This window comes from Cervus elaphus, chromosome 4, assembly GCF_910594005.1.
Source record: "Cervus elaphus chromosome 4, mCerEla1.1, whole genome shotgun sequence".
Classification (NCBI taxonomy): domain Eukaryota; kingdom Metazoa; phylum Chordata; class Mammalia; order Artiodactyla; family Cervidae; genus Cervus; species Cervus elaphus.
Genome location: NC_057818.1, coordinates 44,137,504 through 44,278,205, shown reverse-complemented (window position 1 = coordinate 44,278,205; position 140,702 = coordinate 44,137,504). Strand labels below are relative to the sequence as shown.

The window sequence follows — 140,702 nt, the reverse complement described above, 5'->3', positions numbered from 1 at the left end:
GAGGCAGGGCAGCTATATAATTGCAGGGCCTGGTAGGGAATGAAAACGCTGGGCCCCTTGTTCAAAGAGCATGGAAAAACCTTTCCCACTCTTCCACAATCTCTCTAGCCACCTGTCATAGGGTTTTAAAATTTGCTACTTAATGCTACTGTCCCTCGGGCATGAGGAAACTTGTGGGGTGAATGTAGATCCTTATGGGCACCAAGCATCCCACCCTGAAATTCAGAGCTTAATCTGGCCTCCTGCCTATGCTCAGACCCCCAGGAGTGGAGGGTGACAGCAGTCGCCAGGTAGGGCACAGATTAGGTGGTTGGGATGTGGGAGGTGGTGGAAGGAGGTGACTCTGAGCCCCAAAACATTTCCATTATCCCTTTGAACTTCACTTTACAAAGCACAAGTTTAAAGATAAAAATTATTAAGAATCTCAGGAGTAGGGGACTTCCCTGGTGGTCCAGTGGTTAAGAATCCTCCTTCCAAGGCAGGGACACTGGTTCCATCCCTGGTTAGGGAATTAAGATCCCACATGCCTTGGGGCCACTAGAGAAGCCTCCTGGCTGCAACTAATGAACCCATTCACTCTAGAGTCTGTGCACCCCTGCTCCACAACTACAGAAGCCCCCCAACACTACAATGAAAAGCCTGTGCACCTTGACAGAAAAAAAAAAAAAAAAAGAATCTCTAAAGTGGGAGGTTCAAACAATTTGGTATAAGAAAGATGTTTTCACTGCTGTCTCAGCAGTGGCCAGAGGGTCTCTGTCCACACGGGAGGCTTGCCTCCACCCCTCCCCTGCTGAGGATGCTTGCTACCCCTAAGCCCTGGACCCTGGACCCTGGCTGGATGCAGCAGGGGAGTTGGATGGGGGTGCCTGGCTTGTTGGTTCTGGTGGTCTGCTGGGCACAGGGCCATAAACCATGGGGATGGTCCCACAGTGGGTATATTTCCTAAAAGGTCTCAGACCTGGGCTCTGCCCTGGTTCTGCCATCAGCTGCATATGAGTCCTTAGGAGAGACATCATAATTCATTTTGGCCTCAGTGTATTTATCCATGAAATGGGCATAATGCCTTCTTTGTTCCAGGGTTCTGAGAGCTATGGTGAGGGTTGTGAAGGACCTAGGGTTCAAGCAGCTGCTTGGCTGAAGCTGGACTGCTGGGTCGCTGGGTTTAGTAGCCACATGCATTTAGTTTCCATTGGCCCATGGGGAAGGGAGAGAAAAGAACTTATAATAATAATAATCTGTAACTTTCTGGCTCTAAGGACAGGGAAGTTGCTGGGTATCCCATTTATCAGAATGGGGAACTGTAGGTTAGAGGGGGCAAAATCCAGAGTCCGGGTTGGGACAGTCTAGAGACTGGCGCAGCATTGGTTTCTAGAGGTTTGCTCGGCACACTTCCTTCTGCATCCTCTTCTGATGACACAGCCTGTCCTTGATGGGCTCTGGAGTGGGGTGAGGCTGACTCCTGGCCCTGGCTTGAGGGGGTGGGACCTGACCTAGACCTGGCCAATGAGAGTACCTCATTCCCTAGGCCACTCTGATTGGCTCAGTGATGGGCATGTGACCCAAGTCAGCCAACCAGGGTCTTCCTTGAGACTTCATTGGCTGAAGCTTTCTCTGTCATCAGAAGCTGGGATGTGGAAGTGATTTTGAAAACACTCGTGGTTCTGTTGGCTGCTAACGGGAGTTAGCATGCCTGAGAATGAAACTGATAACACAAGGAAGCAGAGCCAAAAGAGGGAGAGTAGACACCTGATGAGTTGGCTAGAACCTCCAGATCCTGCTATACCTGAGGCAAGGCGCCCCTTTGGACTTCTCACTTGTGCAAGTCAGTCAGTTCCTTTTTTCACAGAACAATACGTGAGCACTTAGTAAATGTACAGGACTGTACTGGGCACTGTGGAAAGAATGTGAGTGCCAACAGACGTGGCTGAGCTCCTCAGAAGCTCACAGGTTGATCTAGAGAGTGTTTCTCCCAGCTACGCTTCTAACCAGAGTTTGTCAATTGAATCTTTGAGACAGTTGTGAACAGCAGAGCAGATAGTGTCCATGAAGAGCAGGCTTACGAAAATGCGAGAAGCTAAGGGAATGATATAAGGTGTAGTTTAAAAACAGCTCTGTGTGAAGGCAGAGAAACACAGTGCTGGTGTGCAACTTTCCAGGGCCTAGAGAATCTGTGAGTGGCTGGCTTGTCCTCTGCGCCAGCTCTTCTGAATGAGGATTATCCTATAAAGATAATAGAAGCATACTAACAAACATTTGGAATGCAGAAAAATATCCCTTTCAAGCCCACAGTCCTAACACAGCTGTGGTTAAAAGTATTATTTGGAGAATATAATGGTAGAGACTTTGGTGTGGTTGATAAGCCAGTGCGATGTATTCATTTTTCCATTCTTGGCTCACTCTGGGCCCCAGGCCTGGCCTCAGAGGTGAGGGCAGGGTAGTAGAGTGACTCTGAAGTCAGACCCACTGGGTTTGAGTCCTGCCCTCTCTGTCTCCAATGCTGGAGATTTGGGTTAGATCCCTGGGTCGGGAAGATCCCCTGGAGGAGGGCATGGCAACCCACCCCAGTATTCTTGTTTGGAAAATCCCACGGACAGAGGAGCCTGGAGGGTGGGCAGCAGTCTGTGATGTCTCAAAAAGTCGGACACGACTGAGTTACTAACACTTTCACTTTTTATTTGCTTAAGAACTGTGTGATCTGGGCAAGTTGCTTAGCCTCTGAGCCTTGGTTTCTTCATCTAGAAAATGGGGATAATAATGGTACCTATTTCATCAATATAGTAGGAGACTGAAATGAGATGGAACTGAGAAATACTGGTCCTCTCCTTGCCCCCCTGGCTTAGTCATACAACTCTGGTCCTAGCTCTGCACCATATCCTGAGTCCTCCAGCAAGAGCCACTGATGGGGTATCGGGGGGACGTCACCTCCATAAGGAAAGGCTGCCTATCTCATGTAGGGATGCGGTGGACAGGTGTGCGCTCTCTCATTCTCTCTGCATGCTTTAGGATGGGTCTGGGGTCAAAGCAAACATCAGGGATGAATCTCCTGTTTGCTCCTGGGTCCCTGCTGCCCTACAGGCTCCTTTGAAGGCAAGTCCCCTGATGTACTGATATGGACAGCATCTCCCATGTGTGGCTTTTCAGGAGACCCAGGTATGACGGCTAGCAGTCCCACCCTTGTTACCAGAGAAACTGAACTCCTCATGGTGCCTGGCTGACTGCATCCTGCTCTGCACCTGGTCACCATGTGTCAGCCTTCACTGTCTGCAGGGAACTCAACTGATGCTGGGAGAAACTATTTACACACAGCTACCATGGGGACACTATGATTTAGGAAGCTCAGGGGCTTCACAAAGCCTGCTGCATGCCCAATTCAGGCATGGACCACCCCCAAGCACACAGAGCCACTCATTCAATACCTTCCTAGGCTGGGGTCTGTGCAGGACGCCAGGCTCTCTGAGATGTAAACAGGAGATGCTGTAGTCCTGGAACCCAGGCTACAAGAGGGGCTGGAGCATTGTCTCTGCCCAGAGAGGGGACTTGCTAGCCAGAGATCACACAGCAAGTCGAGGGGCAGAGGCAGGCCTTGAATCCAGGCCTCCTGACTCTGAGCCAAGTGCTTATCTTTGGGGAGGAGTTGACAAAGACGAGGGTGTGTCAGCCTGAATTGGGAGGGGGTTCTCAGGTTCCTTCCACTCTCCTGAGACTTCCTTGGATGGCCCTCTTCCCCGTGATCTGTCTTATCATCCTGGAAATGACAGCATGAGTGCCAGGGAAAAAGGTGGGTACCTGTTGAGCCCAGAGGTAGTGGTGGTTCCCCCAGAGATATGTCCACCCGGAATCTTGGCATGTGACCTGATTTGGAATAATGACCTTTGTGGATGTTGTTTAAGATCTCAAGATGAGATCATAAACCCAACGATGAATGATCTTATGAGGACAGAAAAAGAGAAGACACAGAGCCAGAGGGAGAAGGCTGCGGAAAACCAAGGGATGCCAAGGCCTTCCAGCTACGAGAGAGGCAGGGGACACTCCCCTTTCAGAGACTATGGAAGGAACCAGCCCTGCAGACAGCTCAATGTTGAACTTCTAGATTCCAAACCATGAAAGAATAAATTTCTGTTGTTCTAAGCTACCTAGTGTGTGGTAATATGTTATAGCAGACCTAGCAAGTCAATGCATCTGGGGAGTCCAGCTGAGGGCAGGGTCTCAGCCAGCCCAGGTCCTCCTGTGTGGGCTTGGTCAACGGCAGGAGCTTTATTCTGATAGAGGTGGGGATGAGCTTGCTCACATCCTGCCTGCCTTCCACTCAAGCGTGAGTTCTAGAGGATGTCCAAGAAATGCAAATCCAGACAGTAGATAAAGGCAGTAAAGCCAGATCTTCAGGAACCGCTGCAGTAGGAGAAAGGGACTCCAGTGTAAAAACTGAGCTTGCGTCCTCCATGTAGAGGCCACGGGGTGTTTTAGAGGGAGGATGAAGGGGTAGGGAGGGCTTCCCAGGTGGCGCTAGTGGTAAAGAACCCGCCTACCAATGCAAGCGATGTAAGAGACATGGGTTAGATCCCTGGGTCAGGAAGATTCCCTGGAGGAGGGCATGGCAACCCACTCCAGTATTCCTGTCCAGACAATCCCTTGGACCGAGGAGGCTGGTGGGCTACAGTCTATAGTGTTGCAAAGAGTCGGACACAACAGAAGCAACTTAGCATGCAGGCACGCACGCATGAGGCAGTAGGAAAGGGGAACTAGCAGGGGCGGGGGAAGAATCAGGGAAGTGAAAAACTGCAAAAAAAACAGGCGGGAGCTGGCCAGTGTGATTAGGCCCCTGGGTTTGCTCACTGGAGCTTATGGAAGTGTGCTCTTATCCTCCCCCAGAGACCAGGAGACACGGGCACCATCCTCACCATCGGCTGGAACAGGCAGTAAATTTATTTGTCAGTCTTGAGCTTTCTTTCTCAGGCAGGAACTTGAGGAGGGGCTGGGCTGTTCCGGGGATACAGCCTTGAGCTGGTTTTTTCTCATCCTCTCCCATTGGAGTGGGAAGTACATGAGATTGTTAATGCTAAGAAGTCACATTCCTTACAGGCCAAGGTGGACAAGAGGGCTCAGAGGAGGCTGAGTTTGGTCAAAGAGAGAATCTTTGTCAAGGAGGTAGCAGTAGATGTGAGTCCCATTCTCCCAGCATGGAGGGAAAACAAACAAGTCAACAGGCCTCTGGAGAGAGTGGGGTGGGTTAGAAGGAAGGACATCTGAGCAGACAGGGAGCAGAGCTGTCAGGGAAGGAACGAAAGTCCAGACTGGACCTGAAGATGGTGAAGGCAGAACCGGCAGGGAAGGTGGCTGGGGAGCAGCATATGTGATGCATGAGACTTGGAAGTAGAGGAGCCAGTGAATCAGGAATGTGGAATTAGGAGAGGTGAGTGGAGACCTTGAAAGATGGGGCCTGGGCCGACCACAGGGGACAGGTGGAGTAGTACCAACATGCAGGGTCCCAAGCCTGGAGGTGGGATCAGAGAGCATCATTAAACCCTCTCCAGGTGATGCTAAGATGCAGCCCTGCTTGAGACCCGACTGCTTTATCCTAAGGGGAATGTGCCCCATTGAACAGCTGTGAGCATCCAGGAGGGTTGAGATCAGATCTCTTTTATTTAGAGGATCCCTGGGCAGAAACTGGGAGAGTCTCATTGAAGGTTCTAGCAATGACCCAGAGAAAGAAGAGGAAGCCTGGTCACTGCTTCCCAAGAGGAACCTGCCCACTCCAGGGCAGTGGGCGTGGGAGCGGGGAGGGATTCCAGTGGTACTTGGAGGCAGCATTTGATGACTTGGGATGTGCCTGTGAAGATGAGGTTGAGGCAGGAGGTAGATGCCCCTCCCCACACCTCTGCCCAGAGTAAAGCGATTGGAGGTGCATTCCCTGTGGACTGAAACTCTAAAATATCAATAGCAGGACAATTGAGAGAGAAGACTGGGCCCTGCCCAGATAGAAGATCACTATGGCTCATTCTCAAAGTCAGGAGACCTTCCAGACTACACATGCGCAGAAAGGCTCCTTGGAGGTCAAAAGAAGAGTGTTGCTAAGAGACGCTCTACCCATAGCCCTCTTCAGTAGAATTCATCTTGGCTAAGAGATGCGTATGCACACATGGGAGGATCCTGAGATATACCAGATATGAACCTTGAACCAGGCAGATCAAAATTATTGGCCAAAGGCGATCTGGAAGGAATGCCCCATAAAAGGAATTCAAACTTCCACAATCGTGCAGTTCAGGCACTCTCCCTCTGAGTCTGCCCATGTATGTATCCACATGTATTGTATTCTTTTTTTCCTTCTACAGAATACTTTACTTGTTTCACTACTTTCCATCTTTGTGGGCATTCTTTTTCTGCAAAGCTGAAGGGCCAAAGCCTTGTCACTGACCCCTGGTGCTCAGTGGTGCTCTCACCACTGAGACCTGACCTCAGTCTCTGGCCAGGAACTGAAGCCCAGCTTCAAGCTGCTGCAGGCTGAGGTCACTCAGGATCAAAGTGACACCAGATTTTTTTGTGGACAGCTAGCTGCATGGCTACTGAGATAGGGAATCATGATGGGCAGAGAGGCCCTCAAATAGTGACTGCGTGAGGGTGTTTGTCTTGTCCACATAAGTGGTGTTGGGAGATACAGAAATAGAGCCAAAGGTAGTCTGACCTGGGATGAAGCTGCAATAGTTGCCAGCACGTGGACAGCAGTTAGAGATGGAGGACCTGCAATAGCATCCTGGGGGGTTTCATTTTTTGAGGAATGGCTTGAGTCTCAGCAGTTGGAGAAGGGCCAAAGAGAGGCAGAAGGAAATCAGGAGAAGGTGGGCAGCTGGGAGACAAAGCAAGAGAGAGTTTCAGGAAGGAGGGAGTCATCCCCAGCTCCCTAAAATGCCAAGAAGCCGGGTAAGATGAGGCTTAAAGATGCCCAGTGGATCTGGAGGGACAAAGAGCCGGGGCTGGACCGGGTTGGGCTGGCTCTCCTCCTGTCCCCTTCTCCTGGTCCCGAGGCTGAGGCTTGCCCTCTACTTGGAGCTCCAGGCAGCCCAGGTGTCAGGGGAGAAGGCAGTTTGGGGGGCTCACAGGGAGAGATTTCCAGCAGGTTGTAAATGCTCAGCTGGTTTTAAAACAGGAACTTCAGAGGTTAGGTTTCTTCTCCTTTCTTGCCTTAGGAAGAGGGAATATAATTTCCCCCCTCATCTTCATGTCCTCTTCTAGGGCAGCCTGATTAATTATAGCAAACTTTCATTCAAGTATCACATACAGACTGAAAAATGAACACTGCCTAAATGTGCAGCTCTGTGCAATTTCACAAAATGAATGTGCCCATGGAGCCACCCAGATGAGTCCAACCTACCTCTATAGCCTTAGAAGTCTCTTCAAGCCACAGGTTACCACGATTTTGACTTCCAACAGTTTAGATGCGTTTTTCCAGTGTTCTTTTTAACTTTTTTTCTTTTTCGCTGATTTCATTTTTATATATTCTTATGAACAGGTAACACATTCCTCCCTAAGTTCTCTGAAACAAGAAAAATTCTACCAAGTAAATTTGGAGATCTAACTGGCTTAATTCAATGAAATATGCACTGGGCAGCATCCTATCCAGCAGATAAAAAGGAGCTCCGAGGAGCTGCACAAAATGGAAGACTTTTATAGGCAGAAGGAGGCAGGCAAGGAAGCTATTCTAGCAAAGGGCAAGTTATTTCTAGGCAAGGTCACCTTCCTCCTGTCGGGGAGGGGACCCCAATCTCAGGAGTGCTGAGCAAGTACTTCCAGATTGACTGGACAAAGGTCACCTTCCTGGGAGAGGCTGAAATTGCAATTAGGTTAGGCATTGTCTTAGTTTGTTGATGTTGGGGCTTAGCACAAGTGACTCCATTTTGGCCTTAAAAAAAAAAAAGGTGCAAAACCCAAAGTGATACAAAAGAGTATGTCTACTGAAAATTCTGGCTTCTATCCCTGTTCTTTTCCATTCCCCCTATCTTACAGACCACGAGTTGGCAAACTTTTTCTGAAAAGGGCCAAAGAATCAATATTTTAGGCTTGCAGTCCCCGCGTGCTCTGTTGCAATGACTCAGTTCTGCCGTTGTCATGGAAAAGCAGCCAAAGAATCACACAGCACGTGCTCTTCTGTCAGGTTGATCTTGCTCACCATCATGTTTCTGAGATTTATCCTTCCCGTGGCATAGATTCCATTGCATGAGTGTACCACTCTATTTATCCAAGCCACTAATGATGAGTGTTTGGGTAGTCCTAGTTCGGGGCTTTTCTGGACTGGGCAGCTATGAGCAGTCTTGCCTAGGTCTGCCAATTGACAGATGCTCATGTTTCTGCTGGACGAACACCCAGAAATGGAGTTGCTGGGTCAGAGGTGGGCACTCCATTTTAAGGTTTCAGATGAACAGCTTCCTAAGTCATCCAAGCTGAATGTGAAGATGGAGACAGAATTTGCAATGAGTGGTGGAGGGACAAAGAGGATGAGAGAGCAGGGCCCATGGGCAGCCTTCAGGAGACAGGAGCAGAGTGGATGGGTGGGGAGTCAGTGGAGAACTGGTATGAAATTGGTTGGGAGACAGAAGATCTTGCCTGGGAACCACCCTTGCCTTCCCTCTTGTGGGACCCCACTGTCCCTGCCAACAGTGCTGGGGAAGTTTCCTTGATCCTGGCTGCCAGGAAAATCAACAAAGAGATTTTCAAAAATCCCAAATGTTCTACCTCCATTCCTGGAAATTCTGATTCAGTTGTGTAGTAGAGTGCAGACCCTAGCAGCTTCTAAAGATTGTCTGGGAGATTCCAGGGAAGCCAGAAAAGAGGACCACCGGGCCTCATGTAGTAGTGGTCCGTAAGATCACAGATGGTCCCCAAGAATCTACCTGCCCACTGAAGACCACCCACCCACTGGCAAACTTTGTATTGGGCAGAGCTCCCAGATAGAAACAACAAAACTGGATTTAAGCAAGTGTATGCTGAAAGGATGTCCTTGGGAGAGTGTGAGGCTGTTCTCAGAACCTCCTGGGGCCTGGGCTGGGGAGGAACACATGGCGGGCTGCCTTGGGCACTGCTCCCCTCCCAGCCTGCCCAGCTGCCTGCTCTGGCCCTGAAAGGCGGCTCTCCTGCAGCCTCTGTGAACCTTTTCTGCCTGAGCTGCACCCTGGACAGGACAGTGGCCAGGCTGTGCTTGGGGCCTGCACACCCAGCAGCCCTCGAAAGGGTGTGGGGGCACAGGGCAGCCCCAGTGACTGCCCAGGGGCCCTGGCAGGGTTGGGGAGGGGTGGAGAATGCTCTGCCTGTTCCAGAAGGGGCTAAACTGGGCAGGATGGACACTCCCTGGTGGATGATGATGGTCACTGTGGAACTTTCTCGCCCTCTCTCCAGTGGCCTGGATTCAGCAGCAGCACCAAAGCCCTGGACACACAGGACCCAAGTGAACTCGCCTGGGCCCCTGGGTCCAACAGAACAGAGACGTAACAGCGGTGTCCTTGGCCCCTTCCCTAAACTATCCTGCTCTTCTCACCAACAGCATGACCTTTACCAGCCAGTTTGCGTGGTATCCCCTCTTGCTTGGTCACTGCTGGCATTTGCTGGCTGAGGGTGACAGTCCCTCCGTGAGCTGGCTTTGAGATCAGTCAGGGTAGAACATGTTTCCCCCTGGGACCACCCAGGAGGATGAAATATGTCAGGTCCCCAGGGAGTTCCCAGAAAGCCCTCTGGAAGCCCACTGCCCCTCCAACCTCTGAGGTCTCTGGGGAAAAGGGGGGGCTGGCAGGGGGACCTGTGGAGCAGCTCCAAACCCCCACCCTCCACGGACTGGACCACTTCCCTCACTTCCCTCCCTCTCACTGTGGGCTCAGGTGCTAGGAGCCATCTCTGAATCCATGGAAACCACACAGGAGACAGAAATCAGAAGGGAGGAGGGGGCTGAACACTGTCTTGCAAATCCTGGGGAGGAAGAAGGGAAACAGTCCTTTCCTCATTAGTTAAAGCCTGAAACACCACATTTTTCTCCCTGGCAGTCACCCCATCAAGGATGGACTGGCTCCCATTTCTCACCAGGGCATAGAAGGGGCAACAGGGGGGTTGCTGCTCTGGGAAGAGCCAGTAGGTCAGGGGTGGGGAGATGGGTCAGGGGAAGGGAGGAGGGCCTGGGGAGCAGGTGTTGGGGGGACTGTGGATTAGGCCATGGTGGGTGTGTAGAGGTGGGGGTCAGGGCTCAGGGCTCTAGGGCTGGCAAGTTGGGAAACGGGGTTCAGGAGTGGGGAGAGGCAGAGCTGCAGAGATAGGGATGGGAGATGGGACATCAGGGGGTGGAGACATGAGGTTGGTCATATAGGGTCTGGGCTCCCGTAAGCCAGGGTCGTCCCCCTGTTCAATAGCCCCAACTTTCCAGCTGTCCTCTGGCACTGCTCTGGAGTGCTATCTGTGATCCTCATCAATAATATTAATAACCAGGCCTCTTCCTTCAAAACACAAACCAACCACTGACCTCCCCTCCCAGACAGAGTCTGACTGTGCGACTGGGGCCCCAGGAACTGGGAGGTGGGGTTGGACCAGGGTAGGAGCTGCAAGGGTGTTTGGGGCAGCTCCAACAGAACCCGTGGCCCGACCTAAAAACAAGCTCCCCAATTTTCAAAGGAACTCCACAGAGTACAACTAAGATAGAGATTTTCTTTTTTAAAGTGATGTTATTTATTTATTCAATTTTTAAAAATGTGGACCCCTTTTTTGAAAGGTTTTATTGAATTTGTGACAATATTGCTTCTGTTTTATGTTTTGGTTTTCTGGCTGCGAAGTATGTGGGATCCCAGCTCCCCAACCAGGGATCAAACCTGGACCCCCTGTATTGGAAGGCAAAGTCTTAACCACTGGACCTCCAGGGAAGTCCCTACTACTTTTAATGACACAAATGGCTGAATATATTCTCCTTAAAAAAAAATTTGGCCATTGGATAGAGGCACAGTCCCTCCAAGTCACCTCACAGCCCCTTCAGCCATCCCTGAAGACAGCACCAGTTTATCTTATTGCAGACTTCTTAAACACTTTTACAACATAAATACATGTCTGCAGTGAATTCGTAGAACTGTCTATTGTTTTACAGGCTTGTAAACATAATGATATAACACAGGATGCACTGTTCTTCAACTTTTCACCCAACAAAATGCAGTTGAGATTTCGCCAAGTCGATACCTGTAGATCTAGGACATTTCTCTTAACGCATCTCAAACGTGAGAGCAGGAGAGGGTTCACGTGTGGATGAATGTGCCAGACGGATTCTAGTTCGCTATCACAAATAATCCTTCAGCGAGCTTGCTGGCTTATGGCTTCTCTCCGTTTTATGAGGCAGAATTTCTTTAGGGTAGATAATGAGAATTGTGACTATAGGTCAGAAGGCTTTGTTTTATTTATTTTTAAAATTTTATTTGTTTATTTTTGACTGTGTTGCATCTTTGTTGCTGCATGGGCTTTTCCCTAGTTGCAGAGAGCGGGGGCTACTCTTGGGTGCAGTTCATGGGCTCCTCGTCGCGGTGGCTTCTCTAGTTGTGGAGCATGGGCTGTAGGCCATGAGGGCTTCAATGGTTGTGGTTCCTGGGCTCTAGAGCACAGGCTCAGTAGGTGTGCTCCATGGCACGTGGGGTCTTCCTGGATTAACGATCTAACCTGTGTCTCCTGAATTGGCAGGGAGATTCTTTACCACTGAGCCACCAGGGAAGCCCAGAAGGCTTTGTTTTAAATTGGGGGCGGGCGGGGAGGGGCAGATTATAACTATTTGCAAGGGGCTTCCCTGGTAGCTCAGCTGGTAAAGAATCTGCCTGCAGTGTGGGAGACCTGGGTTAGATCCCTGGGTTGGGAAGATCCCCTGGAGGAGGTCATGGCAACCCACTCCAGTATTTTTACCTGGAGAATCCCCATGGATAGAGGAGTCTGGCATGCTATAGTCCACAGGGTCTTAAAGAATCAACACGACTGACTGACTAAACACAGCTCACAGCACCGAAGTAGATGTGCCCATTTATTTTCCCACAGCCTTAGAACACTTGATGGGTTACAGGTTCTTTAGGCAACAAGAACAGGGGATCCATGGGCACCAAGGGTCCCTTGGCCAGTCCAGTGTGCTTTTCTGACTGGGCCATGGGCGGGCAGGAGGGGGGGGGCCTCATGGGAAAGTGAGGCATGAAAGGGCCCTCACCAAGGGGAAGAGAGGAAATAAATGTGTGGATGATGGAGGTGATGAGCTCAGGACCAATGCCCAATGCCCATGCCTCATCCCTGGAGAGGCAGTGAACAGGCCCGGCATAGGAGTGCATGTGACCTGAGGGCACAAGAGAGGCTGAGCCGCCTTGGGTCGCCATCCACACAATAAGCCCCAAGTTGGCCACAAACCACCAGTAGTTGGAGTGCTGATTAAAAGTCCATGTGCCTGGGCCACACCTCAGCCCACCAAATCCAGATCTCTGAGGGGTGGGCTGCATGTCTGCCCCTCCCTTCACCACCCCAACAACCACACTGAGAGAGCTTAGAGCCTGTCCTGTTCTGGACGGGCCTTCCCCAAGGGACTTGGACCCCTTTAGAAGGGGGTTGTCTTAGTCTTCAGACAGCTAGTGCCCTTGGTGGTAGAAGGGACAGACTCTGCTGTCGGTACCAGACCCAAAACTAAAACTGGTTCTCCCTACAGCCAGTTCCGCAGACGGGCTCAAAGGGCATCCGAAAAGATTCTGGGAGCTCTTCTCAGTCTAGTTTGGGCCTCCCTCATGGCTCAGATGGTAAAGAATTCACCTGCAATGCAGGAGACCTGGGTTCAAACCCTGGGTTGGGAAGATTCCCTGGAGAAGGAAATGGACTACCCACTCCAGTATTCTTGTCTGGAGAATTCCATGGACAGGGGAACCTTGTGGGCTACAGTCCATGGAGTCACAGAGTCAGACAGGACTGAGCAATTAACACTTTCACTTTCTCCTCCAAGCAGAGGTGGCGTCCTGGGTAGATGCTAGGTCGTTTCTCCTCTCAGGCCCCCTTAAAGAAGGCCTGGCTGCCCACCCCTGACCAGCCCTGCTGCCCTGGTCACCGCCCAGTCTCCCTGGGAGGAAGCTGGCAGAGGCACCAGGCTGGGCGGGCAGCTGGCCCTCCCAGTGGATTCATGGTCTGGGAGGGGCCGCATGCGCAGAAGCTCCTGCCTCCAGCGTTTCCACTGTGAGATGATTTTCAGTAAATTCTCCCTGAAGTCCTAAATATTGATCTCCAAACTCTGGAAATAAAATTGTAATTTTCCCAAAGATAGTTTGAACAGAACATCTAGGCAGGATGAGAAAGCGAGTGAGACCCCTGCCGGCTCCTGAAGCTGCCGGTGAACTTGACATCGGCTATGCACCGTCTGAGACTGCAAATACAGTGGAAGCAACATCTTGGGTATCTGTTAGTCTCTTTTATTAAAATGTTATTTATTTATTTGGCTGTGCCAGGTCTTAGTTGAGGCACTTGAGATCTTAGTTGCAGCATGTGGGATCTAGTTCCTGGACCAGGGATTGAACCCAGGGCCCCTTGCATTGAGAGTGCAGAATCTTAGCCACTAGACCACCAGGGAAGTCCCTCCATTAATCTTTTCGACTGATACTCTGGATAGAATGACCAGCACTTGGAAGTGGGGCAGGTGTTCAGCTTGGACCATCCGAGCCTTGGACGCAGGCAGGCGTCTCTGCAGCAGGAGGCTGGTTTTCATCCACGTGAGAAGGTGCTTTGCTTTGGAAAGAGCAGAGCTCGCCTCATGTCCTCTGGTTGGCCTCCCTAGAGGTTTGGGTCTGTCTGAGCAAGGGTAGCCTGGGGCTTCCCAGGTGGTGCTAGTGGTAAAGAACCCACCTGCCAATACAGGAGACATAAGAGACATGGGTTTGATGCCTGGGTTAGGAAGATCCCCTGGAGGAGGGCACAGCAACACACTTCAGTACTCTTGCCTGGAGAATCCCATGGACAGAGGAGCCTGGTGGGCTGCAGATTATAGTCCACAGGGTTCCAAAGAGTCAGACGTGACTGAAGCCACTTTGCATGCACACGCGAGCAAGGCTAACCTAGGGGTGAACTCCCCACTGACTGTCACCTCTCAGCTCCCACTCCAGGCTATCCAGCTACAACCCCAGGCTATATGCGCCCCACACTGGCCTTGCTTTGGGGTGTGACAGTGCAGGCCAAGTTTGCAGGCCGGGCTCACTGGTTTTTGGCTCACAAGAAGTTCCATCAACTCAATCATTTGGATTTAATTGGTTCCAGGACCATCTCTATGACAGAAGCCCTCCAACTCCCTTCAAAGTCTCTTTTAGGCATTCCTGGGGGGTCCTCAGAGAGAGTCTTACAGAAACTCAGAGACCTCCCACTTCCTGTGCTTTAAGTCGATTCCTCAGGAAGCCCCACCGGGGTCCCCATGTCTGCACCACCACTGCCCAGGCTGCCTCGTGCGGCCACAGGGCCATGTGGGGGTGCAGCCATGTGGCGCTGGGCGACCACCTCTGCGTGCCGAGGTCCCTGCAGCCAGACGATGCTCCAGGTAGAGCTGAGGCGATGGTCACACTCTCTCCCCAGGGCCCCACAGTGGGTACTGCTGGGACCCTGCACTTCCCAGAGCTCTATGTGGAAACAGCCCCTCCAGCAGCTGTCCCCAGCCTCCCCCTGGGGTGTGAGTCCCAGGCTCCCCTCCCTCTGCCCTGTGTGATAACCCAGCATAACAAGTGCGAAGGCTCCAAACAGCCAGTCAGATTCTGGATTCAGGGGCCGGCTCAGCAGGTTTCTGTTGGACTCACTCATGGGTCTATAGTCAGTTCTCAGGCCCAGAAGCTGATAATCCAAGCCAGCCTCGCCTGTGAGTCTGCTGGTCAGCAGGCTGTCCAACGGGCATCTTACATTCTGGCAGGCTGACCAGGGCATTGTCACCCAGTGGCGGGGCTCCCAAGAGCGGCAAGAGGATTCGGCTCCAGTGGATGAGCCCCATCTGAGGCCCCGGCTTTTGTGGATGTCTTATTATCTAAAGTAAGTCACGTGGCCACTCCAGATTCAAGGGCTGGTGAAACAGACTCTACTTCTGGATGGGAGGGGCTAAGCATCACTAAGCAAGGATGAGGACACAGCAAGGAGAATTTGAGACTGATTTTGCAATCTATTGTGTGTTTCTAACCCCTCTCACAAACCTCCTTGCAGACTCTCTTCCCTACATGCAAATCCAGGCCTACAGGCAGAGACCTGCTTGCTTTATAGGCAGGACCAAAAACCCAGGTCCGGCCAGGGATGCCCTCTCTACAGCCTTCCTTGCTCATCTATTTCCCTGCATCTCTTAAGCATCTCTGTGTTTGGCTGGACTGCCAGCTCACATACAGGGAGCAAGACTGGCTCCCCATGGCCAGGCAGCCCCAGGACCCAGCCAGTCCTCTGGAAGGGGGTAAGCACATACCACCTCGGCTTGCAGATATGGACTCAGCCATTTGTGTCCAAGTTCCTCTGTAGGTGGGCAGGGCTGACAGTGATCTCATAGGGCATCTCGCCCACCTTCACGCCTTAAGGATCAGGGTCCCGGTGCTTTCCTGTTGCCCCTACTTCTCACATGATCACTGAAATAAGGACGACAGCCATCCTGAGTTGAGGACTGTGCTGAGTGTCTCATAGAATCACCGAACTAATCTCTTCAACAGTCCGCTGAGCTGAGACCCATCACCCACAATTTACCAAGGAGGCTCAGAGAGGTTGGGTAACTTGCCCAGTGCCACACAGTGAATCAAGTTTTAAAAAGCCAGGAATGGAACCGAGACTTCTGCATCCACATTCCCAATCTCTATGTACATGCTCTTGGATAATAAGCACCATAAAAAGTTTCATAAGTGACCCCTGCCATATTTGTTTAGTCTAAACTGTCCCCCAGGCTTCCCTGATAGCTCAGCTGGTAAAGAATCTGCCTGCAATGCAGGAGACCCTGGTTCGGTTCCTGGGTTGGGAAGAACCCCCGGAGAAGGGCATGGCAATCCAATCCAGTGTTCTTGCCTGGAGAATTCCCATGGGCAGAGGAGCCTGATGGGCTACAGTCCATGGGGTCGCAAAGAGTTGGACATGACTGAACGACTAAGCACAATAGAGCAAACAGTCCTCTAAGGGCCCCAGAGTTCATGGCCTCCTCTGCCTCTTGGAACTGCCTTGTTAAGCAAAAGCACCTTTTTGTCTCAAAATGGGGAAGTCAGGGGACCCACATGTACTTCTTTTCTTTCTTCACTGCACGATTTCTAACGGGCTTTTGTTGATTGGGGATATTTGCTTGACAATGTTACAGAGGCAGGACCGGGTAAGGCCTTTAGAGTTGAAGAAATGAAAAAAATGATGTATCCTCTCATGTAAACTGGAAAAAAAAAACAAACCATGAAACAAGAAACTCACTGTTGTGTTGAAATGAAAATTGCTGCCTTCTAGACTTTTAAACTGCAACATTCAGGACTAGTCTGTCCAAGTTGAACTTTTCAAGATGCTATTTAGGGGCAGTTGCCGGCCCATTGGGACCTGCAGAATTATGTGTCGCAGGGACTTGTGTACATCTCCCAGCATCTTAACCATCACCTGTTTGGAGAATGGGACTCAGTGAGATGCCAGGCACTCAACCCTTCCCTCCTCATTGCAGAAATCCAGAGGGACAAGATAGCCAGAGTGTGGGCATGAGTCTTGGGCTCAGCCAGTGGCCGCATTGCCTTCCAAGAGCTTTGGTTGTGCAAAGTGAAGCCAGGATCCTGTGACAGTCCAGGGTGATGTCCAAGAATAGGGGTAGTGGCAACAATTTGGGGCATAAATGTGTGGTGTGGCCTGGCTGTGCACTTAGCTACCAGCCTACCTGGTCTCCTTCTGTTTTCTGAACCTGCCTCTCCTCCATATTGTCTCCTGACATCCCCCTGACACATCCTCCTCTATTTGAGGTTGGCCAGACTCAGGGACTCTTGGCTACAAGGAATCCTGATGAGCATGGGGCTTAAAAAGGGAAGAGACTGCGAAGACGTAGGCAGCCAGCCAGCCTGGGAGACTTGGCAGTCACATGAGGGGAGTGGGAAGGGGCTGCCAGAAGGGAGAGGTGGGAGGGATGGGGGGAGACAAGGCACTGAGGAGGAAGGAAAGACAGGTGTGAGGTCAGGAGAGTGAGCAGTCACAGGTCACTCCAGTCTTGCAGGTGGCACGGACAGGCTAGGTGGCTGCTGGGGACATGGTCTGTAGGTGATTTCATGAAGGGCTGAAATCAACTCCCTTAAAATGACACCCTGACAGTAACCCATGAGACAGGCAGCTGTGAATGTCAGCAGGAACGTCAGAGATGTTCAGTACCTTGCAGCTGGGTAGAGGGAGAACCCATCCCCCTAGGAGATTTCTCTCCAGGACACAAGCCACAGAAACCAATTTCCCTGCGCTGGGACACAACACTCCTACTTCTGAATTTTGTTCATTTTATCAAGATTTTGAAATGTGGTAAATAAAGTTACACCAATGAACAGCCTCGCGCAACATGGCAAATGCAATAAAGGTGAAAGCAATAAAAGGTGGAGAGACCAGCCACTAGGCACCGATACGACTCCTAAGAAATAAAAGTAATTATCACCTGCACAACCTGGCCAGCCCATTCCTCATGCGCGAAAGAAAACCATTTCAGAACTTTATTTCCTATATTGAATGTTGATAATTGGATGTATTTATAAGTCTCTCTGGAAGAAAACAGCTTCTGATTTCAAGATGAGAAAACAGTCTTCCAAACAGTGAAAAACAATATATTCCCCATTTTCACACACACACACACACACACACACACACACACACACACACACGAGCTTGTTTCCTCTGCTGTTTTTAAGGTGCTGCTGGAATGATTTGCCTTTCCAAAGGCATCGTTCCATTTCTCATCTTGAATTGCCTCGTAGACCCTGGCAGAGCAGTCAGAGGGGACCACTTCATCTGAGCTGGTGACGGGGCTTCCTAGGGAAGGCCCCGGGGCTGCTGCCCACCTGTTTTCTGCAGGAAGATGGATGCCCAGGTGGGCCAGGCAGGGCCAGTGAGGGCAAGAGGAGTGTGAGGTGGCATGGGGGCTCCTCTGGGGGGCTGAGGGATGGCGGTGACAATTGTGGCGTGGCCTGGAGGAGGCAGCCAGCTAGGCTGGCCCCAGGAGTCGGAGAGCGACAGCTGCAGCTGCTGCTGATGTTGCAAAGGCTGAGGGCTGAGAGCTGCCAGAACCGTGATGGAGAGGCGGCCTCCTGGGCATTTCATTTCCATCACGCGCCTTCTTTCCCCACTCGGGAAGAGGTTGGGTTAGACTATACCACCCCCTCCTCCTCTCTTCTTTCTGTTCTGTCGGTTTCCTGAGCCCCGTCTTCCATTGTCAGAAAAAGCAAAGAGTCACAGAAACCTCACGTGCCACCCTGTGTGGGGTGTCACCCTCTGAGGCTGGTGCCCCCATACAGTTGGCACAGAGCCTCTTGCCAGCTCCTCCCGCCCCAGACATGGACTCGGACCCCGCTGCTCTTCTGCTCAGAAGCCCTCAGTAACCCCCTAACTCATCACACATCCCTGCTTTAGGCCCCCCAGATGGTGGGCTCCTTGGGGATGATGCTGGGGGCCCCCTCTTCCTCCTCTGCTCCCAGACCTCCAGGATCTGCATGTGGCACAGCTTGATAGTGGGGGCAGAGCCAGCATCCAATGCGGTGACACAGAGCCTTCCGGCAGACCAGCGTCCTCAGTATGTTGTAGAAGATGGAAGGTGCCCCGGTCCTCCAGGTCTTCCAGGGACGCTCCTGTGAGGCCCCGAGTCAGAGTCTGGCTGGCGGCCGCCTCCGGGCCAACCATCTCTGGGCAGCCAGCTGTCAGTCATGTCCATGGAGCTGCAGGGGCATGCTGCCTGGGTCAGGCAGGGTGGGCAGAGCGGGGAGACCTGGCAGGACATGTTCTCACAGAGACAAAGGGAGCCCTGGGAGCTCCGAGGAGAAGGTTTCCTGGGACAAAGTTTCTTTGTGGGCTCTGGCTGGGGCAGGGCACTTCTCGAGAGCCACAATGCCCCGGCCACCGGGCCAGCAGAGTGCAAACACCTCTCAGCCACTTGTAGGTCACGACAAGGGGCGACTATTTCAGCCAAGGGTTTGTGACCTCAGAGGGGACGCTGCGTGAGGCCTGAGAGTGCTGGCTGGAGCTCTCCCATGCTGATTTATACACTCTCGCTCCAACCCTCTAAAATCAATCTTTCCCCAATTGCCTCCTGGCTCCCAGCAGCGTTCAGGGTCGGCCCTGCATGAGTAACTATGCAATCTTCTCCCATTCCCAGGGCTGCTTCTCTTGGAGCCCCTGCCAGAGCCTTGATAAGGAGGGGGTGAGAGTGGGGACAGCCCTGCCAGAGCCTCTGATGGGAAGGGGTGAGCAGTGGCGAGCAGCCCTCTGTGCCAGGCTCACTGGCAGGGTAAGCCCACCATCCAGACAGACCTGGGTGGGCAGGAATTAGGGGCAGCCCTCCCCCTCCAGCACTGCCCGCAAACAAGGGCACCCCACTCAGTCGGTAGGTGACCTCCCCCTATTATTTTGTGACTGTTTAGGATAATTATTCTTTTTCATATTAATAAACACTCAGAGCTGGCAGCTGGCTTAATTCTGACATATTTTCTGTCAAAAGAAAAGGTGGAGGGGTGGTGATTAGCTCCAGGGCAGGTTTTCCTTCCACAAAAGAGCATGAGAAGCTCATTCTGCTCACTCTTTGTTGTTTTTAAAAAGTGTCTCTTACTAGAGAATCAAGTTTCTCCAGCTGAAGGTGGAAAACTGCTTAAAGGAAACGAGGGTGGGGGAGTCCAAGTTCTCAGAAAACTGGGCTGGGCAGTGGGGTGTGGGGCTTATACCCCTGCTCAGCTCCTTTGAAACTGCCAAGAGGGCAGATAGGTCCTCTCTGGGGTCCCTGGAGGAAGTGGGAAGTGGGAGGAAGGATGGGGGTCCCCTCCTTCCACCAAGTCTCCTTGGCTTTATCTGGGTGAGGGAGGTGGGAAGGGCTGTCTGGAGGAGCTGCCGGCCTCCTTACAGCTTTGGCCATTTTAGCTGTGCCACAGGCTGAAGATGCCTGGATGTTTGTTCGTGAAGTCCAACAGCAGCCCCATGAGGCAAGAACCATTAGCTCCCACCTGACAGATGCAGAAACGAGGGATGGCGCTCGGACATGAAGCAGGCACGCTTCAAGTCACCCACCCTGCTTATGCTTCAACTTGCCCTTTCCGCCTGTTTAAGGGGCTGCTCTCTTCCCAGATTTGTGGGGGCAAACAGCAGCTGCTTCTCTGTCCCTGGTGGTTCCCTAGCTCAGCCACGGTGACCCACATTCCTGATCCTGACAAAGAAACAAGAGGCACCCCAAATGCCAAACAGAAGCTACTTCCAGCTGTGAGATAGCTAGGAGCTGTGGGCATGTGCTGGGCCCCTCCTCCTGTCCACCCACATCTGCACGGCCTCGTGTGACCCAGGACTCAAGGGGTACCCCCTCCCAATAGCCCTGGGCCCCTTCCTTTACAGAGAGGGTGTGAGTCACTCCCAAGTCACTACTGCATGAACTCAGCCCCTGTGTGAACTTAGGTGAGTTATTTTGTTATAGCCACGCTTTCCGGGAAACAAACTCACTCAGAAGGACAATACAGATAGTGGAGTGCAGTTTATTACAACGGCGGGCCCAAGGCAGAGTCTCCTCTTAGCCAAGGACCCCGACCAGCATTTGTGAAACTCTTTTATAACCCATGTGTACGTGTCCAAACCCACCACCCCAATCCCTTGATGCTTACAAAGGAAGGGTAAATACAATCACAATAACCCCATCATTCACGTGTTATGTGTTAAAACAGTTAATAATCAATAAGCCCACGGTTACATTCCAACCAGTTAATAACTGATAAGCCTGTGCTTACATTCTGATAGATACTGTCTGGAGGCAGGGGTGATTAGTATCTGTTTTCTCTTAGGTGATGAGTAACCTGGATATGATCTTCAAGGTTCCCCTGTCCGGAGGGGGTCTTATCCTTCCATTGTCGTTCCCACAGGCACTAAGCAGAGAGTTCAGAGTCCACTGGAGAAGTGGCCGAGCACGATCAGCACGGACAGGCCTGAGATGGAGTCCAGGACCTATGAATTCCTTCTTCAATTTATCTCTCTGGGCCTCAGTTTCCTCATCTGTAAAATGGCATTAAGGACAAAGCCCACCTCACAGGGCTCTTGTGAGGATTCAGTGAACTGACATTCACAAAGCACTGGGGCACAGTAAGTGCTCCATACCTGCTAGTGTTACTATTATTCTAAGGTACCAACAGCATAGGGAGCTGCCTTGCGTCAACTACAAACTGGCACTTACCAACAGCATTGCCAACAACTGAATGACAAAGGCATTTGCCATCTACCTCTACGGAGATTGAACCCCCTGCTGCCATAGCTGTTGACCTTCAACAACCCCTGAGGGAGTTCGGGGTGGAGTGAGACACTCCTTGCTCCAGGGAATCTGGTGGGACAAGTCTTTAGATTAGCTGGATGTTTCTAGAAACAGATGTTATGATCTCAATCCTTTAGAGAAGCACTGAGTCCCTTTATGGTGACATCAGATCCTCATGAATAACAAAAACCCTTTTGTAAAATGAGTGCTTCAAGTTATTGAACACCCCCTTCACCAAAACCTTATATATTGACCTTCCCCCACTGCTGCTTTGGAGCAGTCTCTCAGAGCAATCTGAGATGCTGCCTCCCGGGCTGCAGTCCTCATTTTGTCCCAAATAAAACTTAACTTGTAACTCTCAAGCTGTACATCTTTTTTAGTCAACACTTGGAATATTTACTTACCATCCCCCTTCCTGCCCCACTTCTCAACTCTCTGGAGGACCCTGCACCCAACAAAAGTGCACAGCTGGGCAAGGGTGGGGGGTGACCCTCTGATCGATTCTCTATCCTGAACTGTGCCCTCCCTGTGGCCACTTCTCCCTAGCCCTCCTCACTGGTCGCCCTGCTTTCAGGTTCTTCTCCACCCTGCAGGTGAGTGAGCTCAGAAAGGTCCCAACAGACCTAACTCCCTGGCCCTGTTTTCAAGGCAGTGCAAGATCTGACCCTTGCTCACCTCTGAGGCTGCACCTCCCCTCTCTCCTGGACACTGAACTTTTAGGTTACTTCAATTGCCCTGGCCTTTGCTCAAGCCATTTCCCTTCTTAAGCCAACCACTGTCACCTCTGCCCGTTTACTAGACTGGGTCAGAGGCTCCTCTCTCAAGGTGTCTTTCCCCCTGGGCAGGCTGGGACGTCGGGTGAAGAGCAGAATCAAGGTATTCACTGCCTCGGGTATGTTCGCTTCTATTCTGGAAAGGCCTCTGTCCGCACCCCAGCCGCACCTCTCCCCTGCAGCAAGAGGCGGGCGACCAGACAGATTCTCCACCTCCTCCAGGGCTCCGCCCCTTCGGGTCGGGGGAAGCGCTTCGCCGGAGGGCACTGGACAGGGGCTCCCGGCCCCGCCCATCCAGCCCCGCCCAGGCCCCGCCCATCCAGCCCCGCCCCCCGGAGTGGGACCTGGTCGGGCTCAGCTGACGCCCCACTTCACGTGACGCTGGAGCTGGGGAAGCATGGCGGCGGCCACCGGGTGAGTGCTGCCGCTGTCCCTGGCCCTTGGCCGGCGGCGCGGAGCTGGGGCCTTGGGCCTGCCGATTGGACAGCGGGTGAGAGCCCCGCGCTGACAGGCCGCGTCCTCGCCGGGCGTGCAGTGAGGCCCTGGACAGCGCGCTTCTTCACGCGGGTCGGTCCTCCGAGCGCTGGGCATCCGGCTGCGAGTCCCCTCCCTGGCCGCTGCCCATTGCCCTCAGGGCTGCCGTGGCGCTCAGGCCCCACCCGCGTGTGTGGCGTCCCCACTGTGCGGCCGAGTTGGGTCTCGCATCCACACGCGCGTTCCGTCATGGAACTCCGATGGGAAGGCGGCGTTGCCGGGGTGCTGGGGTCCTGGGGATCCGGGGAAGAGGCAGCATTTGAGATGGCCTTGGAATCCTCTCCCCTAGCTAGGCAATTTCACTCTTTCTTCAGGGCCCAGATGGAACCTCCTCAGAGAAGCCTTCCCTAAGCACCTTTCCCTAAGCACCTTTCCCACTCTTAGCACCACTTGGTTAATAATATAGTACCTTTAAAAAAAAAAAAAAAAAAACCCAACGAACCTGTTCTTGTCCTCTCTCCATTTAGAGTGTGAAGTCAGGGCCTTTGTCTCCTTCACCCCTGGGCCTCATTTGCCTTGCATACATGCCTCATAAATCCTGCCCAATAGAAGAATGGTGAGTGGTCCTAGTGGAAGGAAGTGTGGACAGATGGGCTCACTGAAGCATTGGGGAGTGTCCAAGATGAAGGAACATTCCAAACAAAGGTTGAGAGTGTTCTGGGGACAGGGGACGATGGAGTGTGTCCCTGTGCTGGAGGGCACGGTGTCCCAGTTGGCTTTTCTAGACTTTGTCCTAAGGGACTGGGACATTCCAAGGGTTTTAATCTGCTCAGTTTAGATAACTATCTTCTGAGCTATGGGTGAGTTCTGCCTTTTAGATAACTATTTCCTGAGCTATTGTGAGTTTAGGGCAAGACCTGGCCTGGGGATGCTGGGGCTGGAATGGGGTGTGGTAGATAGAGCAAAGGCACTGCTCTAGATGCCAGGCCAGAACTGAGATCAGAATGGGGAAACTGGTGGACTAAATGGGCGTCTCTCTTTGGAAGGTACGGAGAATGGCAGCAGAAAATGGCCCCCGAGGTTGGGAGAGCTTAGGACAAACAAACACGTTAATACAAATCAAACACGTAATAGGACCCTGCTGTATTCCAGAAAGAGTACTGGGTCTACCCTTAGGTGTTCACGGGCCACCGGGGTAGATGTCATCCATCTGTGTGCCTCTTGATGGGTGCCTTGGACGTGCACGGGTTCTGAGCTCAGGGGAGAGTGTGGGTGGCCTTCACTCCCTGGATGGTATTTGTGCTAGTCCTTGAGTACCCCTCAGGCAGATAACTAAGTCTCACCTGAATGTCATGGAATCCAGGGTCAGACCCTTGAACCCAGCCTGTGACCCTGTCTTAAAGAGCACAGTGAGCAGTAGGTGTGGGCCCGTGCCCAAATGTGGTTCTGTTACCACTGTATCTGGGCCACCATGTGGTCACAGGGAGTTCCAGTTGCTCCATTTCGGTTCAGGGCTCCATGCTGGTTTGAGGTCTGTGCTACCAAAGGTACAGTGAGCCGGGCTGGTGATTGGATGGGCATGAGCCTCGAGCTGGCTGAATCCTGGAGGGAAGGCCTTTATAGCAAAGCTGATTCTCTGGGCCATGTACAGTAAAAACAGAGGTCTTGGAGAGGCGTGTAATGCGAAGGGAGACCTGAGAGGTAGCTTCCAGAGCTTGATAGGCCCTCCTTGGCAAGAACCACCCCAGGCTGGTGTTGGTTGCCCTGCTGGACACTTGGAACCCAGCAACTTCCTTAGGTGGAAGAGGCTTTGAGTGTGTTTCCAGCAAAGCTGTGTCCTAGTATGTCTGGGGACCTTGAAGAATGGCTTTACTGCTGTAGTTATAGTTCTTCAAGGTCCCCAGACATACTCAGAGCAGATCGGAGCGTCAGGCATAATGAGGCACTGCATCACCAAGTCATAGCCACAGTCTCCCCAGGAGTTGAATTTGGTTGCTTATAGAGCCCTCCCTGAGCACGGAGCTTCCCTGGCGGCTCAGTGGTAAAGAATTCACCTGCCAATGCAGGAGATGTGGATTTGCTCCCTGCATTGGGAAGATCCCCTGGAGAAGGAAATAGCAACCCACTCCAGTATTCTTGCCTGGGAAATCCCATGGAGCCTAGTGGGCTACAGTCCATGGGGTCTCAAAGAATTGGGCATGACCTAGCGACTAAACAACAAGAGTCCTTCCAGATCCTGGGCCCCGGGAGGCCAGGAGACCCAGGTGCTGGTTTGTGCTCCATGTGATCTGGGGAGCATTGGAAGCCCTAAGGTAGTATCTCAGGTTCAACTGGAAACTTGAACTGCTCCTCTGAGGAGTGTTTCAGGGTTGATCCTGCTTTGTCCTACCGGCCTGGGCGAGGACTTCAAGATTGAGACAGAGGGTCCCACAGCCCCCAGAGGGTCTGCTGTGAAGTCACCTCCACACCCCCCGTCCATCCCATGACACTTGATGGAAGGTGTTTTCTCCTTGAGTAGAGATGAGACTGCTCTGCTGTAGCCAGGGCTGCTGAATCGGTTCCCCTCATGGCTTTTTCCTTTCTCCTCCTCCCTCTGCCCACTCACTGGCTGGCCCTGGACCGCCCTCATCCTCTCACATACTGTTCTCACACTTGCAGGCTCAGCTCAGGTGGTTCCTACTCCTAGAAGCCTTTCCTGACCTCCTTCCCCCCTGCCCCCCACCGCCTCCCTGATTTGGACCTCCAGTCAAAGCTTCCTTCTTAGAACTTCAGAGAATCCCAGTTTTTCCCTGCTGGCAGGATGCTCTTCTGCATCTGCATGCCTGCCCATAGTGGTCAGGTGAGGGGTTGCCCCCCTTCATGCCTCTGCCAGCATCCTTAAGCCCAGGGACTACTTCAGTGTGTGTCTCCAGGGCCCCATGGCTGCCTTGTGATTGGTTCTGGGTGACGTGGTACCTAATCGAATGATTTCTCTATATTAGTCCAGCATGCCATCCTGCTTTCCATGGAGCCCTCAGTAATTGAGGAAGGGAGCTGTGGGTGGGAGTGGGGACAGCACGCTGAGCAGGATGAAGGGATATCTTTGACTCTCTGAGTGACACTCGGGATGGAGGGGCTGCTGCCCAGAGGGCTTTTGCCCAGCGAGGAGCAGCAGGTGAGCTGTCCTGGATGTGTCCCTGTGAGGTCATAGGTCACACTGGAGTCAGCATTTCTGGAGAGCAAGTATCTGGAGGAGTCAGATTCTGGATCAGAGCCTGTCTCCACCCTGATATGAACCTTGTGCTCTTGGAGAAGAGGCAACGAGCTGACCTTGGGGGCTGGGGTGAGGGGTGGGTCTGTGGGAGGCAGACTGGCCAATGAGTGCCCCTTTGCCCTCTGAGGCCCGTTCTCAGGCCTGGTCTGCCTCCACACAGGTCCCTGGGTGTGCTTAGCCCTGCTCACCCTCCTCAGGAGAAGGGTAGGCAGACTGGGAGATGCCGGCCAGCTGCTGGGAGGCCCCTTCAGCCAGGGTGAGAGGGTCGGCCTTGCTTCAGTGCCTGACCTGAGCTGGAGGCTGTGGCTGAGGAATTAGGCCAGTCCTTGGCTGGCCTCTCTTGCTGGGAGCTTAGCAGTATGGCCCCATTCAGAAGTGGTGTCACATCACAGGGCAAGGATGTTGTCCTCATCCGTGCTATGGACCCCATGGACGTCCATGAGAACTTTTTATCCCTCCCAGCATGACTCCCACGTGGCTCAGTGATAAAGAGTCTGCCTGCCAATGCAGAAAATGTGGGTTCAATCCCTGGGCCGGGAAGGTCCCCTGGAGAAGTAAATGGCAATCTACTCCAGTATTCTTGCTTGGGAAATCCCATGGACATAGGAGCCTGGCATGCTGTAGTCCATGGGGTTGCAAAGAGTTGGACTCGACTGAGCAACTAAACAACAAAAACATGATGAAATAAATTACAGAGGCGTACAAGGAGAACCAATTATATAGGAACACAGTTATTAAGATGTTAGGAAACAAATTTGTGGTATAGTAATATATGTTTCTTTATTAACACATTAAATAATAAAAGCAGCAGGTCTAACCTTAGTGTTGAAGTAGTGATGAGGAAAAGTGGTAATCTTGAGATATGGGAACATCTATAAGGTGACATGAAAATACTTCTGATTTCTGTTCATAGATTCATGCTCTGCTGATACTGTTGTGGTTTGTTGCTTATGTTAATAACTGAAGAAGATGTTAATTTGAAAGAGAGGTTAGAGAAAATAAAGATATAACTTTTTTTCCCCATTTAGGTAGGTGGAGTCCGTAAACTCTGTGCGTTAATCCCTTGGGTAAGAGCCCAGCAGGTAGCCATTGAGGGAAAGGAGAGGTGGCTCGGTGCTGACTTGGGGGATAGGAGAGGTTTTCCCGGGCATCAGTGTCACACCTTCCATGGGGGCAGGTCACTGGCTGTTTCCTGGGCTCTGGCTGTTGACAGGGGGTGGGCTGGCCCATGAGGGCTGGAGCTTGTTCTGTGGGTCTCTTTGATATCCTGGAGTCTTTATCCGCCAGCCCCTACTGTCTTCCCTGGGCGTTGCCCGTGCCCTTGGCTGCCTGCAGTAAAGTGTGCCTTATTTACACTTGGACTTGAAGATGACCCGGCTTTTGCCTTTTAGATTCCAGGTGCCAGTTAGCAAAAGCTCCAGCAGAAACCAGGTGGGGATGTTTTATTAGTGCTGCTTTTGCTGAACTTGCAGGGAGAAGCCACCTGCGATGGCCCTGGGCCCAACATTCTCTCTGAGGGTTGGTTTATGCCATGAGAAATCAAAGGGCATGTCTCTATACCCTTGGATTCTGAGGTGCCCTACAGTAATAAATGACTGCAGCCGTCAGCCCTGCCCAGGGGCTCTGGCCAGGCTGCCTTTCTCTGTTCTGGCTGAGCCCATGCAGGATTAGGTAGTATTGGAGATTTCCTTTGCAGCAGTGGCTCATGCTCCCAGGGACGGTAGCTTGTCAAGTTTCCTATCTTGACCTGGACTGCTCGGCCCTTGGGCCAGAAAACTCCTGTCCAGGTGCCCTGAGGAGTTTAGGTCTCTCAGAAAGTTCTGGATAAGATGAAGTGAAAGTCGCTCAGTTGTGTCTGACTCTTTTTGACCTCACGGACTGTAGCCTTCCAGGCTCCTCCATCCATGGAATTCTCCAGGCCAGAATATTGGAGTGGGCAGCCTTTCCCTTCTCCAGGGGGATCTTCCCAACCCAGGGATTGAACCCAGGTCTCCCTCATTGTGGGTGGAATTCTTTACCATTTGAGCCACCAGGAAAGCCCAGATAAGATGACGCCTAGCCCTTCTGAGAGCCTTCCAGGTTGGGATGCTGTGTCAGCTGGTTTTGTTGTTTAGTTGCTGAGTCATGTCCGACTCTTTTGTGACCCCATGGACTGTAGCCCACCAGACTATTCCATCCATGGGATCATGGGATTTTCCAGGCAAGAATACTGGAGTGGGTTGCCATTTCCTTCTCCAGGGGAGCTTCCCAACCCAAGGATCAAACTCATGTCTTTTGATCATAGGTGGACTCTTTACCATGAGCCACCCGGGCAGCTGGTACCTGGTATGTTTAAGGAGGGAGGTGGCGGGGTTGAGGTGGGGGGAGCTGAGGTGGGCGGGCTCTGCAGGCTGGGGGCCGAGGCTGGGCATTTTTAGGCACTGGTGCTGTTGAGTCTGCATGGGTCTAGGCAGCTTTGGCCGGGGCCTCTGCAGCGGTCCTGCCCCTTCTGTGCTGTTGGGAGTCCAGAGAGACCAGGCTCTTCCCGGAGCCCGCCCCATGGGCTCTGCTGAGTGAGGGGAGAGAACGGGGAAACACAGGGGCCTCTGCGCAGGGGTGCTGGCGGCTGCACTTTCAGTTCCTGACAGCTGGGATGCCGGCCTGTTTGTGAGCCGTCACCCCTTCCTTTCATCCTGGTGCTGAGCATGGCAGGCAAGTGGCCTGGCTGAGAGGAAGCCCTGGCCCCTTGGGTCCACCCTCCCAGGAGGGTGAGGGAGGGCCGTGCCCAGGGAGGCTCTTGTCCCGTCAGCACGTTGGGTGGGCAGGACCTGTCTATCCTTCCTGGCCAGGCTGGTCTAAGGGTGGGGCTTCCTTCCCCTCTGGGGCTGAAATGGCAGCTTTGCACAGCTGTGTGGGTGGCCCCAGGCTGTGACAGTTGCTCACTCAGCAAAGCTTTATTGAGCACTTGCCACGTGCCCAGCACAGAGCTTGGTGTGGGGCGGCACTGACCAGAGCAGACCCAGCTCTCTGGGCTCATGGGGTTTCCGTTCTAGTGGCTGGAGGCGGCCCTCACCCGTGAGCACCGTCTCTCACTGCAGCCCCAGGCAGCGCCCCCTCTCTCTGGGCTGTCCCTGCCCTCCTGGACCTCCGCTGGCTAGAGAGCTTGCAGGGCCTCCCTCCACACGCCCCTGCCTAACTCCTGCCCTCTGGCCCCGACCTTGCGGGCCACCAGCCCACTCACTGGGACTGCCCTTCCTCCATTTAGTTATTCATGCAGTGCTGTTTTGGGCTTCCCAGGTGACACCAGTGGTAAAGAACCCACCTGCCAATGCAGGAGATGTTACAGACCTGGGCTCAATCCCTGGGTGTGGAAGATCCCCTGAAGGAGGGCATGGCAACCCCCTCCAGTATTGCCTGGAGAATCCCATGGACAGAGGAGCTTGGTGGGCTACGGTCCACAGGGTTGCAAAGAGTTGGACACAAATGAAGCGACTTAGCATGCATGCACGCATGAAGCACTGTTTCAGGGGCCTGGAAGGAGGTGGTCCCCACCCTCATGGAGCTTATATTTTACCTGGGGAGACAATGAGCAAGTAAACATATACCATTAGACAGTGATGCGTGCTCTAGAGAGGTGGGAAGAGAGCAGTGGATAGGTTTGGGTGGGGTTGTTGGAAAAGTTTCCGGGAAGAGGGGTTATGTCTGCAGAGGCCTGGATGAAGCGAGAACATGACCCTGGTCGGCAGTAGGAGAGGGTGTTCCTTACGGGGAACAGGAAGGCCCCAGGTGGGAGCGTTCTTGGGGTTTAGGGAAGAGTATGATGCCTGTGTGGCCCGCCTCAGCGCCTTGTGGCTGGGAGGAAGTCTGCACTGGGTTCTAAGGGCGCTGGGGTGGCCAGGACATGGGGAACGGCTGGGTGACTCTTCAGAGGATTTTATTGCACACACAGAGAGAGAGAAGTAGATGCTGGTGGGTAGGGGTCAAGGGGCGTGTTTTTACTTATTTATTTTAAAGATGGGTGAGGTTCCTGTACGTCTGAATGCTGAGAATGGTCCCCAGAGGGGAAAATTGATGCTGGAGCAATGCAAGGGGTTGGGGGGGGGGGGTGGGGAGAAACATGAGGGGTAGCTCAGGCCACGCCCAGGTGGACGGGAGGCCTCAGCACAAAGGCCGAAACTTCTGGATCCTTCTTGTCATGGTTCCCCCTCAGTCATTTGGCACATACAGGCCTGGCTCGGCTCAGTGCCTGGGGCTGAGTGCCGTGTGTGTGTGTGTGTGTGTGTGTGTGTGTGTCTGTGTGTGTGTGTGTGTCTGTGTGTGTCTGTGTGTCATTTGGCACATACAGGCCTGGCTCGGCTCAGTGCCTGGTGCTGAGTGCTGTGTGTGTGTGTGTATGTCTGTGTGTCTGTGTGTGTGTGTGTCTGTGTGTGTCTGTGTGTGTGTGTGTGTGTGTGTCCCAGCTCAGGTGAGAAACCACCGGGGCTGCTGGGTCTGTGACCTACAGAGCAGATGCAGCCTGCGGACACGTGGGCAGGGATCCAGTGTCCTCTGGGAAAACATCTCACATGGATGGGAAGCTCCTTGAGGGCAGGAACTGGAGGGTAGGGAGTGTGTCTGGGCACCGTTACAGAGTTTCCCTTGGTGGTCTCATCTGTCTGCTGGTTAAACAGACCCAGCTGCCCCTCATCCCACTTGTCTGGTGCTCAGGGCCAGGAGGGGAGGGTGTGGTTGACAGCCCCTGTGGTCCACCGGCGGCCCGGCAAGGAGCTGTTTCCGGATCACGCGCAGGTCGAGTTTGGATCAGCTTGCCACGTGCTAATGGGGGTCTGGTGCCAGGCTGGGCCCTGAGGCCGCCCCAGACTGTGCATAGGGCATGTGCCTGGCGGTGCTAACAGAAGCCTGCTTGTGTCTTTGCAGACCCTCGTTTTGGCTGGGGAACGAAACCCTGAAGGTGCCGCTGGCTCTCTTCGCGCTGAACAGGCGGCGCCTGTGTGAGCGGCTGCGGAAGAACCCGGCGGTGCAGGGGGGCTCCGCGGTCGTGCTGCAGGGCGGCGAGGAGACGCAGCGCTACTGCACCGACACCGGGGTGATCTTCCGCCAGGTGAGCGCTGCCGGCAGCTTCCCGCCTCTCTGGGTCTGCGCCGGGCCTCCTGTAGGCCGTCTGCCCTCCTCCAGCACCAGGCCGGGTGGGTCTGGGCAACTCTGCCCTCCTGAGGGACCAGGAGGAGGTTCTTTCTCTGAAGGCAGGCCAAGGCCGAGGTCCCCAGGGGGCCCCCACTCCGGAGGCAGAGCTGTCACCAATCAGCCTCTGCTCTCTCAGATCAGAGTACAGAGGGATGATGTTCCTGGGGAGCAAGCAGGCAAGGCTTCCTGGAGGAGGCAGTATTGGGCATGGACCCTGAAGGCCAGTGTGAATTCTGACAGGTGGAGCTGGGGTTTGGTGTTCTGGGTGGGGGAATGGTATCCACAGGATTGGACCGCAGAGGCTGGGCTGGGCAGCCTTCCCTGGGCTGGGAGAGGTGCTGTTGGGGAGGGCTGAGTTCCTGTGACCAGATTTTGCTGCAGCAAGAAGAATGGACTGGTGCTACAGAGGTCCTGGGAGGAGGAGGCGTGGGAGCAGGGTCTGAACAGGAGTCCAATGCCCTGGCATTCATCCCAGCTTGGCCAGTGCTGACCCCTTGGGTTTGGTTTCCTCCCCTGGGAAGTGATCCAGGGGCTCCTCAAAGTTCTAGAACCCTGGGGGATGGCGGCGGGTGGCCAAGCTGTAGAAAGCCAGCCTGGATGTGATGGCCTCTGGCGTCATTCAGTTCCCAGGGACAGGAACAAGGACAGTCATCAGAGGCTCACCCAGGGGGCCCTAGGCTGCCCCCACTTTATAGATGAGGAAATAGACTCAGTGGGAAATGACTTGCCAGAGGGGGAGCTGGGATTAATTAGAACCCATCTGCTGACTCCGTCTCCCAGAGCAGGGGTCTGATGCACTGGGAACTCCCTGGGGCCAGGCAAGGCCTAGAGGACATGGCTGTCCAGCATCCAGGTCAGGGAGCAGGCAGGGGAATGGGAAGGGAGCTGAGCATGGAGAGCAGGCAGCAAAGCGTGGCCTCCGCAGCTGGACAGTGTCTACCCTTCGGGGCACAGGCCTAGATCCGCTGCTGGGAGCCATGGCGCACGCAGCACCTTCCACAGAAAGTGTCTCCTACTGGAGGGCTTCCCTCTGCCTCTTCGTTCCTGCCGTCCCTGGGTTGCTGGAGACGTGGAGGTCTAAACAAGTTTTCTCTGCCTTGTCCTGATGCTTCTTGAGGTTTCCATAGTCTGTGGTTTAAAAACCAATCTCCTAAATTCAGCTGTTGGCTCCCTTACTGATGTTTTATGCAAGATTAATTTTAGAAGAGCGCCTCCTCCACTTCATACCTTTACAACGATATTTTAGCTCCGTGTTTAATGCTAAACACTGAAGTCATCAGCTGCCCCGGGGGCGGGAGAAGGAAGGAAGAAGTCCTAAATGGAGGAATCTGCTTCTGAGCAGATGCCCGGCCTGGGCGTCTTAAGTCAAGGTGGAACCTTGCCTGCCTGCAGGCAGTGGGGGTGGCAGAGAGGTGGGGAGGGACAGGAGGATGCAGGTAGGGCATTGCCAGATCTGTGATGCTCTTGGGAACCCGAGTTTTAACCTGTCCTGTCTGGGACCTGAGGGGTGTGGCGGGGAGGCAGGGATGGCGGGTAGGCGTGGGACACGGGCATGAAGCGGGGTCCAAGCAGCCAGCCAGGAGGAAGGAGATGGCAGTTGGTTGGAGTGGGGGGCACAGTGCTGAGGTGCAGGGCGGTGTGAGACTGGGGTCCGACTTCAAGAGCTGGGGAGACTGAGTCTCCTCTCTGGGGTGTGGGGAGGAAGACGCTCGGTCAGACTCCCCACCTCTCTCCTTGTGCCTTAAGTTTCTGTCCTGCCGACTGGGTGACCTGGGTCCTCGTTCCCGCCATAGGAATCCTTCTTTCACTGGGCGTTTGGTGTCACCGAGCCGGGCTGCTACGGCGTGATCGACGTGGACACCGGGACGGCCACTCTGTTCGTGCCCAGGCTTCCTCCCAGCCACGCCACCTGGATGGGCAAGTAAGGAGCAGTCTGGGGCTGTGAGCGTGCCTGCTGGCCACTGGCTGGGGGCTGTGAGAGTGCCTGCTGGCCACTGGCGGGCTGGGGGCGGGGGCACGGCCTGGCCTGTGAGTGGCAACGGGGGAAGGTTAGCAAGGGGCAAGGCTTAGTGGGCAAGCGTATTAACAGCCTGCTCTGGGCTGGAGCCCAGTGCCCTCGAATGGGAAGGAGTGTCAGAGCCGGAGCCGCAGACTTTTCACGTTTGTTTGGAGGTGGTGTTTGTTAATACTGAGATTCCGGATTCCCGGCTGTGTTGAGATGCCTGAGGCCTTGGCTCTGGGCAGGGGGGACCTTCACTCCTGTGTAGTGTCCATGGGAGGCGGCCCCACCCTGGTGTGCTGGGGTTGGCTCTGGCCAGGGAGGACACCCTGGGGTCCTTCTCTGAGGCCTGTCACAAATTACATGCTGTCACGGGGTGCCTCCCATGTACTGGCCTCTGGGCTAAGCCATGAGGGGCCGAGGATGTAGGTCCTGCCTCCAGTGGCTCAGCTGGGAGACAGGGTCATACTCTGGGGTATGCTGTGTGATAAGCTTGGGGCCAGAGGCCTGAGTGAGGCTGAAAGGCTGCCACACTCATCATCTGGGGTGTCTGCCAGTGTCAGGACCCTTGGCCACATCCGCTGCTCCCAGGAGCTGTTCCTGCCGGCTCCAAGGTGCTGAGGTGGAGGCTGTACTTAACTGGGCAGGCTTGAGGTGATCAGAGGATTCTGCTAGATGCTCTCCACCTTCTAGCATGTCATTTCTGCCAGGAGAGTGCTTATTCTGGGCTAATGTACAAATTGCAGCCTTCGCTGCCTCGTGTCCCAACGCTCGTTGCCAGGTCGGCTGGTGGGTCTGTGGCTGGTTTGAATGATGAGGCGTCTGTGCAGAGGGCCAGGGCAGGGCCCCCCAACCTCAGTGGGCTTCTCTGGGGAGCGGGTCTGACCACTGTTGGAGCCTCCAATGCCTTATCTGTGGAACAGCCACGGTGCCACTCACGAGGCATCACCAGTGCTTTAGTCAGTCACTGTGCGGTGGTTACACTGTGGGACGGTCACTGTGGTGTGGCATTTGAGTGAGGCAGTGAGGATGCTGGGGACAGGCAGCTTGTAATGTCCACAGTATTTATGGCCATTCCCTATGGAGAGTTGGAATCATTTCCCTACTGCCTGGCTCGGTCAGGACCTGGGTCACGGCCTCAGTGCATAAACATGGCTGGGTCGCTGTGTGACTTCTGAGTGAAGTGAGTGTTAGTCGCTCAGTTGTATCTGACTTTTTGTGACCCCATGGACTGTAGCCCTCCAGACTCCTCTGTCCATGGATTTCCCAGGTGAGAGTACTGGGGTGGGTAACCATTCCCTTCTCCAGGGGATCTACTCAAACCCAGGAATTGAACCCAAGTCTTCTACATGGCAGGTGGATTCTTTACCATCTGAGCCACCAGGAGAGCCTGTGACTTCTGGGGCTAGACTGTAAATTTGCTGTAGTTTCCATCAGGATCTCGTTCCTCAAGCCCAGCTGCCACGCGGTGAGGAACCCAGACTCACTGTGTGGAGGGCCCGGGGCCGGCTGTCAGCCAGCACCCCCCGCTGGAGCCCCAGCTCTCTTGGGACTCTTGTCCCGCGCCCCGACCTGCAGGGTCTGTGGGCGTGGTATGTGGTTTTTTACTCCCCTACGGGTCAGGGTGGCTTGTCACAAAGCCCTGGCGACTGCAGGAGTTTCCTGGTGAGTTTAGATCTGGTCTGGGCGAGAAGCTTCTCCCAGAGCCCTCCCCGCACCCTGAGGTGATCACCAAGCTGCAGCCTCAGCCCTTCCTGCCAGTGGCGTGTCCGGGGCCCCGGTGCCTGGATGGCCCCCGTGGCCTTGGCCTGCCCGCCCTCTCAGCCTCCCCGTGGCCCTGCCTCCTGGCCCCAGCTGTGCTGAGACGCCCAGAGCATCAGAGACGCAGCCCCGTGAGACGTGGGTGTGGACAGTGGTGAGTTTCCATCAGGAGGCGTGGCGGGGCTCTGAGGGCGTCCCCCCTTCTGACCACTGATGCTGCTTACCCAGGGCTGACTCTTGCCAGAAGTCAGGGAGTGCCTGTCCACGGGGTAGGGTGCACACCCTCCAGGGTGTGGCTCCTGGCCCTGGGGACTCCACACAGCTGAGCAGGTCTCACCCTGCCTCCCCACAGCCAAATGGCATTTGGGGGGTTTTGTTTTGGCCGCTTGGCATGACATGTGGATCTAGTTCCCTGACTAGGGATCTAACCCTTGCCCCCTGAAGTGGAAGTGCAGAGTCTTAACCCCTGGACCACCAGGGACGTCCTAACATGAGGATTTAAAACTCTGGACCTGACTGGTCAGGGAGCAGCTGTTAGCGGTTGTCTGTTCTAGAGCATGGTGTTGCTGCTGCTGCTCCTAAGTCGCTTCAGTCATGTCCGACTCTGTGCGACCCCATAGACGGCAGCCCACCAGGCTCCCCTGTCCCTGGGATCCTCCAGGCAAGAGTACTGGAGTGGAGTGCCATTGCCTTCTCCGGTTCTAGAGCATAGTCTTCAATAATACAGGAATGATCTTCTGCACTCTGACCATGGCTGCGTTTCAGAGCTGCTGTTAAAAAGTTCTTCTCTAGTCTGTCCCTGCTTTGCCAGGGCAACTGACTGTGTGGTGTGGATTTTGGAGGGTACAGATGGGTCTGCAGGGCGTGTCTCCCTGTTGGAAAGGCTCCAGGTGGTCTGGGCAGGCCAGACGGAGCAGGCCGGTCCCCAGGGCATTCTGGCTCTGCAGCAGAGAGCTAGCCCCTCGTCTCTGGCAGACCTGGCTCTCCTCCGTGCCTACCCCATCTGGCCTTTCCCTCCCTCTGCTCTGATGTGACCTTCTACTAGTCCGCGTGTCCCAAGCCTTTGGGAGAGAAGGCGGCATGTCGGGCACAGGGCAGTGGAAGGGTTGGACTGTCTGAGGCTGGAGTGGGGAGTGGCTGGATCTGATGTGCGGAGCTGATCAGACACTCCTGATCAATAGGGCGGGAGCGAGGCTGGCGGGATTACCTGGCCTTTGTGATCAAAACCCGCCAGCCTGAACGTTTGACCTTCAGCTCCTCAGCTTCCTTCTGAGTCTCTCTCTGATGGCTTTTGAAAATTCTGCTGGCAGATACTGCAATCCGAAGTCGCCCAGGGAAACAGCACCCCCGTCTCCACGTTTGCTGCTTCCTGTGTAAACAGCCTGTCCTGTCATCAAGGCTTCAGACGCCAGGGGCCCGAGGGCAGCCGGTGGCTCAGGCTGTTCCTCACCCCGGGCCGTTGTGGGGATGGGAATGTGGTAGTTTCTATATTATTTTTATTTGGCATCTTTGCTTGTACAAGTCTGGTGGTTTTTTTGTTGTGAGAGTGTTTCCTGTCATTTCCGTCAGAATTGGGCTCAGCTGATGGCAGTTTTGGCCCCCGGGGTGTCTGGGGTCCTCTGAGCAGGCAGGAAATTGGCACCCTGGGGAAGCTTCAGCACGGATAGAGGGCGAACAACTCTGGGCCAGGTTGGGGGACCCCTTCTAGGACCTTGGCAGCCTGGCTGTGTTCTGCTCCCACCCCTGGCTGAGACCTCGGGCTTGAACGTGAGAGAGTGTGGCTGGCCTGGGGTTTGTAGGGAGGAGGGAGGTGTCTGCAGGGCTGAGGCCCTGAACATGGCACTTCTGGTGTGGGAACTGAAGTGTGTGTGATGTGTCTGCAGCGTGTGTGCTGTGTGCATGTGTGATGTGTGTGGGTCTGTGTGCGGGCCGTATAGGCGGTATATGTGGTGTGGTATGTGTGTGGGGTGGTGCATGTGTAGGGTAGATTGCATAGGAGTGGGGTGTGGCACAGTATGTGTGGTGCAGTGTGTGTATGTTGTATGGTTGTGGTGTGGTGCATATGTGGGCGGTGTGGGGTGTTTTCACAGCCCCTGCCCCCCACCCTGTACACACAGCTGGGTCACAGGATGATGGCTGCCTCAGCCTGTCTGGTGGCCTGGTCCTGGCTCCCTTGTCTTCAGGATAGTGATGAGAGGTGCAGGCCTCCCAGAGGAGGAGGACCGAGGGAATTCCTTTGGCTCTGACCCCAGGCAGCCTGAGGCCTGGCAAGGGGTTTTGCCAGGATGCTCAGCCAGGCTCCTCTCTATCACCTCTGCTCCCTGCACCAGCCTCTCTGAGAATTGCCGCCTTGCCCCCAGGATCAGTGACCCGCACTTTGGAGAGTCCTGCTCTTCTTTCTTAAGCTAATAGAACCCCGACATGGTTGCCACCTTCATTCCAGAGCTGGTGTGGGGCCCTGGGTGGTGAGCAAGAGGGGAAGAGCTGCAGGCAGGCTCCGGCTGCTGGACATGGATGCTGACGGCTGTAATTTGGCCCTGTTACTGGTTCATTAGCCATATGCAGGTGGTCAGCTCGCCAGCTAGACCTGTGCTTGGAAATTTTATTTTCTAGAGGGTTTCACTGTGTCTGCCTGGTGGGCGTTAGTTGAAAGTTTCCTTCTCAGGGGAGGCCCCGCACAGGGTATTGGCACTCAGCGCACCCGCCCTGACTCTGAGTTCTAGGAGAGGCCTCCCCTGTCGCCTACTGGGCCCAGTTGCCAGTGGAGAAGGCCTGCATGGGCCGGGGCCGCGGACACCGGCTCCTTCCTGAAGATGTGAACCCCTTTGAGAGGGGGCCCTGCCTCCTCTCTCCTGCCAGAGCTTCCCCTTCCTTTTTTGTACTTTTTTTTTTATTTTAATTTTTTATTATTAATTTTTTAATACCCAAAATATTTTGCATTGAGGTATAGCTGATTAACAGTGCTGTGGGAGATTGAGGTTGCCCCTTCCTTTTGAAGGGAGAGTTTCCGGGGTGGGCTTGGCTTCCCTGCTGGCCCACTCTCTCGCATCCAGTTGCTGCCACTTGGATCTCCCATATGACGAGATCGGGCCCGAGCTGCCCTGCTGGACTCCAGACTCCAGTCTGGGCAGCGTGCAGCTCTCCGTGTGGCCGCGGCCGGCCCAGCGCTCGGTGGGCATGGAGTTGCCCAGTGACCTCTCCTGCAGGGCTCGTGTGGACATGGCACTCCTTTTCCTGTCAGTCCCTCTGATGGCTGGGTGACATGGTGGTCTGGCACTCTTATCTCTTACGGTGCCATTTAAATGATTTTTATTAGAATTGGCCCCAAAACATGAAAAATAAGTACTATTCCAACTTAACTATCCCTATCCTTTAGAAAGAAGTAACATGCTAAGTGCCAGAGAAGATACAGTTGGTTATTCCTGCTGAGAGCCAGGCCTGTGGCTAGTTGGGTGAGTCGGGGCCCTTGAGGCCCATGTGCACTCTGGACTTGTTGAGGTGGGCAAAGGGCATTTGGTGGGGCTGACTTCCCAACTCGCTTCCTCCTGGACATCAGAGCAGCAGCATCTGCCTCTCCCGTGGGCTGGCTGGCCCCTTGTGGCTCCTTGGCTCCCGTGGCAAGTGGGCTGGCTCGTGGCTGGTAGGTGAGGGGTGGACAGGCAAGCACACAGCCCTGAGCCACCCATGGGTCACAGCTTCCTGTGCTCCTCTCTCCTTTACTCCCTCCTCCGCCCCTCCTCCACCGGTTCCTCCCTGTTAAGACTTTGACCTCAGGCTGAATACATGGAGATGTTCCCAGATCTCAAGTCTCCTGGGTTTCTGCTGAATCCTGATTGACAAGACCCCCACCCCCGCCCCGCCCCCGGGCAAGGGCCAGCAAGAGCACGGTTCCTGCGGTGTCCCTTGGCAAGATGGCTTGGGAGACCTGGGAGGGTTGGGGTCCCCAACAGGAGGTGAGATGAGAAGGTCAGTGTCCAGGCTAATGGCCGAGACACCCGCTGTAGGATCATCGAGGCCGGCCTCGGAAGCAGGCCCTTAGCTCTTCCTGGCTCTTTCGGGAGTTTGCTTTTGATGTCTGTCACAGCTGGAGCAGATGGAGTGACGGGGGCCCACAGGTGAACTGGGGACCCACCGAGGATGTTGAGTGTCTATCCTTAGCTGGGGCTGGAGTCACAACAGTCATCGGGAACATGGTGATGACCCCAAGGTCCCTACCTCTTGCCCTTCTGGCCTGCGCTTCTGTGTGTGGCTGCAGGGTCACCTGCAGAGTGTCACCCCTTAGTAGCAAAGGGTCAGCGAGCTCTTGGCAATAAGCCTTGGAGCCAGGGCCTCCAGTGTCCACGTGGGGTGCTTGTCATCAGTTCCTGCCCCATGTAGCTGCTATGGTCAATGCTAACGGAGGCACCAGACTTTGGCCATTTACCTTTGAGTCCTGTCTCAACCACAGAAGCTGATGCAGTTGGATCCTGCAAGTTTAATTAATGATGGGAGCTTGACACCCAGTGCCCATGTCAGAGAAGCCAGAAGGGAGCTGAAGCAAAGAGGGTTCTGGGACAGTGAGCTGCCCGTTGCCAGGGGCCACTGTCTCCCCAGCCCAGCTCGCCCCCTGGGGCTGTGAGCGCCCTGCTGCTAATCCCCAAGGCCACCTGTCTGTCCCTGGATCATGCTGTGTGTTTCCTGGCCACAGTCCAGGCTGGGCTGCCTGTTTGGGTGGAAGGAAAATTCCCACTCAGAGAGGGGATGGGAGTCTGTTTTCTGGGTAGTGATGCTGTTACCTCAGAGGTGCGTGGAGCTTGCTCTCAGAGGTGGTCGTCTCCAAGTGCCCACTTCCTTGTCCCCTGTGGGCCTCCCAGGCGCACTGTCCTTGGCACCTCCCCCTGCCTGTCTGCTCATCCTTGACAGCCCAGGAAACACACTCCAAAAGCCATCTGCTGCTTCCTCTGAGACCTCCTTTGGATCTGACACTTAGTGACTAGAGTACCACACATCGCAGGCAGGGGAAGGGTGAACCCCCTGAGCTGATGCAGTGCCCAGGCATGGGATGGCACAGGGCAGTGTGTGTGTGTGTGTGTGAGACTAGACTTGGGTTGGACACCCTTCTCCTGGGTGGCTAATGCTCCTGATGTGAGCTCTGTCACCAGCAGTGACATTGATTCATTTTTCCCACCAAGAGGCTGGGGGATGGGGGTGGCGCTTGCTGGACCCGCCAGCCCTGCCCAACACGGCCATGACCACGGTCAGCACACACGTGATCGTGAGCCGGGCAGGGGCGACTCAGCCACCTCCGCTCCGGGTCTTTGTCTTCTCACCAGCTGATTTTTTAGGGACAATGAGTAAGCTTGAGTGTTTCTCATCACAGTGAGTAATACTGTTATTGACTTCTTTAAAATGTTAATTTTTAATTTTTAAACTTCCTTTAAAGAGGCTCCGTGGGGGCCTGGGAGGCAGCTTATTTCACTCCCCAAAGAGTAGGGTGTGCTGACAGGCTGCCCTTGGACTCTCCCTGGCTGGTGGAGGGAGGGTTGTCCCTCCTTGCTGCCAGCGGCGAGGGTCACAGACTCGAAGGAAGAGCAGAGGTCGGCTGGGAAGGTGGAGGGAGGCAGGCGGGGTTCAGCGGTCTCTCTGTGGTCCAGTGTCCTTTGCCCCCTGTCCCCGAGTCTGTGTTGGGCAGACTGGCTTGGTGCCAGGTGCTGGATTGGGTAGGAATGGGCCTTAGACTTGGGGGTGGGAAGGCAGCCGGGGCCCAGCCAAGGCCAGACCCTGACCCTGGCTTTCTTTGTGCTTCTTTTGAGGATCCACTCCAAGGAGCACTTCAAGGAGAAGTACGCCGTGGATGACGTCCAGTACACAGACGAGGTCAGTAGTGGCTGACCCCTTCCCCTGCCGCAGCCTGGCTTGACATTGTGGGGCAGCATGGGCCAGCCACCAGCCCCCTTAGCAGTGCCGGAAGCGTCTGGTACCTGGGAGGTGGCCGCTGAGCTGCCTGGGGGAGGCTATCTCTGTGAGGGTCTGATCAGGCTCGGCTGGGCCTTCATGTATCGGGAGGCCCTCTCGCAGGCCCTCATCAGCTGCAGATGCTGCTGTCAGAAAAGCCCCAGGCTGCGAGAGGCCTGTGGGGTGGGGTGGGCTTGGAGGTCCCCTGGCTATACTTTTATTTATTTACTGGCTATGCCACAGAGTTTGCGAGATCTTAGTTCCCCAACTAAGGATGGAACCCGGGTCACGGCAGTGAAAGCGTGGAATCCTCACCGCTAGGCCACCAGGGAACTCCCCCCAGCTTTAATCTTCTTCCTAGTGTGCTTGGCCAAGAGTGTGTGGCCAGGGTAGGGATGCAACTGTCTTCCTGGGGCTTTGAATCTGTCCCCAGTCCAGGCAATTGGAAGCAGCTGCCCCTGACTTCCACTGCTGTTAGAGCAGGGGGAGATGCCCATGCTTAGTTCTCATTTTGTTCCGATCCTCTCCTTTGGTGGGTGTGTCCCTCCTGCCTTTGTAAACTGCATTGTAACATTATTGCCCTTTGGGACCTTGACCTTCTGGGTCTCCTGGGTGTGAAACCTGGAGGTGGGCAGCCTGGGACGGGTCCTGGGGATCAGCCCACCAAGTCAGAGCCTCCCAGCCACAATCTGATGGTTTTGCTTCTATGACTAGGAGGTGGGCAGTGGCAGGAAGAGGGTGAACTCAGCTCCACTTACACTGTGATTTCTGGGGAGAAGGAGAGCTGGCTTCTAGATGAGGTAAAACAGAAGAGGTCTCGTGTCAGGACAGGAAAGCCTGTAATGATGGTCTAGGATTACAGCCCCACAGACCAGCTCATTCTGAGTCTGTGTTTAGGAAGCAGAATTTTAAGTGAAGGCATCAGTGGAGTTGAAAACCGGGAGCTTTCTGCAGGCCCCTCTATCATCAGTGTCATCGGCCTTGTTGTGCCTGTTTCTCCTGTGGATCTTACTGGAAACGAGGGCTCTTGTGGACTGGGGGAGAGGTGCTTCACTCTGGGGCGGCACCTGCAGGTTCCAGGAACCTCAGTAACTCTCATGGATTCCCTCCTCCCTCTGCCCTGTGCTGTGGGGGCCAGAGTCTCACCCTGATAAAAGGAGGAGGCCAAGGCTCCAAGCAGCGAAGGGCCTCATCCACAGCCCCACCAGTGTGGAGTACCAGACTTGGATGTGACCTCAGAGCCTGTGGACCCCACAGGTGCACCCTCCACCCCTGCCTGTGCCCTGTCAGAAGTGAGCAGGTGCTGCTGGACGTGCCTGTAGAGCTGACAAGGCCCCCAAGTGCCTTGGATTTTCTGTGGCTTGACTTGGAGCCCAACCAAAGTATAGACGCCTAAGCTGGGAGGCATTCGAGGTGCCCAGGGCTGCTCCATCACAGATGGTGACAGGAAACCCTTTGTGTTGGGCCGGTTCTATGAGGCTTGGCTCGATCTAACCCTCAGACAGCCGTGGCCGTCTGCACAAATCGCAGACAGGAAGCAGCTGACACGTGTCTCCTCTGAAAGAAGGCAGGAAGCCCCCACCCCAGGCCATGGCCTGTCACTCGATACCACATGCAGGTGGCTGATGTAGCAAACCTGGCTATCTAGTTCGCCCTCCTTGTATAGGTGATCCTGAGTTTAATTATTGAGAAGGTCAAGTGAATGGTGGCTCCCTTGAGAGGGTGGGGCTCAGGAAAACCTTGAGAGGGGCTAGGCATTGCTGTCGAGGTGCAGTGCAGAGGCTGTGTCCCTGGTGATGGGAGCTGGCCTGGCAGAGGGCAAGTCTTGTGTCCTCTTTTGTGGCACCAGACAGGTATTGCCAAGGTCACTGACTCAGATATAAGAGACCTTTGTGACAGCCCAGTGGCTGATACCCCCTGTCTCCCCACCTCAGTGGGTAAAGGCATCAGGAAGAGGTGTGCCCCCGATCGCTCTGTGGGACACTGGCCCCAGGTTACCGGATACCCCAATTGTTCGTGAGTAGATGCACATCCATGTTGTTTATGGTCATTCCCCACATTTAAATTTTAGGAACAATTTGAAAATTTTAAATGCATTGCTGCATTTAAAAACCATTGTGCAGCCCTGTTTCAGACTGCCATGATAAAGGTTCATTTTTTTTTAAAGCTTTGCTTTTTGCATCATGAACCCAGCTTCCTGGAGCAGTAGGAGCTTGTTTTGACAGTACTGGTCAAGGATCGTCCAGCCCCCTTTTCTGGATCATCACCTTTGTAGAGTGGCCAGCAGGCCTGGTGGAAGCCTTGGGTGCGAGGGTGCAAGAGGAAGCCTCTGACTGTCCCCAGGGAAGGATCCTTGTCCACAGGGCTCTGAAGCATTCTGTGTCTGCTGTCCACCTCAACCTGCCGGAGAGGCCAGGCTATCTGGTCAACAGGTGCTGTGGCATGAAGTTAGGCAGGGGTGTTTAACAGCACTGGTGCGTGAGAGCTGGTGGGTCCCCAGTGACCGCTGCTCCATGGAAACAAGGCCCTGTGTGGCCGGAGCTGTGTCATCCTGTATGTGGAGTGGCATTTCCCACTAGTGACGCATAGCTGCCTCCCGTCACCTTAATTTCAGAGGCATGGAATCAGGGTGTGCCGATGAGAGTGTAGCAGTAATGGGTCTCCACAGGGAAGGGCGGATGCAGCTGCCCGGCTCGGGCAGGTTTCACAGCCGCAGAGGTAGGCAGGGCCCACTCAAGAGGTCGTGATCAATAAAAGACACTGTCCTGCCAGGACCGTCAGATGCCCGGCCCACCACGTCAGACCTCCTCCATCCGTCTGCTCCTTCTCCTCTGTTATCCCCCACCAGCACGTCCTGAGTCTCAGCCGAGAAGAAAACCAGCAGCCAGCACATTTGTCATCCTCCTCCCCTCTCCCAAGGACAATAGCGCCTACAATCCCCAAGTGCCCGCTCGCGCTCTGGCTCTGCTGCTGCAGTTGACAGACCCGCTCCACGCTGATGAATGTAGACCCTTCAGTCGCCGTAACAACACACCCAGGGCTGACAAGCACGGCTCCGGTTCCTTCTAATGAGCCGCCCCCTCCTCAAGGAGGGCCTGGGGAGTGTCAGTGACTCAGTGTGCTGTGGTGCGTGCAGCTCGGAGGCTGGGCTTCAGTCATTCTCAGAGCAGTTACTGAGCAAACAAGGAGGGCCTGGGGAGATGGAGCGTCGGTGGGAGGGTGGTTGGTACACATCCGGGACTCATCAAAACCTTGACAAAGTGTGGGGCTTGTCAGACAGCAGTTTCCCTAAATCAATTTTTTTTTTTTTAAGAAAGCCATTTTTTTAAAGATAATTTATTTTAAGGAAATAAAGACTCTATACCAGGATGTCCATTGTCATGATTTATAATAATCATTAGAAATAATGTAAGTGCCCACAGAGGAATGAGTAAATAAACTATGCCAGCTCTGTTAAGAGACTAGGACACGGTGCAACTCTGCACTCTGCTGTCTTTTAACTGTGAACCTGGTTAGATGAAGTCTTAAGTTTTTTATTTTATTTTACTGTTTATTTTGGGGCTTCTCAGGTGGCTTAGTGGTAAAGCATCCACCTGTCAATGCAAGAGACGTGGGAAGAGATGGCGAGAAGAGATGCGGGTTTGATCCTGGGGTTGGGAAGATCCCCTGCAAAAGGAAATGGCAACCCACTCGTATTCTTGCCTGGGAAATCCCAGAGGAGCCTGGAAGGCTCCTGTCCATGGGGTCACAGAGTCGGACTCAACTGAGCAACTGAGCTTGTGTGCACGCAGTGTTTATTTGTCTGGCTGCATCAGATCTTAGTCGCAGCACACAGGATCTTCCTTGCGTCATGCAGAATCTTTCACTGCGGTGCTCGGGCTCTCTAGTTGTGGTGCGAGGGCTCTGGAGTGCGCAGGCCCAGTAGTTGTGGCGCGTGGACTTAGTTGCCCTGCGGCACGTGGGATCTTAGTTTCCTGACCAGGGATTGAGCCCACATCCCCTGCATTTCAAGGCAGGTTCTGGGGTCACCAGGAAGTTCCCCTTTTCATCCCCCCTTTCACCGGTGGAACCTGAATTTGCAGCACTGGTTTCATGGGTGGTTGCATGAGATGAGTCTGCAGTGACTGACACAGACCATAATCAAGGTCTCCCTGGATGTTTACCATCCCCCTCGGCAGTGACTGGTAAAAATGGCATGTTTGAAGAATATTTAATGACAGGAAATAAGCGAAGCGTGTAACTTCATATGATCCAGATGTCGTTACAGATCTGTTTGTATGTGCAGAGGTAAAAAGTCTCAGGGGATGGTTTTGTAGGTGTGTTTTATCTTATTTTTATAGTTTTCAGTATCTTCCAGATATTCTCTGGGAGCCTCTCAGTATTAAAAAGCATATGTATTACATATGTCAAAGCTTATCAAAACATGCACTTCAAATAATGTGCAGCATAGAATATGTCAGTGACGGTTCCATAAAGCAGTTGAAACAACAAACAAATCCCCCTCACTCCCGTCCTGTGTCATAGTGTTAGAGTTTAGGGTGGGGGCTTGGGGAGGGGGCCCAAATACAGTGGGAGCTGCCATGGCCAAGATGCAGAGTGGACTGAGGGGTGGAGCCAGGAGAGGAAGCAGGTGGTCCCACTGGAGTGGCAGGCATCCTTGGATGTCATGGCCGATGCAGTGTGATGGGCAGGTTGCCAGGGGAATGAGGGCTGTTCGGGGGCAGTAGAGGAGGGGGTGAACCAACCTGCCTGGGAGGGGGGCAGGAACCTAAGTCTTGAGTACAAATTGAGGAAGCAGCTGAGATGGGGAGAAGTGTGCCAGGCAGCAGTGAGAGCCCAGGCAAAGGCATGGGGATGAGCCTGTGTGGCGGGGGTGGGAGTGGGGTTGTTCAAGGGGGTTGGCTAGGAAGCAGCCAGCAATCAAGGGCCTGAGTGGGCCATGGGAGGGATGGAGAGCAAGGATGTGGGGTCAGGAGTGGCTGAGTCCATGTGGTCAAGGGGATGAATCGGGGCAGGGAGGCAGGTGTCTGCCCAGGGGACCAGAGCTGGGTGGGGCCGGTGCCTAAGAGCTGGCTGGAACAGGTGTTTTGCAAGGGACCAGGCAGATGAACAGAGGTGCTGCCCTTGACAGGCGGGTGGGACTGGCTGTTTAGAGCTGGGGTCCATGTGGGTCCCGGAGGCTGGGCAGCACATGGGGAAGCGTGCCAGGTTTAAGCTTGTCTCCCTCTCTGCCCCGTGATATCTCTGTGGCTTTCTGAAGTCCCTTATTCTCTGTAAGTTTCCTGTTTGAAGGATGTGCTTGATCCATGTGAGTTGTCAGCCCTTAATAACCCTTGTACGTCACCGCCATCAGGCTTCATGCGGTGACACTAAAGAGGATGTTTTCTTTCTGACCTTTCAGATCGCCAGTGTTCTGACATCCCGGAGCCCCTCTGTGCTCCTCACGCTGGTAAGTGGCTGGTGTTCAGGGACCAGGCAGCGTCTGTGCGCAGGGAGGGGCTTTGGGGAGCTGCTTTTTTCTGCAGAGGTCAGGGCCTTGGGGTGGGATGGAAAACTGTGAGCAGCAGTCACTGGTGATCAGTAGTGACACCTCGGTCTGAATGACTAATCGTGTCCAGGATCACACCCTCCATTCTCCAGTCGCCCTGGGCCTCGTCCTGTCCTGAGGCCACTGTGGACGAGGTGCCTTGCATACTCCAAGAGTTAAAACCCGGCTAGAGGATGTATTTGGGTCAGGTTGAGCTCTCGGGGTTTGTTTATCAATTTGCTTCCACCCTGTGCCTCCCTCATTGTTGATAGAATTTGAAAAACACACCCTTTGCATCAGCCCATGAAGGTGCTGGGTGGTGTGGCGTCAGATTTTGGACCCAGGGCGCCGAATAACAGAGGACCTGCGGCAGCCTGGGGCTGGCAGGGGTGCACAGTGCACCCCAGCGGGGTGGGAATGCTGGGGCTGTGAAACGGCTCCAAGAAGAAGCCTGCCTTCGTACACTTCTTCAGCCTTGGGGAGCTTCCAATATGAAGAGTGTACAGAAAGTGACCCTTCTCTCCTTTGTTAATTGATTTTTACAGGAATAGTTTTTTCTCAGTTATTTTTGTTAGCACTCTACATGGTCTCTTTTTTCCACCCTGTTGTTTTGATGGCTGAGAAGAAAAGTTAAGATTGTGGTCACAGTGGGTCCAGTTTGTTTTATTTGGGGGGACGCAATCAGACATCCACCTGAAAGTCTTGAGGAAGAATTAAAAGGGGATTTTAAAGCCCTGGTCTCTCTGGGGATAGCAGATTTTCCTCTGAATCTTTTGTTTTCGCTCCTTCCCTGTCTGAGTTCTACTTGGAGTCTCCTTACAACTAGGGAAAGAGAGGAATGTAGCAGAGTCCCAGCGTCACCGGGAAAGTCCCATCCCTCCCGAGTTGGGTCACACCGGCAGCTCTGGCAGGGTCAGATTTGACAGTGTTCTTGGGACACTGTCTGAGGAGCGTGTGTGCACACACACGTGTGCAAGGGAGATGGGTCAGGCTTGGGGGCAGGGGCTTGTGATCGAAGGTGGTCCCAGGCAGCCCGAGCTGGGGTCAGCAAAGTGCTTGGATGAAGGAGACCTTGGTTTCCTCTGCTTTTCAAGCTACAGCAGAGAAAGGAGGGTTGCCCTTCTGCTGGGGCCTGGCCTTTCAGGAAGGGATGGGTTGGCTGGGCCAGGGTGGGGGCTCCCGGTCCTTACCTAGTCCCACAAGGCCCCGTGTGGCAGGTCTATGCCCTCACTCTCAGTCTCTCTCCCCAGCGCGGCGTCAACACCGACAGCGGCAGCATCTGCAGGGAGGCCTCCTTCGAGGGCATCAGCAAGTGAGTCCTGGGGCCCCGGGAACCGTCTTCCTACTCCCTCATCTCACATCTTCCCCCCGCAGGCCTGACCCAGTCTATTTATATAAACTAGACGCAAAACACACAAGCAGGGGACTTCCCTTGGCGGTCCATTGGCTAAGACTCCCTGCTTCCAATGCAGAGGGCATGAGTTCTATCCCTGATCAGGGAACTGGATCCCACATGCCGCAGATCATGGCCAAAAAGTTAAAAAGAAAAAACAAAAACCAGAAGGATATTTATAGAAAGGGGCTCAATTTGGTACTTTTGAGGAAATGCTTAGAGAAAAATTTGCTTACATTCAGTTCAAGTTTGACTTTAAGGACCGATGCTACTTCCCCACAGAGCTCCATCATCAAAGTGCTGGTGACCGGGTGCTTAGGGAGCCCTGGCCACCGGGCACACTCAGGGGGCCGTGCACACTCAGGGGGCCGAGTACACACAGCGGGCAGCTGTTTTCCCTCCAGGGACCTGCTCTGACCTTGTGGTCTTCATTCTTACCAGCCCCCTCCCCTCACTCCTGGCCGATGACCCTCTCCCAGTCTGACTTACAGCTTTCTCCTGTGCCCGCTGCTGCCCCAGTCCCGGGCAGGGGCCCCTGCCTTTCCTGCCCTCATTCCCCAGTGTAGCCCCAGGTGGGGCCCTGGAGCCCTGTTCCCCCCTTTAGGCCTCTATACACAGGAGGGCAGATGTTGGGCACAGAATCTTGCCTGCCTTGCCACCCTCACACCCTGGCCCCCAAAGAATGTGGCCAGCCAGCCACCCTCATGTCTCTGGGCTGGCTGCTGACCGGCCCTGGCGGGGACGGGGGGTTATCTGCGGGGCCCCAGGCTGCAGCAAACGAGCCCTTGAGGAGAGCACTACCCCTCGGGGCTGCTGAGTGTGGATGGCTTGCTGGCCTGTTCCTCTGGCCCCAGCCCCTCCCTCACCACCCATCCTCTGCACCAGGGCGTCCTCTGTCGTCCTTTGGTGGACCGCAGCGGTGGCAAAGGAAGCGCCTTATAACTATGTATGAGCCAGAGCCATGGGAGTTTGTGCGTATGTGTGATGTAGGGTGATTAGCAGGGATTATGAGCTCATAAATATGTATCACTTCCCCCAATGATAAGAGTGGTGGGGCAGGGGGAGCGGGTATCAGGTTTGCTGCTTTTCATTGCACGAATCTCTGCATCCTCTCGGGAGTTTCCCAGAGCGGCCTACCTCCCACACCAGCGGTGATTAGCCCAGCTCGTTGAGAGGCTGGCCGTGGAGCCGCTGTCTCTTCCCCAGGCCCTTGAGAGGGTGGTGTGGGTGCAGCCGGCTGCTTCCCGTCCCAAGCCTCCCCTGGTCCCCCAGCATAGCCCGATGCCAGAGCTCCCGTGCCCCGTTCACCTGCCTCCGCCAGCACCATGGAACATCTCTGGTCCTGCGGGCTGGCCCCTCTGGTCTCAGCGTGGGTCACTACCTCGTGGGGAGGGCCCCAGGCTGGGAGGAGGGTGGACTTGCCACATGATGCAGTGAGACCCCACTCATCCAGAGCCTGGCGTGGAGCCAGTGCTTAGTAAACAGTTACCCATGAGCAAACCCCCATCATGCCCCAGTGCCTCTACAAGCCTCAGTTTCCCCAGCTGTGTAGTGGGCCAGTGGACTTTAGGATCTCTGATGACAAGATTCCCGGATGTCAGTGAGCTGTCGGGCTTCTCGGCTGTGGGGTCTTTGCTTGCCCAGCTCCCCAGCCGAGGTCTCTGCTGTGGAGAATGCCTCCCTAGCACCCTGGGCACAGGTGGTGAGGCCAGAGTGGCTGCTGGCTACTCCCTAAAGTTTTCTGAGGGGAGAGGCAGGGGACCCTAGCGACATCATCACTGTCAGTGAGCAGTGAAAGCTGAGGCCCCCTGCCCGCTCCCCCGGGAGGATTCCCGCTGTGGGCCGACCCCTCCCTCCATGGAGTAGACCCAGCCTCTTCCTGCTGCCCCCGGAGTCGCCATGGTCCCTGCCAAGAGCCCAGAGGAGCCTGTGCTCGGCCAATACTCCACCCCACTGTGGGACGCTTTTTGGAGAGCCAGGGCCTGCCTTATCTTTGCACACGCTCTTAGGCACTAGGTTAGCCCTCTCCAATCCATGGTCCAGTCCAGGCAGGGGCTGGCTATGGGCTGCTCCCCAGGCCCCTCACTGCTGGGCTGAGTGCCGCCCCATGCTGGGTGGATTCATTTCCACGCCCACGTGGCAGCAGAGTTTTCTGACTTGGCTGCAGGTGAGAGCCCTCCCTGCCTTGGGGTCCCCAGGCCCCCCTGCAGTGCTCACCTCTCTCCTGTCCCCTCACACCTCCCGCTGGGCCCCACACCCCAGTGTGGCGGCCTTCATGTAGCTCTGCCCTCCAGGGTTGCTCCATTTGGGTGCCCTCACCCCGCACGCGTGGTCACTGACCTCGGGTCCCCTGCCAGCGCCTTCCCTATGGAAAAGTCATGTTCAGGTTCCTGGGGTCTGGGTGCAGTCCAGCCCACTGCCGGCACTCTAGTTCTGCCACCTCCCGGACCCTGTTTCCGAGCTGGCGGGGCCCTTGTCCTCCAGAGCCGCGGGGCTCAGTGACCGAGTTCACCTGTCTGCCACGAGCCTCTCCAGCTGTTTTCGGGGATAATAATAGCCTGTTTCCTAAGCAAGATGAATCTTGCTGTCGTCCTAGTTTCCAGTACTAAGCTGCTGCTATCCTCGGTCACTTCTCATTGCCCTAATGAAGTGCCTTATTCCTGGAATTTTGTTTTTAACCGTTTTGAACTTCTCTGCAAACCTCCCACCTTAGATCCTTATTTGACCTCTGGCAGAAGTTCAGGATCCGGCCTCTCAATTTGTCCTAATGGGCCACCCCCAGTCACCTTGATCCCTTGACTTGGGGTAGGAGGGAGCTTGTGGCAGAACAATGGCCTCACCTGTCCACCCATGCCTGACCCTCCTGGCCCTGGTCCAGCCTAGTGATTGGCCTGTGACTGTCTCTCCAGGTGTGGCTCCTCAGGGTTGGCTGCCTCGGGCCTGACACCTTGTCGGAGGCGGGGGTGGCTGTGGTTTGATCCTGGGAGCCTTTAGGCCTCCCTCAGCCTTCCCAGATCAGGGTCAGGCCTCCTGCTGCCCACGCAGGGTTTGTACCAGGCATCACAGTGGTGGCATCGGCGGAGGATCGGGAGCAGGGAAGCAGAGGCAGGCTGGGGGCGGTAGACGTGTGCTGGGATCTCCCCATGGCCTGGGGCCCCTGCACTCATCCGGGAGGTACCCTCTGCTTCTGGGACACGCCCCACCCTCATGGGCTCTGGTGGGCTTTGTTTTTATTTTTTACATAATTATGATATGCTCGCGTAGAGAGCTCTTAATTCACACAGAGGCGAAAGCAAGGTGGGGCTTTGTCCTTCCTGGGGGGCAGGGTGTGCTATGCTGGGCTGAAGGGAGCAGGGTGGGGGCAGGCCTCCTGCTCAGCTGGACTCTGGCCCAGGCCAGAGCTCCCACGAAGGTGCAGGAGGAGCAGGCCCCGAAGGGGCTCTGGACAGAGGGTAGGGTCCAGCGTCCATTGCCAGGTGCTGGCGAGGGCAGGGCCAAGGCTGGTCTGTGGAGAGGACAGCTTTGCCGTAAACACGGCTTCTTCCCGTGGGCTGCATGTACCACTGGGCCTGCCGTAGCGGGTTCCTGCAGCCTGGGCTCCAAGGCAGACATAAGTCTTTGTTAGCAATCTGAGGGGGTAGACTTGATTTTCCTGAGAGACAGACAGACCCCGGCTCTGAAGGGAGCGAGATTATCTGTGGGGGACCATCCTTTCGGCCTGAGACCGCTCCTTCCGAGGCGGGCAGGCTGCCTGGGAGCCCCAGGCGGGGGCCATCAGCTAACAGCGCTTTGTTTCACGCCGTTGTCTGACAGAGAAATATGGTCGATATTTTACATCAGCTGGTTGTTCAGGATAAGCATATTTCTTATCTTTTGGCATTTACTTAAATTGCCTTGCGCACTTGAAGACAATCGGTTACAAATTAATTCCGTTTAAATAAGCGGTTAAATATGAAATTGCTGAATTGGGGGGTTATTAATACAGGAATATTAATGTTCAGAGATGTGAATATTTTAAACCCAAGAAATAGAAGAACATTATTAAAACCTGACAATTACAAGAAAATGCCAGTCTGTGATGGGGGGACCAGTGGCTCTCTGGTTCCTGTTAACTTATGTATCAAGGTAGCAGTTCAGATCGAGGTTCTGATTATGGCTCATGGAATTTCCATGAGTCTTCTGAAGAGACAAGAGCCCGTCCCAGCCCCCAGAGTTGGTGGAGTGGGAGGCCTTCGGGGCCTGTTCTCCATCCTCAAGTTGGAAACTAGGGAGGAGCCTGGGGGCTGGGGCAGGGCTGGCTGGGCCCGTACTGCTCACTTTGCATCATCCAGCCCACAGGTGGAGCCCACCAGGGAGGCTCCCTCTGCTTCTAGGACACTCTTCACCCTCATGGACTCTGGTGGGCTTTTTTTTTTTTTTCTCCACATAATAATTACATGTTCGTTGTAGAAAGGTCTAACTAGCACAGAGGCAAAAGCAAGGAGAGTTCCAATTTCATGACCCTAAGTTAAACCATCGACATTGTAGTGAACATCTTCTGGACTCTTATGTGTGTGTCTGAGTGTGATTCTCTGAGTGTTTTTGTGTCTCATGTGTGCGAATCTGTATATTTCTGTGTGTGTGTATATTTGGATGTGGATCTTTGTTAGTCTAAGTGTATGCCTTTTTGTGTGTGTATTTGCCCATGTCCGTGAATATACATCCATGTGTGGGTCTGCATGTGCCTCTTTTCTAAGCATGTGCCCGCCTGTGTGTGTGTCTGTGTGTCTGCATCTGGGTCTTTGTGCTGGGTCACCTTGCTGTCCGTATGTGTGTGTGAGCACATGTGTATATGTATGTATGTTTTGTAATGTGAGATTTTATTGGCATGTTTGGCTTTTGAAGAGATGGGCCATTGCTTTTCCCAGCATCAAAGTGACATTTGGCAGAATGGGAGACAGAATCTCTATTGCCATCTTTATTTATGTCATCTGCTTCTCTGTTCTTCACTCTGCGCCACATTGGCTGTCTGTGGTCGCTTTGATATTTCACAAGTAGGGCTTGATTCTACAACATTTTGCTTGACTTTGCAGTAAGTAGTCTTATTTTTCTAGTTAGGGATCCTGAAAGCTTTCATACTGTGAAAACCTCTCAGCCTGCCAGTACCTCCTTCTCTCTCCTCTCCCCTTTCCCTTTCTCTTCTTCAGCCAGGAGTGGGGGTGCTAGCTACACAACCAAGGCATTAGATAGGTGTTTTCAAACACCCGTCATTGAGGCCCTGGAGAATTCCTGATTGCTCACAATCCTGTATGCCCTGCGTGTAATCTCCTGGCTTGAGATGGAGCAGGACTCAGAATCCCGAGGGTCGAAGGCCTGCCAAGGCTTCTCTGCTGAGGCCCATGCGTTGTGCCGGGCCACATTATGCTTCCCCGGCTGGCTCACTGATAGCTTGAGCTCTGAGTCATATGTGACACCAGTGTCAGGGGTTTGCCCCAGCCTGATCTTTTTGCTTCTTGGGTTCCGTTTCCAGTTATGTTCACTTTACCAAAGAACAACTTGCTTTCTATTTGCTTTCTATTTCATTGATTTTTGTTTTGAAAAGTTTCTAATCTCTTTATGTTTTGTTTGTTCTTTCTCTAGCTTCTTGAGAAAGAAGAAAGGCATTTCCGGGATAGAAGTTTAGATCACTGGTTTTCAATTTTTCTTTTCTACTATCTACATTTAGAGCTTTAAATTTTCCTCTAAGCACTGCTTTAGCTGCAGTTCACCAGTTAGGCTATTTCATGTTTTTATTTTCTAATTTTATTATTATCTCCTCTTTGAAGAGTGGATATTTAGAAGTTTATTGCTTAATTCTCAATTTTGGATTTTATATTTTTCTTTCTGTTACTGATTTCTAATTTAATTCTATTGTAATCAGTGAATGTTCTCTGTATTTCAGCCCTTTGAAATTTGTTGAAACTTTCTACATATGATCATTATGATAAGTGTTTCATGTGTACTTAAAGAGAGCACAGTTCACAGCATGTAGGTTGTAATGTTCTGTATATGTCAATGAAGTTAAGTTGGTTAGGTGTATTATTTATATCTTGCATCTTTACTGATTTCTCTGTTTGCTTGTTCTGTCATCCAAAGAGGTATGTGAAAATCTCAAACTATTCTTGTTGATTTATCTGTTTCCGTTTCTGTTCTGAGAAATTTTAGAAATCAATTTTATTAGAATAAAATTTGTATGTAATAAAATTAATTATGTATATGTTCAGTAAGTTTTTAAAAACAGTTTTGTCAGGATATAATTCATATGCCTTACAATTGACTCACTTAAACTATACAATTAAATGGTTTTTGTATGGTTATAGATTTGTGCAATTATCATCACAGCCAACTTTATAATATTTTCGTCATCCATAAAGAAACCTTATATCCATTAGCAATCATTCCCTTGCCCACCACTAATCTACTTTCTATCTTTGTAGATTTGCCTACGTTAGTATTTGATATAAATGGAATCCTGCAATAAATTGCCTTCTATATCTGGCTTCATTCACTTACTGTGTTTTCAAAATTCATCCATATTGTAGCATGAATCAATACTTTGCTCATTTTTACGGCTGAAAAATATTCCAGTCTATGGATGTATTGGTTTCTGTTTGCATAATATATCTTTTCCTATCCTTTCACTTTCATCTTGTGTCTTTGAGTCTAAAGTATCTCTTTAGAGCATATAGTTGAGTTATTTTTTGCATCTATTCTGTCAATCCTTGTCTTCTAATTAGAAATTTTAATCCATTTACATCTAAATTACTGATAAGGAAGATCTTTTTTATGCCATTTTGTTTTTAGTTTCCTGTGTCCTATATTATTTTTATTTCTCAGTTTCTCCATTACTCTCATTCTTTGTGTTTGAGGTTTTTGCAGTATTCAGTTTTGATTCCTTTTTTATTTTGCTTTCTGTATATTTTAGTTATTTTCTCAGTGGTTACCCAGAGGATTACAAATGACCTCTTAAACTTATAATAATATAGTTTGCATTAATAGCAGCTGGTTTCAGTAGTACACAAAAAGTATGCTGTCTTCCTTTGTGCTGTTATTGCATACAGGTTGCATCTTTATACATCTTGTGGTGATCTACACAGGTTTATAATTATCACTTTATGCAATTGTCTTTTAAATCAGATAGGAGAAAACTAGGACTTACAAACAAATAATGCATTTACACTGTTCCTATACTTGCCTATGTAATTACCTCTACCCCTGCCTTTTTTCTTCTCATTTGAATCCTAGTTACTCTAGTAACTCCTTTCACTATAGTCTGAAAGATCCCTTTTGATATTTCTTGTAGGCTAGATCTTCTAGTGATGAATTCTCTCAGTTTTCATTTATCTGGAACTGTTTTAATTTCTTTCATTATTGGAGCATAGCTTTGCTGGATATGGAATCTTGATGGACAGATTTTTTTTTTTCTTTTAGCACTTTGAATATGTCATCTTGTATTCTGTCTTCTGGCTTCTGTAGTTTCTGATGAGAAATCAGCCATGAATCTTATTAAAGATTCTTTGTATGTGATAAATTTATTTTCTCTTACTGCTTTTAAGATTTTCTTTTGACAGTTTGATCATATGTCTGGGAGTGGATCTCTTTGAGTTTATCCTACTTGGAGTTCATTAAGTATTATGGAAATTAACACTGATATTTTTCATTAAATTGGGAAAGTTTTTGGCCATGATATTTTCAAATATTCTGCTTCACTATCACTCTCCTTTTCTTCTGGGACTTCTATTATGTACATGTTGATACACTTGATGGAAGAGGCTATGCTCCCTGTCTAGTGAGGGTGGAAGATTGTGTTTTGCAGCCAAGCAGCTTGTTCTCCAACTGACTGCACTTGGAGGACATGGCCTGAGCTGCCAAGTCTGCTGCAGGAAGTGAGCAGCAGGCCTTCTGTTGTCCAGAGAGTCATGAAGTTAAAGTTCTCTTGATTAGATCTTCTCTCGGTATGTCTTTTATTTATTTATTTATTTATTTATGGCTGTGGTGAGTCTTCGTTTCTGTGTAGGCTTTTCTCTAGTTGTGGCTAGCGGGAACTGCTTTCTAGTTGTGGTGCATGGACTCCTTATTACAGTGGCTTCTCTTATTGCAGAGCATGGGCTCTGGGACACTTAGGCTCGTAGTTGTGGCTCCCGGGCTCTAGAGCACAGGTTTAATACTCGTGACACACAGGCTTAGTTGCTCCGAAGGATGTGGGATCTTCCCGGATCAAGGATCAAACCTGTGTCTCCTGCATTGGCAGGCGGATTCTTTACCACTGAGCCACCAGGAAAGCCCTCTTGATGTGTCTTGAATGAAATATTTCTTGTTGGGAGATGAATAGACCGTTGAACTAATGGACTTGACTTGTTTTCTCTCCGTAGGTTCAATGTCAACAACACCATTCTTCATCCGGAGATCGTGGAGTGGTGAGTATGGCTTGTGGCTGTTGGTTGTGCTCAGCCCAGGAAGGGGAGAGACCCCGCTGTTCCCACCCACCCTGTCTCAAGGAGCCCCTCAGGCAAGCCGGTCACTAGAAGCTCTTCTCTCAGCCTCTTCTGTTTTGTTCTTTTGTCGGTTGGTCTGTTTTTCCAGAAGGGCATGAGTCACTCGAGTGTCAATTGTATTTCTCCCTTTCTTTATTTAGAAGTTTTTAAAACGAAATCTTAACTGTAAAGGAGCCAAAGTTACATAGCTCAGTTAAAGTTGATAGTGAAAGGAATAAAAGTAAACCTCATACATAATTTCATAACCCAAAAGGCAAACATGTTTTCCTCATGTCACATGTATGTCTTAACTAGTTGGCCTCCTTTTCATGTGTCTTACGTTGCCCGCTCGCTTCCCAGGCCGGAACCGGTAGCCCCTGCCTGCCGTGTTGTTTCTGTTGGGTCACAGCAGGGCGACGTGCCTCCAGTGCGTCCCAGAAGAGACCCTTCAACTCTGATTGCTGCCAGTTTTCCTACGCCATCGAGGTGCTCTTGGGTAGCACTAAAACATGTTTTATTTGTCATGTGGCTGCACTTATTGTGAAGGGAGGAGAGAGGAGAGGCAGGGCCTTTGCCACATCATCCCCAGACTGGGAGGTGTGTGGATGCCTCACGTCTGACCCTAAGGCCATTCGTCAAGTTCACCATCTGGTTGGGAGACCTCGCCCATCTAGTCTTGGGAACACTGTGGCCTGAGGGTGAGCACGGGTTGGCTCATGAGGTTGGGGGGCAACGCAGAGCAGGGGAGAAGGAGAGCATAATCCAGGCCAAGGGGCCACTTGTTCAAAGGCTGGAGATGAGAAAGATTGGTGGCTCTGTGGCCAGCCTAGGGCCACTCACTGTGGAAGTGACCCCTGAGGTTGGTCAGAGAGACGGGCAGGGGCCAGGCAGGCCATACTGTCTGCCCAGACCTTGTCTTGAGACAGTGGAACCAGAAGAGTGGTGGGATCAGGTTTGTGATTTTTTAAGTCGTGGGGCAGGAATGGGAGCAGGCTGCCAATTAGGAGGCTGCTGCAGGGTCCAGGTGGCTGTGGGGGGCTGGGGTAGGTGGCAGAGTTGAGAGTAAAGGGCAGTCAAGCAGAACGCTCCTGAGAGGAACTGGCCTTGGTGCCTGAGTGAAGGGCACAGTTGAAGGTGACTCTGGGTTTTTGTCCTGATTAACTCTGGGTGGTGTGTCACTGAGATGGGGCCGGTGCTGTGGCCGATGAGGGACTTGTTTGTGGTGTGTTGAGTTTGAGGCAGGTGCCAGTGGGAGAGAGGCTGAGCCAGAGGCGAAGATCTGAGGGCTGTCGACTGGCATCGGTACCAACCCTTGGGAGAGCTGGGGGCGGGCGGGCCAGCAGCTCTGTCGGCAGCCCTGGCCAAGTGCCCGGCATGGCTGCACACTTGGAGCATGAGGGCCTGTGTCTTGCCAGTTCACAGCCACCTCTTTTTGTTTTTTTTTTTTAATTTATTTTAAAAATATTTGTGTATTTTATGTTTTTATTTGGCAGTGCCGGGTCTTAGTTGCAGCAGGCGGGATCTTCCTTATGGCATGTGGAATCTTTAGTTTCAGCGTGCAGGAGCTGTTAGTTGCGGCATGAGAACTCTCAGTTGCAGCCTGTGGGACCTAGTTCCCTGGCTGGGAATTGAACCCAGGCTGGCTGCGTCGGAAGCACAGGGTCTTAGCCAGTGGACCACCAGGGAAGTCCCCCATCTCTTATTGTTTATATGAAGTAACATGCCTGGCCCCTCCGTAGCCTGCAGCTGGCAGAAAAATAAATCCTGGATGCCCAGGAACCGTGTCTGCTCCTCCCCGTTACATCCCTCACAGCTGTTGACACTCTGGGTGCTTTGGAGACCAGGGCTGGTTGTGCACCTCGCATCTCCAGAGAGACAAGTCATTAGTTCGTCATTTTGGAACAAGTGCACTTTAATTCTAGTGACATTTCCAATGCTCTGAGGTAGATCCTGCACTCATAAACTACTTCCCAGTCTTATTAAAGCCTTTAGCAGAGAGGACTTACTTGGCATTTGATGGCCATGGAACTATTTTAGAAATGTCACACCGTGCTTACAGCCTCAGGGGTATGTTTAGCAGCGTGGGTTCCGGCCTCTGTAGTGACTGCAGTCATTCTTGGCAGGCTCGGTCACCATCCTCGCCCTCCTCTCTGGTCACTGACAGAAGGACTCTGGGTGGGACCATGGGCAGGCCCCTCATTTACGGGAGAGACTGGCCTTCCGTGGTGTTAAATTATGGCTCATTGATGTGTCTTCGGGCCCTGTGTCCTGGCTGCTTTTACCACCCTCTTTTTCTTGGCTCTACGGAGAGAAGTTACCTGGGGTGATGGAAGAAGTGTCCAGTCAGGCATATCCAAATTCTATCCCCAGCCCATCCTTACACGCCCTCTCGCCCCACGGGAAGTCACTTCACTTTTGTGAGCTCAGCTTCTACATCTGTAAAATGGGGATGTAATGCCTAACTCACAGCATGCATGTGAAGATGCATGTTGCCTAACAATTACAACAGACCGAGTGGCTTACAAGCAACCAAAGTTTATTTCTCACAGTTCAGAAGACTGGGAGGTTCAAGGCCAAGGCGCGGGCCCACTGTCTGGTTCATAGACGGTGTCTTCACGTTATGTCCTCAAGTGGCAGAAGGGGTAAGGGAGTCCTCTAGAGTATCTTTTATAAGGGTGCTAATCCCCATTCATGAGGGTTCCACCCTCATGACCTAAAGCACCCCACAAAGTTGCTACCTCCAAACACCATCACACTGGAGATAGGTTTCAACCTATAAATTTGAGGGGAAGACAGCATTCAGTGTATAACACACCACACCTCAGTTTCCTCAACTGCAAAGTAGATGTGGTCTCCCTTGGTGAATGGCTCAAAGACTGAGGGCAAAAGTCAAGTGACGACACATGCTGATAATAATGGCAGTCACTTATTTTTGGCTGCACTGGGTCCTCATGGCAGCTCACGGGCTCTGCAGTTGTGTGGCACCTGGGCTTAGTTGCCTCCCAACATGTGGGAATTACGGCTTCCCAGGTGGCACAGTGATAAAGAATCTGTCTGCCAATGCAGGAGATGCAGGTTCAGCCTCTGATTTGGGGGGATCCCCTGGAGGAGGAAGTGGCAACCCACTCCAGTATTCTTGCCTGGGAAATCCCATGGACAGAGGAGCCTGGTGGGCTACAGTCCGTAGGGTTGCACAGAGTCAGACATGACTGAGCAACTGAGCACACACATGTGGGATCTTAGTTCCCTGACCAGGGATTGAACCCACGTCTGATGCATTGGAAGGTGAATTCCTAACCCCTGGACCACCAGCTGTCACCTTTTGAGGCTTCCTGTGTCCCAGGTGCTGTGCTAAGCACTCGACACCCATCACCTCATTTGAAGAGACATTTTATTTATGTTATAAGGTAGGATTCTGATCATCCCCATGCTGCAGGTGGGCAGACTGAGGCACAGGGAAATGATTTGCCCAAGAAGAGGCCAGGAGCTGAGCCCAGGCCAGTGGCTCCAGGCTCAGATACCGCCCCATGTGGCTCTGAGGAGCATCTTGTGGCGTGCGGGTGCTGCCTGAGTGTCAGCCACTATCGGTTCATTCTTGGCCACCCGACATGCTCAGAGCCCCTGGAATAGATCTCATGTGAGGCCAGGGTGTGGTGGGGTGGAAGAACCATGCCCTGCTACCCACATGTACCCCAGCTCCCAGGTGGCAGCTGGCCTGGGGATTTGGGATCCTTCCTGGAGACTGTCTGATTCAGAGGCCTCTCCTAGCACAGGAGAAGCTTCCCTTCCCATTTATGTTTGGGTGTCATTCATTTCCTTTCTATGACTGCTTTTATTGTTTTCCATTCACTCGAGCAGTACCTTTTTGATTTCTTGTAAATTCCTCTATGATCATACTCTTCTTCCCCCACAAACATGCGATCATAACTGATCATTTCTTTCCTTACGCTGGGTATTGCAGTGGGAACATGGAGGTCAAAAGTTGAAACTTAATACGAGCAGGCGTCTCACTTCCATAATTTAGGCTGTGGTTCTGCTTTCCTGTTTGGCAGATGATTAAATTGATCTGAAGGTGGGTGAGGAAATAAAAGGAGATGCCTCTGTGCTGTCTAATAGCTCGGTGCTGTGGGTTTTAGTTCAGCACCTCTGGAAACGTCACAAAAGAGCAAGCATGTCAGCCATTGCCACATACCTTCTGGGGTTTTAAGTGAGACCATGTTAACTTGAGTCCTATGCCAGTGTTGGAGCTGTTAATGCCACTGGGCGGAGGTGGCCTGTGTGTATTCATCGGGCGGTGGGGTGACCCTTCTGTTTCTACTGCCCTGCCTTTCTATGCCCAGGAGATGGTGAGGTGTGGATGGTTTGGGGCAGACGTGCATCAGGATCCTGCATCCTGGGTAACGTGTCCCAAATTAGAAAGGGTACATGGATGATGACCTAGATTCTCTGACCTGTATGTGGAAAGTATTCTGGTAGGATTGCTGTCTTTGCCTCCCAATGAATAGGCATTTAGCCCTAAGTCAACCAGAAAGTGGAGTGGAAAGTGGGGACCTGAGATTAGAGGGAGAACCTGGCTTACCATGGGCCAGAAGGCTGGACACAGGATATGGGGGCATTAGGCCCCGGTCCCAGCCCTCCCCCGACGTGGGCCACGACTGCCTGGCCCCCGTCAGTTTTCAGGCACTCTCAACTCCCCGCAGAGCTCAACCACCGTTTTCTTTCTCCGCGGCTCTGGTTTCTCTGAGAGGACGTATTGATCGAGCCTCCTGAGAATATGTAATTCCAACCAGCTCTTTCCTTTCCCTCCCTCCTGTTGTTCCGGGATTTTACCCTTTTCGTCCCTGAGTCGCGGCGTAGGGAAGGAATGGCCACGTGGGTGCGGGGGTATTGAAATCCTGCCCACGGCTCCCGCAGAACTTGCCTCTGCACATCCATCTCTAGGAGAGACGGAATTCCTGTCCCTTTCAAATGGGTTTTTGTTCAACACTGTGGCACTTCGATGCTTAGAGACTGATTTTGGAAATCCTTCATCCTGTCTTGCTACTGTTTTAATCAGTGGAGCATTCAGACTTTACTTAATTGATGTCTTAATCCTGGGTTTAATGCCCAGAGGCAGTTTTGTGACCTGTGAATATTTAAGGGAAAGGAAAAAAAAAGATTGCACAAATGGATCTCAGCCTGGTCCGGTTATTGTCATTGGGGATTCTGTAGCTGGGGATTCTGGGCCTTCACCCGCTCTCTCCCCTCCTCTCCCCTCCTCTCATGTGGGGCTGCCTTTCTCCTTGAGCGGCCTTCTGATGTGGTGGTACTCACAGGCCTGCCCTGAGCAGGGCCTCTGCCTGAGTGTCCTCATCTGCACACGTCAGGCACCTCCTCTTGCTGCTAGAAGAGCATGAACTGCTTTCTGCCCAGACATCTGAAGGGCATCAGTGCCATCCTGTCCTGAGCATTGTTGGTCCCCTGATGCTTCATGGAGGAGGTGACCTCCATCCTCTACTGGGGATGGACACCTCGCAGGTGATGTTTCTAACCCCACCCCATACATCCTTGGGCTGAGCAAAGCTGGAGCTCAGTGTGACACTCAGCATCCTTCCATCACTCCAAGGCTGCTGGGCCTACAGAGGCCAAACCATGGCCAAACCACTTGCCTTTTTGTGCTCGGCAATAAAGGAAACAGCTTTATCAACCTCAGGGCAGCACAGTCTTTTTGCAGATGAGGAGAAACTGTGCAGAACACTGGAAAGTCTTACTGCTTCCTGCCATGGTCCTAAAGACAGTTTCCCGTACTTGTGTTGTGGAGTTAACGGGGCCAGGCTGGGACCCCCAGGACCAGGGCGAGACGTCAGCCCTAGAGCACCCATGGGCAGTCGGGTTAGCCGGCACACGCAGCTGTCTACTTTCAGGGCCCTTAAAGCTTGGATTCAACAGGGCCAGGCCTGGGCTCAGCCAGGCTGGCTTCACTGGAGAACTGCCTTCTCGGGACAGTTCACCCTGGTTCTGTTTGATTTTTTTTTTAACATGACTAAAAATATAAGTCCTGAGTAGATCAGCTAGAGGTCGAGTTTGTCATCTTCCCCAAAGTAAAATTAGAAAAGAAAACAGGACTCTGGGCCTCAGATAGCTCGACATGCTTATCAGCTCTGATGGGAGGGGGCATGGTTTTGGGCTCCCAGAGCCCTCTCTCCTTGGCTGGTGGAGCCTCTTCCCTGCTTATTTCAAGACTGAGGGTGTCCAGGCTGCAGAGAGGAGGGGAGTGGAGAGCCTGGGAGGTATGTATGCTGGCAAGTGAGTATAAGAGCCTGTGAGGTGGGCTCCTGGGGCTCAATCACTGGGGCTGCCTCTTCCTACCTGTGTGGTGGGGGGCGGGCAGTGGTGGGGCAGGGTAAGGCTGCTGAGGCCTGGGGAGGCTGTGTTTCCCCATCCTGCCCCGGATCTGCCAGGCTATGCAACATCCCACACTGACCTAGGGAACAACCCAGGGTGGGCAAGAGTGGGGAGGCCTCTTTTTCTTTTTGAGATGCGCCATTCTCTCTCCTGGTTGGAAGTGAGGTGTTTTCCAGCTTTGGTTTCAATGCCCAGGTCCTGTCTGTCTGCTCAGGGCCAGGTACTGTTTTGGCTCTGGGAACCTTCTCTCAGGGACCGTGGGCGGGAGACTTAAATGAAAAAGAAACTACAAGCCTGATCGCTTACTGCACAGGGAATAGAGGGAGGGGATTTTGCCTGGTGAGGGACTGGATGGAGCCAGCCCTGAGAAAGGCGCATTTCAGGTGGAAGCCAGAGAATGAAACGGCAAAAATCAGTTCCAGGAAGAGGGGTCCCTGGTGGGGGACGGGGGAAGAGGCTGCAGCTAAGTGATGGAGATAGGTCAGGTGGGCCCTGGAGAGCCTCAGGGTCCCAAGATAGGGTGGTTGTTGTGGTTTTTAACTGAAGTAGACCCTGATGCTGGGAAGGACTGAAGGCAGGAGGAGAAGGGGACGACAGAGGACGAGATGGTTGGATGGCATCACTGACTCAACGGACGTGAGTTTGAGCGAACTCTGGGAGATGGTGAAGGACAGGGAAGCCTGGCATGCTGCAGTCCATAGGGCCACAAAGAGTCGGACACGACTGAGTGACTGAGCAACAATAGTTGATTTACAGTGTCATATTAGTTTCAGGCATGCAGCACAGTGATCCAGTTATTTTTCACACACAAATATTCCCTTATAGGTTATTACAAAATATTGAGCATAGGTCCTTGTTTTAACTTCGTCTGGACATCTAGGGACTACTAAAGGTTTTAAGCCGGGGAATGCCTGGTCATATTTGCCTGAAGAGCCACAGCTGTGGTCCAGGAAGCAGACGGGGCTGGAGGCCAGAAGAGCCAGGAGAGGTGGTCCAGGCTGGGGGCGGTGGGGCAAAGAGAAAGGGGAGGCATGAGAGGGTGCGGAGGTGGGATCACAGCCCCTGGTCATCAGTTGGATGTGGGAGTGATGAACAGATGAGAGAGAGGTCGCCCAGGTCTGTGTATTAGGCAGTGGGGATGGGGAGCTGTGGCTGGAGGTGGGAGCTCAAGGAAGGATGGGAGTCTCTTCCCTGCTGAGCTGGGGGGTGCCTCGGGAGTCCTGCAGGTAGAATGCAGCTGAGAGGCCTATATCTGAGCCAGGGGTTTGGAAGCAGGTTGTGCGGCAAAGCTCAGGGTGGGGGGTGCAGGGAGGGGAGGACCCAAGAGAGATGGAGGAGGTGAGGTGGCTGAGGATGGGCCAGTGGAGGCAGGCGTCATGGTGCCTCTTGCTTTCAGGAGGGCCCACACATTGGTGGTGGGGGAGCTGGGAGAGTGGTGGGGGCCGAAGGAGACAAGGAGAGGGGAGAAGGTAAGGGAGAAGCCAGGGAAGAGGCTCGTAAAAGCTCTTCTCCCAGGGCAAGGACTGTCCGGGTTTCCTTTCTGGAAACGGGGCCAGGAGTTGGGGAGAAAGCTTGGCCAGAGGAGGAGGTGAGCGGTCATGGAGCTTCCAGGAAGAGCAGCAGGTGCGGAGCCCAGGTGTGCATGTTGGGGGGCTGAGCCCCACTGGTAAGAGGGCACGCCTTCCCTTGTACCAGGTTGGGGAATGGTTTTCGGGGGAGGGCTTGGGAGTTCGGAGAGGTGAGAGCACACCTGCCTGCCGGCTTCCGCGGTCCCCAGGAGGCAGGAGGTGAGTTCCTTCGTGTGAGAAGGAGCCCTGGGAGGCCTCCCTGGTGGGGGAAGTCGAGAGCAGCCTGCTCGCTCTGCTGTGAGTCCTGGCAGAGCGGGAGCATTGGAGGCCGGTGGCGGTGCTGCCGTCTGCCCGCCGGCCGAGTGGTTTCCGTTCAGCCGTCCTGTCCTACACACGCAGGCCTGGGCTTGGCTTCGTGCCTCTTGGGGCTTTGGCCAAGCCCCTGCTGATGGAAGGGCGCAGGGCCTAGGGGTTTAAGTGGCAGCAAGAGTGTGGCTAGAGCACTGGACCAGGCTGAAGAGAGAGGCGGAGCGTCAGAGGCTGGGCAGCCTGCGCCTGGTCCCCACGGGTGTTGTCACCGTTGTCATCACTGCATCGGAGAATAGAGAGGTCTGCTCCCCCTCACAGATCTTAGGGCTGGTGCTAAGTAGGCAGATTAAAGCACCAGGGGCCGCTAGGCTATCCTGCGAGTGGATTTGGACCTCAGCCTCCAGGGCACAGGAACCAGCTTTTGGTTCCTCCTGTGGCAGTGCTCACAGCACCCGGAGAAGGAGCCGGAGTACCTTTATGATGATAAAGAGCAGGCTGAGACTTCCAGGTCTGGTTCTCGGCAAAGAAGACGTGTTTGTTTGGACAGAATCTCAGTGGGTGGGTGGTTGATCTTTCCCCCAGAAGGTTTTATAGACTTAGAAAGGTGTGCCTGTGCTGTCCAATGCCTTCCTTCCTTCCTGGTGTTAAATGGCTGGAGGCTGTCCAGCTGGGCACCATGGAGACAGCGTGTGTTGGGGATTGCATCTGGTGGAGACGGGTGCTCCATGCCATCCTCGGCCACCTTGGCTGAGACTAGCTCAGAGCCACCAGGCTTTAGGGGAGGACAGTGCTTAGACGCAGGTGCACTCTGGATGGAGGAGCAGGCGTTAATCTATCACCATGACAGTATGCTCTGCTGATCTTGTTTTTGGCCCTGTTGGGTCTCAGTTGCAGCACAAGGGATCTTTCATTGCAGCACACGGACTCTCTAGTTGCGGTGCACAGACTCCTTAGTTGTGGTGCATGGACTCTAGTTGTGGCGCACAGGCTTAGCTGCTTTGCAGCATATGGGATCTTAGTACCCCCACCAAGGATGGAACCCGTGTCCCATGCATTGGAAGGCAGATTCTTAACCCTTGGGCCACCGGGAAGTCCCCTACCGTGCTGATCTTGAGGGGGCTTGAGCATGTTCCCATTGTGAGAGGAGGGGTGGCCATGTGGGCCCTTTCGTGAAGCCGGGTCACCTTTCATAAAGGGAGCAGACTTGGCCGTCAGGGATGCACCGAGGACTCCATGCACATGAGGGCTGGGCCGGGCTGCTGTCTAAATGCTCGTGACCTACAGTTGCTTATTTCAAATGAGTAGAGGTAGAAAATGAATATTTATTTAGCTTCTCTACAGGAGTCTGACTTAGGCTTGTGATTGATTGCAGAGACCAGAAACCGAACCAGATTTGGGCAAACTAACATGAGTTTATTGGGAGGACCCCCCTGGAGTGCAGCTGGCAGGAGGCACAGTTGAGCCTTGAGGGGATGGCAGGGTGTCTTGGTTGCATTGCTCGCCCCGTCCCTGTTCCCACCATGACCCTGTCTCATGCTAGGGGCCTGAGTCACATGGTTTTCTAAGGCTCCCTGACCTGTGGGCTAGGTGAGGAGGAAATGGGAGAACTCTTCAGCCATTTGAGCAGAGCGCTGGGAGTCAGCACACTTAAGATTCAGGTCCAGCAGCCTTGCTGTGCTGGAGGAGGGCACTTCAACCCACTCTAATATTCTTGCCTGGAGAACGCTGTGGACAGAGGAGCCTGGCAGGCTACGGCCCATAGGATCGCAAAGAGTCAAACATGACTGAAGCAACTTAGCACGCATGCGTGCAGTGTTACCATGTAGCCATATTCCCATTTAATGGATGAGGAAGCTGAGTCCTGGTGAGGCAAGCTGTCTCTGGCCACAGAATCTGGGCTTCTACCACCCACAGTGGCTTCCCAATCTCATCACTGGAAACAGCCCACGCTCCTGAGGCTGGCGCTGGGTCTCCAGGGCCATGCCTAGCTCAGCTTATTATTGCTGAGGCTTGGCGGCCCATCCCCTGCCCACCCCCACGCCCAGGCAGCCCATCTGCAGCACCAGGCTCCTTGTCAGGCGGTGCTGGGTGTAGTGCAGGGTCTCCCTGGAGGGGTCGGCCAGCTCCCACTGGAAGTCACTGACTTGCTGCTTTGTTTCTCTCCTCTCTGCAGCCGGGTCTTCAAGACGGACATGGAGCTGGAGGTTTTGCGCTACACCAATAAAATCTCCAGTGAGGCCCACCGGGAGGTAAGCTGGGCGCTGGCTCGTGGGATCTGCCATTCCGGGAGGGCCAGGGAAGCAGCCTTGCTCTGTGTGGGCCGAGAGGGGAGTGTGGAGATGGACGAGGGGAGGATGGACGAGATGGAGAGGGGAGTGTCGAGAGTGACACTGGTCCCCAGGCCACGCCAGCAGGCAGGAAGTGCCTCTGCAGGCCGGATGCACAGTGCTGGCTCCTTACTGTTCCCCAGTGGGCACAGGACCTGCAGGACAGAGGCTCTGCCCCAGTTTCTCACCTTAAGACCCCCACTCTCAGGGAATTTCCTAACAAGAGGTACCCCCTACTGGGAGAATAGGACTCTCCCTCCTGGCATCCTGGCCGTCCCAGCTCCTTTGAAAGAATCTGTGGTCCTCCGGACTTTCCTGGTGGTCCGGTGGTTAAGAGACCACCTTCCAATGCAGGGGGTGTGAGTTCGCTCCGTGTTCGAGGAACTAAGATCCCACATGCCACAGGCTGTGGCCAAGTTTAAATAAATAAATAAAGCCTGTTACAAAAAAATAATCTGTGGTCCTTACTCACGAATCAAGCACATTTATTACCATCATACATTTTCTGAAAACACACTCACATGGTTTTTTCCCAAACCTTTCCACTTTACCCGAAGGAAGCTTATTTCCCAAAATGAGTCTGGTTGAGTGGACTAGCCTGGTACCTGCTCACTGACCTTTGTAGCCTTGTGTCAGGAGACGGATGGGGATCATTGGGAGCAACAGACTCTGTTGTCCCAGTTCATGTTGTCTGTGTTTTATAAGGAGGGAAACCTTCTAGGATAGTTGCCATGGCCTTCTGAGCATTAAGTATTCACCCGACACATCTTGGTTAAATCTTCACTCGCCTGCCGAGGTGTTTATTGACTGCTGAATAGAAGTGCTCCGGAGTGGTTTAAATAAACTATATGACTTTGGAGCTTTAAAAAAAAAAGTTCTAATTTGTCACATTTCTGCACCGCTGTGTGCACGTATCTTTCTTTTTTTTTTAAAGAAGAGATTCTTTGGAAAAAAGTGCTATACATTATTTATAAGGCAGTGTTACTTATCTCCTTAATACAAATGTCTTTGCTTAATATCCGTCCTCCAGGTAATGAAGGCTGTAAAAGTGGGAATGAAAGAATATGAGATGGAAAGGTAAGCTGCCGTGTTTCTCTGGGTAAAGATTAAAATGTAAAAAGCAGTAATTGATGCTCCCCGAGCGAGTAACAGATGAGGCGCGGCGGCCAGTGCACAGATTGAGTGGGGATTAGGGGCAGACTCGACGTCGTGGGCAGAGAGGATTTCTCTCCTGACTGGGGCCACCTCCCTGCCTCTTGGCAGAGTGTTTGATGGTAATGGTCTTTGATTACTTTTCAGGGTGGTTTAGTGCCCCAGCATTCCACTCTTGGACTTTCTGCCATTTGTGGGAAACTTTACCAAATAGCTGCTATTGTGACTCTGAAAGCCGATAGTAAAACAGCTTGCCATTTTTATGTGTAAACACTGCCATTATGTCTGCTGTGCTTGGACGACTGGGTCGAGGGATGGTTAAGTGGCTCATAAAGCGTTCTGGAGAGCTCTGTCGTCCTGTGGCTCCAATTAGGCTGAGTCCATTGCCACCCGGGGGCCTTGAGGTGGGGCGGGGGCTGCCTCACTATCCTGGGTGTGGCCCGGCCAGTTCCTCAGCCCCACTCTAGGACCCTGGGGTCAGCAGGCTGCTCCCCAGGGCATGAAGAAGCCCTGCAGTCAGCCCCAAGCTGCCCCAGTGGCTGCCCTCCCACCCACCTCCTGGGGAAGGAAGCCCCCATTCCCAAGTCTCCCACTCGTGATCACACCACCTGGGAGCCCCCATCCTGTGGAGAGAGGACACTGAAGAGGCTGCCATTTTTCCATGAGTGACGTAATAAAAAATGCATGTTTTGTCTCTACCACCAGTTCCTGGCACAGAGCTTATAAAACCTTTGAAATCCCCTCATAGAGAGGAGCATATGATTATTTACAATGAGCCCCTTTCCACCACGCCTGAGTTTATACTAATGAGTGAGTGAGTGTGAAAGTTGCTCCGTCATGTCCAACTCTGTGACCCCATGGACTACACAGTCCATGGAATTCTCCTGGCCAGAACACTGGAGTGGTTAGCCTTTCCCTTCTCCAGGGGATCTTCCCAACCCAGGGATCAAACCCAGGTCTCCTGCATTGCAGGCAGATTCTTTACCAGCTGAGCCACCAGGGAAGCCCAAGAATACTGGATTAGGTAGCCTATCCCTTCTCCAGCAGATCTTCCTGACCCGGGAATCGAACCGGGATCTCCGGCATTGCAGCCAGATTCTTTACCAACTGAGCTCTCAGGGAAGCCCCTTATATTAATGAGGAACCTTCAGAGTGGGAGGAGAGAGGCACTAGAGATTGAGACTGAGTTCTGGCTGTGATTTAATCAGTCGTGTATCTAAGGAGGTAATGGCACTTCCATAAAAGCCCTAAACCACAGAGTTCGGAAAGCATCTAGGTTGGCGAACGTGGGGAGGGTTTGGAAGCTCTGCGTCCTTCCCCCTACACCTGGCCCTGTGCTGCTCTCCATTCAGCCCTTGCTGAGTTTTATCCTTCATAATGAAGTGGTTGTAGCAAGTAAAGCGCTTTCCTGAGCTCTGCAAGCCATTCTAGCAGACTGTGAAACCCAAGGCGAGGCTCGATGGGAACCCCTGATTTTAGGCTGATCAGTCAGAGTTTAGTAAAGGAGGCCCGGACTTGGGCTTGGTGCCTGCAGAGGGGCCAGTTTTGTGGTACGGAGCCCTTAATCTGTGTCGTCTGCAACTAACTCCAGCAGTCAGTATCAGAAGGTATCACAGAGAACTGGAGAATTACTTAGTGTGGAAAACCCAGTTATTTGATGTCAGAAATGTTGTGAGCACAAAAAAATGTTTTGCCCTGTATCATCCATCCTGGGCTGCCTGGCCTTGTAAGAGCTCAGTGTTGTGCCCCTTACCCCCTTGCAGGACCCAAGTCTACCCCAGGTGCCCTCGGGGTTGGCCTGCCTCCACACCCCTAGCCTATTCTGACAGCCCACCTCATCAGTGCAGGATGAGGGTGAGGTGCAGACTGAGTCAGCTGTGGGCATCGTGGACATTTATGGTCATCGTCATCCTGGGCTTGGGGGATAGGCATCTTTTTTTCCAAAGTCTAATAACCTATAAAGGAGTCCTCTGTATTTCTCTCTTCTTATCCTGGGAGATAAGACGTTAACATGGCCTCAGAGGCCCCGCTGCTATGACTTCCCACGAGAGGGCACAGAATTGGTGAGTCATCAAGGACCCAGCCCTGTCACTCCTGCCACAGGAGGACTCTTGCCTCCCCATGGTCTCCAGCTGCAACATGGTATCTGCTCTGGGACTCCTATGGATGTGGGCCCTGGGTCAGGGGCCGGCCACTTGAAATACCTCCTTCCTGCTCCCTAACTCCCTGACCCCAGGCAATAGAGATCATTTTTTTCTTTTAATGAGAAATTTCAAAGACTCCCCAAGTAGACTCACTGGAAGAGACCTGATGCTGGGAAAGAAGGCAAAAGGAGAAGAGGACGGCAGAGGATGAGATGGTTAGATAGCATCACCGACTCAGTGGACGTGAATTTGAGCACACTCCAGGAAATAGTGAAGGACAGGGAAGCCCAGCGGGCTGCAGTCCAAAGGGTCCCAAAGAGTCAGACATGACTTAGTGACTGAACAACAGCAGCAACAACTGCAGAAGAGTATAATGAACTTCCAAGTCCCCATCAGGGTTTTTGTTTAGTTTTGTTTTGCTGGAGTGTTTAAAACCAAACCCCAGACATGGAGTCATCTCACCTGTAAATACGCCAGCAGATGTCTCAGTGGATGAGGGTACTTTTTTCCTTCTCATGTAACCACTGAGTAAGTTAACAGTCATCTTGAATATTACAAGTGTCTAGGTCACATTGTCTAAAGCTATCCTTTTCGAGTTGGTGTGTGTGAGTTTGGGATTCAGCATCTACATGTTGTGTTTGGCTGTCATTTGAAGGAGAGCCTCTTGACATGCTGAGCTCTGGGGAGAGCTTACATTTGTCTACACACTGCTTGGTCTCCCCACTGCCCCCGCCCCCACCCGTCCCAGGCTGGCCCCACTGCCGCCGCCTCTGTATATCAGGGGTGGCCCTCCGAGAAATGATGCTGAGGCTCTGGGCCAGAAGCAGCTGCCCTGAGGGTGATGAGGGGCATTAATCCAGCTCAAGTGCCAGGTGGGTACACTGTTGTGCACCTACAGTGTGCTGTGCCCACCCTGCGGCTGGCTGTGAGGGATACACTTGGGAAGTGGTGCCTACCCTCTCGGCCTCAGCCAGGCAGAGCGGGGAGGGCATCTGATCTGTGGGTCCCTGAACCCTGGGAGCAGGGGGTTACTGGGGTGGAGGGTAGAGGCAGTTTTCCTCTTGGAGAAAAGCTGAGGCAGATATGTTGAGAACAAGAGATGGAGTCTGTTCCTGAAGGGCAAGGAGGAGGGGAGAGGCAGGGCAAATGACCCTGGGGAGCAGATGGTGTCGCCCCCCGCGCCCCCCCCAGCCAATAGAGGCAATGGAAGGGTGGTTGTCCTGGGAAAGACTGGAGGTAGGAGGAGAAGGGGACAACAGAGGATGAGACAGTTGGATGGCATCACCAACTCGATGGACATGAGTTTGAATAAGCTCCGGGAGTTGGTGATGGATACGGAAGCCTGGCGTGCTGCAGTCCATGTGGTCACAGAGAGTCAGACATGACTGAGCGACTGAACTGAACTGTCCTGGGACACCGCCACATCTTGGGGTGTCTCTGGCCAGATATGGGAGGGCACCCCCTACTGCCCGTGCCACCACTCAGTCTTCAGTGGTGAGGGGGGCCCACACCTCTGCCTCAGGCTCGCTCTCCCCACAGGCACGTCTCTGTCATGGCCCAGGTGGCCCGGGATGCTGTTTTGTGGCCTGTGTCCTTGGAGCCTAGGAACTTCCCCTTGGAGGCCCCACCATCTCATTAATCTGCAGCGTCCGCCCCACAGTTGGTGTCAGGAAATACACGTGGGTGAGTTAGATGGATGGGCACGCAAGAAAAGAAAATGTCCTGAACTACTTTTCTCCTGTCGTCTCAGCTGGCTGTAAACTTCAGCATTCTTCTCTTGACTGGGAGTGTGAGATCGTGTCTGAAGCAGGTGGAGGTTCCCCAGGAGGTGTGGTGCTCATTACACAGGCTGGACTGATGCCCGGGATGGTCCAGGGCAGCGATTCCCCTGCAGGCCACTGACCCCTGGGCTGGAAGTCTCCCTAGAGTCTTCTGGACGTTCTGCTGGGAGCATGGCCAAGCCCCAGCCCCACGGAAGGGGGAACTCAGGGCAAGAAGCACAGGGACTCTTGCAGGTCAGGATTGAAGGGGGAGGAGACGGGACTGACTTTCCGGGAGGAGGGCATACCACCCCCGGCACAGTGGTGCTCAGACCCAGACAGGGGCTGCTGGCCAGGAGACCTAGTTCTAAGCCTCATCTTCTTGTTTTGTTTCATCATCAAAGGTTTGTCATAAAATCTTCAGGGCACAGTGGAAAAATGGAAGCGACCCGCTGCCATTTATTAAGACTCCCCCCTCCTCCGCACTGTGCCTGTGAGCGGGGTTCCAGAGGAAATGAAAATCAGTTTCCGCAATTGAGGTGTCGTAAATTGTGTTAAACCGATGAGACGTTAATGTTTGGGTAAATCGGGCGCTAACGGCATCTGACTGCAGGCCCAGTCAGGCAGCACGCTTTACCGCCCCATATTATTTAATGTTAGTGGCGTCACCAGCTTGTAGCGGCCGGCGTGGGGCTGGCAGCTGAATCAATTACCTGCAAACACTAATTTAGAGCACGCTCAATTGGCTGTGTAAGCAGGTCCCGGTTCACATTTGCCACGAGGAGATTAATAACTTGACGTTTTTTGACAGTCTGGGACCTTAATTGAAATTATGCTCTCTTTTTCTCCAAGTGGTGAATGGGGGCATTTCGGGCTCTTTCCCGGCAGCGTCCCTGGGGGTGGTGGGTGTCACTGAATAGGCAGAGGGGTCTGTGAGGGCTCCAAGGGACAAGCACCGTGTTGTCCTCCTCCCCTGGCTGGGTCTTCGCAGACCCCCGAGCCTGTGTGGAGACCCCCTGTCAGGGCCTGATTTTCCCTGTGCTCCGCCCCAGACGGCAGCCCGCAGTAAGAGTCTCCTCTCCTCTTTCAGTCGTTTGGTAGTGACCAGCTGCGCGGCTTGACCACTCTGGGCTCAGGGTGGCCTCGCTTCTTCCTGCCCTTTCGTCGGAGGGAGGAAGTCATAGTTCTGTGTGCCCACTGGGCCCGGACTGGGGGTTGGGGGACGGGACCTGGCCTAAGGGGCTTCTCCCCAGGGCTGGAGGGGGGGCTCCCCCCCATACACGTCACGCAGACACACCGCGCCATTCATATCACACACACACACATACACACACTCTACCACACATCCTGTCTCACAAACACCCCACCACTTACACCACACACACATTCCCCACTACCCACACCACATATCCCACACATGCACACACATACTCCATCACATACTCTGCAACACATCCTCTCACAAACTCCCCACCACTCACACCGTACACACACACACTCACACACACACCGCACCATATGCTCCACAAACTCACATCCCATCACATATGCATACACACCTAGCACTCATACCACATGCACACTCTGCCACACATTTTGTCACACACACCCCAGCTCTCACATCATATATCACACACCTCACACACACACACACACTCCACCATATATTCTCACACTCACTTGCACTGCAACCCGCACTCTTTCACAAACTCACATCCCATCATACACACACACACCCCCCACCCCCCACACACATACCACACATATACCACACGCCACGCCACACACTCACACACGAATTCCCTCCAAGCCATGTGTTGCTGGATCTGCTGGTTGAGCTTTCAGTTTACCCACCCCAGGGAATAGGCTGCAAAAAAAAAAAAAAAAAAACACAAAAAACCCTTGCTGTGTTCTTGTTAAACAAGGCCTATGTTGTTTGTTTTTCCTGAGGATTAGAAAATGTAACTCCAGTGAGGATAATTGGAAGGTGGGAGAGTTTACAGGAGGCTGTACAACCCCATGAACCCGTGGTGATTGTGGCCGCTGAGAGCGTAGGCGGGTGTGGAGAGTTCTGTCTCTCCCACCCAGGCCTCGCCTGCACGGTTAACCCCCAACCCCAAACTCTCTGCAGTGCCACCCCGCCCTCACTGGTCTGGACCAGCTTCTCAGATCTGCAGAAGCTGTGTCTCCCGCTCTCGGCCTGTGGCCCTCTTCTTCCTCAGCCCGTCCCTTCTGGTGCCCTGTAACTCCGGAGGGGCCATCTCTTAGATTCTCGGGCCTTCATGGTCCTCCTCTCGCTCTGGGTCTTGCCCAGGGCTCTCCCTGCCCGGCACGGTGGTCAGGCATGGCCCTGTGTGTCTTTGGCCACCCCATGGGTCTTGCTGGAGATCCAGGTTTCATCGGTGATGCGCATCACCCAGAGGCCCTTATTACTTCCTACTTTCCTGGAGGGTCTGGAGATGTCACCTGGAGTGATCCAACCTAATGTGCTCACAGCCTGGACAAGCTTGGGCCCCTGTGAGACTGCCCTCTGTTTATTACCCTGGGAAGGTACTAGACTTTTGCCGGGGGCCCTGGGACAGGCCTGGGTCCAGGCAGCCTCTGAGACTAGAGCCACTAGGTAAGTACAGGTGTAATGGGCCCTCTCCGTGGGCCCGGCTGCCGTCTGGGCAGTACCTCGCACCCTCCACAGCAGACCTCACTCAGTCTCGTCCACCCCCTTGAGGGACGAGGCTGGGCCTGGCCCGCTGAGACCCCCAGGTCTGGTGTGGCCAAACCGGCTCTTTGCCTTGTGTGTGTGAGGCTGCTGCGGGTTTCCTGCCAGCACTTCCTCGGCTGTTGGAGATGGACCACACACAGCCCACCACGAGGGGGTCAGGAAACCCCCATCTGTTTGGTGCACCCCTCAGGAAGGCCGTCCATGAGTCCTGCCCCCCCACCAGCCATGCGCGCCTTGGTGTTCAAGCTGAGCCCTTTCTGAGAAGTCGGGGCTGTCTTGGGTGGAGAATTCCTGGAATTCTGAACAGACTTGACCTCACCCTGGGCCACCCAGTATCAGAGAGGGGAACTGTGAGGCTCTGCAGAGTCCGGTGTCTGGAGTGTAGGTGGGCTTTGAGGATGGAAGGCTGTGGGGATCTGTGGCTTGAAGCCTGGATAGCTCATTTTGCTTGAAAAATAGCTGAGAAATGGGCATCTTTAGGACATAAACCAAGTGTCTGGTAAGTGGCTCAGACCGTAAAGAATCTGCCTGCAATGCAGGAGACGCTGGTTAGATCCCTGGGTCAGGAAGATCCTCTGGAGATGGGAATGGCAACCTGCTCCGGTATTCCTGCCTGGGAAATCCCATGGACAGAGGACCCTGGTAGGCTACAGTCTATGGGGTCGAAAAGAGTCAGACACGACTGAGCAACTAACACGTTCACTTTCAGGACAGAAACTAGACTGCTTGGTATTCAGCCAGAAAGCTCGCCAAGAACTGGAGGGAACAGCTTCTGCAAATACGCACCCTGGTTGATGCAACCCTAATTAGAGCTTTTGGGGGCAAAGCCAACAGAAATAGGCATTTTCTTTCACATGCCAGGGGAATTGCCCCTGGAGAACCTATTAAATAACAGTAGTGCTGGTTGGCATCTTTATGGATTTGCCTCTAGTATGTCACCATTGAACCTGGTGCTGACTGTTGATTTTTGATAAATATTTATCATCAGTGTAAGGAAGTAGTGTTTTCTTCCTGGCTTACTAAGATTTTATCAGGAAAGGATGTTGAATTTTATCAGCCTTTTGTCTCTGTGTTTTAAGCAGTTAATAAACTTTTAACTTCAGAACAGTTTTAGATCACAGAAAAGTTACAGGAATATTACGGACAGTTCTCTTTTTCCCCTATCATTAATGTGCTTGTGATATACTGTCGTAACTAATGGGCAGTGTTGATACATTATTATTATTGAAAGCCCATACTGTATTCCAATTTCCGTAATATCTTTTATTTCTTTCTTTATTTGTGCTAGTGCAGCATGCGGGATCTTAGTTCCCTGACCAGGGATCGAACCCGTGCCCCCTGCAGTGGAAGACCTGAGTCCTAACTACTGAACCGCCAGGGAATTCCTTCCTTAGCTTTTACCTAATAACTTTCTTCTGTTCCAGGATCCCACGTTACATTTAGGCTCCCCTGGCTTGTGGCAATTTCTACAACTTCCCCTGTTTTCAGTGGCCTAAAATTTTGAGTGGTCAGGTATTTTGCAGAACGTCCCTCAGTTTTAGTTTTTCTGATATTTTCCTCCTGGTTAGACTGGAGGTATGTGTCACTGGGAGGAGGACCCCAAAGGTAAAGGGCCACTTTTATATCTTATCATTGTGAGAGCGCATGCTAGTGGCCTGACGTCACTGATACTGAGCTTGACCGCCTAACTGAGGTAGTGTTTGTCACGCCTTCCCACTGTAAGCATACTTGTTTTCCCCCTGGCTATACTGCCTTCTTCAGAAGAATTCACAGTGTGCGGCTCATGCTTACGGAGAGGGGGGTTATGCTCTGTCTCCTTGGGTGGGGAGTTATCTACATACACTGTTTATAATTCTTCTGTAGGGGAGATTTGTCTCTTGTTTCCTGTTTATTCAATGGCTTATTTGCCTCTATCTTTTTGGATTCATAGATAATGTGTTTTGTACCTTGGGTTATAAACCAGTATTACACTATTTTATTGCTTAAATTGTTCCAACTTGGCCATTGGGGATTCTTTCATCAGGCTCCTTTGTCCCTCTGATATACCCCATAATTTTGCATCTTGAGTACTTCCTTACTTTCTGGCCCTGCAGGATGCTCCAGGCTCATCTTGTATATTTCCTGCTCCATCCCTCAAATCAGCCATTTCTCGGAGAAGCCCTGGCTGGCTGCTTTTATTGGAGCATGGTATCAGATACCAACACCAGGCACTGGGTGTCCCTTAGATGAATTTTGTGAGCAGACTTCCCAGTGCAGAGCCAGCCTGGCATCCCGATGGTATACCTTACTTTGTTGTGGTGGATTCCTGTTTTAATAAACTGCAGGACTGAAAGGGGAGGCAGTGTATTTCAGTGATTAGGGCATGGTCTCTAGAGACTGGTGTCCTGGGTTTGGGTCACAGTTGTGCCACGGTTTCCTCATCTGGAAGAAAGGATAATAATAGCACTTCATAGGATGGTTGGGAGGATTTGGTGAGTTGATACGTATACACTATATAGAACAGTGTAGGTAGTGAGCATCATAATGGTTGTTTTGATGATATTCTTTTACTAGGATTGTATGTAGGTTCCAAAATCAGGGATTGAGGTCTACTTTTTTTTTTCTTTAGCTGTGTTGTTTTTTTGAGATCATGATTTGGGAATCTCTCTACTTTTAACAATTTAGAAAGCATTGGGGCTGTCTGCTCCTTGAAGGTATAAAGAAGTCTTTTGATGCTGTCAGAACCCATTGTTTCTTTGGGGAGAATTTCTCTGCTACCTTTTTAAGTTTCTCACAGATGATGTTTTATTCTGACTTTATCCCTCTTAAAGTCAATACAGTACATTTTCCTGGAAAGTTTTTGTTTTCATCAAGAATTTTGAACTTCTTAGAAGCAAGTTATCAGTTTTATTCTCTTAATTTTAAAAACTACATTCTCTAGGGAATTCCCTGGTGGTCCAGTGGTTCAGACACGGTGGTTTCACTGCCAGGGCCCAGGTTCAATCCCTGATTGGGGAACTAAGATCCTGTTAGCCACAGGGCGTGGCCCCCACCCCCACCCCCAGCCCCACCCCCAAATTCTCTGTAACTGTAGTTGTATTCCCTTTCACATTCTTGTTCTTTTTCTATTCATTAGCACTGCTAAAATTGTATCAGTTTTATAGGTATTTTCATAAATCAGATATTAAACATATTTATTGGTTTTGCTTGTCTAACTCATGGATTCCTAGTTTCATTATTGATTCCTTTCTCCCTCCACTTCCTGACCTTGTTTTGAACATCCGTCTTTTAACTTGTTTAGTTGAATCTAATTTTTTAATTTTTTCTCCTTTAATAATATGTGAATTTAAGCTAATATATTTTTAAATACTGCCTTGACCATATCCCAAGAGGTTTTGATTCACTCATGTTTTAACCCCAGAAATGAGCTAAAAGCATTTCTTTTCATTTTTAGGTAAATGTGATTTGTTAACTTTTTGTTATTGGTTTCTGGTTTTATCACCATTGTAGCGACAGATTGTGGTCTATGTGAATTTTGAGATTTTTCTTTGTGGACTCTGTAGACATCTTTTTGGTCAGTATTTTATGGAATACTAGAAACTATTTTTTTTATTTGTATATTACTTACTTTGGTGTACATTAAATCAGATTTCTTATATTATTCCAATCCTCTGCCTCCTTCCTTATTTTTTTATATTTAAGATTAAGAGAAATGGTTTTATGATTCTCTTTGTGATTCTTAGTAGCTTTTGTTTTGTTCATTTCCACCCCAAGTTGTTTGATGCATAAAGGTTGATGATTATGACATTATTGTGATATTTTACCTTTTTATGGCTTTTAAGAACCATTTTGACCTAATTAATCCTTTTCGTCTTAAATCTGACTTTAACTGACACTGGTTTTGCTATTAAATGTTTTCTTTGTGAAATTTGCATAATATATCTTTGCTTACTCCTTTATTTTAAACTTTGTTCATTGGTTGCAGTTTATCTGTTCCAAATGGAGCCCCTCTAAGTGTTAGGAGAGCCAATGGCATCTGTGGTGATGACTAATATGTTTGGTTTCTCATCAGAGTCTCCTTTGGCACATTCTGGTTTCTGTTCTGGCTTTGGGAAAAACAATTTTTTTGTCTTTGGAAAGTTGGTGAAATTTCCTTTGTTCTTTTTTATGCATTCCACTTTTATTGTAGAATTTATCTTTAAATTAAGAAAAAATGACCTGTATTTCTCTCCATTTTCTACCTCTGTTAAAAAGTTAATTATGTTAATAGTTATTTAGTTGTCACTGTGTTACTGAATCCAGTGTGGACCCGTATTTTGCCCTGTGTTCCCCCTTTCCTCTAAAGCAGCAGTCCCCAACCTTTCTGCCATGAGGGACCAGTTTCATGGAAAAGAATTTTTCTTCAGACCAGGGTGGGGGAATGGTTTGGGGATGATTCAGGCACATTACACGTATTGGGCACTTTATTTCTATTGTTATTAAATCAGCTCCACCTCAGATCATCAGGCATTAGATCTCGGAGGTTGGGGACCCCTGCTCTAAAGCATTTAGTTTAACCTTGAACATCAGAAGATCCTTTCCTTGCCTCCTGTGTGAAGGATGGCTTCCCAGGTATTGAATCTCTGTTGTTTGAAAACATTCCCTCCATTGTTGCTGAAGACCTTAGGCAAATCATATGCTGCTCCTCTCTAGGGAGCTGTTAATTTTCTTGCCCGATGCTTACAGGATTCTTTTTTGTTTTTTTAATTTTCTGTTTATTTCTTTTTGGCTGTGCTGGGTCTTTGTTGCTGTGTGGGCTTTTGTCTAGTTGTGGTACACAGACTTCTCATTGTGGTGGCTCCTGTTGCGGAGCGGGGACCCTAGGGCGCAGGGCTTCAGTATTTGCATCTCTCGGGCTCTAGAGCACAGACTCAATAGCTGTGGCCCACGGGCTTAGTTGCTACACAACATGTGGGATCTTCCCGGATCAGGGATTGAACCCACATTTCCTGCATTGGCAGGCAGACTCTTTACCACTGACCACCAGGGGAGTCCCGCTTACAGGATTCTTGAGTGCAGCAATATTTCCCAAGGATCCGTGCTTCTGCCGGACTCCGGGAGTCACGGTTCCGCCAGCCTCGCCAGCTGGGCGGGAGCCCTGTAGGCAGCGCCTGGAGGAGAGGTGTGCGTGGGCCTCGTGTTAACTGACCACTCTCCAGCCAGGCGGCGTGTGCGTGTATGTGTGTGTGTGTGTGTGTGTGCAGAGGGCAGCACAGCTCAAGTGGCAGGACTCCGGTCAGGTGTGTTCTGACTTAGGCCAGTGAAGGGTCGAGCAAAGAAGCAGTCACACCTGCACACAGACCAGACGAGGTGGAGGAGGACACAGCCTGTCGACTGTGATCCAGGTGACAGGTCCGGCGATGTCATCAGCGGCTCTGTGGGGTCAGGAGCAGCTGGGCCACCAGCAAGGACAGGCCGGAGGCAGTGGCCACACACTCTCAAGTAAGTGTGTCACGCGCTGTGTATTTCCTGTCTGTTATCCTGCTGGTCACTTCCCAGGCGCAGGCATTTATCCCCCAGGTCACGTTATCTGAGACTTGTGATGGAATTATTTATCATGTCACCCTGGACAGGTTTCACACCCCCATCTTTCTGTGGCTTCCTTTCTTCTTAGTTAACAGGAGCTAATGTGGTGACCCGTTGGGTGCCAGCAGCTGTGTAGACAAGCCTAGGGTCGACCCTACGATCTCCCGAATGGTCTAGAAACTGACTGTCTAATCTGAACACTGAAACCTTTCTTCTCCTCAGGGCCTTCATTCCCCAGGTATTGGGTCACTGGCCATTGTCTTGGGGCTCTCATCTTTTCTCTTGCACTTCTGCATTGGTGGAAAGTTTGGGGGCTTGTCTTCCCTTTCACTTCCTGCCACCCCCTTCCAGAAGCTTTGCTCCTTCCAAATACACCCGTTTTATAACTTGGCCACCATTTCTGTGGTCTTGGAGAGCCCCTCCCTAATACGGCCCCTTCTCCATCCATGACTGTCGGCTCTGGCTCTTCAGATATGCTGTCCTTGTGGATCCCATAAAAACATGGGCTCGGGACTTGCTTTAAATTTCCTCCCGTTTCCCACAGGGAGAGATTCTTTCTGGCTCCTTCTGCACAGCTGAAAACCATCTGATTGACTCTGGGATGCCGGGTGCTGTTGAAATGGCTCAGGCCCAGAAGAAAAGGGGAGGAAGGTTAGGGTTGCCTGTGGATTCACTTTCAAGATGAGCCACTCAGAGGTGCTGAGGAGGGCATGAGCCACACCGGGGGTGCAGCCAGCTTCCGCCCTGGTCACTGCTGGAGTTGGTTTAGGCTGTACCCCCTGAGCTGGCCTGCCTCCCCCTGGGGCCCTGGTGAGATTGGCCTGCAGCCCCTGTGGGTTTCCAGAAACTTCTGTCAGGTTAAGGCCTTGTAGGAGAGGGGTTAGAACCTTTGGTGTCCCCATTCTTTTCTAGCAAGACCAAATCCAGAGGTTGTATACTGGTGGGTGGCCCTTTGGGCCGGACCCAGGGCATAGGCAGAGTGAGTTTAGCCCACACAGTGAGATTTTTTGGCTTGTTCTGGTCATTCTAATTCAACAATTGTGGTGTTGGAGAAGACTCTTGAGAGTCCCTTGGACTGCAAGGAGATCCAACCAGTCCATCCTAAAGGAGATCAGTCCTGGGTGTTCATTGGAAGGACTGATGTTGAAGCTGAAATTCCAATACTTTGGCCACCTCATGTGAAGAGCTGACTCATTTGAAAAGACCCTGATGCTGGGAAAGATTGAGGACAGGAGGAGAAGGGGATGACAGAGGATGAGATAGTTGGATGGCATCACTGACTCAATGGACATGAGTTTGGGTAAATTCCGGGAGTTGGTGATGGACAGGGAGGCCCGGCGTGCTTCAGTCCATGGGGTCACAAAGGGTTGGACATGACTGAGTGACTGAACTGAACTGAATTCAACAATTAAAAATCAGGAAACTTCTCTGGGTTTCCCTAGACATTGAAATTAATTCTTGGGCGGCAGCTCCCACAGAGCAGCAGCCCAGTAGGGCAGAGTCCTGCTGCCTCCCCCAGCGCTAAGGCAGACCCTGCCCCCGCCTTTTCTCATGGCTCTCATGCCACTGGTTCTTTCATAGTTGAGAAAGATTTCTCAAGCACCAGTGTCTCTATAAAAACACAGGAAAAGAGAAGATAGTCAAAGGGGTCATGTATTTTGAGAAAAATGGGAACACTATGGGGAAAAAAAAAAAGGCCACTCTCATATTTTGTGTATAAATCTCTGGTCAACTTCACTCCTTTACAGGTTACCAGTCAGGTGCCCCTAGGCCTCTGAGCAGGTCCTGGCCCTCAGCACACCCGGGAGTAGCTTTTCTGCTTTTCCATATAGGAGGAACCGCATGGCAGATAGATAGGGATGGGGAGGGGGTGCTATGTGTAGGCCAGGGGCCCATCTTGGAGGGCAGTCTTCGCTGCCTGGGTCTGATGATCAGAACAATCACTCAGGGTCTCAGGAGCGTCTGGTGAGAAATTACCCTGCAGGAGCCATTATTTCGGTTTGGCTCCCCAAACAAGCAAACAGTTGTGATTTTGCTGCAAGGTTTGGTGCCGGTTTTTAGAATATTCTCATCCAGACCTATTACATTCTGGTGCAGAAAGATGCTCCCTGTGGGAGCAATTATTCTGGGCTGGGAGTTTTTCCCTGCTAACTCTGAATTCTGTAGATGTCATGAAGGGTTTAATCCAGGAACTCTGAAAGCCCGTTCCCATATCTGCCAGCTGACTTGTGCGCTTTTAAAACCCAGAGGTAATTGATGGTGGAACCATAGAGAGACTTTCCCGCTTAGAGGTTCCAACATCAGGTGCCATGCAGGAGTGCCCCCACCTCCACCCACCCTGGGCCAGGCCAGACCCTATGCCCTGCACCAGGGCTCCCCTTGGTCCCTGGCCTGGAGGGTGGGCAGGTGCACCTCTGACCTTCTCTGGTTGTGGAAAGGCCTGCCATGGCCTCTCCTCCCACTGCTGCCCCAGAACAGGGGAAGAAGAGTGCAGGGTTGGGTGGACGGTCAGGAGATGGGCTCTTGCAGCTCCCATGGACCTGGGACTTTCCGCATGCTGTGCTTGAGGCTTGGAGGACATGAGGATGTCCGGGAACCAGGCTGCCACTGCCCGACTGGGGGCCAAGTCCAGTGTTGGTGATCGACCTCAGGTCAGGGGTCTGGGCTCACCTGTTGTCCCTGTGGAGTGTCCTGGGTTCCTTCAGCCACTGCACTGCCGGGACTCAAGTTCCCTCTGTCCCTTGCTTCTCCAAGGAGAGTAAGATGATGGCTGTGCCCTTGGTCACGGCCCTGGGCAAAAGGTTGGTGTCCCCCGGCCAGCACCTGCAGGAACCTGGTGTGGTTACCGCCGCCCCCAGACTCAGCGGGCTTTGTTTATGTTAATTCCACTGTTTTGCTGGAAAGGCCAGCTCTGCGGCGGCCACACCTCATCCCCCTCTGCTCCAGCATCCTGCACCTGTGCTTCCCACCACCCCGCCCTCCCCGGCATCCGCCTTGAATGTGTCCCACCCACATCACCGGGCTGCGCTCCTGACTGCTCCTTGGGTCCCCTCGCTTGCTGAGTGGCAGTCCTCTACCTTCTGTGTCCAGGCCTGGGCTGCGGCTCTTCTCATGTCCTGACCTTCAGGAGCAGCACAGAGGCCTGGGTGTCCTGGCAGGGCTGGGCGCACTGTACCTATCCCGCCAGCCTGGGTTGACCATGGCTTCTTGGTGGACATTCCTGCCCATCCAGCCCCCTGCACAGGCAGGCACTGGTAGCTTTTGAGGTCGGGGCCTGGCTGGGCTTGTTTCTTCTGTTCTACTTTGTCTTGATGTTCATCCCAGCAAGAGAAGTGGGGTTGGACTGCTTGATCTAGAGCTGGGCTGGTGGCTGTGCAGATGGACACCCTGGGTGGGGGAGGCTGCTATCAGCTGGGCCCTGCCCCCTGGGTGGTGAGCAGCCCTTTCATGGGTAGGGGTCTCTTGGGAAAGAGTTACCAGCTGCAGGACTTGGGAAAGAGGGTCCTCCTGCATTCACAGTTTGAAAATTGGGCTACTTCCTTGTTCCCACTAGCCACAGCTGGTGTATGTCCCTAGGGCCACGGGTGACATTCTGCTGAGGGGTAGGAGGGGCTTGACCGAGGCATGGGCAGCTGGTGCTGGCTGCAGATGGACAAGTGTCACTGTCCTGCAGGTGAAAAGACACAGGAAGGAATGTGCAGGGGCCCGCCTGCCAGCACTACCTGTGGGATGAGAGTGTGGTCGGAGCCGTTTCCCCCAGCGTGGGGTTATTCTGAATAGGCTCTACGCAGTCCATATATTTTCAGCACGAGCTGGAGTCTTTGAATCATTTATCTTGGCAGCTCTTCTTGAAACTGGAGAAAGGTAAAAATTCATCCAGGTGCTGAGAAAGGAGCCTGGAAGAAGAAAGTGTCTGGTAGCTGCCGTGATGGGTGGCATGCCTGGAGATAGTGCTGGTGGCTCAGAGATCAAACAGCTGAGAAATGGTTTCCCAGGAAGAACTCGGGGAATTCTAAGTAGGTAATGAGTAGTGACTTTCTTTTGATTTACAGCAAGACTTGGCAATCAATCCGTAATGCTTTGAAGAGGAAAGAAATGAATCTCCGCGAGGCTGCAGTCTGGATGGTTCAGAGCGGCCACCCTTCCTTGGGGTGGCCGTGGAGGGGGGTTGCCAGAACGCCAGCCAGGGGCCGGCTGGGTAGGGGCGGGGAGGGGTCTGCTTCCCTCTTCTGTTGTGAAGACACAGTCCCCTACTGACAGGCGACACAGCTGTGGCTGGAGCTCACCTGGGGGCTGGGCTTGTCACGTCCTCTCTCTGGCCTCTGAGGTCTTGGCTCTGACCCTGATGGGACTCTGGTTCAGCTTTCAGGACATGGGCAGTTCAGGCCCTGGTGCTTTGTGGCCACAGCCTCCCTGAGAGCTTCTGGGGACTGCTCAGCCTTCTGGCTTCCCTATGGTAGTTTGCTGGCACTGCCATAACGAAATATCCCAGACTGGGGGCTTCAGCCACAGAAATCTATACTCTTGTAGCCTTGTAAGCTGCGAGAGACCAAAATCAAGGTGTGGGCAGGTTTAGTTTCTTCTGAGGCCTCTCTCCTTGGCTTGCAGATGGCCACCCTCTCCCCAGGTCCTCATGTGGTCTCTCCTCAGTGGACAGATGTCCCTGGTGTCTCTCTGTGCCCTAATCCCCTCCTCTAAGGATGTCAGATTGGACTAGAGCCCTATGATGGCCTCAATTTAGTTTAATCACCCCTCCAAAGGCCCTATCTCTATCTCCATACAGTCACATTCTGAGGCACTGGGGTTTGGGCTTCAGCATAGGAATTTGGGGGGCACACAGCTTAGCCCCTAAGAGTGCACCACTGACATTCCAGAGAAGACAGACAAGCAGAAGAATTGTACATGGTGATAATTCGGAATCCAGGAAGGAACAGGGAGCCGATGGCCCAGCATGAGGGTTGTGTTGAGCCCGAGAAGGGCTGAGGAGCCAGCCTGGCACTGACCACGTGGTGAGGGGCACAGGGACTAGGGACTGGGGGGTGTGAGAGGAGCGGTGGGGGGCCAGGTCTCAGTGAGATGCCCTTCGGAGGTGTCTGTGAGTGGGTGACGTGACCTGCTGAGACTGTGGCTTCAGGTGGTGAGCAGACAGAGGCGGCCACCGGAGAGCAGTGACAGGGCTGCCATGGGGCCGGGCTGGGCGGCTGGTGGAGAGGGTGGGTTGGAGGATGTTGGGGGCTGGAGCTGGGGGCTCGCTGATGCGTGGCACATGAGGGTGAGGGGGAAGGAGTGGTCCCAGGCTCCTGACTTGCCACCTGCTGGTGCCGGGCCAGGCTGGGCAGGCTGAGTCACGCTTCCCCGCCATCCCTGGCCTGTCTTCTTACAGGTGAGTCTGGTCTAGGTAGCTGCAGGCGCTGCTCCCCCAGACACCTGCTCTTCTCTCTCCTGCCTCCTACCTCCCAAGCACTGTAGTTTCGGCCCCTGGAATGCAGAGGCTCTGCCTTCAGGCTGTGCTTTTATGACATCCTGGGTTTGGATGGGGGAGAGATTCCCTAGGGCCCCGGCGCTGCACTTTCATTCAGGCCTGGCTGTATTTCACGTCTGCCTTGAGTGTGGTGTGTGAGAGAGAGTGTGCGTGTGTGTGTGTGTGGTGGTGGTGGGGTGTGTATGCGGTGGGATGTGTGTGTGAATGGGTGTGGGGTGGGTGTGGGTGTGTATGTGTGGTGGTGGGGTGTGTGTATGTGGTGGGGTGTGTGTGTGTGGTGGTGGTGGGGTGTGAGTGTGTGTGGGGGTATGTGTGTGTGGTGGTGGTGGGGTGTGTGGGGGGGGATATGTGTGTGGTGGTGGGGTGTGTGTGTGTGTGGTGGTGGTGGTGGGGTGTGTGTGGGGGGATATATGTGTGAGTGTGTAGTGTGTATGTGGTGGTGGTGGGGTGTGTGTGTGTGTGTGCAGTGGTGGGGTGTGTGTGGGGGGATATGTGTGTGTGTGGTTGTGGTGGGGTGTGTGTGTGGGGTGGAGTATGTGTGTGTGCTGGTGGGGTGTGTGTGTGTGTGTGTGTGGTGGTGGGGGGGTGTGTGTGTGTGGTGGTGGGGTGTATGTGGGGGGATATGTGTGTGGTGGTGGTGGTGGGCTGTGAGTGTGTGTGGTGGTGGTGGTGGTAGGGTGTGAGTGTGTGCGTGTGTGTGTGGTGTGTGTGACATGTGGGGTGGCGGCAGCAGCAGTCCCACAGGTGTTTCCAGAGGCCTGGGCCCTTTTGCACTTCTCATATTGAATGAGGAGGGGACAGTGCGTTTCATCCTCCCATCAGCCTTCTGCATGTAGGGACAGTTGCCTCTTTCATAGGCAAGGAAAGCGAGGAACAGACAGGCTGAGTAACTTTTCCAAGGCCCTGCCACTGACACGCAGAGGAGCCAGGACTGGCGCCCCAGCCGCCGGCTCTAGAGCCTGCAGCCTTTGCTGCTTGGCCGTGGCGACCTCTGCCCAGTGGATGGGGGCCTGCTTCTTTCAGCCTGGCAGTGGTCACTGCACAGTGCAGGGTTCCGGAAAGGCCCACTTCTTTTCTGTGGGGAGTTCTTATTTGTTTAAATATCTGTGCAGATTAAAAATGATAATATCTATCAGTTTACGAATTATGATGACATAACCTAATGCCAGAGTGGGGGAGGGGTAGGATCTGGAGCCAGCTCTAGGTAAGGAAGAAGCCTCTGCCCCCTAAATTGGAAAGAGATTGCCTAAGAAATGGCAGGGCATTCAAAACACCACCTACCCACTCACAGTCAGGGTCAAGGCTGTTGTCTGGAGGCCAGGGCGTGGCCTTCAGAGGTTGCTCCAGCGTCTGGAAATGTTCTCTGTGGCCCTGCAGAGACCGCAGGTCCAGAGCAAAGGGACGGCTGGGCAGGGAAGGGATGAGGAGGCATGGGGGAGACGGCAGAGGCCACCCGCAGGGATGGATGGCTCCGGACTGCAGATGGAGCGGGAAGGACTGGCCTGGTACACAGCAGGTGCTCAGTAAGTGTTCCCGAGGAGGAGGAGGACTCCACAGGCTCCTCGCTTAACCTTCGGAGGATTCAAGGTCCAAGGAGTGTCCAGGCTGGACGGGGCCGAAGTCCTGCCTGTCAGGGCAAGGTCACACGCCACCCCCACCCCACTCCGCACCCACGGCCACGCACTCTTCCAGGCACCTCGCTTCCTGTGGATGTGGTCTCTGGCCCTGGTGAACCTGCCAGCCCAGTGGTTATCAAGGAATTGGGTCCGTGCCCCTGGGCTGGCAGATAAGAGGTCTGATGGTGTCGCAACGAGGCGCGTGTGGCAATCGTTCACAGGTGGTCTCAGGGCCAGGCAAAGGCCAGCCTCACCGGAAGGATGTTCAGATGGCAGGCTGACGAGGCCATCTCCGGGGGCCCGGGAGAGCCAGGGCTGACCTCTCTGGGTTTGGCGGAACCTGCCAAGCCAGGTTCACTGTCCCTTCAACACCAGTATTTCCAAAGTCATTTCCAGATGCAGTGGGGGTGTCTCGAAACTACCTTTAGGGCTGTGCATTGCACAGCTGATGTGACCACGCAGAGGCTTCACCGGAAGGGCAGTGAAGCCCCTGACCCTCTCACCTGCCTTGGCCAAGCGGGCTGACAGATGCCCCCCACATGCTGCCCGTCCTTGGAAAGCGGGCCCCCGCCCCGGGGCCCATCCTGCCCGCTGGCCAGCAAGTGTTGGCTCAGCCTCAGCTTGCCTGTGCCAATTGGTTGGATTATAGACCTTTATGGGGGAACCACAGGTGCCAAGCAGTGTTCTAGGAGCAGGGAGATAGAACAGGGAAACCTGTCTGGAGTTCTGGAAGGAAGACAAACAAAATAAATAAGTAAAATACAGAATGTTTGATGGTGACAAATTCTACAGAAAATGGGAAACCATAGAGAGTGATGGAAGGAGTCCTGGGAGTGATTGTGTGTGTTTGTTTTTTTATATTTTTATTTTTGATGGCATCCCGAGGCATGTGAGATCTGAGTTCCCCAACCAGGGATCAAACCTGCACCCCCCTCCATTGGAAGGGGGAGTCTTAACCACTGGACCACCAGGGAAGTCCCTTCTAGGACTGATTTGCAGTTTTGAGTAGGGTGGCGTCACAGCCTGGCAGAGAGGTTGTGGAGGACCCAGAGGGGCCCCTGGCCACAGCAGAGCGGCGCGGAGGAGAGGGCTGGGGGTGAGGGCCGAGAGGCGACGGGTCGGGCAGAACAGGGACAGTCTGATGGCAAAGAGCAGCCTCGGGCAGCTCTGCTGAGCTGAGATTGCAGTGGGGCAAGGGTACCAGCAGGGGCCTGGAGAGGAGGCCGCTGCAGTGGTGAGAGGCGACAGGGCCTCAGTCCGGGGTCAGAACATTCAAGGGGAGAAGTGGGCAGGTTCTGGGCATACCTTACGCCGGACCTGGTGAACCTGAAAGCTCAGAGGTTATCGAGGAACCCTGTCTTATTGGAAGGTAGAGACCAGCAGAGTTTGTTGTCCGATCAAGGTTGACTACAGGGTTTTCGACATGAGTATCTGGAAGAATAGAGTTGCTATTAAATGATGGAGAGGAATAACATTAGAAAAAAGAATCAGGCTCATAGCAGCTATTGTGTAGAAATTCCCATTACTTGTAATTTTCTGATGAAGGGAAAAATATCTGTGATATTTTCAGGGACTTTTGCTCTAGTGTGGGTATTTAAACAATAAAAACTTAAAAGAAAAAATAATAAATGATAGGAGGGGGAAGTCTGGCTGGAAGAGGCCAGACCACCTATCCCTGGGGAGATGGAGGCAACAGAGGGGAAAAGTTCATCTCTAGCCAGGGTCACCCGGCCTGTGACAGGTCCCGCTGGACGTCATTTAGAATCTTTATAAATGAACCATTTCTGTGCTTCAGGAGAAGCCAGCATAAAGTCATTCAGAACATTTCTTGGAACCGTTTTCTTGTGAAGTTTGACATTTGCTCTGGGGAGCATATGAAAGGCATTCAGCAAGGTCCAAGGGTGGCAGTGCCTGAGAGGCTATGATCCGATTTAATCGCAGGCGCTGACAGTTGGGGTCACCGGCCACCCTTCATAAGGATGGTGCCAGGCTGTGTGGCCCACAGACCCCTGACAAGTCAGCTGTGGTGGGCATCTCGTGGCCAAGGCCTCTCACTTGGCAGTGTTTTTGAAGAGCCCCCAGGAAGCTAACACAACTGCCTGGGCCCAGGAGCCCTGCTGGGTCTCCCCCTGCGAACCCCCGCCAGAGCCCCAGCTGCTTGGGGAGGCTTGCCAGCCTGTTCTGTGCCCCGCCCCCCCACCCCACCGCCCCTGTGCATGGAGGAGAAAGCCTTTTTCTGAAGCTTTGGCTCCTCCATGAGAGAATTTGGGGGCTCTGGGACTGCTCCCCAGTCCCGACGAAAGTCATGGTCACCAACACCTGGGGCCCCTTGTCCTGAGTGCCCAGCCAGGGGAGGCGGGGCCAGGGGTTGCAGGAGGTGTCGGTGCCCCCTGGGACCTGTGGGTGCATGTGAGACGAGGCAGGTTATGGGAGCCCCGGCCAGGTCACGATTTTCCCTCCCTGGACCGTGACCCGTCTGGAGCAGCCCCTCAAACCTCCCCTTCAAGAGCAGCCACTTTTAAAATTTTTGGCCACGCCACATGGCATGCAGGACCCCGACCAGGAATTGAACCCCTGCCCCCTGCAGTAGAAGCACAGAGTCCTGACCACTGGATCGGCAGGGAAGACCCAAGACAGCAGCGACTTTTGCACTGCCAGGGAGGAGAACTGTGTCACCGGCCTGTCCTGGAGCACAGGCTCCTCTTGGTTAGAAAGCATCTTACCTTCTTAGAGCAAAACGCCTCAGTCCCAGAGGTGTCTTTGGCTGGGCTCTGGAAGTTCTGCTCCAGGGAGAGCGGCCAGTGCCGGGAGAACATTTTCCTTCAGTGCAGCTGCTCTGCCAGGGCCAGCTGTTGATGAGAGCAGGACCCTCCGTGCCCACCTCGGTCTCCCAGGGGCCACTCCAGTTTGGCCTGGCCAGCTGGGCAGTGGAAGAGCTCCCACCCAGCAGGGCTCGGGGCACAGCGGACCCTGGCGGAGGGAGGTCTTGGCCTTGCCGGAAATAGGACTAAAGGGACCCTTTGACCTGCCTCTTCTCTCAAACCCTGCAGGCTACATTTTCTGGCAACCACTAAATCAGGCTGGCCTGGTGCCAGAGAAAGGAGCAGCCCAGTGTGCTGGCTGAAGCTCTGAGCCAGGGTAGGATCCTAAGACAGGTGTTGTTTCTCCTGTGGGACAGGCACAGCACGTGAGTTGGGGTGTGGTGTCCCTGCCTCTGACGGTTCTTCCCCAGACCTGGGGGCAGATGAATGTCTGTGCCCCCAGCTGAATGTCTATACCAGAAGCCTGTGTGCCCCGGGGTGGTGGGGGGGGGGGCTGCCCTCTGAGCACCCACCCCAGTTCCTGGATGGCGCACAAAGTCTCGCTGGTTGGCAACACCCTTGAGGGCTTGCCTCCTGGCAGTGGGTCAGCCAGTAGGACGTGGAGGGAGATTTCCCGCTGTCCAGGAGCATCAGCCATTGCTTTAATGCATGTCTCTCCTTATATTTCACGGTTGGACACTGCACTCCATCATTCTCTGTATTTATTTATTTTTTCTTCCCATTTCACTGTCTCTGCTGTGATGTGGTGGTTGTTGGGGAGAGCTGAGTATCAGACCCCACGTGTTATTGAGGGTTGGAAACAGTGACATGACATGACAGGAAGTGGTGAGAGTTGGCAAGAAAGCAGGCCTCTCTGCATGGCCCACACACCTCCAGAAATCACTGTCTGAGTCGCTTCTGATACCACTCCCCCCTCAACCCCCCTGTCACCACCTGGTTGCCTGTAGTGGGGAATTTGGTTGGATTTATTCCGATGGGCTCTGTGCACTTAGCAGTTGAGAAAGATATTTGTCATTTTGCTATACAGCATCAGACACACGGTGGCCTAAACGATTGTGACAACGGAGAGTGCAGCCACCGTCTCAAATTTCAGCATTATTTATGATGCTGAGAAGTCCTGGGTCTATGCTATCTCCTTAATCCAGTCTAAATCTAGAGCCCTGTCTCCCAGGCCCGCCCGCGTGTCTCTAATGGCTGTTAATAACAGTCCTCCAGGCGCCCTGTTTGCTGAAGGAAAATCCATCTGAAGCTTTTGCATCTCATGTGGCTGTTAAAAATTGACGTTTCTTTATTGATGTAACTGGTTCCTGCCAAATACTTGGGGACAAATAAAAGTGATTGAACTCAGAGATAAGCAGAGAGCCATTTGTTCATGGAATGGCTGGCCAATTGATGTTGCTAGTTAAACAAGCTATCATTTCAAAGAACCTTGAAAGAGGAAAAAAGTAGACTGTTTTGAGAAGTTAGTGTTCAGAGTGCGAAGGGCAGGCGGCATACGTGTTGTGAGGGTCAGACCCCACCCCCTTTGCCCCCTGAGCTCTGGCTGCCTCCTCGGGCCTTGTTGCTGCCCCCTCACATGTTCTGCTTCCCTCTCCCTCTGAATTTCCCACTTGCTCTGCCCCCTCCTCCAGGAAGTCCTCCAGTGAGTTCCATCCCTTTGGCTGTGCTTTGTCCAACTTCCCATTGCCACGGTTAATCAGGTCATGCCCATCTCTCCGTGGATAAGGGCCCGGGTCTCCCTCATCCTGTGGTCACAGTGTGTGACAGCTGGCATATAGTAGGTGTACAACAGTATCGCCCACAGGCCTAGTGGACACGCACGGGAGCTGGGCGTGATGAGTCTCTTCTGGCAGCTTCCCATCCCGGGCCCTCCTGGGATGCAGGGGTGGGGGCGGGCAGGCGCTCCAGGGAGCACTGGCCTGGTTTTGGCCTGTTGCCTTACGGAGAAATTACTTTAGACCAGCAACAAGTGTGGAAGATCGAGGAGACAGCATCATTGATTTTCCCATAAAGGTACAATTTATAGTAAGTAAGAGGAGCTTCCTGGCAATTCCTCACCAGTGGGCCCCGAGGCCCTCCGGGGGGAGTGGACCGTCTCTCGGCTGACCTAATCGGGGGCAGCCACTGAGACACCCCCCCACCCCCCGCTCTAGTGGACACTCGGCTCATAGCCCACGCCAGGGGAAGGTGTCTCCTCAGCATGCAAGGGCGCTGGAGTTCTGGACTGGGCTGGTCTCGGTCAGGCAGGAGCAGCCTGGGCTGGGCCAGCGGAGAGGCCTCCAGGTGGGGCGCTGGGGGCCCGCTGGGAAGGCTCCAGCTTGAGCCCTCCTGCCCCTCCCTTCCCCCTCGCCGTCTCCTCCCTCCCCTCTCCTGGTCCTCTCACCAGAAGGAACCAGAAGCCAAGTTGGGAGCCCAGAAGTTAGAAGGAGCTCTGAGCCACTTTGACCTCAGGCTTCACCTTGCTGCCCCCAGCTCCAGAGGCCGGCGTCTCTCCTCCTCCATACCTGCTCTGCCTTCCATTGACGCTTGTTGAGGGGAACTGGGTGCCAGGCACTGGGAAAGCAGAGGAGCTCCTGAGAGCCTGGGGCGGGGCAGGGTACCCACCTGCAGGCTGGCGGGAGCTCGGACTAGTGGGAGCACATCCCTGGGGCCAGCGTCAGAGTCCAGGCAGGGGCCACCATGGGAATGTGGTGTGAGGACCCCCAAGCAGCCCTCACCTCGCAGCCTGTGGCCGTTCTGACCCCAGGATGCCGACATGAGTGAGAGTGGAGGGTCACGGGATCAGCACTGGGGTGACGACATCCAGTCTAAGCGTGGTCCTTGTTCCAGTTCACAGCTGAGGGGACCTGGGCCTGAGAGGCACGCTCAGAAGCCAGGACCCCTATACCGCCAGGGCGGGCCGGGCCTGGCACCGAACCAGGGGGAGGGTGCTGGGGGCCTGTATCTTGCACCCAGACCCAGACCCCGATGGTCCTTTGTTCTGGGCTGAGGCCAGGTGAGGGAGGGGCCCGGCGCCCCCGCCTCCTGACTGCCTGTCCTTTGTGAGGGACTGGGCAGCCAGAAGTGGCAAGGGAGGCCACCTGCTGAGTCATCACCCACCCCGAGGCCTCCACTCCGCTTCTGTTTTCCATCACATTAATTGCATTTATTATTCATAAACTTCTAAAACTGGCCTCTGGGGCCTTCATTTTCCATCCTCCCCTTGCCCCCACACCCGCTGGCACAGCTGAGCCTCTGTGTTGGGGCTCACCAGGGATCCGCTGTGGCTTTGAGTCAGGATCAGACACTGGCTGACGCCAGCCCAGGGCCCTTTGAATTGGGAAAGGAAAACAAAGGACCCCTAGCTTGGCGTCTTTCCGGCAGCCCTGGGAGCCTGGGCCTCTTCTCTCCTCTGCCTGGAAGTGCAGGGTGAATAAGGAGCTGTCAGCTCAGCCGCCTGCGCTTGGCCGCCCGCCGTGCCCAGGGCTGTCCGCCACCTCTGCTGTCCCACATCGTCCCTCAGCTTCCGTCTGGCCTGCACTCTGGTCGTCCCTGGGCCCCCATGCTGCAGCAGGCCTGCGTCCTGAGGCTCCCTCCCAGGGAAGCTGGTGTCTGGCTGCTTCCTCTCCCCGGCTTGTCCTCACACATTCGCCTGTCCAGGGTCTGCGCGCCACCCCCACGCCCGCCCTGCCACAGTCCATCGTTCAGAGCAGGGAGGGCTGGACCTCAAATGTTGTTTACTGGGCTTCCTCCGGCTCCTTCCTGACTCTGTTCCCAAGACTGAGCAGCCTCTCGAAAGACATGACCTTTCCCAGCCACTTCTGGATGCCCCCAGCTGACACCTTTCTCTCCCAGCTGGACGGGTGTGTGATTTTCACTCCCTCTGCCTTGTTCTGGATCAAGTGTCTGCGTCTGCGGAGGTCTCTACCTGTAGATGAAGGGGCCTCAGAATCCACCTGCAGCTCTGCTTCTCAGGAACGTGTGGTCCTGCCTCTGGGGTTGGGGGAAGGCCAGTTGTGCCGTCATCCCGTGGGTAGGTCTGGCTTTGCATCCTAAATCGCTCAGTCTTGTCCAACTCTTTGTGACCCCATAGACTGTAGCCCTCCAGGCGCTGCTGCCCATGGGATTCTCCAGGCAAGAATACTGGAGTGGGTTGCCTTTTCCTCCTCCAGGGGATCTTCCTGAACCAGGGATCGAACACGAGTTTCTTATGTCTCCTGCTTTGGCACGTGGTTTCTTTATCACTAGCGCCACCTGGGAAGCCCAGGTCTGGCTTTCAGAGAAGGCAGTTTCTTCCAGCTTTGGCCAAAATGACCAAGGGAGGCAGGACCCAGGCCTGGTGAGGTGCTCAGGCTTCACCCTCGGGTTCATTCCTCTAGTTCATAAAGTGATGGGCTTGAAAGTTTCTTCTGTGCCAGGGAAAAAGTAGCAAACTTGAAAAACAGAGACACTGGAGGACTATTGGCAGCGTCCGTGAAAGCTGAGCGTTCCTTACCTGGTGACTAGCGGGTCCACTCGGCTCACAGCAGACATGCTAGAGCCGCACACGAGAACGCTGTGTGTATGGGCTGGGAGTGCTCTAAAACCAGGGGGACCCAAAGCCTGCTTGTGGAGGTGGATAAACTATGGTGTGTTCACACGATGAATACCAGCACACAAGACCAGGGTCGGGCAGCTCCCATGGGGGCAGTGTCGAGAGAAAGGAGAACCGTTCCATTCCTTCAGGTTCCCTAACGGGCAAAATTCAGGTGATGGAGGAGCAGGGGCCAGGGAGAGGGGCAGCGGTGTTCCCTGCCAGGGGACTGGAAATGTTCTGTGTCCTGATCTAAAGGGTACATTTGTAAAGTCTCATCCGTCTGGACGCCTATGATGTGTGCATTTTACTGGTGGTTTAGTCGCTAAGTCATGCCCGACTCTTACAACCCCATGGACTGTAGCCTGCCAGATTCCTCTGTCCGTGGGATTTCCCAGATATGAATACTGAAGTGGGTTACCATTTCCTTCTCCAGGGGATCTTCCCAACCCAGGAAGTGAACCCTGGTCTCCTGCATTGCAGGCATTTTACTGTATGTATGTACTATTTTTTAATAAATAGGGTTACCAAAAAAAAAAAGAAATACTAAACAACTCCACAAAAAGGCAGGCTGCTGCAGTAACCAGGCAAGAAGCTGCTGCATGTCTCTTGTCCTAAGCGGCCTTTGTACCTTCTAAATTTATAGGCGTCTCGGGAGCCACAGGCTGACGCAGTAAGCTGACCATTTGTGTGCTTCCAGAATGATTCCGTTGGCCAGTGACAGTGAGAAAAATGAAAAGTTAAGTGTAATTTGGGGAAGCACCACCCGGGCTGTCTACTGAGGCCAGGACCTGAATATTGAGTCTATTAGAAGCAATTATAAAAGGGACAGCATTTTTTTTAATGTTTCTCATTTGACAGGAAGGTTTTTAAATATGGGACATTAGTTAATAAAAAGTCCCCAGAAGCCTATTGTAATATATTACCTAATTCCTATCAGTTCGTAGTCACTGAAATAGGTAAAAAGGGAATGCAAAATTAATATATAGTTATTATTAAAATTGCCTTATAAATTAGTTAAGTCCCCTTGAGGTTCCCAGTGGGCATCATTATTCTAAGGCCGTCTGAAGGGCCTCCGTGTGCCCTGTGTGTGTGTGTGTGTGTGTGTGTGTGTGTGTGTGTGTAGTGGGAATGCCCAGCCAGGACGGGAGCACTCCGTCTCCGTACTTAAGGATAAAACCCCTGCTCACCCCAGAAGAGGCAAGAACTAGCAGCCAGACCACAGAAATTTCATAGAGAAATCTCTTCCCTAGTTGGTGAAGTTTCTGGGGAGGCTGGCACTTTGTGGCCTCACCAAGCCTGTCCTGTGCCCGAGCGAGGAAGGCCGGGAGAGACGACCAGGTTCAAGTGGTAGAATTGGTTGGAAGCCACATTCAAGTGTTTGTGTAGCTCCCCAATCCCTGGGGACCACCAGTTGTCTCAGAACTGGGGTGGGAGGTGTAGACAGAAACAATTCCCTTAAAGTATCCTCCCCCAGGACGCCCTGCTGCTGGCAGGCAGGCAGAAGGGTCTGATGCCATGCTCCCAGCGACAGCAGCAGCTGGTACAGCAGAGAGGGACCAGGGGCCTCTGGGAGACGTGTGTGCATTTGACTCAGGCAATGTCAGGGGACCGTCTCCAGGCTACAACGTGTAGGGAGCCCCAGCTTCCCACCTTTGCCGTGCAGCAGTGCGTCGCATTGGGGATTTAGAAGCTATGAATGGAAATCCATTCGACTCCGAGCTACTTGCTGAATTCAAGTGCTCTTTCCAGGGGCATTTGGTGAATGTCAGGTCTTCCCTGATGGCTTGGGCAGTAAAGAATCTGCCTGCAGTGCAGGAGATGTGAGTTCAATCCTTGGGTCGGGAAGATCCCCTGGAGAAGGCCATGGCAACCCACTCCAGTGTTCTTGTCTGGAGAATTCCATGGACGGAGGAGCCTGGCAGGCTACAGTCCATAGGGTTGCAAAGAGACTGACACGACTGAGCAACTACCGCTTTAACTTGTTTTTTTCACTCATGCCTAACGCGTCCTGGGTAGGATTTGCCCTGTACCTGCTGAGTCTGTTTACAGTAGCAGACTTGCCTCCAGACAGCCCAGTCCCCAGGGCAGAGAAGCTTCCTTCTGCTCCCAGGAGAGACAGAGAGCTGGGGTTTCTCAGCAGCTCCCTCCATCCAGAGGGAGGCCAAGCCCTATGAGTTTGCCGAGGGGGTGGGCAGGTGGTCCAGGAAGGGCAGTGTGCATGTTGGGGTCAGACAGAGGGGGTCCAGCCAGTCCCTGACATCCCCAGCTCACGCTGCAGTGGGGGTCCCTCCTCATGCAGACAGAATTCCGTTCCAGAGAAGACAAGTAAGTGGGGTTTTGAAGCAAGACTGAGCAGACATTCTTGTGGCTTGGATTCTTCACACCCCATGCCCAAGAGTTCCTGCAGGGTTTGTTTCTGAACCGTGGGTCCCTCAAGCCAGACTGCAGGTTTCTCAAGGTATTCAGTGTGGGCAGCAGGCAGTGTGCACTAGCGACCCCTTGTGGCAGCTTTGTAGCATCGTCCTAGTTGGTGGCTTTGCGGGTCGTGTCCACTGAGCCCCGCACATGGGTCTTTAAAGAGGCCTACTGGGGCTGGTGCGGCAAGGCTGGCTGCAGGGGAGCTGGTCTTTAACAAGTAGCTTTCATTCCTTCCGGAAAATATTGTCAAAACGAAAACAGTTTTCTCGGATGAAAAGATGAAGAGATATTGCTTGTGCCAGCAGGAAATTCAGTCAGCACAAAGCATTATAGGCAAGCTATGAAAAATCTCCTGTGATGCAGAGGTTCGCTCACCCCTGTTTTTTCAGTAGACGTGTTGTGGATCTCTCCGGGGGCACAGACACACAGACTCAGGTCTGCCGGGGTCACACCAGGCAGAGTTTTCCCTCCTCCTTCTGAGAGGGGGAAATCTCTCCCATCAGTGAGCCGGGGCCTGCCGCACCTGCAGGGCTGTGTCATAATCCGCTTATCCAGCCCTCCGCCAGGGCGGCCAGGTGGTTTCCGACTTTACGGTGTGAATGACACTGTGATGATCAGCCTTATCTATCCCCCTCTTGGGTGTTTAACTGATAATCTCTTCAGGGGTAAACTCTGGGGTTGGGGCGGGGGTAGGATTTTGATGCACGAAGCATAACTGCCTTCTCGAAGCTGTTCTCCCACACAGCTTGGGTGACATTGATGTCTGTCTGGTGAGTACACGCTACGTGCTTCCTGGGGATTTTCTCATTTAATCCTGTAAGGTGGGGATGGCATCCTCTGAACTTTACACCGCACAGAGCTTTAAGGAACTGGCCCAAGATCCCACAGCAGACAGATGGGTCTTAGAGGAGCCAGGTGGCCTCTGTTCAGAAACCAAGTTCTCACCTACCGAACTGGACACACACACATGCCATGCATCCATCCTTAGGGGCCTGTGTCCACTTGGGCTTCAAAGTTAATTAGTATTGTTTTTATTAACCATCTGCCCAGTCTGATAAAAGTATCCCACCTTTATTTGTACTTCTTTATTTACTGGTGAGATTAAACTTCTCTTAAAGGTATTTCCTGGGCATTTGCTTTTGTGGCTTGTCTGTCCTCGGCACAATTTTGCCCTTGGGACATTTGTAGGTGGACTTTCTACAAGAACACTTTATAATAGGGCTCTTTGTGTTACTGTTCTGTTAAAATATTTTTCCCAGTTTGATATACAAGAAATTTAAATATACTGGTTCAAATTGAGTTTTTCTTGTATAGTTTTTGCCTTTTGCATAGTTAGATCATTTCTACCACCTCAGCACAGTTCAGTTGTTTGCCTGTGTTTTCATCTATCTTTATGATTTCATGATTTTCTTTTAACAATATTTTCTGTATGATTATGAAATAGTTTGACACTGGTACGTGTCGTTTCACATATCCGTGTGATTTCATTTTTTACTTTTAACTTTTTATTTGAAGTGTGTTTAAGAGTGATGAGCAAGCGAGGATCCTGGCCCTTGTGCCCTCACAAAGTGACTAGTTGGTCCGCTGTCTTTGGAATAATGTCTTTTCCCTATTCACTTATAATTTCACCTTTGTTGTTGTTGTTCAGTTGCCAAGTCATCTCCGACTGTGACCCCATGGACTGCAGCACGCCAGGCCTTCCTGTCCCTCACCATTTCCTGGAATCTGCCCAGTTTCATGTCCATTGAGTCAGTGATGCCATAATTTCACCTTTACCGTGTTCTGAACTCCTGTGTGTGTTAGTCAGCATAGGATAGCCTTTGCTGCAGTAACAATAAAACCCCAGATCTCAGTGACTTAGCCCAGGAACAGTTTGTTTCTGACTTACACTGAGGTCTGATCAGGCCCCGTGGCCTTCCTCCAGAAGTGTTGGGTCAGTTGCATTGTCCGACTCTATCCCCTTTGAGAGGAGAGAGAGAAAGCACGAGGAGCATGCATCCAGTTAAACGTCTCATAGGAAGCAGCACGCGTCCCTTCCCCTCTTACTGCCGTTGACAAGAGTCAGCCCATGGTCCCAGCCAAACTGCAGGGAGTCTGAAAAATGTGTCCAGAAAGAGGAAGTGGAGTGGTAAACACATGGCCAGGTCTCCACCCGGGGCTCCGTTTGTAGGCGAGGCTTAAGGCTATGAGTGTGTACTCACATGTGTGCGTGTTCTGTTTTGGTCATTAGGCTTGTGCAGGCCAACCACCCATACCAGCTGTTACTCTTGCCCCCAGAAGAGGACTGACCGCGTGCTCTTCACTGTGCCCAGCCTTGGGCACATGGTGACTCGGGCCCGCCTCTGGGAGCTCCCTCTGAGCCTTGTAGGGGGAAGGACAGGCTCTGTGGCACAGGCGTCTGCAAGACCACTGGCCATGGGGGCGTGCTGGGGAGCGTGGCGGGGGGTCGGGGGAGGAGGAGAGGGCTCACCTGTGAAGGGCTTGTGGTGGGGAGAGAAGGGGGAGGCTGCAGAGTGGGCAGATGGGCCCTGAGAACCTGGTTAAGGCCAGCAGGGCAGCCAGGTGGCCTGGAGGGAGCCACGAGGAGGGGCTGCAGTGTGCTGGGGAGAGGGGACCTGGCGGGGGCCGAGGGGCTGGCAGGGGGCAGTGCTGGAGGTGGAGCCCAGGAAGGAGAGCTCGGGGCATGCCGGGCAGGGTGAAGATGCTCCCTGTGGTGGTCAGCGTGCTGGGGGGGAAGCACGCCTCTCAGGGTGGCCCCCTCTTCCTCACCCTCCAGGCTCTTGTGAGTTTCTCTGAATTTTGCTGTCTGATCTGGTGGCTCCGACGAGAAACCTTGCAGGGTGTGCCGGGAAGGGACATCAAGGGGCTTTTCTGCCTTGTGACTGCACAGCAGAAGGGGAAACCCTGACCCTCATCACATAACTGGCGTGTCCGCCTCGCTCAGACCAGGAGCCAGGAGAGCACTTCCACACCAGGCGGTTTGCTGGAATTAGACTGCCGTCTGCCAGGACCAGGGCACAGAGTTCCTCTAAGTACCTCTGCTGCTCTCCGGCTCCCTGCAAGGGGATTTCACACCAGCTACTCGTCTGCCGGCTTTGGTTAGCAGCATTAGTACCATGAAGAAAGATCATTTAACTTTGCATCAATAGGCAAAGAATAATTAAAATATAATTAAAAGCATGAATTTTTCTAATTATTGGCTTTATATAATGTATATTTAAAAACGAGACATCTGTTAAGGCTTTCTTTTGAATCTATCCAGAAACCAAGAGAGGGGTAGCATTTTAATTAAAAATGGATTCTTTCGAAAACACTTCAATCACTCTGTCATCACAGGACTTGGACCTTATTAATTAGCTATTGATAAATAGGTTCCAGTTACCAAACTATTTAATTCATGGGGCTTAGAGGACTGCTTTTAGGAGCCTGCCCTGCAACCCTGGGATGGCATCAGTGGGAGGAAGGTTCAGAGCACAAGAGTGAGTTCTTTTTTGTGTTTGTTTTTTATGGGTGTAATATTTTTATTTTATTTACTTTTGACTGTGCTGGGTCTTTGTTGCTGCACAGGCTTTTTCTAGTTGTGGCAAGCGGGCTTCTCACTGCAGTGGCTTCTCGTGGAGCATGGGCTTGGCTGCCCCAGGAGTGACTTCTTAAGTCACCTCCTCTGTCCCCTCAGACCCCGAGCAGATGTCCGGCAGCAAGTCGGGAACAGTGGGGAGCACCGTGGTGGTGGAAGATGGCCGTGTCCTCACTGTGCTGAACCGTGGCCGAGGCCCCGCTGATCAGTTTCCGAGGGAGCACCTGTGTGGCCCCTGCCATGCCCGGGCTAAAGCTCCGGCCCCTTTGCCCCCCAACCACACCCCATACTTGCCAAGTGTCCCCGCAGGCAGCACTTCCTCTTTTCAGGGCTGATCATTTTATAAGGAGAGCGTAAGTGCAACTCCCATTTGTCACCTTAAGCAGATGATGAGTTTCAAAGTGATCAATAACATCCTCCTTTGTTCCTTCAGCTGAGTGTGCCTAAAATAACATTTGGAGTCCTGAGCGGGGATGGAAAGGGTCATGAGAAGAGGGGTCTCGGCAGCTCACACCAAATAGTCAATTGTTGTTGTTCAATTACTAAGTTGTGTCCAACTCTTTTCAACTCAGTGGACTGCAGCACGCCAGGCTCCTCTGTCCTCCACTGTTTCCTGGAGTTTGCTCAAATTCATGTCCATTGAATAGGTGATGCTATCCGACCATCTCATCCTCTGTCGCCTCCTTCTCCTTCTTCCCTCAATCTTTCCCAGCATCAGGGTCTTTTTCAGTGAATTAGTTCTAAGTATTAGGTGGCCAAAGTATTGGAGCTTCAGCATCAGCCTCAGTCCTTCCAATGAATATTCAGAGTTGATTTTCTTTAGGACTGACTGGTTTGATCTCCTTGCGGTCCAAGGGACTCTCAAGAGTCTTCTCCATCTAACACCACAATTCAAAAGCATCAATTCTTTGGCAATCAGCTTTCTTTATGGTCCAACTCTCACATCCATACATGGCTACTGGAAAAACCAGAGTGACTAACAAAGTGATAGCTATGCTTTTTAATACACTGTCTAGGTTTTTCATAGCTTTCCTTCCAAGGAGAAAGAGTCTGTTAATTTCATGGCTCCAGTCACCATCCACAGTGATTTTGGAGCCCAAGAAAATAAAATCTGCCTCACTTCTGCTTCCACTTCTTCCCCTTCTATTTTCCATGAAGTGATGGGACCAGATGCCATGATCTTAGTTTTATTTTAATGTCCAGTTTCAAGCCAGCTTTTTTCAGTCTCATCTTTCACCCTCATCAAAATGCTCTTTGGTTCCTTTTCACTTTCTGCCGTTAGAGTGGTATCATCTACATATCTGAGGTTGTTGATATTTTCCCTGGCAATCTCGAGTCCAGCTTGTGATTCACCCAGCCCAGTGTTTTGCATGAAGTACTCTTCGAAATTAGATAAGCAGGATGACAATATACAGCCTTGACGTATTCCTTTCCTAGTTTTGAACCAGTCCATTGTTCCATGTTCAGTTCTAACTATTGCGTCTAGACCTGCATTCTAGTTTCTCAAGAGACAGGTAAGGTGGTCTGGTACTCTTGTCTCTTTAAGAATTTTCCACAGTTTGTTGTGATCCACACAGTCAAAGGCTTTCGAGTAGTCAGTGATGTAGAAGTAGATGTTTTTCTGGAACTCCTTTGCTTTCTCCATGATCCAACAGATGTTGGCAGTTTGATTCCTCTGCCTTTTCTAAACCCAACTTGTACATCTGAAACTTCTTGGTTCACGTACTGCTGAAGCCTCCCGTGAAAGATTTTGAGCATAACCATACTAGCATGTGAAATGAACACGATTGTACAGTAGTTTGAACATTCTTTGGCATTGCCCTTCTTTGGGATTGGAATGATAACTGACCTTCTCCAGTCCTGTGGCCATTGTAGAGTTTTCCAAATTTGCAGACATACTACATGTAGCATTTTAACAGCATCATCTTTTAGGATTTGAAATAGCTTAGCTGGAATTCAGTCACCTCCACTAGCTTTGTTCGTAGTAATGCTTCCTAAGGCCCACTTGACTTCACATTCCAGGATGTCTGGCTCTAGGTGAGTGACCGCCGCCCCGCATTGTGGTTATTCGGGTCATTAAGACCTTTCCTGTATAGTGCTGTGTATTCTTGCCACCTCTTCTTAATCTCTGCTGCTTCTGTTAGGTCGTTATCATTTCTGTCCTTTATCGTGCCCTTTCTGCCATGGAATGTTTCCTTTAAATCTCCAGTTTTCTTGAAGAGATCTCTAGTCTTCCCCATTCTATTATTTTCCTCTGTTTCTTTGCATTGTTCATTTAAGAAAGCTTTCTTATCTCTCCTTGCTATTCTCTGGAACTCTGCATTCAGTTGGGTATATCTGTCCCTTTCTCCCTTATCTTTTGCTTCTCTTCTTTCTTTCCTCAGCTATTTGTAAGGCCTTCTCAGATAACCACTTTGCCTTCTTGCATTTCTTTTTCTTTGGAATAGTTTTGGTCACTGTCTCTTGTACAGTGTTACGAACCTCCATCCATAGTTCTTAAGGCCCTCTTTACCAGATCTAATCTCTTCAATCTATTTATCACCTCCACTGTATAATCACAAGGGATTTGATTTAGGTCATACCTGAATGGCCTAGTGGTTTTCCCTACTTTCTTCAATTTAAGCCTGAATTTTGCAATAGGTAGCTCATGATCTGAGCCACAGTCAGCTCTAGGTCTTATTTTTGCTGACTGTATAGAGCTTCTCCATCTTCGGCTGCAAAGAACTAATCCATCTGATTTCAGTATTAACCATCTGGTGATAGGCATACATAGAGCTGTCTCTTGGGTTGTTGGAAAGGGTATTTGCTATGATCAGCATATTCTTTTGACAAACCTCTGTCAGCCTTTGCCCTGATTCATTTTGTACTCCAAGGCCAAACTTGCCTGTTATTCCAGGGATCTCTTGACTTCCTAGTTTTGCATTTCAATCCCCTATGATAAAAAGGACATCTTTTTTTGGTGTTAGTTCTAGAAGGTGTTATAAGTCTTCATAGAACCAGTCAACATCAGCTTCTTCATCATCAGTGTTTGGGGCATAGACTTGGATTATTGTGATGTTGAGTGGTTTGCCTTGGAAATGAACCGAGATCATTCTGTTTTTGAGATTGCACCCAAGTACTGCATTTCAGACTCTTTTGTTAACTCTGAAGGCTACTCCATTTCTTCTAGTGGGTTTTTGCCCACAGTAGTAGATATAATGGTCACCTGAATTAAATTTGCCCATCCCTGTCCATTTTAGTTCACTGATTCCTAAAATGTCCATGTTCAATCTTGCCATCTCCTATTTGACACAACTTATTTGCCTTGATTCATGGACCTAACATTCCAGGTTCCTATGCAATATTGTTCTTTATAGCATTGGACTTTACTTTTACCACCAGACACATCCACAACTGAGCCTCATTTCCGCTTCTTCATTCTTTTTGGAGCTATTAGTAGTTGCCCGCTACTCTTCCCCAATATCATACTGGACACCTCTGATCTGGGGGATGCATCTTCTGGTGTCATATCTTTTTGCCTTTTCACACGATTCATGGGGTCTCGTGGCAAAAATACTGGAGTGGTTTGCCATTCCCTCCTCTAGTGGACCACAATTTGTCAGAACTCCTCACTGGGACCTGTCTGTCTTGGGTGGCCCTGCACGGCATGGCTCATAGCTTCATTGAGTCACACACTCCCTTCGCCAGGACAAGTCTGTGATGCATGAAGGAGAAATAGTCAATATGCTACCCCCCAGAACACAGCCACACACAGGTTGGGAAGGGTTGTTTCTACCAAGGTTCTGCCTGGGTCCTGCCAGTGTCCAGGCCTCCCTTCCTGGTTCTTTTGACTTCAAGCTGGGTTCTCTGCCGCCTGGGAGCGGGAGAGGGAGCCGGCGCTTGACATGAGAAAGGCATTGACATAAAATGGTGCTTTCCAGAGAAACTTCTATTTGAAATGACACACTTGTGAAATATGTTAAGATTGTAAGGCCGAAAAAGAAATTTGATGTTTGGAAATAAAGTGGCACTGGGCTCTGTAGCACCCTAGAGGGATTCAGAAAGCAGAGCCCAGAGGGATTCAGAAAGAAGGGCTGGCTATAGGCATGCTATCCTGACTGCACTGGGCTTCACCCGGGACCTTGTCTCCTGTAGGGTTTGTATTCAGGAAACACCTGTTTGGTGAAAGATTCCAGGTTTTGTTTTTTCCACTGGGGATGGGAGGAGAGCTCATGGAATGGGGAGAGTTGTGGCAAATGGTGCCCCAAAGACACCCCAGGGTGGAGTAGGGTAGCCTCCAGCATGCGAGGTGCCATGCAACCATGGTCCTGAGTGGACACCCTGAGAGGCGGCCATTGCCCTGACCAGGCTCCCTCAATGATCTGGCCTGATGAGCAGCTGTTGAATAAGGGAAGGTAGAAAGCTAGGCTCTAGCCAGGATCCTGGGCTGAAGGGAAGTTCTCACTAGCCTGCACGTGATAGGGAGCAGAGCATTGTGATAAGAGCTTGGCATCTGTTTGTCTGAGGCCCTCGGCAGTCAGGTTTGCTGGAGGTGGCTTTGTTCCCTGAGCCCCCCCAGTACCCCCAGTGCTAAGGATAGAGGGCCTGTTTATCCGTTGGCCTTTATCCACAGGGTCAACAGTGACCTGGGGTCCAGGCTGCTGAGCAGGGCACAGGAGCAGGTGGGGGCATGGGTAAGAGCCTGGGTTCTGTTGGAGTCCATCCCACCAGCTGTTTTCCAAAGGCCGGCAGATTTGGGGGACGCCTGGGAACGGGGAGCATCTGGACTGCGTCCTCCCACCCAGAACTAAAAACAGGCTTTTCCTCAGAAAGCTTCTGCCCCATTCTTGTATGATTTGCTTAATAATTGACTTACTTCTTTCTTGAAATATACTTTAAAGGAAAGCTTTGTATTCCTATCAGTGTAATTTGCCATAAGTGGAAGGTGACTTTAAAATAAACACCTAGGGCAAAACATGTTTATCGGTGTACCCCATCCCATAATGTCATCTCATGGACCTTTGTCATGCTTTGGGAAATACCAGCTCCAAGAAAACCGCTTCCCTCCTCTCTCTGTGTAAGGCCGGCCCTGCCTTGCGCCTTCCTGGGGAGGGGAGGAGGGGGTGCTGGCCTCCCTTGGAGGGAAAGTAGCCTCTAGATCCTGGTGAACAAGGATCCTCTCTCTCCACATCTTCCGGTCATGCAATTTGAGCCTCCCTGGCTGATTCCTATGGCGGCCTGGTGCATTTTTAAAGGGGAAGTTTTTGGTTTGGGGCCAAGAAAGATATTCTTGCTGACATGGGGAAAAACTAGTGAGATTGGGTCAGATGAGAGCAGACCCTGTTGATCTCTGAGGAAGGCAGAGAGCAGTTAGCAGACTGTGCCTGTGTTTGCAGGGCTCTTCCAAGGCCTTCCAGAGCTGGGGCCTCTCACTTGCTCAAGAGTGCCAGCCCCAAGTTCAGTTCAGTTCAGTTGCTCAGTTGTGTCCAACTCTTTACAACCCCATGCACTGCAGCACACCAGGCTGCTCTGTCCATCACCAACTCCCAGAGCTTGCTCAAACTCATGTGCATTGAATCAGTGATGCCATCCAACCATCTCATCCTCTGTCGTCCCCTTCTCCTCCTGCCTTCACCCTTTCCCAGAATCAGGATCTTTGCCAGTGAGTCAGTTCTTCACGTCAGGTTGCCAAATACTGGAGCTTCAGCTTCAGCATCAGTCCTTTCAATGAATATTCAGGATTGATTTCCTTTAGGATTGACTGATTTAATCTCCTTGGAGTCCAAGAGACTCTCAGGAGTCTTCTCCAACACCACAGTTCAAAAGCATCAATTCTTCGGTAGTCAGCTTTCTTTATGGTCCAACTCTCACATCCATACTTGACTACTGGAAAAACCGTAGCTTTGACTAGATGAACCTTTGTCGGCAAAGTAATGTCTCTGCTTTTTGATGTGCTGTCTAGGTTTGTCATAGCTTTTCTTCCAAGGAGCAAGCATCTTTTAATTTCATAGCTGCAGTCACCACCTGCATTGATTTTGGAGCCCCCAAAAATAAAGTCTGTCACTGTTTCCACTGTTTCCCCATCTATTTGCCATGAAGTGATGGGGCCTGATGCCATGATCTTTGTTTTCTGAATGTTGAGTTTTAGGCCAGCTTTTTCACTCTCCTCTTTCACGTTCATTAAGAGGCTCTTTAGTTCCTCTTCACTTTCTGCCATCAGGGTGGTGTCATCTGCATATCTGAGGTTATTGATATTTCTCCTGGCAGTCATGATTCCAGCTTGTGCTTTGTCCAGCCTGGCATTTCTCAGGATGTACTCTCTATATAAGTTAAATAAGCAGGGTGACAGTATACAACCTTGATGTACTCCTTTCCCAATTTGGAACCAGTCTGTTGTTCCATGTTCAGTTCTAACTGTTGCTTCTTGACCTGCATACATATAGGTTTCTCAGGAGGCAGGTAAGGTGTTCTGATATTCCCATCTCTTTAAGAATTTTCCACAGTTTGTTGTGATCCACACAGTCAAAGGCTTTGGCAGAATCAATAAAGCAGAAGTAGATGTTTTTCTGGAACTCTCTTGCTCTTTCTGTGATCCAACAGATGTTGGCAATTTGATCTCTGGTTCCTCTGGCTTTTCTAAATCCAGCTTGAACATCTGGAAGTTCTTGGTTCAGGTACTGTTGAAGCCTAGCTTGGAGAATTTTGAGCATTACTTTGCTAGCATGTGAGATGAATGCAATTGAGGGGTAGATTGCACATTCTTTGGCATTGCCTTTCTTTGGGATTGAAATGAAAACTGACCTTTTCTAGTAGCCATTGCTGAGTTTTCCAAATTTGCTGGCATATTGAGTGCAGCACTTTCACAGTATCATCTTTTAGGATTTGAAATAGCTCAACTGGAATTCCATCACCTCCACTAGCTTTGTTCATAGTGATGCTTCCTAAGGCTCACTTGACTTCACATTCCAGGATGTCTGGTTCTAGGTGGGTGATCACACCATCGTGGTTTTCTGGGTCATGAATATCTTTTTTGTATAGTTCTTCTGTGTATTCTTGCCACCTCTATTTAATATCTTCTGCTTCTGTTAGGTCCAAACTGTTTCTGTCCTTTATTGTGCCCATCTTTTCATGAAATGTTTCCTTGGTATCTCTGGTTTTCTTGGAAAGATCTCTAGTCTTTTTCATTGTTTTCCTCTCTTTTTTGCATTGATCTCTGAGGAAGGCTTTCTTATCTCTCCTTGCTGTTCTTTGGAATTCTGCATTCAGTTGGGTATATCTTTCCTTTTCTCGTTTGCCTTTTGCTTCTCTTCTTTTCACAGCTATTTGTAAGGCCTCCTCAGCCAACCACTTTACCTCTTTGCATTTCTTCTTCTTCGAGATGGTCTTGATCACTGTCTCCTGTACAATGTCATGAACCTCCATCCATAGTTCTTCAGACACTCTATCAGATCTAATCCCTTGAATCTATTTGCGATTTCCACTGTATAATCATAAGGGATTTGATTTAGCTCGTACCTGAATTGTCTAGTGGTTTTTCCTACTTTCTTCAATTTAAGTCTGAATTTTGCAATAAGGAGTTCATGATCTGAACCACAGTCAGCTCGCAATCTTGCTTTTACTGACTGTATACAGCCTCTCCATCTTCAACTGCAGAGAATATAATCAGTCTGATTTTGGTATTGACCATCTGGTGATGTCCAATAGAGTCGTCTCTTGTGTTGTTGGAAGAGGGTGTTTGCTATGACCAGTGCATTCTCTTGGCAAAACTCTGTTAGTCTTTGCCCTGCTTCATTTTGTACTCCAAGGCCAAACTTGCCTGTTACTCCAGGTATCTCTTGACTTCCTACTTTGACATTACTGTCCCCTTTGATGAAAAGGACATCTTTTTATGGTGTTAGTTCTAGATGGTCTCGTAGGTCATCATAGAACCATTCAACTTCAGCTTCTTTGGTATTTGGCAGAGACTTGGGTTACTGTGATATGAATGGTTTGCCTTGGAAATGGAACAGTGATCATTCTGTCATTTTTGAGATTGCACCCAAGTACTGCATTTTGGACTCACTTGTTGACTATGAGGGCTGCTGGATCTATTGATCTGGACTATCCCACTTGAGCCATGTGCTGTGGGAATCCAGGGTTTCTTCCTCCTGTGTATTTTCACCATCCTGGGAAGCAGTCATGGCCTGCCCCAGGCACCCTATTCTCCCCGACAAAGAAGGTGCTAGAGAGGGTCAGAGCAGGCCAGCCCCTTGCCATGTAGATGATGGTCCAAATCTTCTCATGTAAATCCCTTGAAGATCAGTAAGGAAAAGGTGAACATTCAGTTTTCTTTTTTTTTAAAATAATTGCATTTATTTATTGGCTGTGGCTGGGTCTCTGTTGCTGCGTGGGCTTTTCTCTAGTTGCGGTAAGTGGGAGCTACTCTCTAGTTGGGATGCACGAGCTTCTCATTGCAGTCACTCTTCTTCTTGTGAGCAAAGGCTCTAGGTGCACAGGCTTCAGTAGTTGTAGCGTGTGGGCTCAGCAGTCTCAGCTTCCGGTCTCTAGAGCACAGGCTCGGTAGTTGTGGCACACAGGCTTAGTTGCTCTATGGCATGTGAGATCTTCCCAGACCAGGAATCGAACCCCTGACTCCTACATTGGCAGGCGGATTCTTTACCACTGAGCCAGCCGCCAGGGAAGCCCAACATTCAGTTTTCTAAATGAATGGAAGGAACAAATATGAGTAAATAAACATGTAAACATGTTCAAACTTGCCAGTTAATGAGACAGCGAAATCCTGTTTGTTTTGCCTGCCAGACTCTCAGTCCAGTGGCCGACAGGCCCCATGGTACACAGCTCAGGACCCTGGAAATCCTTGTGAGCTTTCTGGGGCCCATTTGGCAGAACATTCCCTGAGATCAAAACTACTGTGCATATGCTCAGGAATTCTAGGAATTTAGCCCGAAGATAGTAAAAAGGCATATGGCCACGGGTGTCCATCATAACACGGAGGTGGAAGCAACCTAGATATCTAATAGCATGAAGTGAGATAAGTAAATTATAGACTGTGATCCTGCTCACACAGCCACTTACTTACTCAGTCTTTCAACAGCTATACTGAAAATCTCCTGTGTTCCAGGCACTATTCCAGGTTCTGGGGGTTCTATAGTGAACAGAAGAGATAGGAGCCAGCCTAGTGGGAAGCAAGAGAGGATGGAGGGATGCATAGATGGATGAAGGAATGGATATTGGTGAAGGAGTGTTCTTTCCCCAGGGAGCTCAGGACAGGTGTCCTTGAGGAGGAGACATGAAGAAGCCTGAAGGAGAGAGAGCAAGCTGTAGACCTCTGGGCCAGACGTTCCAGACAGAAAAGACAGGGCTCAGCTGGTGGTCCTGCGGTGGGAGCTTGGCTGGTGGTCCCATGAATAGCAAGGAGGCATATTGAGAAGATGAGCCGAGACTCAGGAACGAAAGGAAAGTGGATTGCTCATGGCAAGGTGGGGTTTGAGCAGAGGAGTCCTGGGAGCCCATTTACGTTGTTGAAGGGATACACTCTGGGGGTGAGGGCTGAAGCAGGGGCTCCGGCTCCACCACTGTCACCGTGGACCAGGCAAGAGAAGGTGCATCAGGGGCGAGCACTGGGGGAAGTGTCAGGGTCTTGTCACGGAGACAGTCACGTAGACATGTATCTGTTGACCGGGAACAACACTCCAGCCCTCAGCCTGGCCTGAGTGGGGCCACTGAGATATGCACAGGTATGAAGTGGAAGAGACCAGTGAACACATGGATCCAGCTGCCTGGAAAGACTGGCTTTATCTGCTAAAACTGGACCTACACAGAATCCAGCAACACATAGCGTTTCTACTCCTGGCTATGTGCTTGACGGGGATGCGTGCATGTGCCCCAAAAGACCACATGAGAATGTCCTCAGCAGCACTGTTCCTGATGGCCACTATCTGGAAGCAACAGGAATGCCCAACAATAGAGTGGGGCACATTACCTGGTGGAACACTGCCTTCGATGAGAGGGAGCAAGTGACCATGACTCATTGTTGAGGATTGGTTCACCCATGTGACGTGGAGCAGTCGGGGAGGCCAGACTCAGAGGTCTTGTTGTTTGATTCCATTTACATCAAGTTCAGAAACAGGAGAAGCTAACCCACAGTCTTGGAAGTCAGGCTTCCCATGGGTGTGAAGACTGCCCAGGACAGGGCCTCTGGGTGCTGGGCACAGAGATGCTCACTTTGTGACTGGCCATCGTGCCCAGTCCTTATGATTGTGGTCCTTTTCTCTGTGTGTGTCAGACTTCAGTCAAAAGGTGACTATTTTTTAGTAAAGTTTGAAAGTGAAAGTCTCTCAGTCATGTCCGACTCTTTGCGACCCCATGGACTGTAGTCCATGGAATTCTCCAGGCCAGAATACTGGAGTGAGTAGCCTTTCCCTTCTCCAGGGGATCTTCACAACCCAGGGATCATACCCAGGTCTCCCGCATTGCAGGCAGATTCTTTACCCCCTGAGCCACAAGGGAAGAAGCCCAAGAATACTGGAGTGGGTAGTCTATCCCTTCTCCAGCAGATTTTCCCGACTGAGGAATTGAACCAGGGTCTGCTCCATTGCAGGTGTAAGCTAATTGTTATTTTAAAAATCTGTGTTTCTGCGTTTAGAAGTGTCTGAGAAGATGTTCAGGAAAATATGTGATAGAGGTTATTTTGTGGGGAGAAGATTATGGGCGGACTATAAAGAAAGTTGAGCACCTAAGAATTGATGCTTTCGAACTGTGGTGTTGGAGAAGACTCTTGAGAGTCCCTTGGACTGCAAGGAGATCCAACCAGTCCATCCTAAAGATCTGTCTTGGGTGTTCATTGGAAGGACTGATGTTGAAGCTGAAACTCCAATACTTTGGCCACCTGATGTGAAGAGCTGACTCATTTGAAAAGACCCTGATGCTGGGAAAGATTGAGGGCAGGAGAAGGGGACAACAGAGGATGAGATGGTTGGATGACATCACCAACTCGATGACATGGGTTTGGGTGGACTCCAGGAGTTGGTGATGGACAGGGAAGCCTGGTGTGCTGTGGTTCATGGGGTCACAAAGAGTTGGACACGACTGAGTGACTGTACTGAACGGAACTGAACTGATTATGGGTGATTGTCATTCTCTTTTTCTTTTGTGTAGAAAATGTCTAAAATTGCATATGTGTATAATGCCGACTCTATATATGTTGATGATTAGCAGTCTGAGGCAGCCAGGGCTTTGACAGACGAGAGGATATAGCGCTTTATCCAGGAATTGATGTTGAGGAACTCAGAAGCTCCAACTAATTGAGCATGTCAAGAATAAAAGGGAATATTTGTTAATTGAATGTCATGTTATGTCCTCAGTCACGCCTCATACAAGATAGGCAATTCAGAATTCCCAATTACCCAATTAAAATGCTAATTATCTCATACCTTGATAAGGCCACTCTCTCCGGGGGAGAAACAGTGGCCTCTCCCTGACGCTCCCCGACCACAGCCATCCTTGCAACCGCCCTTGCCTCTAGTCGGCGGGTTCTCCTTTTCCAAGGTCTCGCACCCCAGGGGCCTCTTCCAGAGCACCAGCTCCAGCTTTCCACTGGCCATCCCTGGGGTTGGTGGGCCATGTGTCCTAGCAGACCCGTTCCCGCTCCGTCTGGGCTCCCTGCACAGAGTCCAGAGTCCAGAGCCCTGGAAGGCCCAGCACGGCATCACCCACCACTGGTGTTTGGGGAGCAGAGGGCCTTGTCCCGCCCGGGCAGCTGCTGTTCCAGCGCCCCCATCACTGACAGACCTGAGGTTTAGAGGCATCAGGGTCAGAAACCCTGCATGGACTCCAGGCTCACAGGACTCCTTCAAGAGGTTCTCTGACCATAGCACATCACCACGCTGACCCGCAGTTTTCCTCATTAGCAAAGTCGGAAACCCTCTCCTTCCCCCGAAGGATGGTCGTAAACACCAAAGGCTACAGGAGGCTACTGGGTATTTCATGCTGGCTGGGCCTGTGCCGGGTCATGGTGGGAAAGCAGCAGCGGCCCCAGTCTGGCCAGGGTTTGTCCTCTGTCCCTGGTGGTGCTACATTGGTGCCAGGGCAGGTCTCAGCCTGCTGTTTGCTCTGTTATTGGGAGTTCTGGGGAGCTGCGTCTCAGCCTGCTGCTTGCAGTGTCTGACAGCTCCTGTGGACTGTTTTCAGATCCCGAGTTCCTCTCCAGTGCGTGTGTTGTGTATACGTGCCTATGAGTGAGTATATGTGTGGGTACATGTATTTACATGTATGTACACGTATGTCTGTACATGTGTGCTCTCCTGCCTGGGTAGAGGTGCGGCCAACCAGTTTGGCTTTGTCGGTTTGGCTCCAGGTATCACCGGTCAGGGACTCAGTTTTTTGTTGATTTCCTGGCTTCAGGGTTTCCAAAACCATGTAAGTCCTTCACCCTTGAACCTGAACCCCATGGAGGACAGACCTATGCTGTGAATTCTGAGGAAACCTTCCCTGTTTTTTCGCAGAGCCCAGGAACACTTCTGCATTGCATCCTGAGATGCTGGTGAATTTTCTCCAAGTCTGTCCTTTCGCAGAGGGTGCATCCTTGCCCTGCCCCTGGCGTTATGTCAGGGGAGAGCTCAGTTCTGGCCCCCAGCTCTGGTTTGCCTGAGCTCTCCTCGCTGTCCCCATGTAGCAATGAATGCCAAGCCCTCCAGGCTCGCAAGACCGGCAGCTTCCTCTTCTGGCCTCACCTCCCTGCTTCTCCTACGGACATGGCTCTGCTTATCACATTTAATCTTCAGCGCTGCGGGCTGGGGGTCAGAGGGTTTCTGGCCGCGGACTCTGCCTTCATCTCATCGTGGCTCTGGAGGGGCTCAGTGGTAGCTCATAGCCGAATTCAGCCGTGGACGTGTGTCATCAGTAGTCGGCCCCTCCGGTTACGCAGCAGCTGGCCCCTCTTTGGCTCACAGTTTGCCGTCTTTTCTGTAAAGGTCGAGTGGGTCTTTACGGAGCGTCCTCCCATTGCCGCCTGGTCTGGGAGCCATCCGTCGGGACCGAGGTGGCTCTGCTGCTGCTGCGATCTGTCCTCCAGACCCGTTCCTGCTGAGCTCTGACCGAGCCATTCAGGAGCCTCACGTCGAGCCTGTAGCCCCAGTTTGGAGCATCCTCGCACCCCCACCCCTTGAAAATCAGAAAGATGTTAAGACTTAGGGCCTGGGCCACAGCACTTGCTCCAGAACGTGTCCACAGCCCAGGGCTGAGCTCCTGGGGAGAGGGGTTCCCTGAGGGGTGTGAGCAAAAATAGGGCCTATTGTATCTGTTACGCCCCCATTGCATCGGGTGGTTCTTGTGTCATGTCAGACAAGTTCCCCTGAAACAGGATCAGGTGCTGAAGTTCAGTGTGAAGGACTGGAGCCCTTTTGCGGGAGACTGGATTTCCAGCAGTGGTGGTTGCGGCTCTTCTTGCGGGTGTGGGATCGTGTGACTGGCAGAGGCAACCCCGGCTACAGTTAGCAGATGAAAACTGGGTCGGCCCTTCCTTAGTCTGCCACTTCTGTGAGCCATACGTTTTCTCTAAAAGGCTTTTCTTTACTTAAGTGGGAGCCCGAGCGTGCGATGAAGGCTGTTTTATTGAGTAGATTACAGGGCAGGACAGTGCCCGCTGCTGAGACTGGAAGCAGGTGGGGGAGCCAATGTTAGCCCATTCCCCCAGGCTGCTCTAGCGGTTCTGGTTTGTTCATCTGCCGCCCTTCTGCCTGTGCCCGTCTGCCCCCGTCACCCGGAGAGCAGCTGCTGCCCCCTGACCTGCTTCTGTCTGGGCAGGGCCTCGTCCCCCAAGGCTCAGGGGAGCCCCGCGGCTCCATGGCCGGTCAGCATCCCCCAGTCTCTGGGGGGCAGCTGCATGGAGTCCCGGTGTCTGAGGCCCCAGCATCTGGGCAGGCTGTGTGGAGCCGCCGTGGGGCCCGGGCTTGGCCCAGTTGTCCTGTGGCCTCAGTAACCGAGGCTGAGGTCGGCGGCAGCTGCCTGAGCACTCCCACTGTGACTGTGGGGGCAGCTCGTACCTCACACGGCTTTCCTCACCTCCCTGGCAGTTCCTGGATTCTTTTGTGTTGAGGAAATATTTCACTTGCAGATACCCAATTATCCTGTGAGATTTGTAAAGCAAGTCTGAAAGCTGACTGAATAGAGCAGAACCCTTCCTGCATAACAACTACTTTATACCCAATCATAACAATTACACATAATTTGTGTTTACAGTGCCTGAAGATTAGACTCCTCCGTTCAGACGTTCTCTTAAACAGGCCCAGAACATGCAGGCAGAACTGCCGCTTAGCATGCCAACAGGCGGCCTCGGGGCTCTGAGCACGCCCCATGGTCGGTCTCCCCGCCACTGGTGGTCAGTGGGTGGGGCGGGGTCCACTTGGACCTGCTTCTCAACTGGGGCCAAGCTCTGGCGAGGCCTCAGGGAGGGGGCGGGGGCAGCCCCCCAGTGTCTCCCCCTTCCCCACTGGGTTCTGCAGAGGCGGGGCCCTTGGCACCCTGAGTCCCGTGCCCAGACAGTTTCTTACCCGCTCAGGTCCTGGGGTGTGTGGTGAGGGGCAGGGGCAGGGGCCTGGCCTCTGCAGAGCCCTGGGCAGCGTGGTCTCCCGAGGGTTCCAAACGCTGCTCACGTTTGTGGATGTGGCAGGTCTGGTCCACCAGTCACCCCCAGGATCTGCCCCAGGGGGACAGGGTTGAGGCTGGCTCATCCTCTGACCTCTCACCCTCCACTCCCGCGCTTGCTGGGCTCTGCTGACAGCTGAGCTCCCAGAGGCCTCCACTGGCTCTGACTGTGTCTGGGCGCAGCCTGGAGGCGGGCTCCCAGTTGCCAGCTACCTGCTCTGGGCTCTCATCTTCCCTCCAGACCTTGTTCTTGGACTCCCCAGCTCAGAGAGGGAGCTTGTCTAGGGGACCAACTGGTCGGTGCCTACCCCCAGACTCTGCCTCTCTTCCCCCTGCCAGAGCCCACCCAGCCCTGCTCGTCTGTACACCGACCTGCCCCCCATCCCCAGTCCCCAGGCCAGAGCCCAGCAGCCCCTGTTCTTCCTCCGCACCCCTCCCCAGGGTCAGGCTCGGGGCCCCGGGTGAGTCCCGCACTGGGGTCCAGAGAGCTCTCATCCCTCCCTGGCTGTGCACCGAGCCCCGCCTGGTGGGGGAAGGATGTGACCTCTGGAGGAGGGAGTCACAGGGACATGCCCCCTCCAGCCCTGCAGAAACAGGGGGTCCCACCCCAGGCCATCTCCCCACAGGACCAGACCTGTCCTCCCGATGGGCCCGAAAGGCTGGCGCTGGAAGTGGCCGGCTCCCCCAGCCTTGCTCCCTCTCTGCGCTGACCTCTATGCTTCAGTGGCCCGTGTCCTCCAGGCTACCAGCCACTGACCCACACTGCGGAGCTCAGGTCTTCCTGTGGGCACGGCCGAGGGAGGCCCGGGCTGAGGATTTGCACGGGGGAAGGGGGCGCGCGTGCTCCGGTGACCCCACTCTGACCCATCTTCCTTCGCCCGCAGCCTCTTCGAACACTACTGCTACTCCCGGGGCGGCATGCGCCATAGCTCCTACACCTGCATCTGCGGCAGGTAAGCAGCCACCTGGGCCACGTGGGGATGATGGCAAGAGGGGGTTGGGGGGGAGTGAGGGGACCCCACCATCCCCCAGCTTAGACGCACCTGTTTGCTCTCCTGCCCCCGGCACCTCATAAGCCTGGAAGTCACTCCCCGCTCCTAAGGCTCTGGGAGCGGAGGTTGCTTCCTGCCCGCCCTGGGCAGTTCGGGGTGCAGAGGGGAGCCTTGCCCTCCCATCCCATGTCCTGCTGGCGGCTCCTCCTGGGGCCGGCCTTCCTTGCCTCCTCCACACAGGCAGCTCCCAGTGTGTGGGGACCAGGCCATGACCCCAGACTATGACGGCTTCTGTGTGCAGGGTGTGTGGAAGGAGCTATATCGGGGCAGGAGGCTGTGGTTGTGTGTGTGTGGCTGTGTGTGCATGTGTGTGTGTGGTTGTGTGTGGCTATGTGTGTGTGCGTGTGTGTGGCTGTGTGGGGAAGAGCACAGCCACGGGTGGGTCTGGGGCTCTGCCGTGGGGGCTGTTACTGTAGGCGTGTGTGTGTGTGACATGTGGCTGGGGGCAGGGGGTTCTGTGTGTGTGTGTGCGTGTGTGTGTGTGTGTGTGACATGTGGCTGGGGGCAGGGGGTTCTGTGTGTGTGTGCACATGTGTGTGTGTGACATGTGGCTGGGGGCAGGGGGTTCTGTGTGTGTGTGTGTGTGTGCGTGTGTGTGTGTGTGTGACATGTGGCTGGGGGCAGGGGGTTCTGTGTGTGTGTGTGTCTGTGTGTGTGTGTGTGTGTGTGTGTGACATGTGGCTGGGGGCAGGGGGTTCTCTGTGTGCGCGCACGTGTGTGTGTGTGCGCGCATATGTGTGTGTGACATGTGGCTGGGGGCAGGGGGTTCTCTGTGTGCACGCGTGTGTGTGTGTGACATGTGGCTGGGGCAGGGGGTTCTGTGTGTGTGTGTGTGACATGTGGCTGGGGGCAGGGGGTTCTGTGTGTGCATGTGTGTGTGTGACATGTGGCTGGGAGCAGGGGGTTCTGTGTGTGTGTGTGTGTGTGGCATGTGGTTGGGGGCAGGGGCTTCTGTGCGTGAGTGTGTGTCTGTGTGTGTGTGTGTGACCTGCACTTGGCTGGTGGGCTTGCAGGCCCAGGGTAGAAGTGACCATGCATGTGGGGCAGCTCATAGCCGTGAGCCTGCAGGCCTGTGTGTCTTTGAGGGACACGTCCTGACTGGGGGGGCTCCCAGTCCCCCAGGCTCACCCCATCTCATCTCCCTGTGTTCTCCCCTTGGGTCAGAGGGTCAGGCCTCTGCCCAGCCAGGATGGAGCCGGCAGCTCTGCTGGCGTGCACGTCCTTGGCACATGAATAATACATGTGAACATCTCAGTCCTTGGAAATGTTCTTCTCTGGTGGATAGAGAGAAAAATCATTATTTCTACTTTTATGATTCCTGAGACTCCTGAACGGGGCCATAAATATTATACACAGGTGGTTTTTTTTTTTTTTCCTTTGGACAGACTAAAAAGTCCTTTTTTCTTAAAGGTATCGCTCATTAGGGAAGTGCTGTCAAGCTGAGGAGCGGGCAGCCGCTGGCTCCCTGGCTGCGGCCCTGGCCCAGCCCAGCCAATCTCCATGTAGCCCCGTCACAGTCCCGGCCCTTCCCAGTGGGCCTCCCCTCCCCGTTTAGCCACCAGGACGCCCGGCTTCCTTGGGGTCCCTTCCCCTGGCCTGCAGGCCCTTGCTCCCACATCAGGCCCACATCCTCAGCCCCAAGGGCACCTACCTGAGCAGCCCAGAGGCCAGCCGCCAGCTCTGTGGCTGCAGGACGCCAGGGCCGCCTCAGGCTCCTGGCCGGGTCCACCTGGCCCTGGGCCTCTGCTGCAGGGTATGGTACCGCTCCCGGGGCCCGCTGGGTGCGAATGGGCTCTTGACTTCCCCCTGATGCTCCGCAGTGGTGAGAACTCAGCCGTGCTGCACTACGGACACGCCGGGGCCCCCAACGACAAGACCATCCAAGACGGAGACATGTGGTGAGTGGGGCCAGCCCACAGCCGCCCTGGCTGGCGTGTGAATCGTGGGGCCCAGGTGGGACCCAACCCCAGGCGTGGCTGATGGGGGCCCCTCGGCCCCAGCCCGGGAAGGCTGGCCACAGCAAGGTCCCTGGGCCTGCTCTGGGTCTAGACTTCTCCGCCGAGGCTTTGTCCTCCATGTTGTCTCCTCTCCAGGACCAAGGAGGCCCTGAGAGGGGAGCGGGGGCCAAGTGCTGTGAGGGTAAGGCCCCACCTCAGAGGAGGACCTGCCCTGTGACCCAGCACCCACCGTGCTCGCGTCTCCAGCTCGAGTCTCCAGTTTGGAGCAAGGGAGACCCCTAGGGAGTCCCCCGCCCTCTGAACCTGCCGGCTCTTGCCTCTCGACTCCTCGGCATGAGCGGCCACTTGTTCAGGAGGTCAGAGGGGGTGCTTGGCCCTCAGGACTGCTTGCCCACGTGCCACCGCTCCTCATGGATTCCTGACTGAGCATATGTGGGCAGGCCCCACAGCCTCCAACTCCCCAGTGTGTAGGGCTCCCATTGGGCATACACCCCTCCACTCTGAGCGGCCCCTCTGGCCTCGGCAGGGGCCATGGACACCCTACTGACCTGGAGCTTCCCTGTCCTCAGCTCATGGGCACTTGTATTCCCCGCCCGTACTCTCCACCACCCAGACGTCGGGCAGGACCAGTCCAGGCCAGAGGCTGAGAGCCACCCAGAGGCCACAAGTTCCACGGGGCCTCCTGTCTTGCCCTTGAGACATCTCACTATGGCCACCAATCCGCAGGTGTGGGCAGGAGAGCTGCTGCACATTGGCCTCAGTTCAGTTCAGTCACTCAGACGTGTCTGACTCTTCACGACCCCATGAATCGCAGCACGCCAGGCCTCCCTGTCCATCACCAACTCCCGGAGTTTACTCAAACTCAAGTCCATTGAGTCGGTGATGCCATCCAACCATCTCATCCTCTGCCATCCCCTTCTCCTCCCGCCTTCAGTCTTTCCCAGCATCAGGGTCTTTTCTAATGAGTCAGTTCTTCACATCAGGTAGCACATTGCCCTACCTGGTCCTTTGGTCCTTTTCCTCTTGCTGCTAAGGCAGCTGAGCCCCTCTGTCCCACTTCCCACCAGCACCAGTTCATCCGGCACCTCATCCGCCTCGGTTCATATGTGCCATCCTGTGAGGTTTTGACCCCACGCTCGTATTCTGGTCATGCCTGCACACTGGCCAGGACCTGGCCTCAGCCTGGGAGTTGGGGAACCTGCGCATGGGGGGCCCTCGCCCACAGCCATCAGGGGACCTGAGCCGAGAGACACCCCATTCCGAGCTGTCACTGCCCAGTGTTCTCAGAAACCCACCCAAGCCCAGGGTGCCCCCTGCCCCAGGGCGCCCCAGCACCACTGGCTGTGGTATCCACTCGCCCGGGGTCAGTAGCTGGATGGGATGTTCTGGCTCGGGACCCTGTTGGGGTCCAGGAGCCCAGCTCAGGCTTCTGGGAGGAAGCAAAGCCTCCGGGTTCCCTCTGAGCCTGAGTTTACTGTCTGTTGGTGGAGATGGCACGCAGCACTCAGCCCTGCGAGGGGTAGTGTCAGGGACGTGTCAGGACCACAAGTGCTGGTGGACACACGGTCCCAGGAGCCTGGGCCCCCAGGACGGGGACAGGGGCACACAGAGGGGGACCCCAGTGTGGTCACAGAGGTCACTGCAGCCCCGCTCACTGATCACTCCACCCCCGGAGAGTCTGAAGCCCTTCCTGGCGTGGGGGTCAAGGGCGTGCAGCAGCCTGGATGGGGTTCTGGCCCTGCCTGACACAAGGTGCCGCTCATGATGTAGATTCGCTCACTCTGATCCCATGAGGTGGGTGTCTCCCCCTCCCACCAGACCCCCCCCCCCCCCGGACATGTAGCGGAGCCACTGAGACCCACGGAGCGTCCGGGTGCAGAGCCAGAGGGATTTGGGGGAGGGGTCAGCTGCCTCCAACCTGACTCAGCTGGAGACTAAGGAAACGGGGGGGCCTGCCCTCTGGGCCACAGCTGGGTCTCTGGTGGCCCCAAAGGGAGACCAACTGGTGTCTTCAGGGACTCACGCCTCCTAGAACGTGTCCTAATGCTTTTGACTCTGCAGCCTGCTCTGGCTGAGCCAGGACGTGGGAACCCAGTCCCCAGGCGGGCAGAGCCCAGGTCACACGAGCAGCCACAGCTGTCCCTGCGGAGGGTCCTGCGCCGGGGCCATGTGGCTCCGAGTCTGTCTTCTCTGTGAGTTCACACAGCCCGGAGGAAGTGGTTGCTTCTCCTCTCTCTCTGTCCCAAGAGAGTCCTCACCCATGAGAGGCTTGTTGCAGCTGTGTTCCGGGGGCGCCTGGCACACTGGGGCCTGGCTGCCTAGGGACGCCATGCATCAGGCCTCCATGCATCCAGATGCTGTGTCCCCGACCCTCCTGGGCAGCGTGTGGCACCCGAGTCTCCTGCTGCTTGAGAGTCAGGAGTGATCCAGAGAATCCCACAGATGTTAATGCCAAGCCCAAACGGGTGATTTTATTTTTCTAGTGCTAACTTTGAAATGTAGCCAGTAGAATAATTATGAGTTTATTATAGTCAATTTATTATGCAGCATTTAGAACAACATGTTTTGTTGATTACTGCTACTGCCAGATTGCTGGCAGCATTTATAATCCATTGTTTTATTGAAATTGATCTGCCGAGCGCCTACTGTGTTCCGTAAATAATAAATCACTGTTATCCCAACATAAAAGTCACAGCACTTCATCATAAGGTATGAAACCAAAATATGAGCCTGGTGTAGAATTTTTCTGAACCTGAGTGTCTCTCTCAGCTGCGACTGTTCTCCAGGCGCCCGTCCTGTGGTACGCTCTGGGTCTCAGTTCCTTGAGGTCAGGTGAAAATACCCCAGAGATCTTTAACATTTAGGAATGGGGCTGTTTGGGGGCCAGGAGCTGGTCCAGGGCAGTCAGACTCTGCTGGAGAAGGTGGGGAGTGGATGCTGAAGGGCATCCCTCTCCCTCCAGCCCCAGAAGTGTGGTGATGAGCATAGAAGGTCCCTGGCTCAAATCCCTGCACCCCCCCCCCCGCCCCCCGCCCAGCTGAGTGATCACCCCTCTGAGCCTGTTTCTCCATCCATCTTTGTGGATGAGAGCACCCAGCCCCGGGAGGACTCACTGATCATAAGGCTGAGCATGGAGCCTGCACAGGGGGCCCCTGGTGGGATTGCTGCTACACACCAGAATTCCCAGAGCCAGCAGCGCACCTGTGCCCCGAGGCCCGCCTCCCAGCAGCGCTTCCGGACAGATACTGGAGGCAAGAGGCCCCAGCGCAGCGCAAGACGGCCCCGGTTTGTTCACACAACTCTCAGGTCATGTAATTGCCTGCTCTCTGTTTTTAGCCCCTAAACCGTCCTCGAGGCTTGCGCCGGGTAGAGCATGTAGCTGGCCAGCGCCGCATTCCACTCCTCTGTCCTTCCAATACCAGGTGCTGCCTGGGAGCTGGGCCCGGAAATCGGGGCCTGTTTATCAGATGCACTGGTTCTTACTCCATGTCAGAGGCATCACCCAAGAGCTGAGAAGGGGATTTTGAGGACCACTCCTCACACCACACCAGCCCCACCCACCCCCGTTTATCTCAGCTGGATGCTGCCAGACTTGCTCTGCCTGGATCCGAGGGTGTGGGGGGGACAACAACTGGACTTTGATGTGGCCTCGGGTCCCCGCAGACCTCCCTCTCGGCTGGTTTAGAGGCACACAGCCTCTTGTGGGGCCACCCAGGGCTTTGCTGTCGCCTCTAAGAGCCCTTTTCCTGCTGTGGCCCTCAGGGCTCTCCATGAACCCCATCACTAAGTCGCTCTCCTCTTAAGCCATTAGTTGCTTTCTGTTTTTGTTTTAAGACAAAAGCAAGCAGACCTTCTAAAACACGGTCCCAGAAGTGTGGTGCACTTCTGATGAATACCCTTCCCAAGCTGACACAGCAGACCGTGTCTGAAGCCATCAGAAGTCTTCCTGGGTGGGAGCCCCGGAAGACCCCTCCCCACCAGATCAGCCCTGAGCCTGTGGAGGCGAGGTCATTGTCCTCACCGTCCTCATCGTCCTCCGTCGTCATCTGAGCCCTCAAGCGCTGGCCCGTCCTCCCAGAGCCTCCATGGTGGGTGGAGGCACCTAGGGCTAGGGCCCTGCCCATGGGCCAGGGAGCGCCACTGTCCCCAAGGAAGCCATGTACCCAGACTTGGACCCTCTTTTGTGCTAGACTCCCCGCCTCCCCCTGGGCGCAGCAGGCACACCCCAGAGGGCAGAGGTGGGGAGGGTCCAGGGTCTGCTTCCACTGGGCTCTGATTTGGAAAACAGCTAGGACAACCCCTCCTCACCTGCCACCGCCTCCCTCTCCCACCATTTGATTAGGTAGCAGGGGGGAGGTTCCTGGGGTAGGGAGCCCAGTGGCCACCCTCAGAACCTTCTAGATGCCCCAGTCGAAGCATGCTCGGGCCTGGGTTGCCCAGCTGCAGGCAGGATGTGGCTGGTTGGTGGCAAGCCGGACCTCCCAGCACTGGCCAGAAGAGGGCAGCGTTGTTTCAGGACATGCCAGCCGGCCAGGCTCATCCCTGCTGGCTGTGTTCTCTGTGTTCTGGGGCCTGGGAGCGAGTGGCTGGCCTGGTTAGTGGGGGAGAGGCTTGTCCCAACCCCACTCAGCAGCCACTCAGCATGCTAAGTCGCTTCAAATGTGTCCGACTCTTTGCGACCCCATGGACTGTAGCCTGCCAGGCTCCTCTGTCTGTGGGCTTCTCCAGGCAAGAATACTGTAGTGGGTTGTCTGCCCTGCTCTCCAGTTAGTTCCCTGATCATTCCACAGGTTTGATGTGGACTAGACATTAGTTTAAACTGCTTGGGGGAGCTCCCTCCTCCTTACCTCCATCACACCGTGCCTGGGGCTATAGCCTGCATCTTCATCACAGACATCCACCCCCACCTCCACAGGCTTTGGGTGCCTGCTGCTCACTCGGGGCCCAAGCAGTCCCCTTAGCATTTCTGGGGCTCCTCTGGTAGGAGTGGGAACAATTCTGCCTGCTCCTGGGGGCCCCTTGGTCTGACATCTGTCTGGCATCTGTGTGCTGCTTCCTGGGGGCAGGCAAGTTATGCCTGGGTCTCCTCCCCAGCTGGCAGAGGGGCCGCAATGAGGGGTCTCCAAGTCCCTCCTTGTCTTGGTGCCTGAAGCCTTGGTCAGCTTTAGAGAACAAGTGTTTCCTCCAAGCCCAGCCCAGGACACCACTCCCCCAACTTTGCTGTCTCCTTAGAGGACATCTCTGGAGAAGGAAATGGCAACCCACTCCAGTATTCTTGCCTGGAGACTCCCATGGACAGAGGAGCCTGGTGGGCCTTACAGTCACCAGTTGGCCCCATCCTGAGGAGTTGATGGTCTTCGGGACATGCCCCAGTCCTGGGGGCAAGAGAACACACTCAGGAAGGCACAGGCCCTGGTCAGCTATCTGTCCAGACCAGTGGCCGTGGCCTTCAACCTGCCGTCTGGGTTGAAGCAGCCTTTGCATTCTAACGTAGTACCGCACAAGCGGATACGCCTGACAATAACCAAGCGCCCTCACCGTGGGGTCCGCCCTGTGTTGCCTGTTTATGCTGCTGTCCCTGCATCCCACATGGTTGACGCCACAACCCACAGTGTGAAAGCACCCGGTCAGCCGGGGTGCTCGCAGACACCATGGGACACTGCTTACCGAAAAGTGGAACGAAGCATGTGCTGTGCGCGTGACGCCGACTCACCACCTCCCCCGACCCCGGGGAGGCCACTGCCCGTGGCGGCAGGAAGCCCCGGGGCTGGGCGGCCGCCACGTCCCACCCACATGTGGGGCTAGGGACCGCGGAACGTCCTTCCTGGGGTCGTGGCCTGCACTGGGGCTCTGCCGCTCCCCACGTCCTCCGCAGAAAGGTAACAGCAGTTCCATCCAGACACACGGGAGGCCCGCAGCACGTGCCGACCCTTGGCTCAGGGCTCCTGGGGCTGGTTGCCTGGATGACTTTCCTGTCTGCCCGGGCCCCACACACCCATCCCATGGCTGGGATGGGGAGCAGGGACGCCCAGAAGGCAGTGGGGAGAGGTCGGCTTGGGGAGTCAGCCCCAGGGCTTTGAGCGTAGGCCTTTGTCCCAGGGCTCGGCACCACCCAGAAGGTCTGGCTGGGAGCTGGCGGGTGACCCGTGGGCCTTGTGTGGCCACCACCAGTGGGAAGGTCACCAGTTCACCTTCCTCTCTGTCTCAGGCTGAGGTCTGGAGGGGAAGCAGGAGATTCCTGCAGCTCAGAAATCCCCCAGCCTGGTCCAGAACGCCGACTGGGGCGGGTGCAAGTCAGGGTCTGAAATGGTGCACTGCGGTGAATAGATCTATGAGTGAGTGCACACGCGTGGGCACGTGTGTACCGTGCCTGTCTGGGGTGAGAGAGAGCTGAGAGCGAGGCCACAGCCCTGGAGAGTAAACCAGAGCTGCAGCCTGTGTACACAGTGACCTTGCCGTAAAGATTACAGAGTTCCCCCCAAAACTCTTCCCAGGCCTCATATTAGAGACCGAACCATCTCATAGGCCTTCTGCCTGCAGTGGGGCAGAGGGGACGGAGGGGATCTGGGGAGGGCCTGGGTGGGCCGATGGTGGCAGGTAGCTCGGGCCTGAAGTTGCCCGGGAGGAGCCAACGGAAGACAGAACCTCTCCTCCAAGCCAGAAATAGAACCAGATGAACATGTGAGGAATGAGCCACCAGCATATTGCTTGGAGATGTGTAATACCTCCCCAGATGGCTTAGATTATCACAACGCGTTCACTCAGCCAGAGATGGTAGGGTCCCCAGTGGGTGTCCCCAGGCAGCTGGGAGGAGGGCTTTCGTGTTCTCTGTTGAGCCAAAGTATGAGCGAATTCTCCGTCATCAGCCTGCGTTCAGAGGACGGACGGAGTGGACACAGAGGAACTGGGGGAAATGATTTATAAAAGCGATGGCTTTCATCCCTGGATTCCAGAACGACTTGAAATCTGAATAACTAATACATGTAGGAACTCTCTGAGGGAGATTTGAAAAAAAAAGGCAGAGAGATAGGGAACTGAGAGCACAAAAATAGACGTCAGCCCCGTGCCCGAGCATCGCTGGGCAGGATGGAGCTGGCTGGCTGGGTGTACACTTCCTTCTCCCTAAAGTGGATGATTTTAAAACAAAAAAACTACAGCCGAAGGTTTCTAGAAGCTGAACAATAAAGCCAGGCTGGCCGGGGAGCTCACCCCCACCTCCCGTGTTTTTGTTTTTGAGAACTTGGTCAGGAGTCGTGCCTGCCCCGGGGAAGGGGCCTGTTTTCACTGCTCCGGATGACTCCAGCATTTGGTGTGCTCTTGTGGGCTTCCTGGCTTTTTAAATAGTTTAATTTCTGTTTTCCTTTGAGCCCTGCACAGCCCCATAGAACTTTCTGCCTGGGGGGATGCTGCTGCAGGTCTCTTTCTGATGTGGTGGCCCCCAGGAATCTGTGTCCCCACACCCCTGGCTCTGTCCTGTCTGCTCAGGCCATTCCTGGTCCTTCTGAATCAACAAACCACAGACCATTTTCCTTTGTTGCCTCCAAGGACCCCAAGTAAGAATGCTCTGCTACCCGGGTGAAGCTGGGCCACGGCCCCACGCGGTTCCACTCCCAGGCCTGCCTGCACGCTGGCCGTGGAGGACGCAAAGCCGCCGCAATGGCGGCAGCCACATGCTAAATGTGGGGCCGCCCTGAGGCGCTCGATGCTGAGTGCCGGAGCGAGGACAGGAGAGCCCGTCTCTGGGCTCTGAGCTGCTGACCCCGACTTGAGATGTTGCCAGGCCAGTGTGCAGAGCCTCGGTTTCCCTGCAGTTTAGGGTTCTGATGTGCTCCACCCTCCTGGCCAGCTGGCGGGAAGGGGAATGTGTCCTGGGGCACTAGTAAACCTGCAGACAGCTGTCAGCCCCAACCCCCTGGTGCATCAGAGTGTCCTGGGGAGCAGATGCTGGGCGTGTCTACTGGGGCCTCTTGCCCTTGGATCCTTGGCTTCCACACCCGGGCTGAGCGGGTCCCGTCTAGTGAGCCTCAAGTCCCCCCGCAGACACACACACATTGGCCCACCCCAGGGTGGGTCCCCCAGAGTCTCTGACCTTGACCCAACCCAAAGTTCCTCTGCCGTTCGGCTGAGCTCTCCCCACCACCACCTGAGGATCTCCTGAGTTGTTATCCAGTGCTTCTTGCACTGTTGACAGTTTATGATGTTTTGCAGTCAGAAAAAGACAGGAGATTAAAAAGTGCCCGACTGGGGACTTCGATTTCCAGCGGAGTATCTTGAGATCCCGAGTTATTCACGACTTTCCTTTAGAAACAATTCTGTTTCTATGGATCCCCTGTTGCTGCCATCAGGCCGCGGGGCCGACCCCTGGCTCCACCTGTAGGGCCAGTTGCTCAGGGTGGAGGTCCCCTGAGACAGGCATGCAGGAAGCTCTTGGAATGCGGGCTGAGCCATCGTGTTTACCACTGAACTTTGGGGGTTTTAAAAAAATAATTTTATTTATTTTTGGCCGCGCTGGGTCTTCATTGCTTTGAGGGCTTTTCTCTCTTTGTGACAAGCGGGGACTACTCTCTAGTACAAGGACTTCTTGCGGTGGCTTCACTTGTTTCAGAGCATGGGCTCTAGGGCACACAGACTTAAGTAATTGTGACTTCTGGATTCTAGAGCACAGACTCAGTTGTGGCGCATGGGCTCTGAGGCATGTGGGATCTTCCCAGACCAGGGGTCGAAGCTGTGTCTCCTGCGTTGGCAGGCAGACTCTTCACCACTGAGCTCTCAGGGAAGCCCAGAATTGGGGTTTGAGAGGCTCTTTTCATGGCAGGTGTGGCTCTGCCTTGGGCTCCAATTTTCCAACAGTGGCTGCAGACTGCCCCCCACGGGGCGGAGCCAGACCCAGAGAGGGCAGCGGCACCCACCTCCGCCCCTACCCTCTCCCGGGCCCCTAGTCCCGAAGGTACCGCAGGGGCCTGGGCCTGAGGCTGAACTGATGCCCCCAGACTGTCTTGTCACCATCAGCATCATGACTTGACCCTGACCCCATGATGGTCCAGCTCTGGGCCCGCTGTCCAGCATCCTGCTGGTGGGGAGACAGGACAGGGAGGCTGCTCATTCTGGGCACCCCACTCCTCTCTGTGGGTAACCTGGTGGGAGCCAAGGTTGGACCCAGCAGCCCCTCCCTCGTTTTTGTCTTATCCCCATGTGGAGGGTGCGTGAGGTGGGATTCTCACCTGCCCTTGACTGTAGGGCCAGGCGGCGAGGGTGTGGGAGCCTGGCTCCCCGCACTCCGGTCCAGCCCCGTGGCTCAGGGCCCTGTCACGGGTGTCCAGAGGGCAGGCCCAGCGGCCCGGCCTCCTGACTCAGCAGCCTGCTGTCTGTCCCAGCGCCTCCCTGCCTCCGCCGGCAGGGGCTCCCGGCTCCCGCTTCTGCCTTCCTCCCACACTCTCCACGCCCGCCTCTGTGCCTCCTGGTCCCTGCTCTGTGGCCCGGGGATGCTGGGGGCCAGGCAGCCCCCAAGTCGGGGTATTCACTGGGGCCCTGGGGCCTGTGAGAGGCGGGTGCCGCACCTCAGCCCACGTCTTCTGTGTGGCGGGTGCATCTGTCCTGAGGCCCGGTCCGGCTCCCATGAGCATTGCCCTGTGGGCTGCAGCTGTGCCCATGCTGGGTGCAGGGTGGCCCCTGGGGGGGTGGGGGCAGCGCTGTCAGAGTGCCTCTGTGGAGGCCAGGTCGGGGCCTGGGGATACCTCCACCCCTCCCTCAGGGAATCCCCACAGCCAGGCGTCCAGGGGCCTGGCCCGCAGAGGCCGTGAGGGTGTGGTGTGTGGGCAGCCACATCCCCCCCCAACCTTCCTGCTCTGGAGCGGGAGCCTCCCGGGGCGCCCCTGGGTCCTTGACTGCCTGTGCACCGTGAGGAGACAGTGGGGTAGGAGGGCCCCACGCTGCTGTCTGCACAGGCCGTGTTGCAAGAAGTCTCTGGTTTGGTGGCCTTGAGTGCCCAGCAGGAGGGAAGCGTGGCTGGGGCTGGTACAGGTGCCCCCGAGGGTCCCACCAGCCTCACGCCCCACTCTCCCGGCAGCGTGTTCGACATGGGCGGTGAATATTACTGCTTCGCTTCTGACATCACATGCTCCTTCCCCGCCAACGGCAAGTTCACCCCAGACCAGAAGGCCATCTATGAGGCGGTGCTGCGGAGCTGCCGGGCCGTTATGAGCGCCATGAAGCCAGGTGAGGGCAGGGGTGGGGCCTGGGGGGAGGGCCTCCTGGTAAGGGGATGCCGGTGGCCAGGGGGCGGGGCACCTCTGCGAAGCAGGTCCGGCACTCTGCAGCGACCTGACTCTGTCCCCCCCTCTCATGCTCAGCCAGTAAGGCCCCAGATGCTAGTGGGTCCCCAGCATCACTCCTGGGAAAGAGGGCTGACCCCCAAGCAGAGACAGGGCTGGGGGGCTCAGGGAGCTCAGCCCGGGGCCACCCCCCATCCCCTCCCACCGTCTCCTTCTGCGCATCTCCCTGTCCACACTGGCCACTGGGGTGTCAGCATGTCCGCTGCCCTGTCCCACAGCAGCGGCTGCTGCAGCGAGGGCTTGGCAGTGTGGACACTCGCCTCTGGGTGGGCAGGAGCTGAGTGTCTCTCCGGTGTGTGGCGAGTGATGAGCAGAGGCTGTGGGGCCATTTGAGGACCTGGCCTGACAGGCCTTGAAGGCTGGACTCTGAGTTCATACTGGAATCAGGGGGACTGTGGCAGTCAGACTTGTATTTCTTCACGGAACTCTTACAGTCAGTCTCCAACATGCGAACCTTCAAGTCGCGAGCTCTCAAAGATGCGAATGTGCGTGCGCCTATCCAGTCACTTAAATTAGTTCACGTGTCTGGCAATGTCTAGAAAAGTCAGGTACCTAGGCTAACTTGGTCGGACTTAACGAACACGTTGTCAGAACTGAACTCATTCGTATGTAGGAAATTTACTGTATTTACAAAGGGAAAAAGAAGAAAAGATCCTGAGCCCCTAAACTGTAAAGGCCCCAGAGTGTGGCCCCTTGAGGGCCCAGAATCTGATGGCTCCGCCTGGAGCCCCTGCCAGCCCGTGTCCAGGCGTTGCCGGCCAAGTGCTGCTTGTGAGGGTTCAGCAGCGGCTGCCGCCTCCCGAGGAGGCAAACTGTGAGCAGGGCTTTCCGGACGCCCCCATCCAGTGCCGGGGCCACCAGAGGCCAGGGAGCCGGGGAGGGGTGACGGGCCCACACTCACTTGTCCAGCGGGAACAAAGCCTGGTGATCAGATGAGTCCAAAGATGAGGAACTCAGATACACCCGAAAAAGGACACAAGGAAGGGAACCTGAAAGCTCAGCTCGGGGCAGCTGACGGCATCAACAGGGCTGGCCTGGTGTGGCGGTTGCAGAAGAGAGCAGCAGCTTGCGCTAACTGTGTTTAAAAAGCAGTTCTCTCTAGGTAGGGGCTAGTGTGGACACTTCCAGGGCGGACTGTTGCATAAAGACAGAGCGGCACAGGAGGGGGTGAATTCACAAAAGGTGATGATGAAGAGGGCGAGGGCGGTGAGAACATGGATTCACAAGTGCTTGTAAATCCACAGGGGGAGGGGCAGGAAGGGAGCCAGCCAGACAGACCGACAGACCGGGTGGGGCGCGGCGAGGAGGGAGGCGCTCACCGGGAGCCTTTTATACTTTCTGACCTTTAAACCCCGGTACATGGCACTTGTTACCTGTAAAACTCCGCCTGTGTGGAGCCGTCACCCCGAGTAAGGGACACCATCTCCTCCTCCTGATATCCTCGCGTTACCCCAGGGAGAGAAGGAGTAGAAGGTTCTGTCCAGCTTTGAACGTTGGTTGTTTAAGTGATAAGCATTTCACTTGCAGCAAAAGGTTTGGGCCAGTGGGAGTGCATGGAGGTACACGGCCCCAAGACCCTGGTGCACCCACAGCCCACGGCAGGTCCCTCCAGGAGCATAGAGGGACCTGTGTGGACCCGAGCCTGGCTCCAGGCCGTGGTACAGAGTGTGGTCCTGGGCAGGCTCTGGGTGGCACGTCCCCAGCTGGTGTCCTGGCCGGCTCAGTCGATCAACAGAGCAACCCCAATTCTGCTCAGAAAGTGGCCAGGTCCACAGGCAAGTCCCGGGGGCCACACATTGAACTGAAAAGGGTCCCAGCACCAAGGTCCTGTGGGACTGCCTGGCCATGTCACTTTGGGGGCGGTTACAAGGCTTCAGGCCCCACCAGGCCAGACTCAGCCGAGATGGTCCCTGGGGACTGTGAGGCAGGCCTCCCCCTGCACACGGCGGGGCACAGGCCTGGCCTGCCCTGGGGCCTCGAGGTTCCCGTGTGGAGGGGAAGGGAGCAGAGCCCCAAGCGTGCCCCCCACCCCATTCTTCAAGGCTGTGACACACTCTTCCCTGGGGGTCACATGCCAGGCAGGCCTGGCAGGCCAGGGGTCCTATGCTCATAGCGCTGCCCTCAGAGGGGGTAGCCATACCCCCCACAGCAGCACAAAGGCCGTGGCCAGGTCAGCCCCGTGCCCGGTCCTAGCGGAAATGCCCCTGGTTTGTGGGCCTGGCTCCTGGGCCAAGACAAACACCCGCAGAGACTGTATGACTGCTTCCTGCGCCTTCCAGGGACGAGTGAATAGGGACAGCCGGGGTCACAGCGAGATGCCCAGAGGAGGGGCAGGGGCCAGTGCTTGGAGCACACAGGGATCCTGAGTGAGGCAGGCCTGGGGCTGCGGGGGAGTGTCCCGCCCTGCCACGCAGAGGCAGCCTGGGAAGGAGGGCTGAGTTCGCTCAGAGGCTGTACGAGAGCAGCAGGGCCAGCCAGGCAGTGGCGGCACCTGGGGGAAGCGCCACCCTCACTGGCCCCTCGGCGGGGTGGGGGGTCAGTGCAGCGGCCACGTGCCGGCTTCTGGCCCATGCAAGCAAATCTCTCCAAGGCTTCCGCGTCAGGGCAGGCGCCCATCCTGGGCTGACCACCTGTCTCCGCGGGCTCCCATGGGCTTGCTGATAGGACACCCGGCCCCCACGAGAGGAGGAGGTGCTGTGGGCAGGGCAGGGACCAGAGTCGGTGTCCGAGCTGGCCACCGGTTGGGGCAGGGTCGTTCGTTCTGCAGACTCTGGTCAGGGTCCACTTGCCAACTTTGCCTCCCTCCCTGGTGGGGGCAGGGGCCGCAGTGTCTGGACTCCCCTGGAGGCCTAGCCTCAGAGATGGTACTGGGCACAGAGGCCCAGCAGGCAGAGGCAGTGGGACAGCATGCCTTGCAGACCGGGGGCACCCTAGGGCAGAAACCAGCAGAGCCAGGACTGTGCTTGGTGAAGGCACTGTGTCCCCCCTCTGGCCTGAGAGAGGCCCCTCTGCTGGCCAAAGGGCAGTGGGGGAGTTCCCGCCCTCCCTGGCCTCTCTGCCAGGGTTTGGGGTGGGGGACCACATGGGGACCGCATGGGGTGGTCATGTTTAACTCAGCATCGTGGTGCCTGCTGCCCAGGCGCGTGCTGCCCCTGCCCTTCTGCAGGGTGAGTGGGTCCCCCGAGGTCCTGGCAGCAGGCTGGGCTGGAAGCCCTCCGCCCCGCGCCAGCATGGCCTGCCAGACACTTCCCTGCAGCCCATGGGGCCTGCCCTGGGACCCCGGCCCTGAGCCTTCCCTCCTGCACCCCCAGGGCCTGGCGCGCGGTCATCCCCCGAGGGCCATTGTCTTCGGATGAAGTGAGCTCTTTGTCTGGATGGGCTGTGAGGATGTAGCTCAAGGGGCTCTCCGCTGCCTTCCCGGCTCGGCTCCGGGCCTTGGAGCCCCCAGGCCTGTCACGCTCTGGGCAGGAGGCCTCAAGGCCATGATGGATGCTGCCGAGTATCCCAGGAGCCCGCCCCGGCAGCAGGCCCAGCAGGCTCCCTGCCCATCAGGGGACGGTGTGGTCCGAGGGGGCCAGGTGAGCACAAAGGCCAGTCGGTGACTTGAGGCTGCTCGGGACACGTAGTGGGGCCTGGGCCCCAGACCTCGGGTCCCTCTGAGCCAAGAGGCAGGTGGTGCAGTGCAAACACAGATGCCGCCTTGCTACCCTGGGCCCGAGTGCACAGAGGAGCGGGGTTGGGAGCACACGTGAATCCTGGGCCCATCAAGTCACAGCACAGGCTGCAAGAGAGCCACAGGGAGGCTGGGGCTCCCGGTCAGGCCACGTGGTTGTCAGACTCGGAGCAGGGCAGAGGGCCCCGCCTTCTCGGGGTTCAGAGACCGAGCCCTGCCCAGCTCGGGCAGCAAAGGAAGAGGCAATCAGGGAGGGCTTCCTGGAGAAAGCCTCCGCAGAGGCCCACAGGAGGCCAGGCAGTGAGACTGGGAAGGTGAGGTGTCCCAGCGGAGGGAGTGGCAGGTGGCAGGCACAGGGGCACCTCAGGAGTGGGTGGGCATGAAGCTGGAGAGGGAAGCCAATCCAAGGAGCTTGGGGCTCTGTCCTCGGGGCGGGGACTGGCCTGGTCTGACCCATGCTCCAGAGAGATGGCCCGGTGTCCCGGCCGTTTACAGGAGGCAGCGGGGTGAGGAGTCTGGAGGAGCCAGGCAAGGGTCCCAGAGAGGTGGGGGCCCACGGAGGCGCCGGGGTCAGGAGAGGTTTCGGGAAGAGAGGATGAGATTCGGTGCTTGCCGGCGGTGGGAGGGCGGGCAGGGCAGATGACCTGGTCTCTGCAGCACGATCTCGATGCGGTGTTCCCAGTGTGAGCAAGCTCGGGGGACCCCCGATGCTCCTGGCCAGGCCTGTGGGCTCAGATGTGCCCACGGGCTGCAGAGGCCGAGGAGCCGGGGCGTCGGGGCCTTAGGCGGTCAGGGAGACCCTCTGGCCTGTGCCCACCCCTGCATCCTCGCCCGAGGACAGTAACCTCCACTCACTTCAGGGGCCCCTGCCCTGGCCGTGGGTGTTGTAACCACCATCCGGGCCAGACACTGGGGCCAAGTTGCTGGAGGTTTAATCACTGTCACAACCCTAACCACACACAGGCAGAAACTCCCACTCCCGGCCAAGAGAGCCGTGTGCACGGCCTTCCCCAAGGGCGCGCAGGCAAGGAAGACTACAGGCGCCGCGGGGACCGCCGGGGCCCACACGTCCGGCCCCCACGAGGGGCCGCGAAGACAGGAGGGGAGCCGAGCTGCCAGCACGGAGCTTGATTTATACCTGATTCCCACCCGCTGCCTGGGCCCGGCCGAGACCGCAGCCCCGCACTGTGGAAGGTAGCCAGGTTTGAAGTCAGCCTGCTTCCCGGGCCTCTAGCTTGGCGACCCGAAAAGGCCCTGCCCGAGAGAGATGGAGCTGCCCTGGGGCATTGGCCCTTCCCGGGTTCGCTGGGGCCAGGCTGAGTGATGGGAGCGGAGTTCACAGGGTTACTTGGGGGCTTACTCTTTAGGCCCAGAGGCCCTGGGCAGGGGCGGGCCTTAGGAAAGAGGGCGCTGCACCCCCACCCCTGTACCAGCAGCCGCTCTGCCCAGCCGTGGTGTGCCCTGGAGAGGCAGCCGCCCTCCTGGTGGAGAGACCCTAGAAGCAAGTGAGCATACTTGTGCAGGGAACAAGGTGCAGACAGTAGTGGCCGGGACAGCAGAGCGATCGCGATGGGGGAGGTCACTCCAGCAGGGGCGGATGTGTACGCTGAGACCTCGAGGAGGAGGGTCACGGGCCAGCCGGCTCTGCAAAGGGTCAGACGTGCAGGGCCCTCCGGTGCGCTTCTGGGGCAGGGGTCCCTGGCCCGAGGAGGGCGAGGCGGGTGAGTCAGTCTTAGGAAAAGAGCGGTGGCTGAGGCTGGGCAGGCTTGGCTTGTGCCCCAGGGACACACTGATCATAAAGTGTCGAACCTAGGGTCTGACTGGCCACACGTGATGGGTGAACAGTGGCAGTTTGGGGGCGCTTACTGAGCCGGTCCCCAGTAGATGCCAGAGGCTCTGCAGCCAGCTTTCTGCAGCCAGTGTCGTGGCTGTTTGACAAAGGAAGCATCCGAGGTTCCTGGAGGTGAAGGCCGGCCTAGGCCACACAGCAGGTGAGCGGCCTAGCTGGGACCTGGTTAACAAGGTCTCTATTTCAGGATGCCAGACCATCAGAGAAAAGCTCCCCACGCTGGCTCCACCCCCAGGGGTGCAGACCCAGCCACCCGCGCCGACGTGGTTGTAACCAGACCCCAGGACGCCACCCCCACTTCATGGGCGGAGGCAGGTAGAACAGGGCTGGACTCCAAGGAGGCTGTGTCTCTGGACAAGACTGGGCTTCCTCCACTCTTGGCCTCCCTGTGTCTTGGGCCGGGGACTGGCCACTGCCTGATGATTGGGGTGCAGCACCACCAGCTCAGACCCTGGGTCCTGGGTTCAGGAGGTTGGATCAGCCCTGGGTCTCCAGCCAGCTCAAGACCCCAAACATGGGCCCACTGTCTCTGGCAGGGTAGGGGGACACCTGGGGGACTGGTGCCCAGCAAGTGTCTGAAAGGGGAGGGCCTGTGTCTCATCTCCCTCTACCTCTCGGGCCCATCATCTGCTCCCTGCCAGCCCCAGAGGCTCGGATCCTGGTGGCCCACCCCTCACCAGTGCAGGGTCCACAGCAAGGCTCCTTGGGGTGTGGAATCCCGGTGCTCCCCTCTTGTAGCCAAGATCATCAGGGCATGGCTGAGCGGCCTCTTGGGAGCCAGGGTTACGCCCCACATGGAGGGGCCGCAGGGTCAAGCCCTGGCTGTCTTTCTGGGTGCAGGTCCCACCCTGTCCTCCTGGCCCCATTCGTCCCAGGGCTGCTGGCCTCGGCTGGCACTTGGCCTGCCCCCAACTCCGCCCTCTTAAGGTGGGGCAGGGAGCATTGCCAACCTAGGTTCTTGTGCTCAGTCTGAGCACCTGGTGCCCTCGTTTCGTGGAGCCCAGTGGGCAAGGCGGCCACGCCCCAGTGACAGCGAGGCTCCTGGAGGCCGCTCCCTGAGGGCCTAAGGCTCCAGCCCCTCAGGGCCTCCCTGGGGGCCAGGCAGCTCCGAAGAGCCTGCACTCCTCAGAACTCGGTGCCCGGGGATGCTCTCCATGGTGACCTTTGCCCCAGAAACATGGGGCTGGGATGAGTTTGATTAGAGCCCAGGGTTTGTACATCTGGGCTACCACGGAGATGGTCACCTGGTGCTGGTAGCCACAGGGCCACAGACCCTGCCGGTTTGCTGGGAGGCTGTGCCGGCTGCACCCCAGGAACCTTTGCTCCCCACAGCGGCTCCAAGGAGGATTCAGCCCCCCGTGTGGGGGTGTGCAGGGACGCCCCTCCCCCACCCCCACCTGAGCCTCTGTCTAGGGCTCACTGAGGCCGCCCCACCTTGGCTCTTGGGGACACATGCTTTTCTCCTCCCGGTGCCAAAGATTTTACTGGGCTCCCCTGGCCCTGGGAGCACACAACAGGAGCTGGGCCCCTGCGGGTGACCGTGGATGAGAGGAGCCTAGCCCCGAGGGCACAGTGGAGAGAGAGGAGGGGTCTCGAGTCCAGAGCTGCGCTGAGAGAGCCCTGCAGGGGGACCGCCTGGGCCGCATCGCTCTTGCCCCTCACCTCAGGCTCCCCAGCTTCAGCCAATGCAAGGGCTTCCTGTGTTCCCTGCAACCTTGCCCTGGGAAGCCCTGGCCAGGCTGCCAGAGCCCTCAGCTCATCGCAGCCTCCTTCTGAGCCCCAGGTGTCTGGTGGCCCGACATGCACCGCCTGGCCGACCGCATCCACCTGGAGGAACTGACCCGCATCGGCCTCCTGACCGGCAGCGTGGACGCCATGGTCCAGGTCCACCTGGGAGCCGTGTTCATGCCTCACGGGCTTGGCCACTTCCTAGGACTCGACGTGCACGACGTGGGAGGCTACCCTGAGGTCAGTGTGGGCGCGTTGGCCCGAGCGGCCTGCCTGTGAGCCGGAGCTGAGCCTGGACCTCCCTGGGGGTGGAGTGGGGCTCTGGGACACGGCCGCAGTGTAGGGGGACAGGCAGGATGAGAAGGACTGGGGTCTTGGCAAGGCCTGCTCTCCCTCCTCCCCCTTCACCCAGGGGTTGATCCCAACCCAGGTCACTGCCCACGCCCAAGGGCCCTGGTCCTTACACAAGGACGTCTCCCCTGGCGGCCGCCTCCACAGAACCTGGCGGGCAATGGGTGTGCTCTGCACAGGGCCCAGGGTTGCACGCTGGGGGCAGCACCTGTCCTGAAAGTGGAACCCCAAAGCTGGGTCTCACTGGTGGGCTGGCAGTGCGCCCGTCATGTCCTCCTGCCTCTGGCTTCGTTCATCGGGTGTTACGAGGCCCCTCAGGCTGGCGACCGGTCCCTCCTGGGGCAAGCTGAGCCCTGCGCCCCTCGAAAGTCCTGCCCCACGCTTTCCTGGTTCAGCTGGACGGTTCAGCTTCCATCCGCCCAGATGCCTGGGCCGACAGGGCCCCCATGGCCTCCTCATCTCCTGGAGGCATGCTGAGCGGGACAGCGAGGCTTGTGTGGGCATCTCTAGGCCAGGCTTTCCCCTCCCCCTCCTACTGACCGACCCTTGAAAGGACCACCCAGACGAAGCTTGAGGCTTCAGGAGGCTCTGCCGGGCAGGTGGCTGCAGCCTCCACAGGCCCTGGGTGGGGGTGAGCCGGCCCTGCCGTCTGGCCAGGTGCCCGAAGCACAGGGGGGTGGATTATGCAATCGGTGCACGCCCTGGGGCCCACCAGCCAGTTAGCCAAGATGGCTTGGCCCCTTAGCTGCAGGGTATTTTGAAAGCTCTAAGAACGATTTTGGGGGGGGGGGGTGGAATTGCTCAAGAGAAGCATTATTATTCAATTATTTTTTCCTCAAGTGTAAACAGTTAAATTTGGAGAAACAAAATCAGTTTTAATTTCCTAATTTCTATCCATCACACTGTGCGCAGGGAGCCAAGAGCAGAGCCTTCCAGACATTGTTAACTAAGGTTCGTTATTCATTAGTCGCCAAAGCACTTTTTTTTTCCACCAGAGAAAATTGGCAGCAAACTGTTTTCATCTTTTCCAGTAAGCGGTCCTTTGTGCTCACGGAGTCTATTCTTCTGACAGATAAACATTGTGGAAAAAATATGGCTTTTCCTCTAAAAGTCATTTGTTTTATTTCAGACACATCTGGGTCTCCTCTGCCCGGAGCCCAGTGCAGCGGAGGCCCCGTCAGGCCCTGAGCCCAAGCGGAAGCCGGCGTGGACCCGGCGTGGGCAGGGTCCCCCCACCCCCAACAAGGCTGAAGTCCCCAGGCCTGAGGGGCTGGGCGCTCGGCCTCTCCCCTTCATGGGGTCTTCTCACTACTCAGCCCCGCCTCCATCCTTCTCCCAGCCCTGATCTGGCCGTCCCTTGGTGAGGCCTGTAGGGCAGACTCCTGGGAGCGAATGCTCTGCAGGGGTCATAGTCAGTGGGCAGGGGGCAGGCACATCCTCCTGTGCCCCCCGGATCCCTTCCATTCACCCCTCACCCCCAGTCTGAGCGGTGGTCCTGGAATCTTCTGGAGAGAAGGCCGTCTGTAGAAGTTTGAGCAAACCCCCCACCTTTGGCACAGCCCCTCAGCCACCAAGGAGATCAGGGAGGCAAGACCTCGTCAGCTCTCAGCCTCCGCCAGGCCCCTGACTTTGACAGCCTTGGAAAGAAAGGGTTGGCTCTTGGGGGCAGCATGAAGGGGAGGGAGGAGAGGGGCTGCCCAGGGGGCAGACGCAGGCCTCAGATGGCAGGAGATAGGCCCCTGCTACCCACTGCCCAGCACCTCTCACCTGAGCACAGGGACCGTCATCCCAGACTGTGCCATCCTGTGTCCCCTGCCCTCCTGCCCAGACCCTCCGGGCTCGTAGTACTGTGGGGTCAAACACCACACCAGACGGGCGTCTGTGCCCAGGGGTCACAGGGCCTTGGTGTCCCCTCACCACCTCCGTCCCAGCCTGGCTCCCACCTGGTCAGGGCGGCCGTGCACACAGTGCCCCACTGTCCCCGCCCTCGTGGAATCTCGGTCACAGCCTTCCCTGCTGTGCCCAGCCATGGATGGAGGCTGAGCCAGCCCGTTTCTGGTTACCTTACATGAACCACTAATTGAAGTCTGATGTTCTTGGCCCCCAAACAGTCAGAAATGACAGTTCCATCTCCAGCAGCTGGGCTTCCAGCATAGAGCCACGAGCGGGGCAGGGCAAGCTCAGAGGCCGACCAGAAAGCTTGCCTGTTGCACGCTTGCTCCCAGGCCTTGGCCAAGGGCCGGACGGGTGCCTCCAGGACTTGGGGAAGGCAGGGAAATTTCTGCAAGTGTCCTAGGTGCCACCTGCCCCATCGGCCATGCCCATGTGAGTGCTGGGGGAGAGAGCTGACAGCCAGTCCCCCACAGCCCAGCGGAGGCTCAGCGCATGGGTGTGGTGTGGAGCTGCCCCATGTGCTCCTCGTGGGCCACACCCCCAGGCCATGCACACGGGGTGAGTGTGCATCTGTGCACACACAAGCCAGGGCTGGTGTCCTGCTGACAGCACCTGTCCCTCTTCCTGGAAAGCCACACGGAAAACCTGGGTCTCGGCTTGTAGGGAGCCAGGCCCAGCACTTCAGGGCTGGTTTCCACTCTGCCTGGAAACCAGCTGCCTGGAAGAAAGCTGCAGCCTGGGAGGCCCTGCAGCCTCCTAAGAGCTTTTTTGGCTTCACAGGTTTGGCTTCAACTGCTCCCCTGGCGGGAAGAGGGCCTGGGTAAGGCAGCCGGACCCCCAGCCAGCCCCCTGGGTCAGCAGGGGCAGCATGCCTTGGGTGTGTGCACACGAGTGTCCATGGGGCACAGTTCTAGGGGTGACAAGGGGCAGGGACACGAGAAATCTAGGGGAGCGTGCAGAGAGCAGAGGGCTTTATCTGAAGTACCGTGGACGACCCAGCAAGTCTGAGTCTGGGCTGGAGACCCCCGAGGTCACAGAGCCTCCTGCGGCTCCAGGAGGACCCAAGGGGCTCGAGCCAGGCCCCACGTGTGGATGCCTGCACGGGCAGGGGCGGGTACCCTGCACACTTGCCCGTTTCTGTCTGCCTCCTGCCGAGGCGGTGGCCTTGGCCTGGGGCTGTGCCCTCCTGGGTGCCCCCCTCACTGTCCTCTCCCCACCACCCCCCTACCCCCACCCAGGGCGTGGATCGGATTGACGAGCCCGGCCTGCGGCGCCTGCGCACCGCTCGGCACCTGGAGCCACGCATGGTGCTCACCGTGGAGCCGGGCATCTACTTCATCGACCACCTCCTGGACGAGGCCCTGGCCGACCCGGCCCGCGCCTGCTTCTTTAACCGCGAGGTCCTGCAGCGCTTCCGTGGTTTTGGTGGGGTGAGTGCTGATTGCTCCCAGAACGCCCCCCTCCCCTGCCCCCCCAACCTGTCACCTGTTTGTCCTCCAGGACAGGAGGCACAGTCTTTGACTCTCCTCACTTGAGAGGCACCTGGCCCACCCTTCCTCATGGTCTGTCACCAGCCCTCAACACAAGTGACACAGATTCCTACAAAACCTCTGCCCACTCCAGGGGCTCCCACCCACCCGGCAGGGGGCAAGCCGGGGTGGGCGGGTGGAGGAGCAGATGTCCTGTGGGAGGCGCCTTCCGCCCCGCAGCTGCCCACAGCGGCCTTAGGGCCGGCACCCCGACCCGGGCCGTGCTGCCCACTCCACAGAAAGGGCTCTTCCCACTCAGCCTAGAGCTGTCAGGCCTGATGCTCAAACTAAACACGCAAAGGCAGCTCAGAAATAACGAGCGTCCATCCGTCTGACCAGGTCCGGATCGAGGAGGACGTCGTGGTGACTGACACTGGCATGGAGCTGCTGACCTGCGTGCCCCGCACGGTGGAGGAGGTGGAAGCGTGCATGGCAGGCCAGGACAAGGCCTTTGCTCCCTTCTCTGGCCCCAAGTAGAGCCACGGGTGTGCCCTGGGGCAGGGGGCTGGGCCCCGGCCTCGCAAGTTGCTTCCTGGAGGGCGGCCTGCTGATCGGCCCCAGTGGTGCTCAGAAATCACACACGGACATCATCGGCCTTTGATCACACCCAATATGCTGTTTCCCTGGAGAAACTTTCTTACTACCCTTCTGTGGGATCACACCCTTCATCTAAATGTCTTTACTTTGCTTGAGTGACAGCGGCTTTTAGAATGCTAATTTTCAATTATCGCGTTATTTTCAATAATCCTGTTCTCTTTACTACCAACTAAATGTTATTTTGCTGTCATTTGTATTCTGCTCAGGAAAGGGGCATTTCTAGTGTTTTCTCTCAAAATCAATACACAGAATGGAATTCGCAATAAAAGATTTCCTAAAATGGACCTTTGTGCCCATCACCACCCCCCCCTCTCCTTTTCCCTTTGCAGATGAACACATGCTTAGACCTGGAAAGTGACCCTGCAGAGCCCTCTGGGGGCCTGAATGTGTAGGTGGGGCTGTCTTGCCTCTGCACAGGTGCAAAGGAGGACTGTAGCTTAAGAAGCCTTTTTGATATGGGTGACTCAGTGGTAAAGCATCCACCTGCCAATGTGGGGGACACAGGAGATGCGGGTTCGATCCTGGGATTGGGAAGATCCT

At 54.1% G+C, this 140,702-nt stretch overlaps 1 protein-coding gene across 1 annotated transcript; it reads left to right on the top strand.

The window, feature by feature from the left end:
- Positions 1–22,486: 22,486 nt before the first annotated feature.
- Positions 22,487–140,446, top strand: PEPD (peptidase D). Its single transcript, XM_043899087.1, has 15 exons — positions 22,487–22,620; positions 30,830–31,013; positions 32,890–33,017; positions 40,649–40,712; positions 46,192–46,239; positions 47,568–47,629; positions 56,101–56,145; positions 66,637–66,712; positions 67,821–67,867; positions 116,086–116,154; positions 118,074–118,151; positions 128,278–128,426; positions 135,848–136,032; positions 139,275–139,466; positions 139,905–140,446. The coding sequence occupies exons 1-15, from the start codon at positions 22,604–22,606 to the stop codon at positions 140,040–140,042; spliced, it is 1,482 nt and encodes a 493-aa protein (XP_043755022.1). The 5' UTR covers positions 22,487–22,603; the 3' UTR covers positions 140,043–140,446.
- Positions 140,447–140,702: the final 256 nt, after the last annotated feature.

What these genes read in the sequence shown, in the direction of transcription:
- PEPD (XM_043899087.1), top strand. An exon ending in CCTCTGTGCTCCTCACGCTG is followed by an intron (nt 46,240 to 47,567) that starts GTAAGTGGCTGG and finishes CTCTCTCCCCAG; the next exon opens with CGCGGCGTCAACACCGACAG. An exon ending in CCAGTGAGGCCCACCGGGAG is followed by an intron (nt 66,713 to 67,820) that starts GTAAGCTGGGCG and finishes TCCGTCCTCCAG; the next exon opens with GTAATGAAGGCTGTAAAAGT.